The sequence below is a fragment of the Eurosta solidaginis genome, chromosome 4, assembly GCF_040869045.1.
Source record: "Eurosta solidaginis isolate ZX-2024a chromosome 4, ASM4086904v1, whole genome shotgun sequence".
NCBI classification, from domain to species: Eukaryota; Metazoa; Arthropoda; class Insecta; order Diptera; family Tephritidae; genus Eurosta; species Eurosta solidaginis.
In genome coordinates, this window is record NC_090322.1 from 62,365,965 (window position 1) to 62,510,143 (window position 144,179).

Genomic DNA, 144,179 nt, shown 5'->3' on the forward strand with positions numbered 1-144,179 from the left:
AAACAACGCTTGAGATTTAAGATGTATGTTAGTTCTCAACTTGAGCTCTAATGTGATTCAAGGTCAAAACTTAACGCCGATGTACCATTAACAGAACAAAGGTAATAACTATTATCTGTGTGCTGTCCACATCCTCATCATCATTAATTAGCGCTTAATCGCCTTAGCGATTTTGGTCGTTTCGTAACAAGTCACGCCAGCTAACCCTGTTTCCCTATAGCTGACGCCGATTGGGAACACCGAGGGAGGTCAAGTCTTCCTTCACCTGCCTCGTGACTGGAGCGTCTTCGTTCATTCGTAAAATATGACCTAGCAGCGAAGCTTTTGGGTTTTTATTCGCTGTACTATAGCAATATCTGCGTAAAGCTCATACAGCTCCTCATTATACCTCCTTCGATACTCGCCATCGGTATCACAGAGAGGACCATACATCTTCCGGACAACTTTTCTCTCGAACACTCCAAGAGCCGTCTCATCTTCCCTCGACGACGGCCATAACTCCGCGCCAGAATTGAGTATGAAAAAAAGCAAAATAAAATAAACGGAGAGACCACCAAACATCATCTCAGTCCGAAACGCATCAAAGTTTTGGGGAATGAAGTGCAATGTTTGTAGTGTAGTGAAGTGGCGTACGGCCGTAAAGTGTAGTGTGAGCCGCACAGCTGGTCAATTGCCGCCCGAGCGCGACATTGAATGGCCGCATGCGATGGAAGAAGCTAAATTGAGTAAAATGTGTGTCTCAACAACAATCAAAGCGAATAAAAGGCGGCAGCGAAACCTAAACGACCTGAATTTGTTTTATTTCATTTCTTTTTCATTTTAGTTCTGTTTATTTCTTTCTTTTTTTTTTATTTTATTATAACAGTTTTTGTGTGATTTCCTTTTTTGTTTAAACGACAAATCGTCTAATGTTGGTGTGCAAAAAATGTTTAGTGTCTGATGTCAACACTTGTCAAACACATTCAACCACATTCAAAGAGATAGAGCCACTGTAGCGATCTCATCGTAAATCGAATAAACACTTTGCTTCCACATTCAATGTTGATGATTTCTAGGAAAACGTGGTACAAATCGGTAAGCGGAAAGCAAAAGTAACAACAACAGTACGCCCGTTTGGCGTACTCAGAAGCTCCCCAATTATACAGGCAGTGAGGCATTTAAACAGATGGGCAATACCGCATACGGTAATCAAGCGAGACGTATGGCAAAGCAATGACAGCGTCATCGTTTTCGTCTCCGTCTCCATCACCGTATCATTCCTACACAGCTACTCACTCACTCAGCCACAAATCTCAATACTTACTATATTGTTGCTGAGTTATTCAGCAATTCACACGATGCTCAGGCACCACATAACCAGGCAGGCAGCCAGCAAGCTATCCAATCATCATACTACACTGAATCAACCAGTCATGGATTCAGTAAGTTAATTGAGTTGGTGAGGGGTTTGGGCTAGAAACGGGGTGCATTCACACTTGCTGTATTAACAAACAAAATCTTAGAGATATAATAAATTCATAAATATATGTACATACATAAATTGAATTTTTTACCAAACATATGTACATACGTACATACAACTGTGTATAAATATCTACATATGTATCTCTGTGTTCGTCTTTGTAGATATGTATGTATGTATACTATAGTATCTCAGATATATTTTACTCGCATAAGCGCTCATTACTTTTACCTTTAACGGCTGCACGAGCTGCCATGGGCGCCTTGAGAAAAAAGTTTGGGGTGGGGTTTATACTGAGTCTCTATGAGGAGCATTCGATGGTTAGTACGGTATCGTAGGTATTTTATTACTATCTTTATATTAGTTCCGTTTGTTGGTTTTCCGCCAACTTCCATACAAAATTTAATACTCTTGCACTCTTTAAATAACTTCGCGGAGAGCTAGAGTCTTGAAACTTGGAACACAGATCGGAACCCAGTCACAATTCAACGTGAGGGGAAAAACAACTTTGTTATGTGGTCCAGAAAGTCTGAACTTGGAAATGTTGCTTTCGGGTATTAAGGAACTTACCGATAGCTCAGAGATCTGAAGCTTTGAACGAAGATTTGGGCTCTACCACATTTTAGTATTTAGGATAAAAAACTTTTCTGGATGGGGCAGGATGGGACAGGGATGGAGATATTTAGAAAGTCCACTTAAAAAATGTGGAATCTTGCGACCGCTATTTGAATAGCTTCGCGTAGAGCCAGATTCTTGAAACTAAGAACACATTTCAGAGTCCCATGACAATGCAACGTGAGGGAAAAAAATTGGCGGTAGGTGGTCCAAGGAAATTGAAATTTTTCTTTTCAGCTTTCGGGAACTTTCCGATAGCCCTAAGGACTGAAACTTTGAACGAAGCTTTGGGTTCTATTATGTTATAAATTTGAGGATAAAAAGGCTTTCTATATAGTCAGGGATCAAGATATTTAGAAAGTCCATTTACAATATGTGGAATCTTTCGACCGCAAGGCGCTCCTAACTTTTTGCATGCTTACCTTTCAGCCAATGTCCAGTAAGTGCCCCTAATGGCGTGGAAATTTTACTTAAGTAGTATACGCGACGGGATCTTTTCAGATCCCATTTTGGCCAGGTTTTCTTCGACGTCCGACACCCAGGTGTTTGTAGCCATATTTCGTCGGCCAAAACTTATGATGGGACTTTAGACAGCTGTTATAAGGCCCATTATAGCGTATGGAACGATAGTATAGTGGCGTGCCCTGGATAAACAAAATCTCCTCATAGACCCCCACATACGATATACAGCTATTGGCTTGGCCATAAGGCTTTGGGAGTTTAGATGCTGGAACGAGAAGCAGTATGGAAACATTGGTACTCTCAAAAGGCTTCCCGATGTGAATTTGATTTTTAAAGTGAACCTTCCCTCGAGAACGGATTGGACAGATGACATAGTTCTTTAAGGCCGTCGACAACTATAAGAGGGTGCTACGTGAAGCAGAGCAATTTGCGACCATCGTACTCACGTGGGTACCTGGTCTTAGGAATATTGACGGCAATGTAGAGGCTGGTGAGCTAACAAAGGCCTATGCGTCGTTAGACATCACAGAAGCCTTCACCGACCGCTAATATCAATAAAGATAGCCATTCTGATCAATCTTAAGAAAACTGCACTTCGTAATTGGTATTATACGGACAGCTGTAAAACCACCAAACAAACTTGGCCAGACCACAACCGAAAAAGAGACGAGAATTTACTTAATAGGTCTAGGAAAGAAATATTTAGAATCACTGGCATAATTACAGGTCACTGGCCAAAAGGCGTATACCGGGAAGAATGGATGTTTCGTTTAACGAACGGTCTAGGAGCTGTGGATAGGGGAGTTGTAAGGAAGCAGATACACATTTCTTGTGTGAACATTAGGTACCGCACTTTGAGTGGTTTTGTGTTGACCGATTTAAAAGCGATATCAAAATGATCCATAAAGGACATCAGCTGGTATAATGATTTACGCAAATGGTTTTAATAAAACAAACATATGGTGCAGCAATGTAATAACTAATTGGTTTCAGGAGAAAACGTATCAAAATGGTGCCGCAAGCAATAGTTTGGTTCGGTCTCTCCAGCCGGGCCACCAACCAACAATTCTCTATCCGGATCCAGTGCAGTTTTTTATTTTGGATTCAGCAGTGAAGAAATGTCTCTGAAGCCTCAAATAAAACTATTTGGATCCGTCCTCAAGACAGTTTATAGATTTTATCGTTGTTTGTTTCTTCTTTAGGAGACTTTTTACTATAGTTTTTTTTCTTACCTAAATCTGAAATGAGCTGTCTTTCAAAGGCCCCTGTTGAAAGTCATCCGCAGATATTTAACATTTTCCAATGCAACCAGAAAATATTGAGTTTAGGGGGACAACGGCCCCTTCAGGTACCCATTATACAACTTAATATGGGTTGCTGCTGTCTTGGTTTCGCCACTGGCATAGGTTAGCACTTAAGCGTCAGGCAAACTCTTATCGCACAGTAATCACGAAGACGCGAGGCCAAGATTTGCTCGTTTAACTGTACCGCTGCAGCTACAACAAAAGCGCCATCCGCAGTGGCAGTGGTGGTAGTAGCTAATGATTTTGCTTTCTTTCTTTTCTTTTAAGCTGTTGTTACTGTTTTTATGAATTATTTGTTGTTTGGATAGCATAGTATGTATGTATATACAAATGCGTTTAAATGAAATATGTGACCGTGTGCGTGCTGTTAGTACACAGTGAAATTTTGTATCTCATCTGAATGAAAATTGTTTAGAATTTAATCACAAATTATGACACAGAACGGCCAAGGAATTGAAGAGGATTTAAGGCATCTCATTTGAGTCCACGGAAGCACATGCCTGTACTACCAAAGAAAATCTAACACACCGAATGTACACACCTTCACAGATAATAATAATAATACCCAACGAATTAATACCCTCCAAAGCCCGCCCGACCGGCGCGAGAGGCGCATCCGCATGACGCACGGATTTGTTTTTGTTTTGCCGAGTTGTTGATAGGCGGAGGTTTGTTAAGCGTTGAGATCTAAAACTGCTCAGCTACAGAATAAAAATCATCAGCTGAGTACTATACATAACAGTTAGAAATTATACTTATACATACTACATTATTAAATTAGAGAACATTTTTAGTTTATTCGATTGCTTTTTTTTTCTTGTTACGAGTTGATAAAGGATAAGACAGTTTTCTTTATGGTAAAAAGTGAATCCGTTATATCAAATGAATTAGAATGGGTGTTAAAATCATGACACAAACACCGAAAATCATCCAATACATCCTTGTGATTGTGGAGGTTACCACAGATAAATTATGCCTACTACACCGAAGGTTCTGGGTTCAAATTTCAAGTTTGTTCAATTAAAAAACTGCTGTCAAAAGGGGCTGTTGTTGTTGTTGTAGCAGTGCTTCGCCCCATCCAATAGGTGCGACTAATTGTCATCAATTTCCTCTAACGAAAGTTCGAAGAAGCTTGCAGTTTGAACAGGGTTGGACCCGAGAGATAAGGGTGTTAGAGGCGTTGGTTCCACATTGCAATTGAAAAGATGGTTGGTGTCATGCAGGGACACATTACAAGCAGGACATACATTATGTAGGTCGGTGTTAATTCTGGATAAGTAGGAGTTTAAACTATTACAGTATCCAGATCGAAGTTAGCTAGAGTAACGGCTAACATCCCCTTAAATTTTAATAAAAACTATTAACTTTTTCACAGCTCTACTAATAATCAAAAAATAATTTTTGCTTGAATTTATTGAAATTTGAGTTTTCTATATGAATGTTTCCTCTTAAAATACTTCTTTGTTTTCTGAAAAATATATAAGATTTTCGGAAATACATTTCAGCTTTTCTGAAATACATTAGCACTTTTCTGATATTAATTTGAGCTTCTCAGAAATACAATTGGTTTTTTCTGAAAAACAGTTGGAAAAGGTGTAGTAATACATAATAATAAAAACAAGCGAGGAAGGCTAAGTTCGGGTGTAACCGAACATTACATACTCAGCTGAGAGCTTTGGAGACAAAATTGTCTTTTTCATAGATACATACAAATGTTAATATGTACTAAAAAGCGGAGCAACTTGCCTTTGCTATCTTTCTTCAGCTATCAATTAGTTTTTTTTTTTTGAATATTTTTTTTAAATATGAACATTTGGTTAAATTTTAACGCATAAATGAAAAAGGGCGGAGCCACGCCCATTTTTAAAATTTCTTTTATTTGTGTATTTTGTTGCACCATATCATTACTGGAGTTGAATGTTGACATAATTTACTTAAATACAGTAAAGATATCAAATTTTTTTGTTAAAATTAGACTTAAAAAAAAAAATTTTTTTTTAAGTGGGCGTGTTCGTCATCCGATTTAGCTAATTTTAATTTAGCACACAAATAGTAATAGCAGTAACGCTTCTGCCAAATTTCATCATGATATCTTCAACGACTGCCAAATTAGAGCTTGCAAAACTTTTAAATTACCTTATTTTAAAAGTGGGTGGTGCCACGCCAATTGCCCAAAATTTTACTAGTTTTCTATTCTGCGTCATAAGTTTAACCCACCTACCAAGTTTCATCGCTTTATTCGTCTTTGGTAATGAATTATCGCACCTTTTCTGTTTTCCGAAATTTTCGATATCGAAAAAGTGGGCGTGGTTGCAGTCCGATTTCGTTCATTTTAAATAGGGAACTGAGATGAGGGCCCAGGAACCCACATATCAAATTTCATCAAGATATCTCAAAATTTACTCAAGTTATCGTGTTTACGGACGGACTAAATGGCTAAATGAATTTATTTTTTCGCCCAGATCATTTTGATATATAGAAGTCTATATCTATCTCGATTAGTTTATGCCGTTACGGATTGCCGTTATGCGAACAAAGTTAATATACTCTGTGAGCTCTGCTCAGCTGAGTATAAAAAAAAACAGAAAAACAACACCATAATGTATATATGTACATATGTAGATGCGTATGTAGGTACTCGTTCATTAAATCATAAACATATGAATCAAATAAAAATGTATAACTATAATACCTGCATACATACATAGAAACATACTATAGATGAACGAGTAAGTGCTTAACACTTGTTTTGCAAATAAATTTTTTACAACAATTTCTTGTTTATGTCAAAATTCTTTTCAATGTTTTCAATTTTATTATCATTATCGCTTTTTATACACAGTATGTATGTTTGTTTGTAGGTACATATGCATACATACTTTAATTCAGTTTGCTTTTAAATTCTTTACTTTGCTTTATCATACACATTACGTATTGTTATTGTATTTGCTGAATTTTTCAGATACGCTATTGTTTCGTGAGCAAATACATATCTAGCGAAAGGCAATAAACTTGTTTACATTTTTCGAATTCATTGATGACGTTTGCCACTGCTTTTTATTATTTGTTACATTCAGTATGTATTTATGTTAAGTAAGATAACTCATAAAACTAAAATTCAAAGTTATTCATTCCACCGGGTGCCTTAGTCCAATACCTGCCCATATGTACCACCGAGGAAAGACTTGGGAGAAATTTAATGTCTCACATGCATCTCTTTCACGTTTTCAAAACAACTCGCGTTTGTGTTGATTGCAGTTTAGGTTTATATACATACATACATATGTATGGGTTTTTGTGTATACATGTGTTTGTGTATTATGAATGTTTTTTTTTTACTCGAAGCATGTTTCTTTCGTTTCGTTCCGCTTGGCATTGAGATATTTGCTTAATTTTCATTCCTGGGGTTTCCCTTAACATTCGCCGGGTGAAAAAAAATTAAGTTGTATTTTATTGTACTAGTTTTAGTTTATTTGAACTAATGCAATTCGATTTAAATGTACGTAAGTTAGCTAAATGTAAGACTGTTGTGTGTTTCTTAACTCGGCTGTCACGCCAGCTACCCTGTTGTACGGTAGCTGATGCCAATTGGGAACACCAAGGAAGATCAAGTCGTATTGCAAATGAATCTCCTAAATTAGTCGAGCTCTTCTTTTTCCCTCTTCTACGCTCCATTTATTCGCATAACATGACATAGCCGGCGTAGACTCTCGGCTTTTATTCGTTGTACCGGAAGCGTAACCGCGTAGAGCTCGTACAGCTCATCACTATACCTCCTTCGATACTCGCCTTCTGCATCACAGACAGAACTATAACTCCTTCGCAAAACTTTTCTCTTGAGCATACCAAGAGCCATCTCATCTTCTCTCGACTCAGCCCAAAGTAGCACTTGTTGGCAAGAGTTATTCTTCGTTTGATTTCTAAGCTGAAATTGTTTTTACTGTTATTGCTAGTTCCGAAATAGACGAAGTCCATCACAATCCCGAATTTATATCCGTCACCAGTGACGAGGCTGCCAAGGCGCGAATGTGCCGATTCTTTCTTGCACAGCACGCACCTCTGTTGGTCATAGTGTTTAACCTATAGCTGAATCGGTTGCGACTAATTAGTGGACTCACATACTTTTCGGTCATAGAAGTGGAGAAAAGTGTAGAGATGAAAAACAGAGAGACACATTTCAGTTGCAACTGAATATAATGCATACTGAAATTAAGCAGTACTAGTTTTCTGTGCAACAATTTCATAAGTGTAGATAAAGTTACACACTTAGCAGTCCATATAAAGTTTGAGTTCATATGTATATACATATAACTAAAAAAACACAGCTGATATCAATATCATCAGAAGTCGACAAAAACATGGTGAGTGTCGATTCTCTTATCGCCCGTCTTTTCCAGGATCTGGCGCATCGTTTGAAGGGACACTGAAAAAGTCCAATCAATTCGTTGACTCTGGGATTCAGTCTTCGCACAGTACACTATTCGCCTGTAATAGTTCTAGTCTTCAGAAATGCGCTCATCCGACCATATTTTGCATAGGATCTGATGCATGCTTTATATCAATTCTTTCCCCCGCCGTGTTTGAACAGCTCGGCGGGTACTCCGTCATTATCTACCCCCTTGTGATTTTTCAGCCACGATACTGCCATTCTACCTTCTTTATAGTTGTTGTTGTAGCGATAAGGACACTTCCCGAAGGTCCTGGGGAGTGTTATCGATGTTGATGGTCCTTTGCTGGATGCAGATCCGGTACGTTCCGGTAACAAGCGCCATTAAGGTATTAGCCCGACCATCTCGGTAACGATTTGGTATGGCCACATGAAACCTTCTGGGCCATCCCGCCCTCCCAGCCCCTAAATCCCTAAGGAACTTGGGGACGTCAGAGCCTCGACTGTTAATGAAACAGGATCCGCCGGGTAGGTGAGGTTGACAATTGGGTTGGAGAAGCTATATATTGCGCTGGCAACCTGTAGGGTTGCGCTACACAGCCCCGTGAATCTGGTATTTTAGTCGCCTCTTACAACAGGCATATCTACCGCGTATATATTCTAAACCCCCTAAGCAGCTGGGGTGATCTTCGTCATAGTCGGGTGCCGGATCGTGTTTTCCACTATCGGTGATTAGGGATTGAATTCGTCTTCTTCCTCGGTAGCTAGCGGTGAGAAGAAGTGTTCCCTCCAAAATTTAAGCACACTCTGTACGTCAGTTACCGGTCGCCATTGTTATTTTTGTAGGAATCTGCCCTGGTCTGGAAATCTTCACTTATCCGGGTATTATTCCTGTTAGCCAGCATCTGACGCTCCTCACACTTACACCGTTCCGCCTCATGTTTTTTCTTTTTCAATAAACGTATCTATATAGGCAGTGTCCTTCTATTTTCGAGGCAGCGGTACATTCCTCATCGTGCAAGTTGTTTTTCCGGGCTCACTGGGACGCTATGGTATAGCAGCAGCGGTCCGTAATTCGAAAGAATTATGCCCCCACTGCTCAGCCACATCATTAGGTTGATAATTGCTCTCGTCTCGGAGCGTAAGCGCATAAAAACTAGATATTAAAAAAACTTCGCGTTAATGCGGACCATGGCGAAATTTCTTTCCCAGCACAAAATCAAAACCCTGGCTTCGAATTTCGCGTTTGTTCATATGGCTACTTCAGTTGACTTTGCAAGACCATATCATTCTTCTGATTTACTCCGTCATCGTGCTTCGTGTATGGCAGTGATGTTGGCCTTTGTTTTGACAAGGACATAAACCAACCGAAACAGCTTCCCTAAAAGAGTTCAGACATTCCATGTACATGCCCTCAAACCATTGTCTTTAAAACCATAATCCGTTTAATATTTGCCGTGTTCGTCATAAGAAAAAACAGTTCGCATACGAGACGTGTGCATATGTTTCATTGGAAAACGTTTTTACGTAGCAGATTCCAAGCCAAGCGAACAACCCAGGAACTGGATTTGGACTTAAGTCGCCTTATACGACAGGTATATCTACCGCGGGTATTTTCTAAGCCCCCATAACCCAAAGGTTATCATCTAAAATTGGGCCTTAAAAAAAGAAATAAATGTAAGGCGCGATAACCTAGCCTTTAGGCCCTGCTTCTCTTCCAAATTCCGTCGTACTCCTTTTAATTTTTCCTACAAATTGGCAGGACGGGACCTACTTCTTTTATGCCGACTCCGAACGGCATCTGCAAGGCAGATGAGTTTTCACTTAGAGCTTTTAATGGCAGAAATACACTCGGAGTGCTTGCCAAACACTGCCGAGGGGCGACCCCGCTTAGACAAATTGTCATCTAATTGAAAAACCTTGTTTCTAAAATTTTGATGTTTCTTTGCCATGGGAGTGAACGCAGGATCTTCGCTGTGATAGGCGGAGCACCTACCACCACACCACGGCGGCCGCCTCACCGCCTCACTCTCAAATTTTAGAAGTCTGGTAAAACTATTTAAATCCTTGTACAGTATTATAGGAAACCATTAGCTTGTTGTTACAAAAACAAAATTATACCTTGTTTTTGTTGTAAATTTATTGAAAATATATTGTAACGAATTTAGTGAAATTCCGCTTATTTGCAACCTCCTACTAACGTTCGTATCCCTAAACTGTTGAATAAATAACTCCAATATTCAATAATGCAAAATGGTCTTTATTCGACTACTTTGAAAATATTTCACAATAAAACACTTATACTTCGCCACTGATAGCGTGCTTAAATCAAACTGATGCCATGTCTCAGCTGGCGCTGCTTTTATACTCTTCGGTTTCCCCGTTTGCATATTTCTAGGCGTTTCTAGAATTTACTACTTGTTTACCAGCTATAAACTCACCAGCTATAACTACAGATGCACGATTATAGCTTCTCGCATAGCCATATGCGCGTGTATATGTGAGTGATATTTCCACCGATGATTGCCTAATTTTGGGAGTATCTCAGATATATGCATGTGTTTGTGCGTTTCTCTCCGCTGATTGTATGGTCATATGTGTAGACATAATGATTGATTTGTTTGTCCATACAAGTCACTGCTCAGTATCGGCTTAGAGATGATAGCATCACTTAGTGTTGCTAATATTCGTCACAATATATTAGGTCTCTTTTTATTCATGATAGCGGCTATTATGAAAATGACATACATATCTTTGGAATAAGCATAGGTAGGCACATAAATACCGCGGAGTTATGTTATCTGCTCACATATCTACCCACTGTATGTATTTCCTTCATAATTATAAATTTCTCTTGTTTGTGAAATCATAACAAGAAAGAGAAGTCGATGTAGTGAACAAAAATTAAATTTCATTATCTCATTTTACAAACGCTCACTTACTTCAATAGTGTCATAAATCACAAAACACAATTTTTGAGGAGAGACGTTCAATGAATTTGACTGCCATATGTTGCACATATAATGGCATTTTTTTTATTTTTTATAGCACGAGGCTAATTTTTAAAGGATCACAAAGATTTTTGTATACAGCTTAGATCATGGTATTGAGTACGTTTACACGTTATTAACTCAAAAATCATTTTTTTTGAGTTATGACACTATTGAAGTAAACGAGCGATATGCACTTATGAATTGTTGGCCATGACTTAAAAAATCCTCAGCGTTTCGCATAGATACGTCATTATTGTTTGTATGAAGAAATATACACATACATATTTCTGTCTGTACATATTTATACGAGTGAACATTTATCGGTTATCAACACTCGCGCTCTCTTATTTCTTATAAATGTCTATACTTGTTTGTATGTAAGACTGAAGCATTTAAATTTTTTCGTATCAGATTAATAAATATTAAATAGAATTTTGATTTTGTAGCAAATAATGAAGTAAAATGTACTGCCATGGTACTAAACAAATAAACAAAAACCGTGTCAAACAAAATTATATCTAGTTTTTTTGAGCAGTCCAAATACAATTAACTAGTGTTTAACACTACCACTTTGGGCGCTTATACTACGATGAGAAGGGAAATTTTATGTAAACGTCAAAGTGACAAGGTGAAACTGAGCTCAAGAGGTAATTACTTTGCTTCCTGTGCGACACCCCTAACCCTTCTGCAATCGGGATCAAATAATATACTTATGTGACATTTTTGACCTTGGCATTACCGTTTGCAGGGGTGAGATTGAAAAAAACTTTTTTGATTAATCAGGACAGCCCTAATGTACATAAATACATATGTAAATAAAAATAAAGAAAAAAAAAATTGTTGCGTGTTACATTGTGATAGCAAGAAAAGGATGTTCTAAATGTTCTTAGTTATACCCTCAAAATTTAACACACTTTTATTAGAACAATTAGGACTGTGATATAAACTGTAAGATTTAATAATTTAGATGTAAAGTTTTAATGTTAAAAATATATAATTATGTACAATATGGAATTTTTTTTGTCGCAGACTAAGAAGCCTAATTATCGTTAAAGATTACAATGAACATATAAAGTGTTATATTTCTTTACAGTCAATTTATTTTTTACTTTTTAGTTAATTTTATTAACCGATAATAAAAGCTTATTTAAAAAAAATGTTTTCTTTAATTTTATTTTTTACTTTTTAGTTAATTTTATTAACCAATAATAAAAGCTTATTTTTAAAAAGTTTTTTTTTCTTAAATTTTATTTTTTACTTTTTAGTTCGTTTTATTAACAATTAATATAAGCTTGTTCTTAGAAAAGCTTTTTTTCTTAAATTTAAATATCAATTTTTTTAAATTTTTAGTAGGGTGAAAATAAATTAGTTATGTAATCTTTACTTAGTTATTTGTAACGTTTCTCATCCTATCCATTTATTTTAATGCATTAACATTACAAGGTTTCTTCGAAGTCAACTTCGCACAGTCAAGTTCTTCGATTCGAAGACCTGCTAAAGACCTAACTCGGCTTAAAGCCACATAAGCTTGACCAGCAGCAAATAATTTGCAGCCTAGGTAAATAACAGCATGATCTACAGTAGTTCCCTGCATTTTGTGCACAGTTGAAGCCCACGACAAGACAATTGGGAGCATTCTTCTTTCAGCTGTGCCGTGACTAAATTTAGAAGGAGCTGTATTATGTGAACGCCATCGTTACCAAAGTCTACGCGAACCGGTGGTACATATGTCGTTATGGTATAGTTGAGTACGTCTGTAATATGGCCATATAATTTCAGTGATGTGACCTATTGCTCCATTTACAAGTCCCTTAGCAACGTCAACGTTAGATCTCAACATAACTTTAGCACCAACAAATATTTCTAGTTCTTTTGAAAGACCTCCTGTTTTGTTAATGTCTGAGTTTATTATATTATTAACATCAATCTGATCATTGTTTTTTGTTCCATCAATTAATTTATCTTGCTAATAATCAGTTATCAGCTGAGTGAAAGAAATTGTGCTTTTGAAACGATACGTTGAGCCAACTGTCAACAACCAATCGATAAAAACGCTGAGTGAATAGAGCGGAAAATTTCTATGCTCACTAATTTGTCGTAGAGTTGCAACTGTGTCTTCCAAGAAGTTATCACTAATCAACTTCGCCAGAAGTTGTGCTTTTGGAATGCGCCCCATGCTTTGTTCAACTCATTGAAATGAATTTGTATATATATATTCATACACATGTTCACGTGTTCTTGTAACAACAAAACGTTAAATACATACATACATACATATGAATATACAGATTTTCGAGAAAACATATCGTATGTGTATGCTAAAAGTGGCTTCACTTCGAATATCAGCATCTTCGATTGTCAGATCTTTCCCGTTCAACGCTAACGCGGTGTCAGGATGAAAAAGACTCTCAACCAAATTACTGATACGAATCGCTACGTTTAAATAACCCTGACTGAGTATGAGTACACTATTTTTTATATCATGATGCGAATATATTGGGGCATATTCATAATCGAAATAAAATGTGACTAAGTTAGTTGAAGCATTTTTGACAGAGAGCACATATAAAATTGTATGAAACAGTGCTAACTAACAAAATCATATTTTATTGTGACTTTGCCTATTTCGCGTTCAGTTTACTACTACTCATTGCAGATCTCTGCTCTGTGGGTTAAATCTGTAAAACAAAATCAAGTACGCAGAAAAGTATTCAACATTGAGCCATAACAGCCTAATTCTACGTTCGTTCTATACACAAACAAAGCTAAGTTACCTCGTTTTTGAGCCGCTGTAGATTCACCATCCCTCTAAACATAGGACTTAGGCTTTTATTCCCTTGTGAACACAAATCTTTACCGATAACTGTGTTATCGATTAATTTATCGAATTTTCGCAAAGTAATATTGCATTGTCATCGGAGTTATACATGCAAACAAACAACAGCCAAGTGAAAGTAAATAAAAGCTTATAAAAATGAATGTTTTTTTTATTTTTCATATTTCACATTTGTTTAATTAAACAATTAGAGCAATAAGACCATCAGAAGATAAATAATATGCTAGGTAGCTTCTACCAGCAAGACTTTGTTTGGCCTTAAAATTGGTTTGCCTTCTTTTAAAAGGATATTTTCACTTCCCCTCTTCACTCCCTTTCCTATCATCTTCTACTTTATCCCACATTTTTCATGTTTTACTTGTCCACCCTTTATTTCATTTATCTACCTCCCACTCCTAAACCCACTCCCACTGCCGCTCCCACTGCCGCTTCCACTCCCACTATCTCTCTATGTTTTTCTAAACCACTACGAAACTAAATGAAACTAACTAAAACCTTTCCTATCTCTCAACCTTTTTCTATTTTTGTTCATTTTCCTCCATTATCTTGCTTCCTCTGCTTTCTATCTTCCCACTTTCTCTATTTCCTATTCCAACTTTTTTTCTCCTCCCTCATTTTTCTTCCTGGCTTCTTTCCCTTTCTCCTTTTCAAATTAACACTGCTCTATCTTATCTTTCCTTTTCTCTCTTTTGGTCTAGAGCTTTTCGTATAACTCTCTTTTTCCATTTTGCTCTTCCTATAAACCGACGCTCCTAGTTGGAACCCTCATTAACACATAGCAGATATCAATTATTGTGAAAACACGTTCTGGGATCACCCTTGTCCGCATTTTAGTCTTTATCTCAGTAGTGAGTTCATATATGCAACCAAAACCTACTTACAAACCATCTACCAAACTAAGCAAAATCACCACAGCTAAAATTTTAAAATTGGTCCAACCGATCTTGAGTTTTAAAGTCACCAACAGATTTTGCGTTCGTTTTTATATATAAGATTAACTTATTCGAAAGGCTGCCTAAATTACAAATTTCAAACAAACCGCACCATAAATAAGATTTTCTACAATAGGGTCTACTTGCCAGAGAGAAGAGGTCCCAAATATTAAGCATATTCAAGAGGAGCCCCTGTACTAAATTTAGGTTTAGATAGTTTATGATTAGGTCGGCCACTAGTCCGCTTCCCGGAACAGAAAGTTTTTCAAATAATAACCTAGTTAATGAAGTACCCCGGTACTAAATTTCAAGAGAACTGTACCATAAATTAGACTTTTTGTATGGATTGGTCCTTGGTTCACTTCCCGGAAAGGAAATTCTCAAATAATAAGCTAGTGGAGGAAATACCCAAATTTCAAAGAAATCGCCTCATGAATTATTTCTTTTTTTAGAAAAGGTCGGTCCCTGGTTAAGTTACAGGAAAGATAAGAACAAATTGTGAATCTAAAGCATCTTCAATTCTTCTCGACCACACACACAATAAAATCGGTCCAGTCGTTTAGGAGAAGTTAAGTCACAAGCACACGTTCAAAGAATTCTAACAGCTATTCTTACAAGATATTGTAGACTCAACAGCCAAATGCAGAGATTGGGGATGCAAAAGAAAGACACCTGCAGGCTAAACATATCCTCTTGGAATGCGACGCAATCTCAAGCCAAATTCCCAATCTTCAATAGTTAAATCAGCACTTTACTTTAATGCTTTACTTTGATGTTGGAAACGTAGCTATAGCAAATAAAAGCTACATATCGCGAACAATTTTTTTTCGTTTTAAATTTTTCTTTGCATATTTTGTTTTGTTTTGACAGTTGTTGATTTGCTATTCAGTATTGAAAAAATAAACTATGCCATTCAGCTATTTTGCCGATAATCACTTATTCAGTGTTAATATACAATAAACTAGACTCTTGTTCTACCCTTAAAATTGATATAGCCTTCAATCATATAACACGCTATGCGCACGGTCTAAGTAAGTTTGACCATGTTTCTACTTGGAAATCTTTGCTTCTGGGCTGTGAAATCCATAATTACTTGAAGGCTAGGAGTTGTATTTTTCTTGTTGTTGTTGTTGTAGCAGTGCTTGGCCCCATCCAATAGGTGCAACCGATTACAAATTGTCATCAATATCCTCTAACGGGAGTCCAAGGAAACTTGCTGTTTCAACAGGGGGGACCATGATGAGAGGGGTGTTAGAAGCGTTGGTTCCACAATACAGTTAAAGAGATGGTTGGTGTCATGTGGGGACACATTACAAGCAGGGCATATGTTTTGTATGTCGGGGTTGATTCTGGATAGGTAAGAGTTTAACCTGTTACAGTGCCCAGATCGAAGTTGAGCTAGAGTGACGCGCGATTCCCTAGGGAGAGTGCGTTCCTCCTCTGCTAGTTTTGGGTATTGTTCTTTGAGTACAGGATTTACCGGGCAATTCCTGGCATAGAGGTCCGACGCCCGTTTGTGGATTTCACTGAGGACCTGCTTGTGTTTTTTAGCTTCATACGGCTGTGTTCTCAGGTGCCGTATTTCCTCATAATGATTATGGAGATGACTCCTTAAGCACCTGGGCGGTACAGGCTCATCAATCAGATGTCTTTTGGGATGCCCAGGTTTCTGGGTATTCAACAGAAACTGTATTTTTCTTGTAAAACTAATTGCCCCAAAAACACCATCTTACTTGTACGAAAAACTTATATTTCCTAGATCTAACCGTTTAAATAATCTTATTGTTCCAAATTTCAACTTTGTTCCATCAATTCGACTGTCCTTTTCATCAGAAATCTCCGACATCAGCAAGTCATTTACAAGAATTTCTTAGTAAAGATGTTTTAGTGTTGATTTTTCACTTAATCTTGGCATTTTTTAATTCGTATAACAAAACAAACATTTTTTTGGCAATCATACCGCTGATCGACAATTAAGTTTATCAAGAATATTACTAGGTGCGTTCATACAACAGCGCGTGTAAATCGATATAATTTTACACCTTATAAATTTATATCCTTTAATGAGTCCCCTAATATTTGTATTCGCACTGTCTCCAGTTTCGTAAGAAAATTTATCTGCGCATCAACGTTCACTTTCTCATGGAACATGCCAAAGGTAAATACTTTTTTAATTTATCTAAATAATTTTTATTAAATATGCTGCTAAAATAAATACTTTTTAATATGTGACACAAAAAAAGCAAAAAGAAAAAATACAAACAAACGAAAACAAATGAGCAGCAGCTAACATTTAAAATTTCATAAACTGTTGTTCATTCTTTGGCTTTTTTAGTGTATTTGTTTTTTCTCTTTTTTATTAGTTAACATTTTTCTGTTAAGTACGAACCAAATGAGTATGAATTTGAGCGCTTGCGCTGGCCTTCGTAAACCTGTTTCTACGTAAACTCATTCGGTGGTCTGAGTAGTTTTGCTCTGGCTTTTACGTGACTGTTTACACTCGTTCAGACATTAAATTTTTGTTTGCCATGTTGTTCGGTAGGTATTTTCCCTACCCTAAATGGGCATTTCCTATTACTGTTTAAATGATTTTCATACATACTAATTGTTTTGTCTTTGGGGATTTTTTCATTTTGAAATTCAATGAGTCTACATATTTTCATACATACGTATTAATATGAAATACATATGTACATACATATCTACATACTTCACTTTTCGATTTATCTCACTTTATTAAGTAAAATTTTTAATTTTTGAGATTCTCGCAATGCCACTGAAGGTATATATGTATGTATGTACATATTTATACATATGCTGTACGTTTGTTTGTATGTTTACATATTTTGCGTGTGTTTACACATAGTTTTAATTAATATACATATTTTGTATGCAAAACGTTAACAATTTTTCATCATTTTTCTGTTTCGTTGTTGTTAAAGGTGATACATAAATACATACATACATACACATATGTATATGCACATCAGGCATCTACTTAATTTTTTAAATGCTTAATTATTTGGTTTTATTTGCTTGAAGCTATTTAATGTTTATTTAGTTTCATCATAATTTTGTTGTTGACGTTCAAGCATGCATTTGGCCTCATTGCCTTCCTTCCACCTCAGATATTCTCTTCTCCTGTATGATTTTCCATTATATTTTGCCTCCTTTGCCGCTTACCATGCAAACACTTGGAATACTCATTGAAACTCGTGCTTTTTTTGTTCCTGCCTTTGTCATTGTGTTCGTTGTTGTGTATTTTATAAGAATTGCTGACGCGCTGTTACTTGTTGTACTTTTATTGTTATGGGATTATGTTGATTTTGTTGTGTTGTTCAATTTTATTATTATTTGTACGTATTATACATATTGATGTATACATAAATGCACTAAATTTTTATGTTGATGGTCTCAATATCGGCTGCATTATGTTTTCCTTATTCTTCTTTGTGTTGCAGCCATTGGCAGCTGTTCCTTAATAAAAAATAAGTATAAGAATGAGTAGCAGGGTTGAGAAATTTTTCGAAGAAAGTGCACCTTAAGCATATTCACATTCAATGCTAAATTCTAATTGAAAATAGCAAAGAATGTATATCTTAAAGTGGCGTTTCTACCCCCTTCCCCAAGGAAAGCCCTCCCCCTTGATGGGGGCTTTGGGATACATGTAAACATATACCTAGGCATCTAATATTTACTAAGAGGTAGAATGTCCCAAAGTGGACTAGGCTTAAGCTAGGAATGGTGATCCTGCAGGAGAAACCTTGCTCAAAACATCTAGGAATCATTCTAGATAGGAAGTTGTTTTGGAAACTCAACGTGGAGGACATGCCTCGATGGCACTTTATGCATTTTATAGAATGCTGGGTTGTGGGTACGTGGGTTCTATCGCCCTCTCTCTCTCTCATTGAGTATTTACAGCGATAGTAAAGCCTTTCCTATTTTACGGAGTCCTTGTTTGATGGACAGCCACCCAAAAATTCCGACGGCTGCATTGTTTACCAATGTACAAATTACACGTGTAGACCTTGTGGCGAATAACATGGCGAGAGCTGCAAACGAGCGACTTAGCAGAAAAGGCGTGGAACCAAGTGAAGGGCTTCAAAGTGTCGCAGATCATGTGCAGGTCTTACAACATTACATTAAAAAGTTCTATTACCATTGAAAAGAGGGGACTGTAGTTTATGGTGCGTACTGAACACTGCCTTCTGACGTAACATACTTTTGAATCAGGCTTTGTCAGTGATGGCAGATTTAGGAATTGCGGATTAGAGTAGGAAACGATCGCGCATATCCTGGCTCATGCTCTGCGCTTGCCATGCTAAGACTGCAGCATTAACAGTGATACAGCTATCAAATGTAGAAACATCAAGTAGCAAAGACATTAGAAAGCTTCTAGTATTTGCCTTTAAGATGGAGTGTTTTCAACATACATAGGTCCTGTTTTGTTGTAGGGTTTTTCAGTTTGGTCGTTGAGCAAACTTCTGGTAAGACTATGGACTCTTTCCGTCTATATGAGATCCTCACGGGTCGGCTAGATTAACCTAAACAAACTCGGGCGTATTTCTGCCATAAAAATCGTCGCATAGATAATTTATCATGCTACAGATCCCCTCGGAGTCAGAATAAAACTCATAGACAAAATCAAAAAGCAGCACGACACATATTGGAAGAGTGCTCGGCTAATAATAAGTGACTATTTTAAAGTGCTTTCGGAAAGTGACATACCACAGAACGTGCTTCACCGTTTCCTCCTGCAATCCACAGTTCATACATCTGATAACCGAGTTCATACATCTGATGACGAGGCTTAAGTTACACCCCCTTGTGTGTCAGGCGGCTTAGAATATACCCGCGGTAGGTATGCCTGTCGTAAGAGGCGACTGAACTACTAAAATGATTTAAGGAGTTGTGTAGCGCAAACCTGTCAAGGGGTTGCCAGCGCAATTTATAACTTTTCCAACCCAATTGTCAATCTCGCCTACTCGTGGCGAATCTCGTTTCTTTAGCAGCCGATGCTCTGGCGACCCCAATTTCTTCATGGATCTAGGGGGTTGGAAGGGCGGTTATGACCTAGAAGGTTTAATGTGGTCATATTAATCGTTACCGAGATGTTCGGTTTAGTATCTTAATGGTGCTTGTTACCAGAACGTACAAGATCTGCATCCGGAAAAGGACTATCAACATCGATAACACTCCCCAAAACTTTCGGGGAGTGTCCTTATCGTTACAAAAAAAACAGGCTTAATTTAAAAGCATGTACGTAAGAAGGCAGTGTCCAGTATTATTGCTCTTTATGAGCATACAGTTCCCTAATTTTAGTGATAATACTAATCTTATTAGTCTAAGGTTGCAATGATCTTCAATAAACTTTCCTGCTTGGTACATCATCCTAAACTCTTTTCTTGTTTTGATCTCGCCCAATTTGTTTGGAACGTCTTGCCTAGCTCATTCGGTTTTTAATTTCCACCTATTACCATATGCCCGGAGATTCAACATATTGTTACGAATATTAGCAACACTAAGGGGTACTGCCATCTCTAAGCCGATGCTAAGCAGTGATTGTATACACATCCATCAATCAATCATTATGTATCTACATAAACGAATCAATCATTATGTCTACACATATGTATGTACACGCAGTGGAGAAGCAACGCACAACCACATGCATATATATGAGATACTCCCGAAAGTATGCAATGAGAGAAGCTATAAAATCGTGCATCTGTAGTTACAGCTGAGAAATTTGATAGCTGATGGCCAACTAGTAGATTCTGGAAATGGAAGCGCCTAGAAGATGCGAACGAGGAAATCAGAGAGTATAAAAGGCAACAACGGTAGAGGCGCAAGAAGCAGTTTCGATTAAGCACGCTATCTCTCGAGCAATAGCAGTATTATTTTGAATATCAGTTGTAGTGTTATTGTAAAGAACTTTAATAAAGGCCATTTTGCATTATTAAATGTTGGAGTTATTTATTCAACAGTTTAGTAATTCGAACTTAGCAGAAGATTGCGAATAAGAGGATTTGCAGTAAATTCGTTACAATTGGTGTCAGAAGAGGAATTGTTGAATAAATTCCAGAGTTGCAGAGCACAACAAAGACATGGTGAAGTTAAGTGAATTAAGGATCCAGCAACTGGAAAAGGAGTTGGAAGCCCGTGGATTGAATACAACCGGCAATAAACTCGAACTTCAGGCAAGACTACGAGAGGCAATGGAAGCAGAAGGAATTAACTTGGAAGAGTATGTCTTTCGTCTTGATGGCAACGAGATAACAACAAAAATTGAGGAGAAAAACGAAACACCGCAGACAATGGCGAACACAGACTTGAACACAATATTAGCTGCAATATCTGCACAAACGTCGACAGTAACATCCACGATGGAAACTCAACTGGAATCGCAGGAGACACGTATAACATCCAAGATGAAAGCACAGGAGGCACGCATTTCAGAAATGGCGTCGCAAATGGCATCTCAGCTGGAATCGCAGGAGATACGTTTAACATCCAAGATGGAAGAACAGAAGACTTATATGGCACCAAGATGGAAGAACAGAAGACATATATGGCATCTCAACTGGAATCGCAGGAGAACCGTATAACATCGAATATTGAAGCACAAGAGGCACGAATATCCGAAATGTCGGCACAAATATCAGCGCAGATCTTTGCACAACTGGAAGAGCAAGAAGGACGTATTTCTTCGAAGATAGAGGCGCAAGACACAAAAATTTTGCAACTTGAGAACAAAATCGATGCCGAGTTTGAAATATTGGAGGAGTTGCAACTAAATCGCCCAGCAGTTTCAGCAAGCAATCCAAACGTAAAAACACCATCCTTTGACGGTTCTGTTCCTTTCCAGGTCTTTAAGCTACAGTTTGAGAAGACCGCAGCAGTGAACAACTGGAACGCTGAAGATAAAGTTGCTACACTGTTCATGGCATTGAAAGGGCCTGCAGCTGAGATTTTACAAACCATTTCAGAGGGCGACCGGAACTGTTATGAAGCATTGATGGGCGCTTTAGAGAGACGATACGGAACTGAGCATAGGAGACTGATATACCAAATGGAGTTACTGAACCGCTTCCAGAGGCCTGGTGAAACATTGCAAGAGTTTGCGTCGGATGTTGAAAGGCTGGCACATTTAGCGAAAGCGGACGCACCCGTGGAATACACTGAAAGGGTAAAGATCCAGAGCTTTATAAATGGCATACGGGAAGTCGAAACAAAGCGAGCTACATACGCAAACCCAAAGCCAACCTTCGCATAAATGGTGTCTCAAGCTCTGATTCAGGAAACAGCGTCGCTTCTGTGTAAGCCAGTTTTCAAAGCACGCCGTGTGGAAATAGAAAGGCCAGAGTGGGTAGACGCAATATTGGGGTTGCTGAAAGGATCACAAAAGCGGAGTGGAAGAGTTATCAAATGCTTCAAATGCGGGAAGCCCGGTCACATTGTACACGCAGCAGTCATTGCGATCTTGGTCCTAATAGTTCCAACAATGTGGGTGGCCGTAAACGCAAAGCTGGAGGAGATGAGCATGAGCGTGTCAGATGTAAATAACGAAAACTCGCCCCAGCTATTGAATGTGCTGTGATATCTGTGTCGCAAATTGAAGAAAATCGAGCAGTCTTGCCGTCGAAGGAAAGCTGGGTGGCAAGGAGCGTGTACTGACTGTAGATACGGGCGCATCTCATTCCTTAATCCGATCTGACTTGATCAACAGGAGAGTAAAACCGTTACCTGGAGCAAGGTTGCGTACGGTCACTGGCGAGTATAATCAAGTCCAAGGAGAAGTGGTATGTGAGGTATTAATTGGAAAGGTCATGGTTCTACACAAATTCGTTTTGGCGGAAATCGTTGATGAAGTCATATTGGGAGTGGACTTCTTGGTTGACCATGACATCAAAATCGATATGCAGAGAAGGGTGATGCGTTACAAGAACCAGGATATACCATTTAACTTCAGTTGGGAGAAAGGGTTCAGCAGTAATCGAGTACTGGTGGAGAAGACGCGACAAAGACTACGAAAGTCAAAGGTAAAGGTTGATGGATCGAATGGGCCAAATAAAGCGAAATCAAAAGTACCTGCGAGAGAAACACTGACAAAACCTAGTGGACGCACTAAAACGACTGAAAGAATTTTCCATAAAAAATGCAAGGGTGGTTTCAAGCCAGCGCGCACTTCTGTTGGGAAACGTCGGAACGATACTGAGTATGTGAAGCCAATCCGTCAAGAGCAAGCTCTACAAAGTAGTTAATTGGCCAAACAACAGAGAGCGAAGGAACGATCAAGGAAAATGAGTAGTAAGATGAAACGCAGGTTCGATGAGAACAATAATTCGGAAGGTTTCTTGGAGGGAGATTTGGTACTGTTATACAACCCTCACCGGCGGAAAGGTGTTCCATCCAAATTTGAGTGCAATTGGGAAGGCCCGTACAAAGTTGTGAAGCAGATCAGTGATACCATCTACCGCATACAAACAATTGGGAAACCACGAAGTAGAAGTGTGGTATAATTGGAGATACTAGCGGCGGTTAGATTAAGAGATTCAGACTTAGGTGGAGGGCAGTGTTACGAATATTAGCAACACTAAGGGGTACTGAGATCTCTAAGCCGATGCTAAGCAGTGATTGTATGCACATCCATAAATCAATCATTATGTATCTACATAAACGAATCAATCATTATGTCTACACATATGTATGTACACGCAGCGGAGAAGCAACGCACAACCACATGCATATATGTGAGATAGTCCCGAAAGTATGCAATGAGAGAAGCTATAAAATCGTGCATCTGTAGTTACAGCTGAGAAATTTGATAGCTGATGGCCAACAGTAGATTCTGGAAATGGAAGCGCCTAGAAGATGCGAACGAGGAAATCAGAGAGTATAAAAGGCAACAACGGTAGAGGCGCAAGAAGCCGTTTCGATTACGCACGCTATCTGTCGAACAATAGCAGTATTATTTTGAAAATCAGTTGTAGTGTTATTGTAAAGAAATTTAATAAAGGCCATTTTGCATTATTAAATATTGGAGTTATTTATTCAACAGTTTAGTGATTCGAACTTAGCAGAAGATTGCAAATAAGAGGATTTGCAGTAAATTCGGTACAATATGTAGATGTATGATTCTCCCTATCCCGACCCATTCTAAGGATTGCTTACACTTTAACATGCTTTTAGATGTTGTAGGCCTATTCCTCCATCGTTTGTACTGATGTAGTCACTGCTACACTACAGTGATTTAGCAACTTTTAGGATCTGTTTATTTCCGAATCAGCACAGTATACCGCAGAGCCTACACCCTCCATTCGTTTAAAAGAAATCAGCGCACACGTCCGCCTTTCCCGCGCCCTTGCACCAACATTCTATCCCTGTTGTAATGGTAATATATTTCGCAAGCACTATTGGGAAAAAATGTTCAAGAGAGCACAGAGAGAGCACAGTACCAACCCCATCTACAAAAAATACAAATTACCGCTTGCTATCTCCAGATACATATGTATCTGTTATAAATTTCCTCAACACATAATTTTATGCGGATTTCAGACAACTAAGGGGTAAATTCAGGCTATATGATGTTTTAATTGACTCAACGAAAGGGTTTTACGCCTTGAAGGTAAGTATTTCGAATCGTTTTTTATTTACGAAAATCTATTTTTGGGTGTCATAACGAAAACGGTTCAGTTTACGTAATTTTTTATATTTGTCGTAATATTTTGTCAGGAGATTAGAACATATTATATTTTATCGAAAAACAAGTGGGTGAGGCGCCCTACATGTACAACTTGGAACATTTTTTTGTCCCCTTCCCCCTCTAGCTTTGTGTTGTGCTATCCCCATAAGAAAGGGATTGCAAAGAACTTCCGCTTGTAAATAAATAAATAAAATGTATTTTTTCTTGCCCTTCCGCTCCCTCTACCTCATCCTCTGCTTCTTTTTACCTTCTTTTCCATTTCCATGCCTCCCTTTCCTCAGCCGCTGCATTTCACTATCAGTGACTTGGCAGGCAAAAATGTACTGAGACACATACACGTATACATACATATTTACGCCATAGTATCCAAGAAGTGTCTACATATGTATGTATGTACATATGAACATATCGCCACTACTTTGGTATTTCTTTACTTGAACACACAATTGTTAAAACTCGTTCGAAAACATCAGAAGAGGTGTAAAAGGCAACGTTTTGAACCCAGCGCCACTAATACGATAGCGGAAATCAAAATCATCAAAAGATATTTCCGAAAAACCAGCAAATGGCCAGGGGCCGCTCTGAGGCGTGGAGTCATTGTATTTTTGCGTAGAAAATCTTTCTACAATGGCAGACTTTGGCTGAGCTTATAAAAAAATGACCCTGGGTGGTTTGGAGATCAAAATTATATCCGAGCACACTGTTCTTTGTACAATACAAGTTATCAATAGCCGTGTTTTTTTACACCTATTTACGTCTACGTTGGCGGGTAAAAAAAGGACGTGTGGCACTCGGTGACTGTCGCGGTAAAGCTATTGCATATTATCAACTTATGCAATTATTCAAGAGAATTTGGGGCACTAGTCGAGTTATTATTTGCGGCCCCTTTCTCCCGTATTTATAGAAAGAAATTGGAGATCAGAAAATTAGAGATCAGAAATATTAATTCAAACTTTGTGTCAATAAAACAAAATAAATAAAACAAAACAATAAACTTAAACTTTAACTTTCACTTTAACTTTAACTTTATTTTTAACTTTATCTTTAACTTTAACTTTAACTTTAACTTTCACTTTCACTTTAACTTTAACATTCACTTTAACTTTAACTTTAACTTCCACTTTAACTTTAACTTTCACTTTCACTTTAACTTTAACTTTAATTTTAACTTTAACTTAAACTTAAACTTTAACGTTAACTTTAACTTTAACTTTAACTTAAACTTTAACTTTAACTCTAACTTTAACTTTATGATAGAGATCCAATTTTATGTATTTGGTCTGTTGCTAACACCGAACCTTTTTCGAACGTTTTCGAACCTTTTTTACAAATATCGGTTACGGTTTTTTTTTATTTAGTCACCAAGACCGCGATAAAATCTATGCAATAGCTTAAAAACGCTTATCCTCTTTTAGATAATGTTTAGAAGACCCATCTAGCGGCAGTGGTTAAATAACTAGCTTCAGAACATGCTGCACCGAAAAGCGGAGACACAAACCTCTATTGTATATGGCTGTGTATAACCTATAGCTGAATCGGTTGCGGTGAATAGTGGACACACTCCATTTGTAGAGATGATAAATAGAATTAGTGTAGAGGTGAAACATAGACATATATTTCAGTTGCATCTGAATATAATCCGTATTGAAATTTAGGAGTACTAATTTTCTTTTTTTATTCGTTGGATTTCTTGGGCGATATTGAGTTTCATCCATAAAGTCAAATAATTGCTCTGACTCGAGTTTCTGAGTATTATACGGCCTGTTTGTTTTTGCTACATAAATAAATACCCAGCTTTTGCTTGAATTGCTTGCCCATTGTTTTCCCTGTTAATTACGGCTCTCAAACAGGCGAAGTCTTCCACAGTTTTGAATTTGTATCCCCAACACTGGCGTGGTTGCCAAGTCGTATACATATGTATATGCAGCTGTCAGTAGCTACTCCTTTTCTGCTTCCTCATCTGAGTAAAATGGCTCGGAAAGGTCCTCACAAATCCTTGAGGCGCTAAATCCGTTGCTCAACCTCATTTAGAAAAGACGTACCTATACGGGTTTTATGGACCTCTTATTTATATATAACGGCATGAAGCTAAACTTTCTTAGCCTCTTGACTTTGTTACCTGGAGTTATTGATAACCCAAAAATATCATTTGGTTATCATATTGGTTACATATAGCCACAATCAGGTTTTGGTTGTTATAATGGTTGTTTGTAACTAAAAAAAAGTGTTTGGACATATTTATTGGTTATCATCGTAACCTTAAAAAAAATTGTCCTTATAATTCTTATCCACAACCAATATCTCAATTTATCATTTTTAAGGGTTAAATACCTAAGCCCTTTAATTCGTTTCTCTTATAACTGTAACGTCCCCGGTTTAGCAGTTGTGCGCTAAAGTAAAGAATTGCCATAACTGTAATAGTGATACGAGAAAACACATTTTGACAGACTTTGGTTTTTATCTGAATCACTAATTTCTCAACGTATCACAAAAAAACTTTTTTACAATAAAATCGTGATTTTCTTTTTATGTTATGACGTTATTTAAATGTGTATAACACCCATCCGTCTCATCATATATGGATGTATACATTAGAGATGTACGCCGCCGCCGCCGCCGATTTTCGTCGTTTTTCGCACGCCGCCGCCGAATGTCAAAAATATCGGCGTGGCTGCGCGGCGTCCGGCGCATTACTATATTTTCTACTCGTTTAAAACTGTTTAGGCCATTTATTGTTCATGTCGAAAATTGGTCGGATATGGTCGAAAGTGGTATCAACGGATGCGCATCACTGCCAGTTATAAGAAACTTATTGCGAAATTTAACTCTTTATAACTATTCAAAAGTTATTTAAAATAACAGGCGCTTTCGATGTTAGCTTAACACGGATTTTGCATCACCCAATTCAGCAAGTTATTAAAAAAAAAAAGTTATATAATAAATGTATATGCTCACTTTGCATTTTTAAAAAATTAATAATGAAAAATTAATTCGAATAAAATGATCCAAGGCGAACTTGTTTTTAAATTGTCCTCAAGAATAAGCGAAATCAGTGATGCAAAATCCTTTAGTAGGTTCTAGGGGCATAAACACTCCTTTGAAATAATTCTTACCTCATACTTAAGTTGAGGATATACATAAGTACTTATGAGAAGGGTTTGAAAAATCACTAAGTCTTGCATTCAAACATCTATTGTTTTTTTGCGAAACTATACAATAGCGTCTGAAATGTTAATTTTGATTTTCACACTTCATCCTTCAACACGCTAGTCCCTTGGAGTGAATCACATTGATTATAGCCTATCAACCAAGTTTAAATATCACCTACACGTTACGGCTCCTTTTACAATTGTGAATACGTAGGCACATATCTACCAGGTGAGGCTTTGTCCTTCGCAAGAACACTCAAAGTGGTGAAGCAAAAGCTTTCCCAAGACAGTGGAACTAATGACCGTGTGTGATACTACCCTAACGTAGTGGACAGTCGAACTTGTCTGAAAACTGAAGCTACGCGGTCATCCATAATGAGCTCCTATATCGTAAGGCCGGAAAACAGTAGTTAACAACTTTCAACTTAAAATCCGTTGACTTTCATTCTAAATTTGATTTAACGAAGACTACTGAAATCAATGTTGTGAACACAAACGTCTGCAATCTTTGGTCTACATTTTAAACATTGTATCCATCCACATGACATCCACTTAGACTGCTTATGATTTCGAGGGCGGCATCTTTGGCCAAATAGTCACTCCCTAACGTTTCAATGTGTAGCTCGGTAGCATAGCGCGACAAAAGCATACGTTGGAAAATCTTCGGAGCTACACCTAGAGCTTCTAGGAAAGTGACGTCGACGAAGGTATGAGTTCGAAGTCGCAGTCCTATAGATTCTGTACTGGCATATGGTGTGAGGCTCAGGAGGCGTGGTAGCGACTGGTGGTAGGGATTCCTACTCTTCGCACATCGGAAATTGTAGCTCTTAAAAACAGCGGAGAAAACTGGAGGTGCCCTGTGCCACGATAGTCATGAGTATTAATAGACCATTAATAGCAACCCTAAGTCGCCTTTATGCGTGACCGCCAAGGAGCGACAAATGATTTAAAGAAATTGTGTTCGCGACGATTATTAGGAGTTAACCCTAGGTGAAACTACGCTTTGCACGAGATATACTGGCAAATGTGTGACTATTTTATGTATCTCTATTTCTTTTCAGCAGACGCAGCAGTACCAATTCCAAAGACCGGGGTTAGGTTCGAAGCCTCTCTGGAGCAAGCGAACGAGGGAAAATCCCTTCGCAAGAAGCTACTCCTGAAAATTTTTGAACGGTCTGCGAGATTTTGATGCAAAAACCCCGATCTTTCCGAAATGGCCAACACGTTGTTTTCCTTAAATACATATAAACAAAACCTTTCCTAAATAGTATTTTTTTAAATAGAAAAATCAAGCTTTTAAGGTAAGAACACCGGCGTACGCCGGCGCGCCGCCTACGCCGCCGCCGCCGATAAAGTGATCGGCGTAAACCTCTAGTATATATGTACAACTTCTGTTAAATACTTTACGTCACATACAATTTATACGCGTTTAACTCAACATCCACCCGCCCACCACTTTAACGCCCCTCCTAAATATTATCCAACCATCAACTTAGCAGCCAGTATAAGCGAAAATTAAGAGAGTTAGCACACAACGACAGCATGACAAGCTGTCTGTATGTACATATGTTTGTATTTATCTGATTTCTTGGCGCTCTCGTTTGCTAAATAGCAAAGGCAATGAAACAATTCATTAATTTTTGCAAATTAAATTTAGACATTCTGTTACTTGTTTAGGCTGAAGAAATCGTATTTAAGCGATTATTTCTTCGTATGTACTTAAGTGTGCTATGTATGTGGATATGTTTGATTTTTGAATGTTATTGCCAAATCGCGTTCTCTTGGGTCATTGTTTCTTGTTTTGTCGTTGGATTTAAGGGGAAGTTGCGGCATTGTCAATTTTAAGGGCATTAACTTTATATATTCGCTGTTAACAGCTCGTGGCTAAAGTCTGTATGAGTGTGTTGATGTTGCGTATGTGAATGCATGCATGCATACATAGTATATATATACAAGTGTACGTGCATTTGTTTACATTTAGACTTGAGTGCTGTTGGTGGTCATCACATACGAATATTAAAAGATAAACCGATGTATGGAACATAGAAAACCCAGCAAAAACTGGCGTAAGCTGTTGTGAGCAGTAAGGAATATTGGTTTCACTCCTGACAGATAAACCTTAGAATAAGTTAAATAAAGTATGTACATCATACGCCTTATAATAACGCCTAATTTTAAGCTTATTTACGATACAAATATTCCTTAAGCATTAAAAAACAAACGTTGCCTAAACTTAACCCTTATGGGAATAACAGTTTCATGTACCTTATACCGTACACCATAGGTCTGGGCAGACCTATACACTTTTTTATTCAAATAATATGAAGTTAAAATATTATTTGATGAAAACAGAAATTTAAACATTTATTTATACTGAAACAACTTTTTTTTCAACTACACATAAAAATAAAGGTATTTTTTTATAAATTTTCTGCACTAATTCTGCTTACCCTTTTGTGCCTTTCCACACACAAAAACGTTTACGACCAAAAAAACTATACGATTTTGTGACCACACTTTAGGACAGTAGGAAAGCAGCTGGGAGAATATTTCTTTGAAACTGTAACAATTTTTTTATTTTTCTTGGTCTATGTACCGTTGTTTTTCAAAGCAAAGGCACATAGCAAGTCACGAATTTTATTGATTTTACACTAATAACCTCATAGGTCTGGCTGGACCTTTGGTGTACGGTTAAGGTATAAGTTTTGAAATTTGGTAATAATACCGTAATTTATAAGTATTTAAAAAAAGTTTGCTTTCAAACTGCAGATAATTTATATCTTTGGATCTTAGATTTTTAGCTTTACCATTCTGTAAACAAAATTTGGTTTAAGCTCGTATAGGTCTGGCCAGACCTATGCATACGCATAAGGGTTAAACGGGATACATGATAAATTAAACCTAACTATAGTTGATAAATCTTCGTAATATTTCTAACAAAACTGCATTTATTTTTTATTTGAAAAATTAGAACACCGATAAAACTTTTTTTCAATAAGTAAATCTACTTATTATTGTTTCATAAAATCAATTAAAGAAGTAGGTACATCTTATATTTCTCGCTGTCTATTAATTTCAAGTCTTTGATATAATGCTTTATGATGTTTCCTACACATTGGCGAGAGATGTTTCACGCGGACTCCAATTGACATGTGGCGTATATGTATATCTTTGAAGAGTATGATATACACTTCTTGGGCTGGCCGAACCACTATCGAGGAGTGACCCCAATTAAAAAAAAAACTTTGAAAAAGTATCTTTAATGTTACATATCCTGTAACTTCAACGCAGCAACTGAAAATGAATTTTGAATGATATACTACCAATCTACAAAAAGTTTTGAAATAACTGATTATAAAGATGAATAAAGGAATTTAAAGTGAGGCGGTGTCTTATTGTAAGTCCTATGCAAGCCTAGGCCCGTATTACGTGTGATGATCAGTGACTGCCCTGTAAAAATCGTTGGACCATGTGGTCCACTGGAGTACTTACCATTGTACTCCACTGTAATGCAGCGATGGACCAACTCATGTTTCTACACGAACATGTTGTAAGCCGATCATTGCTCGTTTTTAACGATTGTAATCACTACACGATGTTTATTGGACTGTGGGTACTCCATGGATTACTCTGATGTAATGCGGAGCTGGAGTATATGGTCCAGTCCTAGGACATCGCAATGTTAATCGGACCATATTTTTTGTATGAATTGTGGTTAATTTTGGAGCACTCGGTTGGTCCATAGCCCTGCAAAAATCGTTGGATCATGTGGTCCACTGGAGTACTTACATTTATACTCCACTGTAATGCAGCAATGGACCAACTCATGTTTTTACACGAACATATTGTAAGCCGATCATTGATCGTGTTTAACGATTGTAATCACTACACGATGTTTATTGGACTGTGTTGCCATGCGGGACAAATCAAATAATTCATTACAAAATTTATATTAATAATCAAGTAAAACTGTTAGGAGTATATATCCTTTTGATAACTAATAAAAACAGTTACTTTAAATTTGGGTTTTTTACACTTGGACCTTATATATTTAGTACTAAATTCATATGCTTTAAATCGGCGCGTCTCACCAGATACATTATTTTCAGTAAATCTCTAATAACGGCAACTCTGGCATCATGGAAGTGCGCAACTGGTTTTAGGTGTAGAGAATTTCTGAAAGTGAAATTGAGTTAGAAGGAATATCGTTGTGAAAATTTTAAGATTTAACTATTACATAATTAAAATAATTAAATATTAGAAACTATTAAATAATAAAAAGAGGTATGGAGTTCAGTGCGCGTCACAGAAGACGAGTTCTTCAACAAGAAAGACAAAACTTTGTTCAAAGGTTGCAAAATGCAAATGCAACTGGGGAATTTGTAACAATTTATGAAGAAGAAAATGTTGAATCGATTGGCTTCGTTAATAATATAATGGCCGAAGAAATTTCCTTGAATCTAGAATTAGATGAAGCAGCAAACTCAAAAACAAAACTTATAAATGATTTAGGGAAATGGCAGATGAGGAGTAGAACATCTCATGAAAACATGAGAGAGTTATTGATCCTTTTAAGAAGCAATGGCATAGATGTACCTCTTTCTCCAGCGACGCTTCTGGAAAAAAGTGCTTCAAGTGCGAATGTGGTCTCTGTGCAACCTGGCCAGTATTCACATTTCGGTATAAAGCAAAGTTTATTGAAAGTCGCATATGTTTTAGAAAATTTTGATGAAATTATTTGTGATGTTAATATTGACGGTTTGCCAATTTTCAAAAGTTCAAAAATTCAGCTTTGGCCGATATTAGTTAAAGTAATTAATACTGAAAACATAAAAGTATTTCCAGTAGGTATATATGTTGGAAAGCAAAAACCAAATGATGTGAATGAGTTTTTAAACCAATTTGTAGAAGAAATTTTAGATTTACAGCAAAATGGTTATTTAAGATACGGGCGGTAGTATGTGACGCTCCAGCAAAGTTTTTTGTTTGTGGAATCACTCACCATTCTTCAGCGAATGGTTGTTCGAAATGTACACAAGTTGCAAAAAAAAATAAATAATGTTCTAACTTACAGCACAGAAATATCGGAGGTCATAGGGGATGATGATTTTGCCAATAGAAAATTTAAAAATCATCATCAACCACGATTCTTAAACACTCAAACACCTTTTGAAAAAATTAATTTAAAAACAAGTAAGGACGGGACTGTCTTCGGCTATGCCGAAGACTTCATACCTTTCATGAATGGGGCTGAACAATAATCTTATCCCGTTCGTAATCTCCGAATAATCGGATGTATAAGATAAGAAATATCTAGGAACAGATCTACATACCTAAACGATTTTTAAGATAAATATAAAATAAAAAATAGGTAGGTACTTTGTGTGAGGATGCAAAGTTTCAGGTTTTTTGTGGTCTGCGTGTAAAAACTATGACTACGAATCACGTATTTCAACAATATATGACGTAAACGTAACTATTTGATGAAATGTTATGAATTTTGAAGCTTCTAGCCGTAAAAAAGGGGCAAAAATGACAGTTTATATGAAGTATATAATATATATACCACCGATCTCTATGATTTTTTCAGACAACAATATATGCTATATACGTAAGCATATGGTGAAATTTGAAGCGTCTAGCTGTTAAAAAGGGGCAGAAATTGCGCAAAGTTTCTTAACTGAACAATCGGTTGTATGAGATATATACTATATATACCATCGATCTCAATGATTTTTTCAGACAACAATATATGCTATACACGTAAGCATTTGGTGAAAGTTTAAGCTTCTAGCTGTTAAAATGGGGAAGAAATTGCGCAAAGTTTCTTATCTGAACAATCGGTTGTATGGGATATATACTATATATACCACCGGTATCTATGATTTTCTCAGACAACAATATATGCTATACACGTAAGCATTTAGTGAAATTTGAACATATCTAAACGATTTTTAAGATAAATATAAAATAAAAAATAGGTAGGTAATCTGTGTGAGGATGCAAAGCTTAACGTTTTTTGTGGTCTGCATGTAAAAACTATGACTACGAATCACGTATTTCAAAAATATATGACGTAAACGTAACTATTTGATGAAATTTGATGAATTTTGAAGCTTCTAGCCGTAAAAAAGGGGCAAAATGAGAGTTTATATGAAGTATATAATATATATACCACCGATCTCTATGATTTTTTCAGACAACAATATATGCTATATACGTAAGCATTTTGTGAAATTTGAAGCTTCTAGCTGTTAAAACGGGGCAGAAATTGCGCAAAGTTTCTTATCTGAACAATCGGTTGTATGAGATATCTACTATATATACAACCGATCTCTATGATTTTTTCAGACAACAATATATGCTATATACGTAAGTATTCGGTGAAATTTGAAGCTTCTAGCTGTTAAAACGGGGCAGAAATTGCGCAAAGTTTCTTATCTGAACAATCGCTTGTATGAGATATCTACTATATATACAACCGATCTCTATGATTTTTTCAGACAACAATATATGCTAGCCGTAAAAAAGGGGCAAAAATGAGAGTTTATATGAAGTATATAATATATATACCACCGATCTCTATGATTTGTTCAGACAACAATATATGCTATATACGTAAGCATTTGGTGAAATTTGAAGCTTCTAGCTGTTAAAATGGGGTAGAAATTGCGAAAAGTTTCTTATCTGAACAATCGGTTGTATGAGATATATACTATATATACAACCGATCTCTATGATTTTTTCAGGCAACAATATATGCTATATACGTAAGCAATCGGTGAAATTTGAAGCTTATAGCTGTTAAAATGGGGTAGAAATTGCGAAAAGTTTCTTATCTGAACAATCGGTTGTATGAGATATATACTATATATACAACCGATCTCTACGATTTTTTCAGACAACAATATATGCTATATACGTAAGTATTCGGTGAAATTTGAAGCTTCTAGCTGTTAAAATGGGGCTAAAATTTGCGAAAATATATATATATATACTATATATACCACCATATATATACTATATATACCACCGATCTTTATGATTTTTTCAGACAACAATATATGCTATATACCTAAACATTCGTTGAAATTTGAAGCCTCTAGCTCTTAAAATGGGGCAGTAATTACGAAGAGTTCCTTATCTGAACAATCGGTTGTGAGGGATATATACTATATATACGACCGATCTCATCAATTTTTTCAGGCAACAATATGTGCAATATACGAAAGTATATGGTGAAGTTTGAAGCTTCAATCTGTTAAACTGGGTAAGATATTACAAAAATCCTCTTTTTCTGAAAAATCGGTTGTATGGAGGATATATGCTATAGTGGTCCGATCCGGTCGGTTCCGACAAATGTCTAATCGGACACCCAAATACACCCGCTCACCAAATTTTATCAAGATATCTCAAAAATTGAGGGACTAGTTTGCATACAAACAGACAGACGGACAGACGGACAGACGGACATGGCTAAATCAACTCAGCTCTTCAACCTGATTATTTCGGTATACTTAATAGTGGGTCAATCTATTTTCCTTTAAGGACTTACAATTTTCGGTTTCGTGACGAAATTAATATACCATTTCATTTTCATGAAAGGTATAATGATTAGCCAAGTTCCATTAGATCCCATGCATGTTATTGACTTGGGCGTAACCAGGAAAATGCTTAGCAAACTTTTTAAAAATAAAGTAAATGAAAAAATTTCAATTTCGAGTAAGCTAAATATATCTAGGTTATTGGTTACACTAAAAAAAAGTATTCCGAAAGAATTTAATAGATTACCTCGAGGTTTGGACGAACTTTCTAACTGGAAAGCTATAGAATTTCGACAATTTTTACTGTACACAGGTATTTTGGTTTTAAAGAATAATGTTGGTGATGACTTTTACTATACATTTCTGCTCCTACATTGTGCAATAAGGTTATTATCGTGCCCAAAAAATTTTCAAAACAACATCGAAGTTGCAGCAGAATTATTAAGGCTTTTCGTCCAAAACTTCGGGACAGTATTTGGACCACAAAGTGTTACTTACAATGTTCATAGTTTGCTTCACATATGTGCTTGTGTCAGACAGCAAGGCGTGTTATATAACTTTTCTGCATATGATTTCGAAAACCACTTACAAATGATTAAAAAAGATGTGCGCAAGCCCACTAATATTTTGCAACAATTGTATTTAAAAAATGTTCATACAAATATGATAAAGGAATAAAAAGTGTTAGGGCTCAGAGAAAAAATGACATCATTTATAGCTACACATGCAATGACTATTACTTGAGTTTGAAAGCTCCAAATAACCTTTGCCTTCTAATGCCCTATGCACCTTTTAAAATTATTGGTTTTAAACGTGATGAAAACAATGACACTTTAGTAATAGGCCGCCGTTTCAAAAATATCCGCCCATTTTTCCAAGACCCTTTAGATTCAATATCGGCATTAGGTATTTCTTCTGCCGATAATTTATTAGAAGAATTAGATGAAATATTTAACGCAAATAACATTAGCTGCAAACTTCTCTCCTTCCCTTATGAAAACAAAGTTATTTTAATACCAATTTTACACTGCACATGAAAATAATAGCAAAATAAAATATATACCCACACATAAAATACAAAATATAATAAAAATTAAAAAAGAATATAGAATGGAGAACGAACCAGGAAAACTGAAAAGATTCAATGCTTGTGTAGGAAATGAACCATTAAATTGTGAGTATCCTCATTTCAATTTACTTCACATTAAACGTTTTGCTTTTCAGACCGTACAACGAAAGCGCGATGTAATTTGTGCATCCAACTCAAAGGTAGTCTATTTAAAATTTAACTAATGGATTAAAACTTCCAATAATACTTTTTTCTATTGTATATTGCAGACATGATCGAAAAACAGCACAAAATAATTACCGAAATGATGGCCGAACAAAAAAGTTTAAAAGAAAACTTGTCGAAATTGCAAGGTGAGTTTAGTACTAATGTTTCATATCACACCTTTATTAGTCAAAAAAATCATTTTAAAAAAAAGTAGAACTCTCTACTTTACATTAGAAGTACATAAAGGTTCTTTTTTCATACTGCTGTTTGTGTTTGATTTAAATTAACATCTTCACGGTTTTTTTTTTAATTAAGAAAACTAAAGTCTCAAAAAATAAAAATTTGGATCTCTTTATGGTCAATTAAAGGTTCGATATAACTTAAAATATATAAAAATTGTTTTTTTATAATCAAGAATCTAATTTTTACTCAACGTAACCGATATTCCAAACATTCGCAAAACATATTTCTGGCCCGGTTGAAACGTCGATGGGAACTTATATCTTCTTATAAATTTTTTCTGATACCTATATTTTACAAAGCGTTTCAAAATTATCCTAAATTTGTAAAACCGATTAAGGTATCGAAATAGAAACCACTTATATTAGAGCCGTCCTTAGCACCTTCCCTTATTGATTAAATCATGTATGATTACATATTCACATTAATCATAACAAGGCCCTAGTGAATGCAAATGAGCACATAAGTTTACCCATAATATCATACCAGCGTTTCTTAATTAATGGTTTATTGGTTTAGAAGTCAATAGCGGCCACAGAAATAGGCAAAAAGACATTCATAAATATCATTTTTTGATTTTTTCAGCAACTACAGAAAATCAGAACAAAGTTATAGTAGAAATGATGGCCGATCAAAAGGTGCAGCTACAAGCGTTTAACAAAAGTCGCCAAATAGAAACTAAAATTACCACAATCTTTCCACTAAAAACAGAAGAAGATATCCAAAAGATGGAAGCTGATATAAATCAAGCTAATGAGAAATACGTAATTTTCAGTACTATTTATACATTTTTCACATTTTAAAAAGCATTTTTCTGTTCACTATCTTCTTTTAGGTATCTGCTGTGAAATATTTGATCGATGGGAGCACTATTAAAAATTTAGAACGGATATTTTCCCGTGAACTGTGCATGGCATACAACACAGATGGAAACTTCGGCAAAAAAAGTCTAAGGAATAACAAAAATATATTTAGAGTTATTTTAGGTACGTATAGCAATTTTATATACTATTTACATTCGGTAAAAGTCTAGTTGAGAGGTCGACTGTTAATACGTTACCAAAAATATCGAGAGAGGTATCAACCTTCGGCCGCGATTATAAAAAATTACCCTGGTTGGAGACCAAAACTATATCCGCACAAAACACTTATGCTTACACTTTTTTTTGTGGGTACCAAACATTAAAAAAACACCAAAAATCGCCAACTTCAAAGGCAAATATCTCCGGACAGAGACACAATTTTTATTTTCCACCTTCAGATTATTGTTCTCGAGATTAAAACGCGTCGTTTGATACCTCTCACGATATTTTTGGTAACGTATTAGCAGTCGGCCCCTCAACTAGACTTTTGCCTTACAATCTTCCCCGTTTGATTAGCACTCATCAAGTTTTACCTTGGTTTAGTGACAGTCGTGTTGCAAACTGATGGTTAATCATTCACTGTATAACTTTAACATTTTGCTCTTTTTTTATCTTAAATGTACGATAGCTTATCGTTTATAAATAATTTCCTTAGAATTAATTTGTTTGGCTTTGACAATTCAAAATATTTCAGAATAATGTGACAGATTAGAAATGGCAAGTCAAGATGACCGATTAACCCAATTGTTCGAAAGAAATATCGCGGTTCGCTGTTGCCATATCGTGAGGGTAAAAATATACGCGATTCATTCGAGATCAATTTGGATGGTTCAATTTGAAATTTGTGTTTGTATGAAAGCCATAAATATTGGAAAATGAATTTTTTGTAATAATTTAAATGAAATACTTCGCTTTGAGGTTTTGGGATCTTCGAGCTAATAAGAAAAAATTTAATGAAAGCGTAGATAGGGAAATAGGAATTTGTATGGGGGAATGGGTGATTTGCGTTTGTTCGCATAACTCATTTGCTTCAAGGTAAATGTTCTATAAGAGAGAGTGTTACTACAACGGGGGTTTTTAAGCCAAGTAAAATACGATTTCATCTTGAAATTGTTAAAACCAATAAAATATTCATGAATATATTTATTTCAGCTGCAATATGTGATAATTGCCCAAACGCGGAAAAAGAATTGCGAGTGGCACTCCAAGCAGTGAAAAAACGTCACTTTCGAGTCGTGTCCAGCCAAAAAAAGAAGCAGTAATTTTAAATTATGTACATATATATATGCAATTATTTTTTTTTAGAAATTAAGATGAAAACTTTTTTATTATTGAAGTAAAATGGAATAAGTAAGAATATGTACAGCTAGTTTTAAGTAATAGTTTTAAGATACAAGCATGAATTTGTGATATTCTTTTAACAATACTTTTATATTATTTATACATTTTAAAATGAAAAGTTTTTTTTTGGTTTTTATTAATTGAGTTAAATTGATTTCATACAAATATGTACAGCTAGTTTTAAGTAAAAAGTTTGCATTACAAATATGAATTCGTGATATTTTCTTTTACAATACTTATTTTAAGTATGCAATTAGAAACCAAAAAATAATTATGCATGTAGACATAAGGTAAGAGAACTATTTTGAAGTCTTCGATAATGAACTTGTGATATTTTAAAAAATTCATTACTCTTATTACAACTTAGTAAACAAAAACTTTTAAATTAATAATCAAAAAATAGTACAATGAATTGCCTGATTAGTTTTAAGGAAATGAAAAAAACCTTTCGCCTTTCATTATGAATATCAATAATAATGTGAATATATAATAATTTTTTAAGATTTTTTTTATATTTTACTATAATATTAGTTTTATCAGATACCTAAACGAATTTCAATAGAAATTACAAAATGAAGTGTGATAATTTTTTCTAACAATACTCAAAAGCTATTAAAACCAAAACAGAAACATCTAAGACTGAATGAAATCAAAGCGAATGGCAAAATAATTCTATTTGTTACTGGAGTTGTGTGTGCAATTCGATACATAATTGTAGGTCTAACGACAATAGCGACATTGAACTTCAAATGTGAGTTCGAATTACGTCCAGTATAAACCTGCCTTAAATAAATAAACAATTTATGTTTTTTTCGCAGCTGTAAGCATTTAATTAACTTAAAAGCATAAAAAATTTTGTTTTCCGTATAAGTATTTAAAAACTTGTATGATTATGAATAAATAAAGTAAAGTTTTTAATAATTTTAGTTTTTATTTGTTCCTTTTCCTTAAGCGACTTGAACTAAACAGCAAAAAGTATTTTGGTATCTACTCCTCTGCATATGCTCCATGGAGTAGCATTTTGGACTGGTTTCAAAACTAATCTACCGAAGTTAGTCCATGGTGTAATCCATTGGAGTAGTTTTATAACTAGTCACCCGTAGATACTCCATGCTGTAGTAAATTGGAGTAGTATTAAAACTAATCTCACGTAGGTACTCCATGGTGTAATCCATTGGAGTACTCCATGGATTACTCTGACGTAATGCTGAGCTGGTGTATATGGTCCGGTCCTAGGACATCGCAATGTTAATTGGACCATATTTTTTGTATGAATTGTGGTTAATTTTGGAGTACTCGGTTGGTCCATAGCGAGTACTCCATACATGCATGCATGGAGTACTCGCGTGTTTTGCAGGGTGATAACCATTTTCACTCCAGAGATAAATATGCAACTGTGAAACTATTTCTAAAAATTATATGTAATAAGTTATGGATCTAACGAGTACTCTTTGTCGCTAGTTCCCATATGCCATTAATCCGATCCAACATTTCAGAGCTATTGTGATTCAAAAAATGAGTTTCGATCACGAATCATAACACGTAATACGGCCCATAATTAGGTTATAATATGCCATAATATACCTTTTTCTATCTGATTCATTAATCATATAATATATTTTTTATTTATTGTAATCAATGTATTATCTTATTATAACGTCTTATGTAAGCCTGATTTTGAACTGGTTATAGGCCTTATATAAAAGGTCCAATATAGCGAGTTGTATCTTAAAATAAGACATAGTAAGGCTTATTTTATTTGGTCCCTAAGCCTTATAATTGGGTCGTTATATTCTACCTAATGTCTTATATTAAGGACTTATGAAATCCTTATTTGATAATTCTTTATTTTGGCTCACAACTGCTAAAACTCGTCCAAAAATATCGGGAGAGGTGTCAAAAGACGCGCTTTGTACCACGAATCCGAAAGCGGGAATTGAAAATTCATTTATTTCCAGAGATATTTGCAAACAAAATTGGTTGTTGTAATTTTGATGATTTTGTTGTTCCCACAAAAAAAACTGTGGGTAAAAGTGTTTTGCGCGGACATAGTTTTGGTCTCCAAACCGGTGTTGGATCCACCCAGGGTCATTTTTTATAAGCGCGGCTAAAGGGCGCCAATGCATAAAGGTATTTTGCCCAAAAATAGTATGGATCCCACCCCCGCTTTCGGAGTGCTCCGAGGCCATTTTTCGATTTTTTGGAAATGTTTTTTCACAGAAATAAAATTTTTAATTTCCGTTTTCCTACTTGTCGTCCTGGGTCCAAAACGCGTCTTTTGACACCTCTCTTGACATTTTTGGACGAGTTTTAACAGTTGTGAGCTAAAGTAAAGAATAACCCAGAAAAATAAAGAGTATTATAAGGAATACGCAATACAACTTATATTCCTTATATAATTAATGCCTGATACCAAAAGCCTTTTCGAATTATTTAATAAGCCCCATACATGAAGTTCAAATTTTTTGCTGGAAGTGTACATTACATACATAAATACTCTTTCCAATAGAATATTTGTTATTTAGACAATTCACAAGATATTTTAAGGTTTTATGTAGTATTTTTAAACACAGCTGAGTTCACATACAAATTTTCTTTGCATAACGGTAGTCCATTACGGCATAAACTAATCTAGTTAAATATAGACTTCCATATATCAAAATGATCAAGGTGAAAAAAGAAATAAAACTTGACAATTTCCGAATTTCAAAAGCAACGAATATTGATAATGATCTTTTGCCTGGGCAAAACAGTGAGGAGACAATAAAAACATCAAACAAAAATGTATGTTTACGTGAATCCGAAATCGTAAAGTTTTCGTGGTGACACTGATGAAGGTTCATCTTCAAAAAGCCTTCCAACAATACCACCAACTCTGTATCAAATGTAAGGCGCGATAACCTCCGAAGAGATCTAAGGCCGAGCTTCTCTTCCAATTTGCGTCGTGCTCCTCTTGATTTTTCCCTACAAATTGGCCGGACGGGACCTACATGTTTTATGCCGACTCCGAACGGCATCTGCAAGGCAGATGAGTTTTCACTGAGAGCTTTTCATGGCAGAAATACAATCGGAGCGCTTGCCAGACACTGCCGAGGGGCGACCCCGCTTAGAAAAATTGTCTTCTAATTGAAAAATCTTATTTCTAAAATTTTGATGTTGCTTTGCCCGGGAGTTGAACCCAGGGCATACGGTGTGATAGGCGGAGCACGCTACCATCACACCACGGTGGCCGCCAACTCTGTATCAAAGTCCAGATTATTTAAACGACTTCGACATCGGTACCGTGAATAATGAGTTTTTGCGATCTGAAGAAGTCAACGAAATAATTCGTCGAGGTCATCAAAAGTGTCCTGTTATTTTTCCACGTGATTGTCATGACGAGGCAGTGGAGCGTGGCTGTTTAGTGTGGAGTACCAGTAGCAATGCTTTTTATTGCCTACCATGCCGTCTGTTAAGCACCAATACTTTAAATCAGCGATGGGCAAAACGGCTCGTATGAGCTTTTTGCTCATACGGGCACGCTTTGCACATTTAAGTGCTAGGTGAGGGAGGATCAAGTGCAGGTATGTGGGGCGAAGAACACAGGAAGAGAATAATATACAAACTCACATAAGATTGATAAAGAGAGAGCATTTGTGGAAAATAGAGCTTCCACCGCTCTTATTATGTTCAAATTATTAAGCGTTTTAGGATAAATTAGCCTTTGCCGGCGGCTTCGCTCGCACTAAAGGCCACAAATATGTAATGTCGCTTTTGTGATTCACAACGGAAACTGAATTTTCAGTTGTAATTTTAAAAGTTCCATTATGATTCAAATCATAAACAAAGCAAGTTTAAAATTAGAAAAAATGGTCGCCGTAAATTAAACACACATGCAACACATGCTCCAACAATTTTTGCAGAGTGGATTTAACGATATATGTATGTGAACTGAAGAAATTTGAAAATTCCTCCATGATTTGAAATTTATAAATGAAGGCAGTTATGTTTATAATGAAACTGGTAAAATTAGTCGTTCAGGCCTGTTCTGAATTCCGATTCCGATAATTTTTTTCGGAATCGAAATGGATTGGTGTTCTCAATTTCGATTCCGACCAAAAATTATCGGTTTGAAAAGTATTGCCTCTGAGCAGTCGGAATGAAAATTACTTGGCAGATTATACACAAATGTTGCGATATTTGTCTTTCAAATAATTTTTTTTTAATTCTTCATTTTATTTGGAAGAGTTGTATGTATTTTTTGTTTAAATTTGAGTTAAATTGGCATAATAAATCTTTCTTTAAAAACTTCTATCATGAAATCTATTAGGCAAACAAATCGATGCTGATCGAAATGAAGTCGACCTGTTCTGAATTCCGATCCAGCGCATTTTTACGATTCGCACGCACAATAGCACGTCTTCTTGCGTCTGCGCATCCAAAAACCATATCTGCAGGCATTTTTTAATTAAAATAAAATTTTATGATACTTAAAACAAAACACATAAACAAAAACAGCTGATTAAACTGGTTACCGAATCGGAATGAAAACGATTCGAAATCGACTTCGAATCGATTTTTTACAATCGGAATTGAGAACACCAAATAGAAACCGAGTCGAAATCAATGTCGTTTTACTTTTCATTCCGAGTCGGAATTCAGAACAGGCCTGGTTGTTTATGCGATTGGTAACTTTTTTATTTGTAAACTGATACATTTCTTTCTAGGCTCGCGGCAACACTGCCAACAAGTCTGATAAGGGTTCCGTTTTCCCACAATTGTATACGAAACGTGCATTACTCCGTTTTTCTACTAATACTTCCTCTAATGCTACTATTTTAAAAATACTTTTTTAAATACTTTTATGTATATATTGCAAAATGAATCGGCTTGCATATAATTAAATGTATGTGAAGGCGAAATGAATGTCAATAATGCGCTGCTTAACATAAAGTCGACTTCAGTCTATGGTTATTCCGTTTTTCGTATTTCTTGCAAAAAAATGTATGTTTTTGTTTTCATACCATTGCAACACAGTTTGGAAATTGGTTTTCGAGGTTGACAGAGAATATTTTCATTTCAGTTTTTTAGTGTTTCCGCAACCTTCTTGCGATGAATATCGTTTGAAATGATGTGTTCGATATTTCCAATGTATTTTTTTACTCCCCTAGCTCCCCAAAACACACAAACGTCTCACCTAGCACTCACTGGCACTTAAACTGATTTAGGAGCCGAAAATAGGCCCATCCGTGCTTTAAATCGACCTAAAATTTGTTGTCCTGGCGTATATTCGAAATTCCAGGTATGGAAGAAGCTATACGATAAACTGCCATCACACGAAAATACTCAAGATCACATTAAATGTTATATTCAATGGCGATCTTTACAAAATCTAATTCAAAAGGAGGCTACAATTGATACACTTATCAATGAACAGCTAATCACTGAAACTCAAAAGTGGAAAGAAATTTTATATAGAATTTTGGAGACTATTTTATTTTTGGGTGAAAGGGGCCTAGGTTTCAAGGTTAAAGTATATATCTTGGTGAACGAAACAATGGAAATTTTTTGGGTATCTAAGATCTCATAAGCCATTATGATCCGATACTTAGAGATCATGTGGAGAAAGTTAGGATTTCACAACGGCAGCACAAACGTTTACAAGTTCACTATCTTTCCCGAGACATTCAGAACGAGTTTATAGAAATTTGTGCAAAACACGCGAGGGAAACTATATTAGATCAAGGCAAGAAAGCCAAGTATTTTGCTATGATCGTTGATGCTATGCCTGATGCTAGTCACGTTGACTTCGTTCATTTTGCGCTTCAATTCGAAAGCAAACAATTCAAGAACGGTTTTTGGCTTTCGTGAATTGTAACCAAAAAACTGGTCCGAAAATCGCTGATATATTTTGCCATACTCTAGGTAAACATGAAATCCTATTAAAAGATTGTCGTGCACAAGGGTACGATAACGGCACCAATATGAAAGGAGCTTACAACAGAGCACTACGTCACATTCTCGACAAAAACTCGAATGATGATTACTCGCCTTGTGCAGCCCACACTCTCAATTTATGTGGTGTTGATGCTGCAGAATGTTGTACGGCTGCAATTACATTCTTCGGAGTTGTACAAAAATAATTTAATATTGTCAGCAGCAGTTCACAGCGATGGGACATCCTCAAAAAAATGTACCGAGCTCTCTTCATAGTCTTTCAAACAAAAGCCAAATTTGACTGCGCAAGCATACGGAGATGTTACCGGCATTCTCAAGTAAATCAACAAGTTCGAATGTGTCTTGCTGTCCTCAATTTGGTTCAAAATACTGACTACCATTAATGAAATAAATGTGGTCCTCCAAGCTAGAGACGTCTTCATAGATGTTGAGGTCCGACATCTAGATGGATTATTAGCTGATTTGAAGTTGATCAGGAACCAATGGGAAACAATTTTAAACGAATGCAAAACAGTTGCTATTCAATTGAACATCTCGCCAAAGTTTCCGGAAATGAGAAATTTGAGCGAGACGTTTTCCTTTTTGTGGCAATTTAAAGACATGGATGAAACTACGGTTCGGGCGAGCGCAGCAAAATTTGTAGAAAAATACAAGTCGGACATTTCTCAAAACTTAGAATGCGAAAAAATTCACTTGAACACCATTTAAGAAGCAAATTTTGATAAAGGTCGTTCACCATTGGAATTGCTAAATGCCATCTACATATGTTCAAAATCTGTATAAAATTTTCCCCAACATTTGTGTTGCTTTACGTATCTTTTGCACTATACCTGTCACTGTAGCTAGTGCAGAACGTTCCTTCACAGTACTTTCAAGAATCAAAAACTTTCTTAGATCGTGTTCATCTCAAGGGCGAGTTTCAGGACTTGCCACGCTTTGTGTTGAATCCGTTTTGGCAAGACAGTTAAATTTTGATATTATTATAAACAATTTTGCAGCAAAAAAAGCAAGAAAAGCCACTCTCTGATATCCGAACCTTCTATATTGAATAATTAAAATTTATAATCATCATTAAATTTATCTGAAATGTATTAAAATGTTACCAAATAACTAGAAAAGATTATTTGAAACAATATGTGGCTGTTAAGAGAGAATTTTAGTTCTACGTTACAATAAAATAAGATACTTAAATAGTAAATATTCTGTGTTAATTTTATTTTCAGCCTTAGTCCAAAAATCATTTAGTTGATGTGGCAAACATTTTTTTTATGTAATCCATCAATTATGATTAATGAATGAGACGTCATTAATTCAAATTAATCAAATATATCAGTGGGATTTTTATAGGGGGCCCGTAAATTGTTTAGTCCCGGGCCCGGATTTTCTCTGTACGGTCCTGATCGCAACTGATTCAGCTATGTGTATTATATACATATACTATGGCCTTCAGAGAGTTGTGTCTCCGCTTTTCGGTACACCCTGTGCTGTAGTTAGTTGTTTAACCAATGCCGCTAGATGGGTGTCCTAAAAAAAAACACAGCCAATAACAAGATTTTGAAAACGAATTTCGTGTGGTAATATTATTAATTTTAGTTACTTATACTAAATATATGGAAATAAATACAGTTCATTTATTTAACAGAAAACTGTATTGTAATAAAAAAATTTCGTTGATCAAAATCATAGGTGTACCTATTTATTTATTACGTTGGGCTTACGACACGCGACGTCAAACCACATTCCAATGAAAAACTCTAGAAAACGTCGGATAAGAAGAGAACTCAAAATCCGACATCACCGCCATCCAAAAAACTCCGTTGGACCAAGTAAGGAAGGCAGTAGATTAAAAATTGTGACATATACTGGAGCGGCCAATCTAACATCTAACATCTTCAAATAAGCGCAGTTTCGGCGTCGCATTCGTGGTGGGAGAGAGGAAATATAATCAGAATGATACAGTTTTTTAAACAGATGAATTATAATGACTTTATTATATATATATTTAGTATAAGTAACTAGAATTATTAATATTATCACAAGAAATTCGTTTTCATTTGCAAAATCTTGTAGACAACCAAAGCTGTGTACACGTATTATTTTGTCCACGAGTATATATAGGTATACTAGAGTACCCCTCAGACTGCGCTCTGCCAGAAAATTGGTTTGCCTAAGTAAATTTAAAAATAGAGCCTCGCATCTCCTCTCCACTCTATCCCATTCTCTTCTACTTTGTCTTCCATTTTTTTCTTATTTATCTCACTCCCCCTAACTCTCACCCGAAATTCCTCATATGTATAGTGAATCTCTATACCAAATATTTGAGACCAGTTCGAAATTATGTAAAACTAACGCAGGTCATATTTTTTAAATCACATGTAGGCGCATTTGTCATATTGTTACTTTTGCAAAAATATGTTAATATCTCTTTACGCCTCCTTCTTCCTCTCCATGTTTGATCCCTTTCTACTCTATATCTTCCCCCCTACCACTTTCTCAACTTTTCTCTCTTCTACTCCCACTTATTTTCCTCTCACTCACCCTTCATCTATTTTTCTTTATCACCTTCCCTTACTTCCTCTATTTCATTCCTTTACTTCCTTTCCTTTCTTTGGCTTCTCCCTTTCTAGATTTTTATCTCCATTTCCTACTCTCACCTTCTTTCTTTTCCCTCGCAATCTCTCCCCTCTCTAATGACCACGCCTTTTGTCTCTTATTTTGTATAACTCTCCGTTTCCCTCTCTCTCTTCTTTTTAATCAGCCCTCATTAAAACCCTCATTAAAACCTCCTATTTGATACCCATATTGTAACACATTCTATGGTCCCCTGGTGCATATTTTAGCCGACATCTAATAAATCCTTTCACATATGGAACAAAAGACCACACCCTGTTAAAGCTCTCATCAACACCTTTCATTTGAAACGTATATCGATCTAACGCCGCCTAATATCTCCCCTGGTCCAAATTTTGGCCGATATCTCCAAAACTCGTTCAAATATAGAACTAAAATCCACTCCCTACTACAATTTTCAGTAACACCCTTCATTTGGTATCCATATTCTACAAACACATTCTAGGGACACCACTGATTGCGGTCTATAGCTCGGACATGGAATAACTTACGGAATTGAATCTAACTTGGAAACAAACTTCGAAACTATTGGAAACCAACGAAGCTATAATTTATTTATTTATTTATTTTTTTATATAAGAGAATAATCTATTCGAAAGGCTGCCTAAGAAATCACACCATCCACTTTCCGGAGAGAAATGTTTCTCAATTAATAAGCTAGTCAAGGAGATACCCCTGTAACGAATTTCAAACATATTGTATCATAAATTATTATTTATTGGTTAGGTCGGCCCCTGGTCCTCTGGAAAGCAAAGAAAGAAACATACCAATTTGTGAATCTATAGCATTCTCAAATGGCATAGCCCGAAATATAAAACTGCAGTGACCCAATCACAAGTTTTTTTTTTTTACTTTTTTATGGCTAAAAAGTAATTACACCGTTATATTTGGTCTATTCACGTCAACATGGACCACCACTACCACCTCTAACACCCCCTATACAAGCATGTGATGCCAGGAGGTAGTGTCCAGTTAATATGCCCGTCGGGAGCCTTGAGTCTTCTCTCTTTGGAGATATAAGCAACTTTGTGAGTCTAACGCCGTAGGAATTGTACATGATCTTAGAAATTTTGCAACCCTCGCTTTTGTTCACGCCTTTCCTGCTTGATGGATCATAAGCAACTCCTGTCCCCCTTTTGATTTTTCCCAAACGGTTTGGGACGTCTCTCGTCGATTCATCAAGTGCTGTACCCTCCTTTGCCAACTCATCTGCCTTTTTGTTACCTTATATGCCCAGTTAGGATGTATAGTCTGGCCTGAGCGAAGTCTCTTCAATACTTCTTTGAATTTCAGGACCTTTTGTGAGATATTGCCTTGATCGCCGCCTAATTAACAATATATGTATATTAGGCCGGGTCGATTTGTGGGGAGGCAAAAAAATCGCCCGTTGCTCTGTGAAAATCATATTCTAAGGATCAAAATAAGAAACTTTGCCGAAGTAACCATACCTCTAAAACGAATTCTGATGTCCCCCAAATTGAGTCAAACTTTTGGGCAGGGGCAAATTTTGAAAAATCCCACTTTGACCCATTTAGAGTGCTCCAATCGAGTCCAAATGTATGACCGACCCCCACTAACTTTGGAGGCCCGACCCACCGATGCCAGTGGCACACCCCCTGGAACCCCCTGGGGGTTCACCATACAAACATTTCAAAAAATCGCCGGTTTTGCACTTTACATGAAAAAATCAGCGAAATGCCTATGTTTTTGCTTTTTGGAGTTTATTTTTCTCTTTAGAAATTTATTTAGTCAGAACATATGTAAATGAAAAAATGAATTTAACTTAGTAATAGAAAAATTAAAAAAAATTATTAGAAATTAGCGTTTTTACAACCCTTTTAAAACCAAGGCATCACTGTGATGCATTTGCATGTCGTAAACATAGTTGTGTGGGTTTTTTATTCAACCGTTTTAAAAAATGAAGGTATCACTGTGACACAATTGCAGATCATAAATTGCTTGTGTTGTTTTTTTTTAAGCCACCACACAGCAGGTAGAATTGAAATTACCATTTCATTCTTATTACCTCGTCTCGTAGACCATATATAACGCAACAGTTTTTGTGAATGCATTAAGTCGTTGTGAAGAATTCAAAGTGTGAAGTGCTAATTTCAGATAAAAAAATATTTCACTATTCAAGTACAAGATAAGTTGATTGGAATTTGGGAAAACTTGGTATGGAAATAATGCTGAAAAAAAGTGTATTTAATAAATTGAATAAATTTCTGGACAAGTATCAAGAGCAAATCAAGAGAAGAAACAACACACAATAATTTACAGAGTATGTAAAATCTCTGGAAACAATTTTTTACATTGGAACATGTAAAAGCGATTTGAAGGCAGCTCCAGGTGCATGCGGCTGGGTTCCCGAACGCCTCAAAGAGTTCATGCACGATCAACATAATCAGAGAAGACTAACAATGGATGCATTTATGATGGAAACTGAAGAATGTCATCAATGCCAACATACCAAGATCCCGATGATTCAACTTACGCACCGCCACCGGTTCAAGAAGATATGGATAGAAGCACAAGTTCACAATACACAGAGAGATACGATTGTTTTAACTTTGCCTTGGTATGTGACAGATTTGGTGTGCCTGACAGAGTAGCATCAGCATTTGGAACCGCTCTTTTGCAAGATTTTAAAATTAAAGATAAGCATGGGAAACCTTTCGTCATGCATAAATCGAAAGTTCGCAGAGAAAAAGAGAAATGCAGACAAGAAGTGCTTCGCAAACGGTTAGATGATACCAATTTGTTAGCGTTTTCATTCGATGGCAGAAAAGATGATACTTTAACAATAGATAAAATTAATGAGAAGTATCATACTAGGATGGTAAAAGAACCTCATCTTGTTATTTTAAGAGAACCCAATTCTGAATTGATTGGTTACGTAAGACTGGAACATGAAACCGCTGAATACAAAACAACCAAATTAAATGATTTTTCAACGATAAAAATATATCACTGGATGCACTAATTGGAATATGCACTGACGGTGAGCCAATAAACACTGGCCCACACGGTGGAATTATACGACGATTCGAATTGCTGTTAAAAAGACCATTGCATTGTTTCGTTTGCCTTCTACACTTCAACGAACTTCCGTTTCGACATTTGTTTGAAGCTTTGGAAAAATCAACCAGCACTGGACCAAGATCGGCAACCGGAAAACTGAGCCGTCAAATCGAAACTTGTGAAACTCTTCCGGTAAGTTATTTCTATCACTCATTTATTATAATTGTCAACCATTATTAATTATTTTATTATTATATATTTTCAGGTGGTGGACGGCTTCCAGAAAATTGAGTTGCAAAATATGCTCCTACTCCAGAAAAAATTGAATTTTCCACCGATTCGAAGTACTTATACGACATGGCCCATGCTATTTCTAGCGGCGTGGTTCCGGTGGATCTGGCTAACATCAAACCAGGGAAAATTGTACATTCTCGGTGACTCACCATGGCCGCTAGATTATTGCGATTATATGTGACAACGGAAAATCCAGATGAAAATTTAAGATTCTGGTTGAATTTATAATTAAATGTTATGTGCCAATGTACTTCAATATTAATTATTACAGCTCTGTTGTTGTTGTTGTTGTTGTTGTTGTAGCAATGCTCGCCCCACCTAATAGCCGCGACCGATCACAAATTGTCATCAATATCCTCAGTTGAGCAAGAGTGACACGCGTTTCCCTGGGGAGTATGCGTTCCTCTTCCGCGAGTTCTGGATATTTTTCTTCAAGTACTGGATTCACCGGGCAATTCCCGACATAAAGGTCCGACGCCTGTCTATGGAGTTCACCAAGGACCTGCTTGTGTTTTTTCGCTTCATACGGCTGGGTTATCAGGTGCCGTATTTCCTCAAAATGCTTACGGAGATGACTCCTTAGGCCCCTAGGTGGTGCTGGTTCGTCAATCAGATGTCTGTTGGGATGCCCAGGTTTCTGGGTATTCAACAGAAACTGTTTGGTCAGCATCTCATTTCTCTCCCTGATGGGGAGTATTCTCGCCTCATTATGCAGATGGTGTTCTGGGGACATAAGAAGACAGCCCGTGGCGATTCTGAGAGCAGTATTTTGGCAGGCCTGTAGTTTCTTCCAGTGGGTAGTTTTTAGGCTTTTGCTTTGTATGTGGTCATGAGCGTTTCTTTATTTTTTCCCCAGGTACTGCCAGCAAGGGATTTGAGGATTTTATTACGGCTCTGAATTCTCGGAACAATTGCGGTTGCGTGCGCACCAAAATGTAGATCCTGATCAAACGTCACACCCAAGATTTTGGGGTGTAGGACAGTCGGTAGCGTAGAGCCATCGACGTGGATGTTCAATATGGTCGACATTTGGGGCGTCCATGTTGTAAATAAGGTCGCGGAAGATTTAGTCGGTGACAATGCCAGGTTTCGCGAGGCGAAAAAACTGGAGAGATCAGGGAGATAGCCGTTTATTTTATTGCATTATTTTATTGTGGCCATTATTGTGCAGTCATCGGCGTAGGAAACGATTGTGACTCCTTCCGGTGGTGAAGGTAGCTTAGATATGTAGAAATTAAACAAAAGTGGGGATAGGACACCACCCTGTGGCACCCCCTGTTTAATTCTCCTTGGTTTTGATGTTTCGTTTCTGAATTGCACCGATGCCTGCCGACCACCCAGATAATTTGCGGTCCACCTTTTAAGACATGGGGGAAGGGTAGACCCTTCCAGGTCTTGCAGTAACGAGCCATGGTTGACCGTATCAAAAGCTTTTGATAGGTCTAGCGCTACGAGTACTGTTCTATGGTGGGGGTATTGATTCAAACCGCAATTTATCTGGGTGCTAATGACATTTAGCGCGGAGGTAGTGCTATGGAGTTTTCTGAAGCCATGCTGATGAGGGGCTAGCTGCAAATGTGCTTGGAAATAAGGGAGCAAAATGGCTTCAAGCGTCTTTGCCACTGGCGATAGGAGAGATATCGGACGATGTGACTCACCTATGTTAGCTGGTTTCCCAGGACCACCTTGGCCATTTTCCATTTCTCGGGTATGACAAAGGTGGAAAGAGACAGGTTGAAGACATGCGCTAAATATTTGAAACCCTCTTTCCCTAGGTTTTTAAGCATCGGCATGGCTATGCCGTCTGGGCCCACTGCTTTGGATGGTTTAACGCGACCAATGGCGTCCTCAACCTCTCTAGCGGTGATGGTGACTGGTGACGCGCTGAATTTGTGTTTATGTGCGTGTCTATTCGCTCTCCGTCTATCTTTGTCAACCGTAGGATGCATTATATATTGTCGGCAGAAAGCGCTCGCGCATTTTTTCGCATCCGACAGCACCTTATCGCCAAAGGCGATGGAAACTTTGTCTTTGTGCTTAGTCGGATTCGATAGGGACTTTACGGTGGACCAAAGTTTACCTACACCGGTAGAGAGGTTACAACCTCTTAGGTGCTCTTCCCATTTCGCCCGCTTGTGTTCGTCCACAAGAAATCTGATGCGTTGGTTTATATCCCTTATTTGGGGGTCGCCTGGATCAAGCTGTCTTATAAGGTCGCGTTCCCTCGCTAAGCTCGCGGCTTCCGCCGGGAAGTGGGGCCGGATTTCGGGAATTCTCCCAGCGGGAATGAAATGTGCGGAGGCGGATTCAATGACCTTACGGAAGGCACGCTCCCCTTGGCGGGCATCAGTCGGGATAGGGAGGGCAGCAAAGCTGCTGTCTGTTGCAGATTTATATTCTTCCCACTTTCCTTTTTTGAAGTTTATGAAAGTGCGTTTTTCGGTGACGATGAAGTCGGCGGTACGCTCGAACGAAATAAGTATGGGCAGGTGGTCGGATGCCAATGTTACCATCGGCTGCCAGTTGACGCAGTTTACGAGTTCTGCGCTTACGATTGAGATATCTGGCGAGCTATGACAGCTTCCTACCATACGTGAGGGTGCGTCTCCGTTTATTGGGCAGAACGTCGTTTCTTCTATTTGATCCGCCAACATCTCACCCCTACTGTCCGCCCGCAAGTTTGAATGCCATAGGTCGTGATGGGCATTGAAATCGCCTAAGGTAATGCGATTGTTACCAGTGAGTAAGGCCTCGATATTAGGGCGGTATCCACTGGGGCAACAGGTGACAGGAGGGATGTAGATGTTGATGATTTCTAGATTTGCATCGCCTGACCGAACAGATAGGCCTTGACGTTCTAAGACATTGTCCCTGCGGTCGATGCCAGGATCAAATATATAATATTGCACAGAGTGGTGTATAATAAACGCGAGGCCGCCTCCATTTCCGCTCTCGCGGTCTTTCCTGTGGACATTATACCCAGAGCAGGTCTGCAATGCAGATCTTGCTGTAAGTTTAGTCTCTTGAATCGCAGCAATGCGGATGTTGTGCCGCTTCATGAAATCGACTATCTCCGTAATCTTCCCAGTTAGTCCATTACAGTTTAACTGCAGAATTCTGAAGTGCATGAGGGGTGACGCCGCCGCTCTAGGGGTAAGTGACGGGTGACTACGCCTAGGTTGTGGAAGGCCAGGACGCAATTGCTGTTGTGGCCTTGGGACCGTCGAGGGGTTGCCGTCGCGGAGACCAGAACATCTAGGAAAGTGGCACCACCCAAGGCAGGAGCTGCATTGAGCGGATGTCGCAAACCTATATATTCTGTGCTGGCAGACGGTGCAAACGGAGGTAGGGATTAAGAGTCTGTTTCCCTGACCTGCATGATTGCCGCCAGAAAAGAGTGGGGGAGAAGAAGACGGGGGCAGGGGCTGATGCTCAGCATTGCTACCAGCTCTACTACGAAGGTAGTAGTTATGAGTGGTATCAGGTGTTTGAGTTGTTGGCGCCGTGGGGCGCGAGCAGCAGCGGGTACTTGTTGTGGCTTGCTGAGCAGCGAGGCTGCTGGAAGGTAGTGGGGGCGCTTAGGCGTAGACTACGGGACGCCCTTGGGCGTGAGCAGCAAGGAGCCACAAAAGATTTATAAAAGTTACGTGGACGTCGGGTTTTGGGATCAAGCCCAGAACAACCTGTCCGATGCAACCATCCCTTGCACGAGACACACTGAACAGAGTATGACCGTCCTAAAAAGATTCTTTTCTGGCAAATGCAGCAAAACCATTTCTCAGGACCGGGGTCAGGAGACGGACCCGGATTGGGTTCGATACCTTCCCGGAGTAAGAGAATATGTAGCAGTCCTGCTGCAAGGAGCTGCTGGGAGGATGACAATTTGTGGGAGGGACGAAACAAATTAAATGGGGTCACACTGAAATGACAGTCCTTGGTCGGGAAAAATCCCGAGTCGCTCCGGTACATAGAACCGACTGCCTTGGGAAGCGATTACAGCTCTGTCGTGTACGGCAGTGCATTTTCATTGGGTTTTCACAAGTTCATTGGTTGGTCACGATTTCTAGAACCTCGTTTACGCAAAATTGTCAATCAAGTAATTAAAGATAATTCATATTATGCGCATTCGGAAAATATCTTGTTATCAATGTTGTTTGATGATAGGAAAGAAAAGCGCGACTGTGCCATCAAGAAAATTCTACGCTATCGAACCGATGTTGACGAGCCAATGGAACTTAGAGTTTATAAAAAAACAGATATAAACTTTAATTGCACAAGTTATACGGAAATGATCAATTTGAATGATATAAATATCGTATTTGAACCACCATTCACGCGAAACATTCCGTACGATACATTGAAAGAATATTTAAATCAAGATGATCCACCGTTTAATGATCCAAAATTCCACCCCAAACGGGTTATACCGGAAAATGTAGAGGCTGTAATGGCGACGACATTAGAGAGCCGTGCGAAATTGCCCAGACTTGAAAGTAAAAAAGACTTCAAACAATAATTTTTTTAGTTTCTTTTCTGTAACTCACTTAAATTAATTTTTTCATTTACATATGTTCTGACTAAATACATTTCTTAAGAGAAAAAATATATATTATTATAAATAAATAATAAATATTATTATAAATAAATAAATAAAAATAAAGAAAAAACATAGCCATTTAGCTGATTTTTTCATGTAAAGAGCAAAACCGGCGATTTTTTTAAATGTTTGTATGGTGAACCCCCAGGGGAGTTCCAGGGGGTGTACCACTGGCATCGGTGGGTCGGGCCTCCAAAGTTAGTGGGGGTCGGTCATACATTTGGACTCGATTGGAGCACTCTAAATCGGTCAAAGTGGGATTTTTCAAAATTTGTCCCTACCCAAAAGTTCGACCCAAATCAGAATTCGTTTTAGAGGTATTGTTCCTTCGGCAAAGTTTCTTATTTTGATGCCTAGAATACGATTTTCACAGAGGAATGAGCGATTTTTAAATCGACCCGCCCATTGTATATACATATATGTATATTGAGGCGACTTCCGCCTGAAAGATGCTGCAGTGTTCTGCTAGCCTGTAGGGTCCACTTACTTATTCTGGATCGACATAGTAAACAGCTGACCTGACATCTTCGGTTACTTTGGGACCATCGGTATACACGTGTATGTTCTGCTATTTCCCCACCCTTAGTGCAAAATTTATTAGAAACATTTTGTTCAAACATATTTACATATGTACATACATAGGTACCAAAATAATTTGAAAATTATATCGCAAAATGTGCCATTTACATTATCCAACTTAAAGTTAGTCTGCCCTACAATTAATTTTGCCCTCTACTAAATTGTGATAATACACACATGCATATTTACATATATACGAGTGTGTGTGGGTACATGAGTAAGCATATATATATGTATAAATGTGTGCTCTGCCTCCACTCATTCTGCTATCAGTTCACTAACTATCTGTACTCTTTCACACTTTATTCACTTCAATAATTAAGGTAGTTGAGTAAAGAACTTATTTAATTGTACTAAAACACAGTGCGTTTAATGCTTGTAATTGTTTTTAATGTTAAATTTCGTTTGCTTGGCTTTACGTTTCTTTTACATCTGCAATGTACGAGGAGAATACAAACGAATATTCATACGTTTTGTATCTATCTATGCCTTTGCGCGCTATTCAATGCTCTAATCGCCTATCAACGCGATTTCATATCGAAATTGTGTATTAGCCGTTGGCTTGTCGTCGTCACAGCGCTCTACCAGTGGTTGCACCACACAGTTTGACAGCACATTTACATTACAAAGCCACATATTTTCATAGCATAAAAGATTTAAGGTTTTTTGTTTTCCATGGGGGTGGGGTATGGAGGGGAATGGAGGGGAACTCAAAAATCTACTGAATAACTGATTGTTGTCTATGCTGTTTGCATACATATTTTTTTAATGTTTTTTTTTTTGAGGGTGACAGAGTTACAGAATGCGAGCAATCAACCTAAACAGCCAACAAAAATGTAATGAGAGTACGTTCTCGCACATATTTTACGGAGACCGACAGCCGACAGCTTATCTTCCTTGACTAGCATTTGTTACATACATTGACATACATAGTTATGTATTGATAGAGCTACATTCATACATACAGTGCATTTCAATACTTATATTTTCATATTCATACTTGTGCCGTTTGGCCTTCGTACGAACAGCGCACGACTGTGTCACTCACTTTTAGAAACAATTTCGGCTGTTCTCTGTTAATGCGCTGTTATGACACTGCTATTACGCTGTATACTCGTTTTAATACATTGTTTATAGCCTTCTGCTGTCTGCTATTTCCTTATGTCAATTGAAATCAGTCAGTCGGTTTGCCACAATCAGCCGAACCAAACAGCCTTTTGGTTGTTTGACTGCAGTTCAGTTCACTGTGAACGTGAGAACCGTGTGGACGTGCTTCTTAATAAACGCGGAACATTTGTGTTTTCAATACAAACATTAAACGGCAACTAAACTGGCTGCTACTTACAACAAAAAAGGTGCTAGCAAAATATTAAAAAGAGACACTCTCACTTACATGAAGGGCCACACGCACCCAAACAAATGCCAATGAATTGGAATATAAAACTCACGAGAACAGAGCACAAGCACCAAATTTAAAATGTTATTTTGAAGGGTGCATCTGAATGTGTTTGCATGAGTGAATGTATGTATGTATATATGTGCTGAATTGTAATGGCAACAGCTGAACTGTAACTAAATAACATAATCAAAATTAATTGATTTTGTGTTGATAATCAAAAAAGCAACAACAAATACATGAAACAAGCGTATGAATGTGCAAAATTGTGCAAATATGCGAAAAATTTGTTGAATAATTTTTTGTTGAAAAAAACTCGCGAAAATAATGTTTTTTTTTGTAAAAATTAAATTAAATAAATTGAAATAAAAAATGTTTCTAAAAACTTGAATTTTTAAGAATGTTCTAATAAAGCAATTAAAAAGAAAATTTTGCTCAAATATCTATTTTTTTGCTTATACCTACATGTCTATGTACATAGGTTTGAAAAGCCGTTTGCAATTGTTTGTGCAAACATAATTAAAAAAAAAACTGTTAATTAAGACTTGCAAATATAGCAGCGATATTATTTAAAAAAAAAAAAGGTTAAATAAATTCTATATATGTAAAACTAAACATTTTGCAAAAAAGAACAGAAAATAAAAATGGTGTGAAAGTTCAAAAGGCCGTGGATTATTTTGAATTTTCAACGCTCTAAAACAATTAAAAAATACATAAGTTCAGACGAAAATTTTATATGTGTAAATCTCAATAAATATTACTAAAAAGATTTTAAACTAGAGCTTACGATTTCTTCTCGAACACAGGCGAGATTTTCGAGACCCGAGAAATCGAGAACTCTACTTCTGGCGAGATTCTCGTGTCTCTAAGTCCTCTCGACATTCTTACTTAATCGCTGTATGGACAGTATTTATACATTTGTTTTCTTTTTACGTGTGACTTTTTTGTCGATTATTTGCTTCAATGACATTTAACTCAGAACATATTTGTATAATAAATAATTTTGTTCGCAATATTTTATTTTTCAACGAGACATCAAGAACACGGCTTCTCGCGAGGTTCTCAAATTACTCGTAAGGCTCGCGAGATTCTCGAATTTCTCGTAAGGCTCGCGAGATTACTAATTACTCGAATTACTAGTAATACTCGCGATCTTCTGGACTTTCATTTCAGTTGCTGCATTGGCAATATTCTATACATTTCGGGGTTTTTTACTTGCGGTTTTGCGGACATTTTGGCTTGTGCTCCGGAAGAAATCGTAAGCTCTATATAAAACAGCAGTGAATCGATTAAGTTGAATGTCGAGAAGCTCGCGATCCTTACGGGTAATTCGAGAATCTCACGAGCCTTACGAGTAATTCGAGATTCGAGAATCTCGCGCGAAGGCGAGACTTGCGAGAAGTCTCTTCTCGAACATGTTCGAGAAATCGTACGCTCTATTTTAAACTAAAAAAAATTGTTTGAATTCATACAAAATAAACCAAAGCTGAAAGTGATTGAAATATTGCTGCACAAGTGTATTTAAATATAATAACTATGGTGTTATTAAATTGTTTTTCCACTTTGTATTTTATATGTTTAATTTTATAATATTTATGAACCAAGTTTGAATGTTAAAAAGAAAATTGTTTATAGTTACAAAAAAACAACAACAATTAGTCGAAAAAATCTAAGTGACTGTTCTATTAAAAAAGAAGACAAACTAAAACGCTATAGTACACTATAATTAAAGTCAATTGATTTAAGTCCAAAGTTTATATGATTTCAATTGTTACAAAACAAAAATTTAACTACCAACGCGTAACTTAAATTACATAATTGAATGTGGAATTCAATAAAAAATTCATTATAAATTAAAAAAAAAAAAAAAAACCAAGAAAATAGTGATAAGATAAGGCAGAAATTAAGTCAAAAAAGAAGAGAAAGATTTAAACAAAAGTTTTGCAATAATGTTTCCGAAAAAATTCATTTAAATCAAGAAAACATTTTTATGTGCAAAATTATTGACAAAATCTAAATGAAGTGTTAGTTAGAAAACAACTTTATATTCCTACATACAGTACATATTTATGAAAATACTTCTAAAGCTTTTCTCATACAAAATTTCAGTGTCAACAAATTTAAACATACAAAAAAAAAAGTAAAAAAATTGCAAAATATTAGAAGCAAAGAACAAATAGCAAGCTCGTGAAAAATCAAAACAAAATACAAGCAATCGAGATAAAAAGTAGCTAACAGCAATAAAAGTCATCGAAGGCACAAAAAACAACAGCAAGGCAAAAATAATCATTAAGTGGAAATAAATTGTGGTTTGCCTTGCAACAAAACCGACGTCGTCAACAAAAACGACATAGAAGAAGCAACAACAGCGCTAACCAACTAACAACATATTGCAACTGCAGTGGCAATTTGAAAACAGCAAAAAAAAAAAGCAGCTAACAGACAACACACGTACGTACGCACACCACGCATACACACGCGCCCGTACTCTAGCATTTACACGCACAGGCAGACAACGCGCTCGCACGGTGGTGAAACAGGTTTTTACGCGCGCTCTTTGGCAACGTGAACAAAAAACAACAACAACGCACTGAGACGGTCTTAAGTAAAAAGGCAATTTACTTTTAGTTTTTATAAAACAAAAAAAAAAAAAAAAAACAAGAATTGGTACGCAACAATAAAAACAACAAGCCAATACGCGTAACAGAGGCAACTTGAAAATAATTTGCCAGTAGATAACAAGAAAAATAAAAAAAATCCAACCTAAGAACGAACACCGTTAAGAGTTCAAAAAGCCAACAAAAGAAATTACCACACATAACTTGCAAATTCTTCACTTTTTACAACTCACACACACACGCCCGCAAGCACACAAAGCAAAGCACCGAAAAAAGTTACTTGAAATAGCTTCATTTAAAAATTAAAAGAAGAGTTTAAAGAAGTTAAAATCTACTTAAGCAGTGAGTTACCACACAAACTGCATTACTGTACTAACTCACCTTGCGCAACAACAACAGAGGTGTGCTCCAATTACAACAACATATAAGTAAACGCATTGAACACACTAACGACGACATTCAAGTTGCAATCGTATACGAGAAATTCAATTAAATATCCAAAGCAGTTAAAAGAAGAGTAGAGTGTGGAGCGCAATAACAACAAAACAAAAAGAAAAACAGAAATAAACAAAAGTGAAGCAACGCAACAACACTTGTATAAAAAAAAACACGCACGCATACACGTTATTAAAGCGACGCACACAACAACAACAACTAACTACTAAAAACAAAATGACCTTGCCTACAACAACAACAGTTAATGGTTGTGACGATGATTCGGATATGTTTGGGCCGCCACGTTCCTCGCCACCCATCGGCTATCATCATCATCGTTCGCGTGTACCAATGATATCACCAAAGTTACGCCAACGTGAAGAACGTAAACGTATATTGCAATTGTGTGCACATAAGTTGGAGCGTATCAAGGATTCGGAAACAAATCTACGTCGCAGTGTTTGCATCAATAATACGTATTGCCGTTTGACCGATGAATTGCGACGGGAAAAACAGTCACGCTATTTAGCGAATTTGCCAAGGTAAGTGAATAAATATTGAATAAGTGCGTTTTGAAGATGTAGGTGTAAACTGAATGAGGTTTTATTGCGTGTAAATCGTTTTTGTTTTGATAAAGAACTCGCAACAACAATTGAAGGCTCATTTATAAACTCGAAAATGTTTAGAAAACGTAGTTACTACTTTTCTCAAGTATTGATTATATTCAAGCATAATGCAATAAAAAAGGTGATACCAACAACATAACCTCACTTTTTCGGCTGCTCTATTTGCTAGTATTTACTTGTATTACAAGAGTAATAAATTTGTATTACTTACTTAAGTTTTCGTCCGTTATTTTTCTTCAAAATTATTTCAATATTCTTTGGGGGAATACAAAGTTGCGTTAATCTTTTGGTCTAAAAAGCTTTGGTAGCGGCTTATATAGTAATTTTATTTCGAAATGTATAGTAAAATCTACGCCGATCGTAGTAAAATTCAATGGCAGTTATAAATAATTAAGTTATAAATAAATAAATAAATGTATGGTGCGATAGCCTCCGAAGAGATGAGTTTTCACTGAGATCTTTTTATGGCAGAAATACACTCGGAGTGCTTGCCAAATACTGCCGAGGGGCGATCCCGCTTAGAAACATTTTCTTCTAATTGAAAAAATTCGTTTATAAATTTTTGATGTTGCTTTGACCGGGGCGTGAACCGAGGATCTTCGGTGTGGTAAGCAGAGCACGCTATCATCACACCACGGCGGCCGACAACCCTCTAAAATATGCATGACGAATTTTTCAGAATAGGGAAAAACTTCAACGGGATGAGAACACCTCAATAATAATCACGCATTCAAAGAAAAAAGAATTGGATCGAGGGTTTTTTTCGGTTTTCACCTAGTTTTGCTTAAGACAAATAATTTTAAATTTTTTTTTAATGAAAACATGTACAAAAATGTAATGGATCAATATAAATTATAGTTCAAGATCTTACGCGAAATTCTCGAAAATTCGAAACACAAATCTTCAGTAAAATGTTCAAATTTTCACTAAGAATTTTTAGAATTTTTTCGAGTCTGCAGTTTTACAGCTCTTTGAATAACAGTATAATAAAGTGTTAATGTTAAGCCCCTAAAAAATGATCCTGATTATTGCAAATTTTTTTTTTGTCAGCTGAGTTGAGCATTTTCTTCAATAGAAATTTTTTAACGTAATTTTTTATTTCCAACTCACATTTCTCTATTTGTAAAGCATTTTTCGATACGATGCACTCATTGCCGCTTTCCCATGTGTTCCCTAAAGTTTATCTGTCTTATAAATACAAATTTTTTCATAAAATTGGTTTTATTGGACGTATAAACCTTAAAGTTTACTTGCGAAAATGGCCCTTAAAGTTGTGTTTGTTAGTGTTTATTTAACCCATACACACCCAGCCCCTAATTTTTAAAACGTTTTATATCTATGAATACTTAAAAGCATGGTTGTTTATTTTGGGCAAATGCTTTAGGGCTGAAATACTACAATGGATACACTTTTTTTAGATAATTTTGTTTTTTCTCTGAATCGTTTGGGTGTTTAGAGTTCTGTAAGATTTGCGATATCGCGAAATAATAGATAAGTTTGTGAACCTACTAATTTTAAATTTATTTATATTTTTTTACAAATCCAAATTGCAAAAGAAGTAAATGTAGCCTACAATGTTTCTTTGTAATTTTGTGTGCGATATTTTGAGACGCTGTGGCGTTGAGCAAATCTTCCCACATCGATGTACGAATGCTGGCAAAGGAACTGCGGAGTCCGTTCTTACAAATTTGGCACCCAAACTACATAATGGATACAAAGTTACCATCTATGTACATCGATATTATTTCATTAATTTCATTTGTTCAAGGCATAAAACAAGTCTGGGCATAAATGGTATCAAAATGGTACCTCTGAAGTCATCTCACTTACTTCTTTGTTTGAGGAAGTACTCTGAGTACCTTGGATTGTCTTTGAAGCCCTTATATAAAAAACCAGGTGTCAGAAAATTAATTCAAGGAACTATTAATGAAATCCGAAATGAGTATCAATCTATCAGATAGCTTCATTTGTCATTTCCGTTTTCACCACAGGGTGATCAATTCCCTGTTAAATGGAAAAATGTGAATATTATGTAGAACGAATCGGTAAAATCTATCGTGAATATACAAAAACTAGCCAAACAGCTGACTGTTGTTTACACTTTTTCCTTGGACTTAACTGAGTCGCGAAGGTCCTGTTAGCAATGGAGTAAATGAAAATTTGGATAGCTTATAGATAAGTGAATAAATGAAGATGGTGAAAATACCAACATTTTATGTATCATTATGATAAAAAGCCATAGACATTAATATTGTTTTAAAATTGAGAAAGGGTTGCTCCCAAGTCAGTTAGAAACAATTATAACTAATGGAAACACATACATACACACATTTACACATAATTGGCACATAACTGAACAGCTTAAATGTTTTCAAAAAGCAAAAATTATAAAAGAGTGCATAACTAAGGCACAGCTAACAAATCAAGATGGAATCACACACACAAAAAAATAAAAATAAAAATTACTACAAAAGAAAACAGTAATCGCTATTCGCTGAGGAGGCAAACTTTCACGCACATCAAAAAATAGATGCATAGGTAGATATGTTGACACAAACATAAATACAACGGAAACAAACGTTATAAAAAAGTTATAAAAAAAAGCTGAACAACGTTAAAGGCAAATAACTACGAATAATACATAAAACAACACGAAAAAATTACGAAAATCGTAGGCAAAGCAACAACAATACTGGGTGTACAAATAATGCTAAAAATGAAGATAATTTAAAGAATCAGCGAATTGAGAACGTGAAAAACTTTTTTGTTCTTCGACAATACAATTAATTTTCGCAGAACGAAACGATTCACTCGTTTCAAGCTCCCGCTGAACAGATTCACATTTTTCCTTATGTAAATATTTATGTGTATACAAATACATACATATGTACACTGGCGTACGTATCGGTAACCGTTGCTATTTTTTTTAAATGATTTCATTTTATTATTATTATTTAGTTGACTTGTGCGCGCGAGTTGTTAATTGTCGCACGGCGTAAACGACAAAAACAACAAAAACATGGAACAAAAACAAAAAGTACAATAACAAAAATAACACACTACAATTCAACACACAAATGGGCAAAACGAGCAAAGAGGCATTCAGTATAACAGAGCCAGTACGAGTTTACGACCACTAGAACAAACAGGCAAACCCAACAGTCAGACGGTTCGAACTACCTTATGCGAACGTACAGACATATGGGAAAGATGGACGTGGTTCTGCACAGTCATGCAGCCAGTCAGTCAGTCACACTGTCTATTAGTCAGTCAGTCAGTGTGGCAAATATCCGCATTTAAAAATCGTATTTAAGTTTTTATATATTTGTTCGAGTTTATGTACGCAAAAGTATCTGTTAGTTGTGGCAGACTGTGTACGATACTTTTTGTTGGTTGTTGTTGTTATTACTTTATGTGCAATTGCTCTCTGTGTGCGCACACATTTTTACATTAATACATATCTATACAACGATGAATAAATCATCAGAGTGGTTGTTCATCGTTATAGTAATGTTGGAATAAGGTGGCACAATGGCGCTTGGGGTGTTCAATTGAGATGAGCTAGTTTATTGAAAAATGCATATTCATACGGCTGCTTGTTGGCCTATCGTTGTGCGTGCCTTTGACCAAGCACAATCACTCACACACACATACATACATGCATACTTACATTAAAGCGAAACATTTGCTCTTACGGAGTTAATTGTTTTCCATAGTAAAAATTGCAATAAAATTAAATTTCAAGATTCTTGTAAAATGGGGTGTTAGTGATTTTGAGTTTATTATACGTTTGTAGGGCAGATCATTATCGTAAGGGTGCGATAAATGCATGTGTATTTGAAAAAAATGAGAAAAAATTTAAATTTTAAACATGTTTAATTATTTGATTATATATTCGATGATTTACAAGCTCGTATTGGCGATACTTAAATATACATTGATTAAATGCACATAGCAACAAAAATGATCATTTGTGAAAGGTTCGAAACAAATATTTTGAAAAGGCTTCCCTAAATACGCCGGCCCCTGTGCAGTGGTTTGACATACACTTCGGGTGTATTTCTGCCGTGAAACTATTTTAAGCAAAAATACATCTTATCACGCCACTAATTGAGAGAGAACTTCGATCTAAATCTCCGCGATGTTTGTACTTATGTATATCTGCCAGGTTATTGTGTATTATTAAAATATTAGTTTGCCTATATATTTTATTGACTATTACCACCCCTTCCATTGTTTTCCCCGCCCTCTCTTTCTACTCTGTTTCGCAAATTTCCTCACCCCTCTTCTTATCTTACTCATAACCTTCGATTTAATAATAATAATAAAATTAAATAAGAGCCCAAGTTAGTTGACTTTAGTATTATTATTATTATTATTATTAGGCCTCGATGCACCGCGACCTTTATTTAGAGCTATTGTGCTTGACCTTTCAGCCTATAACTGCATGTGAGAGCTTGTATTGTATTAAAGTACCTTTTCAGGCTTTTTTTCTTTAGTTTTACTCCTTTGGACGTCCCCTTAACTCTTCATAAGAGCAACGCCACCTGGATGGGGGAGACTATGCCTTGTCAGAGCGACGCATTCGAATAGAACATGAACCCGGCGTTTCGTGTTCCAGCTCACAATAGCGATAGATTTATGTATCGAATATATTGTACTTACTTAAGGTGATAGCGTAGACTACAGTGTTCCATATAGTAGCCGGTGAGAGTTCGTAGGTCGTCTCTGCTAAGATTAAGGAGTTCGGCTGATACTCTCTTTGCTGGGAGTATAAACAATCTGAACTGCCTTTGCCCTGGGCATTCACTCCAGTGTTGTCTGAAGTGCTTTCTTTAGCAGTTACTTATGGGCTCCCTAGTGCTTGTGAGTCCATAGAAGGGTTCTGGTCTACAGAATACTGCTACAGCACTCTGCTTGGCTAGGTAGTCTGGCTGTGCGTTGACTTACATACAAAATAATATCATCACATATGTACATACATATATCTTGTATCTTATATGTTACATATGTATATCTCGATTCTTATATCTTTAATCTTGTATCTAACGCCTTATATATTTTATCTTATTTGTATGATTTTTTAATAATCGGGGATTGCCCATATTGCTTTTTTTTTTTTTTTTTAATGTATGAAAACATTGCATAAAGAAGGCAATTGGGAAAGACTTCACAACAGGCATGACGTAGCTGAATGCGTTTACAACCATTTCAACTATCGTAGGGGTGCGAGTTCGACTCCCACTCCCGGGAGAAAAAGGCTTTGAAGAGATTTACAAGGTATAATCGAAACAGCTGTCGCCTTGTCCGTCCTGATGTCACGTTGTTTAAATTTTTCCCAAATTATTAAATATTTTATCTTATATTTTATATATTAAATCTTATACCTTATAACTTATATCCTTTATATTATTTCTTGTTTTTTATAACTTATGTCTTATATTTTATAGCTTATATCTAATATCTTATATCCTGTATTTTAAAGCTTTTATCTTATACTTTATATCTTATATTTTGCTTATTTTAAATTTTCATATTTTATTTTTTGTTATTACGACTAATAAATATTTATCCACAACAATTGTTTGTCGTATTCCAAGAATACGCATTTGCGAATATGTGCTCCAAGTGAACATTTACGTCGGCACTATTTCTTACATACAAACATAATCGAACATTTATATACATCATACGAATTTGCATTTATTTGCTCTTGAATACATTTTTAGAACAATTTGTAATTTTAGTGGGAATTCCTCCATTCCGCTACGCGGAAAATTAAATATTTTTACTTGCTTACGTATTTACATACATATGTATATGTTCACAAACATATCTATATGCCAGATTTTTTCAGTTTTTTTTTTTGGTGTTTTTTTTTTCGAATATTTATAAATGTTATTTAATTGAGTCTCAATGCGAAATATTTATGTAAATGAGCACCATTGCATTGATAACTGTGCTAAGCGAGCAAATAACGAGGCCAAGTAAATGCAATGAAGCACTATCATTATAAGAATTGATAAGAAATTTGGATTCACAGAACGAAAATTTAGATTGTGGTTAAAGGTGCAGTTGCTGTTGTCTTTGTACTGATAAACACTCTTGCCGGCGGTTTAAGGGAGTATTATTGCTGTTGATTATCCTTTGTCTTAAGAAAATTGCTTGACTATCTCAGGAATGATTAACACTACGGACTCATTCAGTCTATGTGAGGTCCTCATGGACCGGCCAGTTCAACCTAACCTCAGGAATGATTTGATATTAACACGTTGCACTTTCTAGGTCCTCACAATTTAAAGCGGTTATACATTTATTACGGAAGAATTTAAAATATAAATTTTAGTAACTTTTTTTAAGAACTATTTTTGCTGAATAATAGTAAATATATTTTCGTTTTTTATTCTGTCTGCATACATATGTATGTCTTATACAACCATATCTTTTAGCTTATATTTTTTATCGTTTATCTTATATCTTATATTTTATATCATATATCTTATAACTTATATAATATACGATATGAGATATTAAAAAAAGCTATTTACATAGCTACGAGAAGATTTGGGCTAAACTTCTTTTCCAATTTGAGTTGTGCTCCTACATGTTTCATTCCGACTCCAACGGCACTTGCAAGGCAGATGATTTTTCATTGAGAAGCATTCCATGACAGTTTTTGATGTTGCTTTGCCCGTGAATTGAACCCAGGACCTTCGGTGTGGTATGCGGAACACGCGACGACCATACCACCCGCCCCCAGCGGGTTAGGGGGCTTAGAATATACCCGCGGTAGATATGACTGTCGTAAGAGGCGACTAAAATACCAAATTGATTCAAGGGGTTGTGTAGCGCAATCCTCTGAAGGGATTGCCAGCGCAATATAGGTATAGTTTCTCCAACACAATTGTCAACCGCACCTACCCTTGGAGAATCCTGTTTCATTAACAGAGCTTGGGGATGGGGAGGGCGGTATAGCCTAGAAGGTTTAATGTGCTCATATAAATCGTTGCCGAGATGGTCAGGCAAGTACCTCAATGGTGCTTTGTTACCGGAACGTACCGGATCTATTACGGCAGAGGACCATCAACATCGATAAGACCCCCTTCGGGGAGTGTCTTTATCGTTAATGCAACAATAACAACATACCACCGCGGCCGCCGAAGGTATGCGCAAATTAAAAACATGTACTGCATTACAAACAGCTATATATATATATATATTTAAGCCACCAACTTCGACAAACTGGTTTACTTCCTGTATTGAATTCTTACCCACATTTTTATGCGGCTTGAAATTAAAAAAATTATGCGTATGTTTTTTCCTACACTAGATGATGGCAATTTAAATAATTCCTTTAAAATTTCATTATTATTATCGTATACGCAACAATTATCACAAACATGCTCACTATGTTACACTCACACACATTTTTACTTTATACACTTCTTAAATCCATCGCCGAAGCAAAAAGCGTGACAAAAACATACACTTTCGTTTAAGTATATATGTATGTACATAAAACGAAAACAAAAAAAATTACCAATAGCAATAAAGAGCAAATTAATAACGTAATGATTACAACAATCGCCAACAATAGTCAAGTTTATGGAAATCAAAAACAACTAACAACAATAACAATAATACAGTAAGATGTCTTTAGAATATAAAAACACCAACGTACGTTTTATATTAACGAACAAACACGTCAAGGTACACCAATAACAAAATCAAAATCAGAAGTACGAATTAAGTGAAAAACAAGTAAGGAAGGCTAAGTTCGGGTGTAACCGAACATTACATACTCAGTTGAGAGCTGTGGAGACAAAGTAAGGGAAATCACCATGTTGTAAAAGGAACCTAGGGTAACCCTGGAATGTGTTTGTGTGACATGTGTATCAAATGGAAGGTACTAAAGAGTATTTTAAGAGGAAGTGGGCCATAGATCTATAGATGGACGCCATTTAGGGATATCGCCATAAAGGTGGACCAGGCCTGACTCGAGAATTTGTTTGTACGATATGAGTATCAAATGAAATGTGTTAATGATAATTTTAAAAGGGAGTGGGCCTAAGTTCTATAGGTGGACGTCTTTTCGAGATATCGCCATAAAGGTGGACCAGGGGTGACTCTAGAATTTATTTTGTAGGATATGGGTATCAAATAAAAGGTATTAATGAGTATTTTAAAAGAGCGTGGGCCTAAGTTCTATAGATGTACGCCTTTTCGAGATGTCGCCATAAACGTGGACCAGGGGTGACTCTAGAATTTGTTTGTACTATATGGGTATCAAATGAAAGGTGTTAATGAGTATTTTAAAAGAGCGTGGGCCTAAGTTCTATAGATGTACGCCTTTTCGAGATATCGCCATAAAGGTGGACCAGGGGTGACTCTAGAATTTGTTTGTACGATATGGGTATCAAATGAAAGGTGTTAATGAGTATTTTAAAAGGGCGTGGGCCTTAGTTCTATAGGTGGTCGCCTTTTCGAGATATCGCCATAAAGGTGGACCAGGGGTTACTCTAGAATTTGTTTGTACGATATGGGTATCAAATGAAAGGTGTTAATGAGTATTTTAAAAGGGCGTGGGTCTTAGCTCTATAGGTGGACGCCTTTTCGAGATATCTCCATAAAGGTAGACCAGGGGTGACTCTAGAATTTGTTTGTACGATATGGGTATCAAATGAAAGGTGTTAATGAGTATTTTAAAAGGGAGTGGGCCCTAGTTCTATAGGTGGATGCCCTTTCGAGATATCGCCATAAAGGTGGGCCAGGGGTGACTCTAGAATTTTTGTGTACGATATGGGTATCAAATGAAAGGTGTTAATGAGTATTTTAAAAGGGTGTGGGCCTTAGTTCTATAGGTGGACGCCTTTTCGAGATATCGCCATAAAGGTGGACCAGGGGTGACTCTAGAATTTGTTTGCACGATATGGGTATCAAATGAAAGGTGTTAATAAGTATTTTAAAAGAGCGTGGGCCTTAGTTCTATAGGTGGACGCGTTTTCGAGATATCGACATAAAGGTGGACCAGGGGTGACTCTAGAATTTGTTTATACGATATGGGTATCAAATGAAAGGTGTTAATGAGTATTTTAAAAGGGCGTGGGTCTTAGCTCTATAGGTGGACGCCTTTTCGAGATATCTCCATAAAGCTAGACCAGGGGTGACTCTAGAATTTGTTTGTACGATATGGGTATCAAATGAAAGGTGTTAATGAGTATTTTAAAAGGGAGTGGACCTTAGTTCTATAGGTGGATGCCTTTTCGAGATATCGCCATAAAGGTGGGCCAGGGGTGACTCTAGAATTTTTTTGTACGATATGGGTATCAAATGAAAGGTGTTAATGAGTATTTTAAAAAGGCGTGGGCCTTAGTTCTATAGGTGGATGCCTTTTCGAGATATCGACATGAAGGTGGACCAGGGGTGACTCTAGAATTTGTTTGTACGATATGGATATCAAATGAAAGGTGTTAATGAGTATTTTCCAGAGTGATCCAGAACATCATCTGTCGGGTACCGCTAATTTATTTATATATGTAATACCACGTACAGTATTCCTTCCAAGATTCCAAGGGCTTTTGATTTCGGCCTGCAAAACTTTTTCATTTTCTTCTACTTAATATGGTAGGTGTCACACCCATTTTACCAAGTTTTTTTCTTAAGTTATATTTTGCGTCAATAGACCAATACAGTTACCATGTTTCATCCCTTTTTTCGTAGTTGATATATAATTATGGCATTTTTTTCATTTTTCGTAATTTTCGATATCGAAAAAGTGGGCGTGGTCATAGTCGGATTTCGACCATTTTTTACACAAATACAAAGTGAGTTCAGATAAGTACGTGAACTGAGTTTAGTAAAGATATATCGATTTTTGCTCAAGTTATCGTGTTAACGGCCGAGCGGAAGGACAGACGGTCGACTGTGTATAAAAACTGGGCGTGGCTTCAACCGATTTCGCCCTTTTTCACATAAAACAGTTATCGTCCTAGGAGCTAAGCCTTTACCAAATTTCACAAGGATTGGTTAATTTTTGTTCGACTTATGGCATTAAAAGCATCCTAGACAAATTAAATGAAAAAGGGCGGAGCCACGCCCATTTTGAAATTTTCTTTTATTTTTGTATTTTGTTGCACCATATCCTTACTGGAGTTGAATGTTGGCATAATTTACTTATATGCTGTAAAGATATTAACTTTTCTTTTAAAATTTGAATTAAAAAAAAAAAAAATTTTAAAAAGTGGGCGTGGTCGTTCTCCGATTTTGCAAATTTTTATTAAGCAGACATAAAGTAATAAGAGTAACGTTCCTGCCAAATTTCATCATGATATCTTCAACGACTGCCAAATTACAGCTTGCAAAACTTCTAAATTACCTTCATTTAACAGTGGGCGGTGCCACGCCCATTGTCCAAAATTTTACTAGTTTTCTATTCTGCGTCATAAGCTCAACTCACCTACCAAGTTTCATCGCGTAATGAATTATCACACTTTTTCGATTTTTCGAAATTTTCGATATCAAAAAGTGGGCGTGGTTATTGTCCGATATCGTTCATTTTAAATAGCGATCTGAGATGAGTGCTCAGGAACCTACATACCAAATTTCATCAAGATACCTCAAAATTTACTCAAGTTATCGTGTTAACGGACAGACGGACGGACGGACGGACGGACGGACGGACGGACATGGCTCAATCAAATTTTTTTTCGATACTGATGATTTTGATATATGGAAGTCTATATCTATTTCGATTCCTTTATACCTGTACAACCAACCGTTATGCAATCAAAGTTAATATACTCTGTTAGCTCTGCTCAACTGAGTATAATAAAGCAACAACAATAACTTAAAATATGTATATGAAAGCAAAAGGTAAACCGCAAAACGTCGACAACATTCAGACATTTGCACATAAAACATAAAATATACATACTAGATATGCAAAAAAAGTGTAAAGGGCATAAGTAACGAAAACGGAAAACCCAAAACCTAACAAACGGCACGTTGCGAAAGCTAACAGGGAAAAGCCAAGCTCAAGATGAGCGCATGAAAAACAACGGAAAAAGCAAAGCAAACAATAACAAAAACAGAAGGATAATAATAAAAAGCAACAACTGTAAAACCGCATAAAAAGTAGCCAACAGATACATTAATTGCAACAACACAAACATGCCTTACACATACACAAATATAAATATGTGCACTCAGTATTATTCAAAAAAAAAAAAAAAAAAACAGTGCCAAATGAAGCAGGCAAATGTGCAAATATAAAAAACTTTCCATCCCTTTTTTTTTTAAAGTAACTAAAAGAAAAAAATCTGGTCTAGAAAAATACTAAGTGACCGAGAAAAATCGAATATGCGTAAAAAAAGATTGCACCAGAAATGCAAACAAAAGCGCAAAGCAAAATTTAAACATATAACATATACAAAAAAAGTAAAAAATCAAAGTAAAATTGTAACCGCAGTTGGAACAAAGCTAGAACAATAGATAGAACAAAATGATATTACAAAATGTAGAGAATTAAAAAAGGAAAACATCTAGCTTTATTAAAAAGAAATATGTATAAAAATGTTTTAATCACATTGAAACTAAGCAAAAAGTTGTGCTAAAGAATAAAGTTACAAAAGAATAAACAAAGCATTAAATAAACAAACAAAATTACTAAAGCGCCAAATACACGACACGAACATTCCGCAATCTTGTTCGCAGCTTTGGCCATACACCATACAAACTTTTGGCCGAACATTAGTTCTCTTTCAGACAGCGATGAATACGGACAACAATTGTGCTGCAGCAATATTGCTCGCTGTGGCAATTAAGCGTAAAAAAAAGAGAGAAGATCGCAAAAAAAGAATTTGGTGCAAAGAATGGTTTAAAAAACGAGCAGTTCTTGGACAAAGTGAGCTTATTAAAGAACTGGAATTCATTCAGATTTATACATTTCAATAAATTCACTCAGAAATTTTTTATTGTTCATTTTACTTTTCCGCGCACATCTGTTCCGTTCAGAAATTACTACGATTATGAGCTATTTCGCCATACACGCACAAACAGTTCGCGCAAATGTTCGCCAAAAATTAAAATATTTTGATTTTTGGCGAACATTTGCGCGAACTGGCAAACACCACCATACACGACAGAAAAGGCCGCAGAAACATGACATAACGGGAATGTTCGCGGAAATGTTCGTGTCGTGTATTTGGCGCTTAACATAACAAACGTGCGTCAATCACATGCTACAGCAATGAAATCAAGGACGACGATGTATATTGCAACGATTTTCCGTCATCCCTTGTCAAATTTGATTGCGAGACAAACCGGTTCCGGCGTTGTGCCATCATCAGTGCCGATTTTCGTTCTCGACACTGATGATGGCAAAACGCCGAAACCGGTTTGCCTCGAAACCAAATTTGACATGGGATGACGGAAAATCTTTCCAATATACATCATTTATTCACAAAATATGGAAAATGAACAAAACAAATCAAGGACATTTGGCTTAAGGACTGGTACAAAAAGTTGTGCAAAGTAGAAAACGCTCATAAAGTGCTAAAAGTTGCCTCGTTTTTAGTTTTATTTTTAGAAATAGATATTTATATCAATGACAGGCAAAGAAATTTTATTAATTTATTCTTTGCTCTCCGTACAACGGTTATATACACTTTTATTGGCCACATTCTTTTTTTTTTACTTCTATAACGGTTTTTGTTGGTTTCCTATTTTCAATAGTTCTGATTCCATCAGAGCCCAATATCGTTCAATTGGTCGCAACTCTGGCACGTTGGGTGGATTCAAAATCTTCATAACATGGAGGGCATTGTTATCGTCGAACCACTTTTGGATGACACGACCGTAATGTGCCGGAGCCAAATTCGGCCAAAATATATTTGAACCCTTATGATGACGTAGAAATATCAGAATACGTTTTTGAAGACACTTTTGCAAGCAAATTTCTGCATTGATAGTTTCCATCGTAAAACACGGTTTTTTCGAGTTAGGAATGTCCTCTCCTCTACTGCAAGCTGTAGAACTGGTTACCCAGCAACCTTCTCAGGTCCATTTTCAAATACGTTTCGCCGTCCATAATCACACAGAAAATTCGTTTGCCAATTTGGTCTCACAGAGCTAACATGCAAGGGTAATGCTTTCCTATTTCTCTGTGTAGTTTTTGCTATTTCGGCGACAACCCACGTTTACATGGATCGGCTTTTCCTAATTAGGGATAGAACATTATTCTCCAACCGTTCGTCTGCTGATTACTTTCTGTGGCCATTTCTTGGCTAGTCCTTCACGAAGCTACCTTCCTTGAAGCGCAGAACTGTTCTTCAGGCAGTGTCATAGAATGAAACTCACAGAATCGTGAACTTTTTGTATTTGGGATGTTTCATCTAAATTTATAAAATTTAATTGAATATGTTTTCAAAATTTCATGAAACACCAAATCAAAAATAATTATCCAAAGCGTACTGTGCCATTACTTAAAAACCTATAGGGGTTCTAAATTTGTAGAACCTTCCGTACAAGTCCTTAAAATTCAATACGTCACAGTTGCGGGTAAAAAAGTAAATGAAGATATCTCTAAAATTCCAAATATAAGTCTTAAGGTGAATGCGATTGTTATGATGAAAACGATTTAGCTAATTCTAAATCGCCAAACTACTACAATGATCCTTACAGCTAAACAAATCAGCTAAACTTAAACGAATACTATTGAGAATAAGCGAAATAACTTAATACTTAATTAAAAAAAAACATGTGTTTGGTGTTGTTGTGCTGAGAAAACCAGCAGGGCTGATGCAAACGAACTCAAATTTACGAAGAGGGAGATGTGCTTGTTTTGTTGAATGTGTAGAGTGAGAGTCATCAAATATGAGTAAATGTGTAATTTTCCTTGCTAATATTGACAGTGTTTACAAAAACAAACGAGATTATTCAAGTTTGAGTATGTGGTTAGTTAAAAAAATATGTTCAAATAAAATAAAACAAAATAATATAAAGGAGAGAAAAGAAAAGGAGAAGTTAAAGGAAAGAAAGCAAAGCAACGACAAAAAGAAAAGAAAAGAAAAGAAAAGAAAAGAAAGGAATGAAAGGGACAGAAAAGAAAATTAAAGTAAAGGAAAGAAAGGCAGATGAGAGGAAAGAAAAGCAAAGGTATATTACCTCTCTGTAGTGGTTGGTTTTCGACCACGGGGTGAACTCTAGTATATATTATTCTACCTATTCATGAAGCTAATTTTGCTAATACTGGACCTAGAAACTGTTTAATCGACATTGAATTTTTCTTGAATATTCGGAACATTTAACTGAAAAATGTGAGGAATCAATATATTTCAAAGCTTTGTTCTTATTCTCCTGTTCTCTTGTTCAAAACATTTCCCGAATTATTTGCCATTGCTGCCGTGTTGATATGCTTTGGCCGTATTCTTGGACCATACGACTGGCAGATTTTTTAGTTTGGGTCTTAAATTTAACTGTTGATAAGAAACACCGATAATGTAGCCAATAGGGGGGGTTTACTTGAGGCGTTAATAAACTTTGGCTCAATTTCAAATTAATTCTTGTGTTAGTCTCGAAAATGCGAGAGTATTGATGTTCTTTTTTGAAACGGAATTTTGATTTACCGTTATTCTCTATAAATCCCAAACTTATTGAAATGCTTGGAGAGAGGCATGGAAACCGTTTTGTTTGCAAACGAATATAAGAAACCCTGTAGTGTTCTCAAAGGGGTAGTGAACACGATTGATTGATGAGATAAAGTACACACACATAAGACCCTACTCGATACATAAATTCTTCTTATGGCAAACGAGAAATGGTTGCAACGGCGCATAAATTAGCTACAAAATTTCGTATTCTTAAGAAGCATATTTATTATCTTAACAAAAAACAAAAAGGTCATCAATAAAACCAAAATCAAAATCTGCAGCTAAAAGCGAACAAATCACTATCAGATGTTCGAGGAAGGCTTTGGAAATTCGCTTGTCAATATTTCAGCGCTTGTGGTTTAGCACAGTCATCTCATTATACCCGTCGTCTTTGTACGGCTGTCGTCATCGTCGATATCTACATATATATATGAATATTTAAAAGAAATTCAGGCCAAGCTCATGCCCCAACAAAAAACCTATAAGCAAATAAACATATCCGCATGTACACTTCCAAATATATAAATATTGGGGCTATGGTTGTTTGAATGTGGCTTTGAAAAGTGCATGTATGTACGTATGTTCGAGTCAATGACATATATTTATATACAAACACGGTCGTATACGCATATGAAACTTGTACAGGCATAATAATTAGAATACTAACAAAAGTTCGGTCAATTGGTAGTTAAAAAAAGACTTCACCAACTGCACTGAAAACTGATGAAACTCATATACATGCTAAATCGCTATAAACATTAAATGAGTGCCATATTGCGTATGCACTTGCACATGCACTGTCTCTTGAGATTGCTTGCAAGTGCTCACAGATGTTTTAGACGGCACACTTTTCTGTAGAAGAGGAGATCCGAGATAATTGATCAAAATCTTCTGTTGTAAGCTTATGTGTGGCTCTGGTGAAGCTCGAAATTGACTGGAGCTGAGTTTAAATATTAATCTATTATCTGGAATGTACACATAATCTTGACCAATGGGTTCAGCGAATTTGAAAGAGCTCCAGAAAGTAGCTTTGGAGAATTTTGCTGAATTTTAACAAAATTATACCAAAAACAGGAAGGGGATTCTGCAAACTGCCACGACTATCGCGGAACCATCGTTTTGTGCGAAAGATTGATGCCCACCGTGAATCGGCTGGTTGGACCTTATTAGTGCGACTTCAGACCTGGTAAATCTACCATAAACAAGATTTTCACTATGCGCCAAATCTTGTAAAAAACTCGCCAAAAAAGAATTGACACACATCACCTCTTTTCTGCTTCCTTGCAAAATTTATGCGGCTGTGCAAAATTACGGTAAACAACACCATTAGCTTAGTTAGAATTGGGGAGGGCTTATTCGAGCCGTTCGAATTTCTTTAATTTGATCTTGGAGAAAATAAACACTGCAGAATCTAACAGCTCTGGAACAATTTAAAAAAATGCAATTACTGTCGTATGTTGACGATATTAAAATCATCGGCCTGAGCACCAGCGCCGCAAGCTCCGCTAACTCCAAACTGGAAAAAGATGCGAAAAAGATAGGTTTGATGGTGAACAAGCACAATGCGAAGTACCTGCTGTCATAAAGCAAATAGTCAGAACATTTCCGCCATGGTAACAACGCCACTGTTGGCAGTCATAATATTGAAAAATTTAAAGGATTGGTTTATTTGGGAACCTGCATTAACACAAACAACAACATCAGCTTTGAAATCCAGCGCAGAATCACTCTTGAGACTTCACAAGAGAAAACCTACACATAAAATTATCTCAAGACTATCACTAACCAATATCTTTTTTAATTCCGAAGAAGAGGGGATGAGGCACCACTTTTTACGTTGTATCCCATAAATTTATTCTGACATCGAAGAAATGTAATCAGCGAAACATTTCCGACTCTAAAGCCTTATGAAGTAGATATCGGGCATTGTCCGAGTATAGATATAATGACACCAAGCGAAATTTTGTTAGCTCCCTCGTACACACATATTTACAACTAGCGAGCACACAAACGCCGGTGTAGTAGCGGGATTTCATGTAAGTACTACATAGTGCAAGTCAAAGCAATAGCTACAACAACTACAAAAGTATAACGACAAACCAGGGATGCACCTTAACGTTAAGCTAATCGTTTATCAAAAAATTTCGTTTCCGTTGAAACACTTCGAAATATTATCGATAAAGAAATTATCAAGATAAATTGTATCTCGTTTTTAACCGAAACGAAAAGCTTTCGTTAACGTTAAAAACGTTAACAAAAACGTGATACTTTATGTTTGAATTGTGCTGGCAATGCTATAGCCATGGTGAAGCCGTAAGGTGGCAACAACGAGCGCACACACACACACAAACTCTATGTAATTTGTTTGTGTAATTCGTTGGTGGTAATGTCAAAAATACTCTGAGAAATGTTTGTACTGTCAAAATTCATGAGAAAAGTTGCAATCAGCTTGGCTAATGCTTTCAACTTTAATGACTGCGCCATCAATCAGCTTTGCCAGCATAGTTTGAAATTAATAATCAACATAAACGGTTTTATTTCGTTTTGATATGGCAGAAAACGAAACGAAATCATTTCGTTAATTTGACGATCTTAACGTTAAAAAACGAAACGAAATGACTTCGTTTCGTTTATTAACGTTGATTATCGTAACGAAATGATATCGTTTCGTTGGTTAAGCATGCCTGCGACAAACATATTTACATATTATGTATGTCCGCTAAGTACTATTACAGCTGCATTGCTGCAAGGATTTTTGTCATAAAAAAAAAACACAAAGCGGTAGTGCTGCAATTGCAATGAAGAAGTGGCAAAGGTGAGCAAAAGGAACAAAATACAAAAGTGGGTATGCGGGATATACAAAGAGAATCAAGCTAAATGGTTAGATATATAAAATATCGGAGGAAAAAATGGTGCAACACAAACCAAAGGTATTTGGACGATGCTGGAAAGCAGTCGTAAAGAGGAGAAGAAGTTATGGAGCGAGCATGAGCATAAAAAAAGAAAATAAAAAGAAAAAAATGATAAGTTTACAGTTAGACGCTTAAGTCCCTTTAGTGATAAATTTGCTCAAATTAACATAAGCCAATAAAAGCTGCAATTCATGCAATTAAAATCTAAGCAGAGCAACACAAAAATATACAATTTACTAAATAAAAAACATAAAACAACAAATTACTGGCTTGTCCCTCAATAATACAAAAAAAAAAACATGTGCGTGTTGCAATGCGAATAAAAACGAATGTTAAATAAGCAGAAATTGGTTGACTGGCATACACAGATATAATGCGATAACGCAACAACAACAACAAATATAAGTTACTTATAAGAAAAACGTCAAAATGATCACGTTCCACTTGGCGAAAAAAGACAACATACATACAGCGGAGTATAAATTCAATCACCCATAGTTAGTTACATACACACATATACATACGAGGGTACGCTTAAAAATTTGTTTCATTTGAATAACGTTTCCGGATTTTTGGAAACTTGTATGGTTCCATTGGGAGCTACTACATAGAGTCAGAGTGTAATTTAAATTTAATTATTGCACAAAGTAAGAAAAAAGAGAATATAAAATTTAGTATGCTCTAAAACTTAGTGTGATTCGAAAACTTTGCGCCTTCTGCTATTGTTCGAATTACTGAACTGTCGAATAAATACCCTAAAATTTTCTGATTATAAAAATGCTCTTTATTTACAGCACAACTCTGGTAGTAGAACTTTACTGAAATTATTCTCGTATTTCACCTACACCGTTTTAAAATCAAACTGATTGAGTACTCCTTTGATTGGCCTGCCTTTATGCTCTCGCCATTATTTTCTGCCAGAGTCTAGACTTGGCTATATACTTTTATATCTGTAGTTCATATAAGGTCATGTGCGCTCTTTATTGCTATGTACTTGTGTGTGAAATATCGTCTGCGATTTTGTTACTATGTTCGTGTGTTCGTAGGTGTTTGCTGTATCATCTGCTTACATTGCTGTTGTTGTTGAGCAACATTTGTTTACTAGCGGCGTTGTGATGAGTCCAAATTGCTAATATGCGCCACAATAGGTTTCTTCATAAAAGGAGCTAATTTGTTTTCTGGAACAAACTGTAATATTTTTTCTTACTGAACATAGAATTTTAAGAACTTTAGTACACTTACTAAATTTATCATATTTTTAGCAACCAAATAAATTAGTTTTTTTTTCCCAAATATGTAACAAAAAAAATTTATACACCAAACTCTAGCCTGCTATGCGTTTTCGAATCAAGCGATATACCATTGAAAAGATTGTAAATTGGATGATTATACATATGAGAAATATAATTATTATGTTAGTAAGAGTGGTTCTCCTATTTTTGAATTTGTGAAATTTTTTCGTATAGAATGTTCATCCCATTAAGTGATGCAGCAAATCGTCGCTCTATTTTTTCCCCAAATGTTCAGCGTACCCTCGTAAAAGCACAGAATTCGAAATATAAACGCAAGACAAAAGGAATTGTTTTCAACAAAACTGCTAACGATGATGATGATGATGCACACAAACCTACATTTGTATCAATATCTGTCTGTATGCATGTAGAATGTACAAAAAGCTGGTCAACCTTTATCTCAAACCACTCAACTAAGCTTTAATTCAGCCACGGCGTATGCGACCAAAGCAACCAGCCATTCATCTTTCCGATACGGTGAAACAAGCGAACGAGCTACACATATACATACGTACAATTGTGTGGATGCTACATATTGTATAAGCGCCAACCGCCTACAGCTCAACCCACCGCCAACATCTCAACTTATGCGCCACAATAACTCTGTGCTGCAGTGTACTCGGTCGTAATTGTTTTTCATTCACACTGGGCGGTGTGGTAGAGTAGGCGGTAGGTAGCCTGTTGTTACAAGGGAAGAACCTGCTGCTGCCGTTTACAGAGTTGATATTCTTCCACACGTACGTGTGTATGTACATACATATATTGTATGTAAATATGTAAGTGCTTGTGAAATTTTGCTTTATTTAGTTAAGTAACGACTGAAATACTGAACTTTATGTTTGGTTTTCAGATTGTCTACATATATGTCTCTTTGACGTTTTCTCGGTTATATTTTAGTTTAGTTTGTTGCTAAACAGGCGACCCTAAATGACCACCGTTAGTCCGCATTTTACACATTAACGTAAATGCTCAAATAATCATACATAAATCCATATACATATACGTATGTAGTATGCATATACTGTAAATGTATCTTTTTTACACTTGCCACACGCACACACTTCATACATACGTATGCTTTGCATATATGTATGTATGTGTGTATGTGAGTTGGTTTGCTTCTCGTACTTTTAAGTACTTTCCAAGTGCTCGTCGCGTGCCGTTTGAGCTCCACTTTTGCTGCTACGATTTTGTCGGTGCCTTTAACGTTTCTGTGCGCTTCCACTGCTTGTTTGTAAGCATGACTTGGCTTGTCGTTTCATACAACGTTTTTCGCTTTTTTTCTAGTGACCAGTTTCCATACCTCCTACATACCGATAATGCCATATTAAATTCCTTTTACTCAAAATTTTAGGTTGGCATTTGGTGCATTAGCCAATGACGTAATATGCTAGTATTGAAGGTGTTGCGGATCCCCGTTTCGAGTTCCGAAACTTTCAATTGATTAAGGGATACGAATTTTAATTGTGATCTTTGATGCGTCAACTACAGAAATCCGTTCTAACGGGACATAAGCGAAGGAGATGTAATAAAATGGAAAAGTTTATGTTTTTGATGTATACCTTTGCTAACGGTATAGGAGAATTCATAATGTAATCGTAAGCTTGAGAGTAGTCTTTAGAAGGGAAATACTAAATGTAAGCGTTGTGTGTACTGTAGGCGTAGTCTGTAGGCATAGGGTATGAGATCGGTAGCTGTATGGAGGAATACAGAATGTAAGGGTAAGTGTAGTCGCTATGAGCCAAGTCTTCAGCAAATCAATTAATGGATGATATTATTGATGCTTTTCCTTATGATATCTTTGGCGAAGCCAAGGAAAAGAAGACAAGGAAAAGAAAGGGGAGCAGAGGAAAGAAAAGGAAAGGAAAGGAAAAAGAGAAAGATGAACAAAAGGAAAGTTTAGAGGTGTAAACCGAAGCCATTACCGAAAGCCGACAGCGTGTTATCAATTTGAAATCGAACTGTTACCGATTTGTTAACGATGAATTATCGGTTTGCTAACGATGAGTTATCGGTTTGTTAACGATGAATTATCGATTTGTTATCAATGTCTTGCAAATTTGATATCGATAGGAAAAGTTATCATTATGCATAAAAAGACACATCAAGATACATGGCTGTCTCCTGATCGAAATACTCGCAATCAGATCGATCACGTTGTGATAGACGGACGGCATGCCTCCAGGTGGTTAGATGTGCGCACGATCCGAGGACCTAACATCGACTCGGACCATTATCTCGTTGCAGCCAAAATACGCACCGCCTCAACGCGGCAAAACCAAGGAACCAAAAACACAAGGAAAGCTAGACGTCGAAAAGCTTCAATCACAACAGACTGCCAATGATTTCGCAACTCGACTCTCACACCTGCTCTCTGAGACCACAACTCATCCTGAAGGAATACAGGAGCAGTGGGAGCATATCTCCAAAGCACTTCGTACTGCCGCCGAGGAAAAAATTGGTTACCGGCGGCCACGAAAAAACAACTGGTACGATGAAGAATGCCGCGTTGCAACCGAAAGAAAAAACGCTGCCTACAGGGGTACGTTAAAAGCGAGCGCGACAAGAGGAGTGTGTGAACGCTATCGTGAGTTAAAAAGGGAAGCGAGACGCCTTTTCAGGAAGAAAAAAGCAGAAGCAGAAAGGCGTGAGTGCGAGGAGCTTGAGCTGTTAGCCAGCAGGAATAACGCCCGAAAATTCTATCAAAAAATACGGCGACAGACGGAAGGTTTTAAGACCGGGGCAAACTCCTGTAGGAATGAAAACGGCGACCTTTAACTGATGTCCAGAGAGTGCTTAGACTATGGAGGGAATACTTCTCTGCTCTCCTAAATGGAGGCAGCAATTCACCGCGCATAGGTGAAGAACCCGATCCCGCAATCGATGATGATGGAATATATATCCCCCCGCCCGATTATGACGAAGTTAGAATAGCAATAACCAGATTGAAAAACCACAAGGCCGTGGGCGCTGATGGATTGCCTGCGGAGCTATTCAAGTACGGCGGCGAGGAGTTGGTAAGGCGCATGCAGCAGCTTCTTAGCAAAATATGGGCGGACGAGTGCATGCCCGATGATTGGAATCTAAGTGTTCTTTGCCCAGTCCACAAGAAGGGGGATACTGCAAAATGCACCAACTATCGTGGAATCAGCCTTCTTAATATCGCATATAAGGTCCTTTCAAGTGTGTTGTGCGAAAGATTGAAGCCCACCGTGAACCGGCTGATTGGACCTTATCAGTGCGGCTTCAGACCTGGTAAATCGACCAGATTTTCACAATGCGCCAAATCTGGGAAAAAAACTGTGAAAAGAGAATCGACACACATCACCTCTTCGTCGACTTTAAAGCCGCCTTCGACAGCACGAAAAGGAGCTGCCTATATGCCGCTATGTCTGAATTTGGTTTCCCCGCAAAACTTATACGGCTGTGGAAATTGACGTTGAGCAACACCATCAGCTCAGTAAGAATTGGGAAGGACCTCTCCAAGCCGTTCGAAACTAAACGAGGTTTCAGACAGAGTGACCCCCTATCGTGCGATTACTTTAATTTGATGCTGGAGAAAATTATACTAGCTGCAGAACTTAACCGCACTGGAACAATATACTATAAAAGTGTGCAATTACTGGCATATGCTGATGACATTGATATCATCGGCCTAAACACCCGCGCTGTTAGTCCTGTTTACTCCAAACTGGAAAAAGAAGCGGTAAAGATGGGTTTGATGGTGAATGAGGACAAAACGAAGTACCTGCTGTCATCGAGCAAAGAGTCAGCGCATATGCGCCTTGGCAACCACGCTACTGTTGGCAGCCATAATTTCGAAATAGTAAAAGACTTCGTTTATTTGGGAACCAGCATCAACACTAGCAACAACATCAGCACTGAAATCCAGCGAAGAATCAATCTTGCCAATAAATGCTACTTTGGACTAGGTAGGCAATTGAAAAGTAAAGTCCTCTCTCGGTGATCGAAAGTCATACTCTACAAGTCACTTATCGTACCCGTCCTGCTATATGGGGCAGAAGCATGGACCATGACAACAGCAGATGAAGCGGCTTTGGGAGTGTTCGAGAGAAAAGTTCTTCGAAAGATTTATGGACCTCTACGCGTTGGCGATGGCGAGTACCGAAGAAGATTTAATGATGAGCTGTACGAGCTATACGCAGACATCAACATAGTCCAGCGAATTAAAACGCAGCGGCTGCGCTGGCTAGGCTATGTTATGCGAATGAGTGATGATGCTCCGGCCAAGAAAGTGTTTCTATAGGAACCCGCCTATGAAAGCAGAGGTAGAGGGCGGCCCCACTCCGTTGGAAGGACCAGGAGGAAAACGATTTAAACTCCCTTGGTGTGACCAATTGGCGCCGGTTGGCGGTGCGAAGGAGCGACTGGCGCGCCTTGTTGGACGGCCATAACCGTTTAGACGGTTAAGCGCCAATTAAGTAAGTAAGTAAGCAAAAGTTATCTATGAGAGATTTCAGTCAACGCGACTGTTGATTGATAATTTTCTGAATGCGTATTTTCCATCCACTCAACGGTTGAGATATTACGTTAAATTACTGAGCATATTTTTTCTACATGTTTGCAACGTACATATCAACAAAAAAAGCGCCCAATGTGTAAGTGACTTTTTATCGACGAATAATCGGTTTGTTATTGAGAAGTTATCGGTTCATTATCGAAATGTTATCGATTATTTTTGAAAAGTTATCGATATGTTACCAAAAATTCATCCAGAAAATATCGATGTACTATCGGAAAGTTTTCAAAAAGTTACCGATTTTTTTATTGAAGTGGTGCCAATTTGTTATCGGCATGTTATCGGTTTGTTACTGAAAATTTATCAATTTGTTATTGACTTGTAAACAAAAAGTAATCAGTTTTTATCGGAGTTACCAAATAATTGTTGGCGTGATTTTGGTTTGTTATCGACCCCCATGGATTTACTATGAAACAGATAGCGATAGAACTTCACTCTAAAATCACTGACACATCAGTAACGCGGTCGCCACTAAGAAATCAATAAGACGCCGATGACTCGGCGACTCAACCATAATATTTTGCTGTCGATAATAGTCGCCGATATTCAAATATTTTTTTTTCGGTAACTGTTGTTTAAGATAAGAAGCTCTTCTCAAAAAGCCTGAAACTATTTGTTTTTGGTATAGCTGCCTCTGTTGTGGTTTACTTCTACTCCTGTGGAAGTTCTAGTTAACTTAAACACTTTAGTTTTCTAGCCGCATATGTGTTTTTTGGAACTTCACTAGTACTTGGTACTCACGCTATTTTCTCTATCTCTTTCGCTCATTTTTTCAAACTCAAGTTAGAATTCAAACAGGATGGATTTCAGTAATAATAAGTTGTGAAATGATTTCATTTTGTTTTCTCAGACCAGATTTTGTTCATATTTTTTCTCAATTCCGATTCCGGTTAGCTCACTTCCATAGCCACTAGAGTAAATGTGTTTAAATATTTGTGAATCTCTTCTTTTTTCAATTTTTTCCGATTTCTTTCCTTTTCGCTTGATTTCTTAAGCTCATATATTTGTTTACTTATATGTTGGCAAACTTATATTCTATCCGCTTGGTTTTTTCATTTTATTGAACTCCTTTTTCGGTTTGCAGTAAACGAACTTTTGTGGGATCATATTAAATTTCACCGTTAGGCTGTGCAGGCTGTAGTTATTGCAGTTAGTTTTATATTACATGGATACACACTCAGCTAAACCATTTTACTTTGCCACCACACAAATCAGCTCCACACCTAATTCTGTTTTAGAACTATGTAGCACATGTAGCCGCAGCTAACACGAAGAAGTCACAGCAAAACGCAATAAATAAATCATTTTCCATTTGCTTTCTTTAACGGTTTTTCTTTTATGCATACGTTTACGTAACTAAATATTACTTTCCGGTCACTCGCCATCTGTATTTTGCAAATCTTTCGCATTTTTTGTTTGTTGTGTTTTTCCGCACTTTCCCGCCTGCAGCTATTCAAAATGCACGCACTCACGCACTCCTCCTCATACTCCCACCACTCTGTGAGTATATGTTTTAGTTACGTGCTTACGTATATATATACATACATAAGTACACACTCTTCTTTGATTTATTGTTGTTCATGGTTTTTAAAATCAACTTTTTTTTATTCAATGTTTTATGCTCTACATGCTTTTACCAGCGTTGACGTATTTCATTCCAGTCATCCTAGCTTGCCTTTGCCTCGCTCTTCATGTCTTATTTGATTACTTCGAACTTTTAAGAAAAGTCCTTTTTCTACAAGCGTTCTTGTATTTCATTCTTCTCTGTTATGTTGTGCCTTGAAATTTTTGAAAAACTTTTGCATTTTTAGTTATTCGCAGCGTAAGTGTTTTGAAAGTTTTCCATTGCTTTGCTAGCGGCATGTGAAATAAGGTTTCTTTGGCTACTTTCTACGAATTCGTCTTTGCTTTTCTACTAAGCCTTCAAGTTCAAAGTTGTTTCATAGTACTTAGGTAATATGCAACAACTTGTGAAGTTTTGTGAAATTGTGTAAGAAAAAAAAAAGATTTTTCTTATTTAAGTAAAGCCGGTTTACTTAAAGTGTCGGGTGATTATCAAGAAACAGGATTCGCCACGGGTAGGTGAGGTTGATAATTGGGTTGGAGAAACTATAAATTGCGCTGCCAACTCCTTGAAAGGGTTGCGCTACACAACCCCTTGAATCTGTTTGGTCTTTTAGTCGCCTCTTATGATAGGCATAGGTACATTCTGAGCTCCCTAACCCGCTGAGGTATTTTATCATTTTATTATATATTTTGTTGTTGAATCGAAAAGTAATACATATCATGTTCAAAATAGCAAAGGCAATCTCGTAAACTGCGCCCTAATCTGTGTATCTCTCGATGCATCTAAAAAGTCTTATAAAATATACTCGCTAAATACGTACTTAATGTAATAACGTCACATAGAAAGCTTCGATTTGAAGAAAGTTTTTTGCAATTAAGGGCTTACCTAGGTTTTTTTTTTTAATTTAAAAAAGGTGTGGCAGTTTGCCAAAATGTGCTTTGGAATCATAAATCAAAAAAGATTCACTCGAGTTCCATATTTTTAATTTTCACTTTAGCTTTGAGATATTTACTTTCTTTCCGCGCATAAAAAATAGTTGACTCCTTTCTAATTTAATAAAAAAAAGTTTTAAATAAAACTCAAATAAAACAAGTAAGGAAGGCTAAGTTCGGGTGTAACCGAACATTACATACTCAGTTGAGAGCTGTGGAGACAAAGTAAGGGAAATCACCATGTTGTAAAAGGAACCTAGGGTAACCCTGGAATGTGTTTGTATGACATGTGTATCAAATGGAAGGTATTAAAGAGTATTTTAAGAGGAAGTGGGCCATAGATCTATAGATGGACGCCACTTACGCCATTTAGGGATATCGCCATAAAGGTGGACCAGGCCTGACTCGAGAATTTGTTTGTACGATATGGGTATCAAATGAAATATGTTAATGATAATTTTAAAAGGGAGTGGGCCTAAGTTCTATAGGTGGACGTCTTTTCTAGATATCGCCATAAAGGTGGACCAGGGGTGACTCTAGAATTTATTTTGTACGATATGGGTATCAAATGAAAGGTGTTAATGAGTATTTTAAAAGAGCGTGGGCCTAAGTTCTATAGATGTACGCCTTTTCGAGATATCGCCATAAACGTGGACCAGGGGTGACTCTAGAATTTGTTTGTACGATATGGGTATAAAATGAAAGGTGTTAATGAGTATTTTAAAAGGGCGTAGGCCTTAGTTCTATAGGTGGATGCCTTTTCGAGATATCGCCATAAAGGTGGGCCAGGGGTGACTCTAGAATTTTTTTGTACGATATGGGTATCAAATGAAAGGTGTTAATGAGTATTTTAAAAGAGCGTGGGCCTAAGTTCTATAGATGTACGCCTTTTCGAGATATCGCCATAAAGGTGGACCAGGGGTGACTCTAGAATTTGTTTGTACGATATGGGTATCAAATGAAAGGTGTTAATGAGTATTTTAAAAGGGAGTGGGCCTTAGTTCTATAGGTGGATGCCCTTTCGAGATATCGCCATAAAGGTGGGCCAGGGGTGACTCTAGAATTTTTGTGTACGATATGGGTATCAAATGAAAGGTGTTAATGAGTATTTTAAAAGGGTGTGGGCTTTAGTTCTATAGGTGGACGCCTGTTCGAGATATCGCCATAAAGGTGGAAAAGGGGTGACTCTAGAATTTGTTTGTACGATATGTGTATCAAATGAAAGGTGTTAATAAGTATTTTAAAAGGGCGTGGGCCTTAGTTCTATAGGTGGACGCCTTTTCGAGATATCGACATAAAGGTGGACCAGGGGTGACTCTAGAATTTGTTTATACGATATGGGTATCAAATGAAAGGTGTTAATGAGTATTTTAAAAGGGAGTGGGCCTTAGTTCTATAGGTGGATGCCTTTTCGAGATATCGCCATAAAGGTGGGCCAGGGGTGACTCTAGAATTTTTTTGTACGATATGGGTATCAAATGAAAGGTGTTAATGAGTATTTTAAAAGAGCGTGGGCCTAAGTTCTATAGATGTACGCCTTTTCGAGATATCGCCATAAAGGTGGACCAGGGGTGACTCTAGAATTTGTTTGTACGATATGGGTATCAAATGAAAGGTGTTAATGAGTATTTTAAAAGGGAGTGGGCCTTAGTTCTATAGGTGGATGCCCTTTCGAGATATCGCCATAAAGGTGGGCCAGGGGTGACTCTAGAATTTTTGTGTACGATATGGGTATCAAATGAAAGGTGTTAATGAGTATTTTAAAAGGGTGTGGGCCTTAGTTCTATAGGTGGACGCCTGTTCGAGATATCGCCATAAAGGTGGAAAAGGGGTGACTCTAGAATTTGTTTGTACGATATGTGTATCAAATGAAAGGTGTTAATAAGTATTTTAAAAGGGCGTGGGCCTTAGTTCTATAGGTGGACGCCTTTTCGAGATATCGACATAAAGGTGGACCAGGGGTGACTCTAGAATTTGTTTATACGATATGGGTATCAAATGAAAGGTGTTAATGAGTATTTTAAAAGGGAGTGGGCCTTAGTTCTATAGGTGGATGCCTTTTCGAGATATCGCCATAAAGGTGGGCCAGGGGTGACTCTAGAATTTTTTTGTACGATATGGGTATCAAATGAAAGGTGTTAATGAGTATTTTAAAAAGGCGTGGGCCTTAGTTCTATAGGTGGATGCCTTTTCGAGATATCGACATGAAGGTGGACCAGGGGTGACTCTAGAATTTGTTTGTACGATATGGATATCAAATGAAAGGTGTTAATGAGTATTTTCCAGAGTGATCCAGAACATCATCTGTCGGGTACCGCTAATTTATTTATATATGTAATACCACGTACAGTATTCCTTCCAAGATTCCAAGGGCTTTTCATTTCGCTCTGCAAAACTTTTTCATTTTCTTCTACTTAATATGGTAGGTGTCTCACCCATTTTACCAAGTTTTTTTCTAAAGTTATATTTTGCGTCAATAGACCAATACAATTACCATGTTTCATCCCTTTTTTCGTAGTTGTTATATAATTATGGCATTTTTTTCATTTTTCGTAATTTTCGATAACGAAAAAGTGGGCGTGGTCATAGTCGGATTTCGGCCATTTTTTACACAAATACAAAGTGAGTTCAGATAAGTACGTGAACTGAGTTTAGTAAAGATGTATCGATTTTTGTTCAAGTTATCGTGTTAACGGCCGAGCGGAAGGACAGACGGTCGACTGTGTATAAAAACTGGGCGTGGCTTCAACCGATTTCGCCCTTTTCCACAGAAAACAGTTATCGTCCTAGGAGCTTAGCCTCTACCAAATTTCACAAGGAGTGGTTAATTTTTGTTTGACTTATGGCATTAAAAGCATCCTAGACAAATTAAATGAAAAAGGGCGGAGCCACGGCCATTTTGAAATTTTCTTTTGTTTTTGTATTTTGTTGCACCATATCCTTACTGGAGTTGAATGTGGGCATAATTTACTTATATGCTGTAAAGATATTAACTTTTTTTTAAAATTTGAATTTAAAAAAAAAATTTTAAAAAGTGGGCGTGGTCGTTCTCCGATTTTGCTAATTTTTATTAAGCAGACATAAAGTAATAAGAGTAACGTTCCTGCCAAATTTCATCATGATATCTTCAACGACTGCCAAATTACAGTTTGCAAAACTTCTAAATTATCTTCATTTAACAGTGGGCGGTGCCAAGCCCATTGTCCAAAATTTTACTAGTTTTCTATTCTGCGTCATAAGCTCAACTCACCTACCAAGTTTCATCGCTTAATGCGTATTTGGTAATGAATTATCGCACTTTTTCGATTTTTCGAAATTTTCGATATCGAAAAAGTGGGCGTGGTTATAGTCCGATATCGTTCATTTAAATAGCGATCTGAGATGAGTGCCCAGGAACCTACATACCAAATTTCATCAAGATACCTAAAAATTTACTCAAGTTATCGTGTTAACGGACAGACGGACGGACGGACGGACATGGCTCAATTGAATTTTTTTTCGATACTGATGATTTTGATATATGGAAGTCTATATCTATCTCGATTCCTTTATACCTGTACAACCAACCGTTATGCAATCAAAGTTAATATACTCTGTGAGCTCTGCTCAACTGAGTATAAAATGTAGTTTGCGCTTTTGTTCGCCCTGAACCAAGCATTCAAACATGCATTCGGCGAGAGTATGCCACCACATCAAAAAGGCACTAGGGAAGTTTGAATGCTATGGCAAAACATTGTTTGCCGAATATAGTTGTGGATGTATAAAGAACAAAGATAAGCACCTCATTACACGCGTGCGAGAGCTTTATTGAGCTTTTTCACATACAATCTAACACAGCCATAGAAAAACTCGTTTAAACTCGCAAACAAATTCCGCTCGCTTGTATAATATTTTAATCGACGTTCAGCGGCTGGGCCAAAACGTTGCTTTAAAGGGGTGTTTTTGTTCCCAACTTAATCTAAAATAGTCAGTATGTTTTGTTTTACTTTATTGCTAAATAGAAATACTTATATTTATACCCAAATACTTTCTTGAATGCTACTGCGTTTCCCCATTGCTAAAGTCGTTGTTTAAAAACCCAAAGTATTAAGCATTCTGACTTTTTCGGGTGTAGACGGGCTTCTACCATATTCACATTTTGTTAATGCATGCATGTGCTCATCACTGATATATAACCTTAAATCTAGCGCATTGTGCCAAAAAAAAAAACAGTTTGAAATCTGGTAAGTTCGTGACAGACCAGATTGACACCATACGCTTAGTCCTGGAAACGCTACTTTGGAATTTTTGATAGCTGAAGAATCAAGCCATCTCTCGTCGAAAAAATAATCACGCTTATAAGTCTCTTATCATACCTGCCTTGATATGAAAGAAAGTAGATATGTTGAATCTTGGGTTATTCGAGAGAAGAGTTCTCCAGAATAGTTACGCTTCTTACACAACTTGTTCGAGAGTGGATTCAAGGATAGGTATCCCACTATTAGCAGCTTATATTTATATATAAATCATATTTGCTTCATATACTAGTACATTAAGTATTTATATGTATTTGCACGATGTGCACATTTTCTTATGCCTCGTCACCACAGCAGCTTGGTAATGAATGGCTCAGCGTATCTTTAGAATCTATGACTAGTCATGAGCAAAAATAAAGGAGCACTACATGGGCTTTATCTAGCTACAAGTCCAACAATTTGTCCTTGTTTGGCGGCGAAGTCAGCTTTTTTTAAATGAATACTTAACGCGTTTGCTGTGACAACTAATTGATTGGTGTTCACAATACGAATTTAGTTGCATCAACTGAAGCAGAAGAGGCGTTACTGATTTGTACACTTAAGCAATACATACAATAATAGTGCAAGTTGTCATTTAGAGGCGTGATCGTAACAGTAAGCCTAAACATGTTGACAATGCATCAACCATATTGGTAAATATATTGCTACGAATATTAGCAAATTAAGGAGTGCTGCCATCTCTAAGCCGATGCTAAGCAGTGACGTGAATTCACATCCATAGATCAATCATTATGTATCTACATAAACGAAACAATAAATGCGTCTACACATATGTACCATGTACGTATACGAGCAGCGGAGAGCCAATGCACAAACACATTCATATATCTGAGATACTCCTATAAGTATGCAATGAGAAAAACTATAAAATTGTGCAATTATAGTTACAGCTGAGAAGTTTGAGAGCTGCTGGACTAGTAGATTCTGGAAGCGCCTAGAAGATGCGAAGGTTGAAATCAAAGAGTATAAAATGCCACAATTGTAGAGGCGCTGGAATTCAGTTTGATTTGAGTTGTCAAGCAGTTTCGACTAAGACGCTATCTAGCGAGCAAGAGCAGTATTATTTTGAATAGTAGAGTTTCATTTGAGTTATCAATCAGTTTGGTTATTAAGCAAGCTATTCGTTGCACAGTTTGAGTGTCATTGTGAAGTACTTTAATAAAGGCCATTTTGCATTATTACAAATTGGAGTTATTTATTCAACAGTTTAGTGATTCGAACTTAGCAGAGGATTGCAAATAAGAGGATTTGCAAGTAAATTCGTTACAATATTGTCTTGTAAACATTACTATGCTACGACGCTCAACACTGCACTTTACAACACCTCTACTACTTATTGTGCCATAAGTAGGGTTTGCTACTCCACTTCCGTTTTAACACAATTTTTTGCTGTAAATAATTTATGCTCTTTTACTTCACCTACGCTAACTATGCTATTTCCGTCTATAAGCGCTCGGTCTGGTATTGTTGCGCGCGACAACAACAACATCTACGAATTTTGTGTTGTGGAAAGTTATCTTACATAATGTTGTAATTGTTTGCAATGTATTTTTTTGGCATAAAAAGATTTGGCACTAAAAATGTGAATAATACAATAAATAATATCAAACTAAGCTGACCAAACAGGCGCAAGTGAAGATGACGCGTCAGACGTTGTGCAGACAGACGACTGCATCAGTAGTTTGGCCAGTTAGGCAGGCAGACTTTCGTTGAGTGCGCAAAATGCCAATGTTGCAAGTGTCTTCTTCACGAATTTTTTTTTTTTTTGAGCTAAGTGTTGCTGGTGTTGGCATTCCAAGGCATCGCAAGGCAGTTTGTTTAGATAAAGAAATAAAAAAAATTTTTTTTCTTTTCCATTTTCTCTTAATTCTATTTTATCAAAAATGAAATGAAATGGAACTAGCTATGCATTTACAACTTGAAAAACGACTAATATAAGTTGCAATGTCGTGCCGCACAGTTGCATGAGATGCGAATCACGCTATCAGTTGCTCCTGCCAGCGTTGCATTTTTGTTTTTACATTTTGTACAATTTATTACTTATATATATATATGTTTTTTAAGTTTTTTTTTTTTTTTGCTACAAAATCGTTACGACTCTGCACCCTAACTAATGCTGTAACTGCCAGAACAATAAGAAGAAAGAAAAAAACAACAAGCGTAATCACAATAACAAACTAGCAATGGCGTCAGTTACCACAGCTGCAGTTACAACACTGATAACAACAAACACCTTCTGCAGCATACGCCACAACCATCAGCAACAGGGATGATAAATGGATTTTTTCATTTTGTACCAAACGAGGAAAAAAAATGTACCAAATCATCCAAAAATGTACCAAAAGTTTTCGGAAGCGATTTTTAACGAAACTAGAGTTATATTCTGCTTCTTTATCCAAAAACTGTTTTTAGTCAGGAAACTCTTTGAGTTCTTTAAATACCTCAGTTGACAAAAAGCTTTTTTTCGTATCTATATTATGACAACTACTGTTAGCTGATTTCACCGAGTCTTTAGTTTTTATGAAATTCAAAACTGTGTTTATTTGAAGTCTTAGTTTTAATTGAATTTTGTATAGAAAATATCCTTTCTACGTTTGTGGATGAATGTGGAATCGAAAATACGCCTTGAACTTTTCTATAAATATTGGAAAATATTTGCGCGTTTAATTAATTTTTAACTGATCTTAATTCTGCCCAAAAGCTGCACATATTTCAATTCTTGAATTTTTAAAGGCTCTCATTCTCTGCTAAAGTTCTAAATTCGGAATTAATTTTCTCTATTTTATCAAATTCAGATTTGGAAAATAAGTCCATAACTAAAGGCACAATACTATTTGTTTCGCCGCTTAAAATACTTTCTGGTGAAAGCTTTGCAGCCCACAACAAAGTTTTGTCATTTAAATTTACTTTCTTTAATAAAGTACTACAAATTTGTATATAAAATTGTTTAGCACAGCTCTTAAATATGTGTACGTCATCTTTCTCGAAAAGGTTGTTTGATAGAATAATATCCACATTAACACCGCAGTAAACTTCATCTGGGATTAAGTGATTTTCGTCTGAATCAATATTTAACATCCAAATAGGACTGGAGCCTAAATAAAATTTTTTTTATAAAATTTTCAATTTGGTAATAAGTAAATGTATGCGAATATCTTCAGACTGCATTTCTATTTTCACATTATTTATTTCATTTAAAATATAAGAAATAAATGCAAAATATACTTATAAATAAGACTTTGAAAATTTTCAGATATAAGATTAATATTTTGATTACTGCTTTTTTTTTCAAATACGTAAAGATTTAAATAATACTTGAGGGTAACCCATTGCTCAAGAATGCTATCTATGACTGCTTGTCTAGAAAGCCACCTTATGGGGGCGTACTGTAGTATAACATGCATTTCTGTACCGAAATGTTCTTGAAAACTCTGAAAGTCTGCCCTCCTAACAGGAGTTTATCCAAAAATAATAGTTTATGTCTTTTAAAAATTTATCAACTTTGTTGGGAAATACATTACAAGCGGCAGCTAAATTTAAAATGTGACAAAGACATCCATTAATATGCAGATTTGGAACAACTTGCTTCAGCCTTGCTTGCACTCCGCTTTTTGCTCCCATCATAACCGAGCAATTGCCGGCAGTGAAACCAATCGTTTTTCCAAGTGGTATTGAATGGTCTTTCAAACATTTAATAATGGCATTAAAAATACCCTCCGTGCTACTATTGGTCAAAGGTATGAAATCTAAAAATCTATCAATGCACTTTTTATCAAAAATTCGAATCGGAACTGCCAAATTTTTTGATATACATATATCAGTCGTTTCATCTATTATTAGAGAGTAATAAATCTTCTGACAAAATGCAATTATGGATTTATAATTTTCTGGCCCTGTTATTTGAGTTATTATTTTCTATGCTTTAATTCTATTGATGCAAAATTTGTTCACAATTTTAGAATCAGTTATGCTATTTTTCATAAGCATATTTATACGATCCATAATTGCAAATGGCAAATTGTGCTCGGCCACAAAACAACTTAACTATCTATATATTTTATTCGAAAAATTTAAAATTTTTTTGTACATTCAGAGCTGCTTTGCAAATGACGTGAAGTTTAGTGCGGTGTTTTACAAAAATGTACCAAATATGTCAATGTAGTACCAACGTACTTTCGGGAAGCGAAATGTACCAAAAAAAAAGTACAAACGTACCATGATATCATCACTGATCAGCAACCACAGCAGAAGCCGCGACAAGCTCGTTGCTTGTTCGTCCTCCGCTTTGCCAGTTCGTTTGTGCGCTTGCTGCCTTAAGCATTGTTGCCATTTTGTTGCTCTTGGAGCTAGATCTAGCCCTTCTTTTTGCGTTTAGCTCCAAAAATTCCGGTTTAGCTCCTAGCTCCTTTTTTTGCCCTTTTTAAAATGTTTGCCCCTTTTTGGCTCCAAATCTATTTCGCTGAAATTTGTAATATGTTTTATGTGTGAAGTTTTATTTTATTTGTTTCGTTATATATGATGTTGCAACACGGTACTCAACTGATAACAAAAACTTTAATCGATAAACTGTGTCATGAGATTGTACATTTGCTTTTCCAGTTTTTGCAACAGCATAGTGTCCCCTTCTAAGAGTTTCAACCCTTTAACTTCAGATTATAATAAATTTTTGTCTCCCGTACCTTATTTTCTGATGAAGGTGCTTGGATCGATTCCAAGATTAAAACACGATAGGAATTCTATGAACTAACCTTTATTGAATTCACTGATAGATGTAACCGGAAATTCTCTTCTTTCTATCTCTAGTTATTGACATTTATATATATCGTGTTTAACTTGACAATTAAAGAGTTACCAGATAGGCTTTAACATTTCCCCCCACTTAAATTTGAATATACCCCTAAATGTATTTCGATTCCATTAGGCTGCAAAGTTAATGATTGGATCAAACCTAACTGGCTGCTTTCGTGTGCGCTCAGATCTTCGGAGTCCAGCGGATTCGATATCCGTCGCACCAGAGGGGACATCTCTCGGTGGTGATTTTTTAACAACTTCCTCCACTTCTCTTTTGCCGTTTAATGCGTCAGTATCTACTTCGGTGTCATCTGGGTTCAAATATTCGCTGGAATGTTTGGATTTATCAAGACGCATTTGGTTTTGATGACGTTTGAAAACGCCTTTAGTTGTTTGAACTGAGTACATTTTACTACCCAAAATTTAACGATTTTTCCCCGAATCCATCGTTGAGAGCCGGAATAGTTACGGGCGATTACCTTTTCCCCTACTTCAAATTTTGCTTTGTTTTCACTATTTTTATTGTTGACCGGAAATAACGCTGCCAATATGACCCTCGGTTGACGACCATGCAACAGCTCTGCCGGCGACTTGCCTGAAATCGGATTAGCCGTTGCTCGATATGTAGCCAAGTATTTGTACAAGGCACGTTCAGTATGATGCTCCTCTCTCATTATCTTCGTAAATGCCTCTTTGAATGTACGTACTCCCCGTTCTGCAAGGCCGTTTGAAGCCGGATGAAAGGGGGCGCTTGTGAGATGCTTTATAGCGTTACGTTCACAAAATTGTTTGAATTTATGCGATGTGAACTGAGTGCCATTATCTGTTATGATAGTTACCGGAAGCCCTTCCACGGAAAATATGCGCTGAAGTGCCGCGATAGTTGTCATTGTTGTTGCTACAGACAACTCTATTGTATATGGTAATCTTGAATATGCATCTACCACAATGAGCCACATACGGTTAAAAAATGGACCAGCGAAATCCAAATGAATTCTTTCCCAAGGACCCGTCGGTTCAGGCCAGGGTGAGAATGATTGTTTCGGTGAAGTTGCCGTTGCTTGGCAGATACGACAAGTTGCATGTACGTTCTCGATCTCTTTGTCAATACCAGGGAACCAAACATATCGTCTAGCCAACTGTTGCATGCGTTCCTTACCCCAGTGCCCTTCGTGAAGAAGTCTAAGTACCTTAGGTTGCAGCTCTTTGGGAATCACGACCCTTGTGTGATCAGTTTGCAATAGTATAATGCCGCTCTGCAACGATAAGTAGAATTTTCGATTAAAAAATGGTTTAATATTACCTGGTGTTGCCAAAGGCGCTGGCCATCCGGTTTCAATGTATTTTGACACAAGTTGTAAGACGTCATCGTTTCGTGTAGACTCGGCGATCATTTCAGCTCCTAGCGGAAACTCCTGAATTTTAGTGCTGTAGATGGATTCGACATCTAACATTTTCTTTTCCGAATTGTCAAAAGTGGGATCTAACCCAGACGGAAGTCTAGATAGAACATCGGCATTTGCGTTCTCCGCTGACCTTTTATATCTTATCTTGTAATCGTATGCTTGCAGTAGTATTGCCCAACGTTGTAAACGGTGCAAGGTCATGATAGGAAGTCGTTTCTTAGGATGAAATAGCGTTGTTAACGCCTCGTGATCAGTCACCAGCTCGAAGTGACGCCCATACAAATATTGATGGAATTTCGTAACACCATATATGATTGCTAGTGTTTCCTTTTTCGATTTGCGAATATCTGACTTGACTGCTATTCAGTGTTTTTGATGCGTGCGCGATGGGTTTCTCGGAGCCATCTTCGTATCGATGGGAAACAACAGCGCCAATGCCATACTGTGAGGCATCAACAGCGAGAACCAGCGGATAAGAATCATTGTAATGCACGAGCTGAGTAGCTTTAATCACTGAACTTTTAAGAGTATGGAAGGCAGTTTCCTGACGTTTAGTCCACTTAAATTCGACGTTGTTTCGCCTTAACTAATTAGTGGTGCAACGACAACTGAAAAATTCTTAACAAATTTGTTGTAGTAACATTTTTCCGACCAACATTTTAACCCGTGTAGATGAAGCCGCTTTAAGATGTTATGAACATTGTCTATATGATCCGCATTGTTTACTCGGGTGACGATGATATCGTCTAAATATACTGCGCTATGAGGTACTTCCGCTATAACCTTTTCCATGAGCCGTTGAAACATACCTGGTGCGCTTGCGATGCCAAAAGGTACACGCTCATATTGGTACAACCCGAAGGGTGTGTTGATAACCATAAACTTTTTTGAACTTTCTGATAACTTTATCTGCAGATATGCGTCGCTCAAATCGATTTTTGTAAAATATTTTCCGCCTTGTAATTTCCGGAACAAGTCCTCAATTCTTGGGATTGGGTAACGATCAACTTCTATTTGCGCATTGACACCGACCTTGAAATCTGCGCATATACGCAAATGCCCATTTGGTTTTTTTATACACACTATAGGCACTGCCCACTCGCTTGTCACAATTGGTTTCAGTACACCTATTTTTACGAGACGATTTAGTTCGCTACGAACTTCTTCAGTTTGCGCAAAAGGGATATTATATGGTTTGCAAAATTTCGGTATTCCTTTGGGTTTCAGCGTGATATTTGCTTCGAAAGTTTTACACATGCCGAGACCGCTTGAAAAGACATCGGCATGTTGAGCTGCAGCTTGGTTTAAACGCGAGAGAAGAAGTTGATGTTGATCCAATTCTGTACCAACCGCAGTACATTCTGCATTGTTTTTGTGTGTTACTGATGTATCCAAAAAAAAGCCTAGTTTAATTAAAAGCAAACAGAAACAAAATGAATTTAGTTATGTTGAATTCGCTTCTGACAATAAGAAGTGCTCTTAAACGGCTGAATAAATGCTGTCATGACTTTGAAATAAACAACGATCTTTTAAAATTAATGAACACCAAAAATATTTATGAATGTAGCAATAATAATTCATCTTCTGAGGACCAAATCATAGATTTTGAAGTCTAATGCCCTTCATATATATCTCGTCCCAACATAAACTTAAATATTGCACGATACCTTACCGCCAAATTGCAAAACAAAAGTTAAAAAAATAAAACGTTTTTTGTTGTTAAAAAATATAAAATGAACTATAAAAACAGTATTATTTATGTACATCTAATGTACCTTATTTTTTTTTTTTTTGTGAGTTTACTGTACTTTTTTATAACTTTGTTTAATTTTGATTTGAAATAAATGTGAAAACTCACATTGAAAAATATCCATATACTTTCAGCTCTTTTTGCAACTGGTTTTGGATTTTTTTGAAGAAATTTAGCTCTTTCAAGCCCTTTTTTTCTAGATTCAGCCCCAAAGAAATTTTTTTCCTGGCAACACTGGCCTTAAGCAGTCGCAGCAAGTAGTCGCTAGTTTTCGAGTGCATTCGAAAGAGTGCGCCAATACGCGTGCCAATGCCAAACACGCCAAGTGAAGCCAATATACCAGCCAATCGACCACCGTCACTGTTTATTTCGCATGTGTCGCACTAAGCTCGAGCTGCTAGCTTTTAACGCTCGTTTTTATTTTTATTTGCTCTTTGTAGTGCTGTTAATGCTGTTGCATGCAACCAACTTGCCTAGTGCAAATTAAAAAAAAAATTAAAAAAATTATGAAATAGGTAAAATAAAAATAAAACAACTAAGCCAAACTAATAGCAAAACAAAACATGTGAATGGTGGTACTTTTGTAAACCTGCATGACGCTACAACTGCAATTCGCTGGCCACCGCCAAAGTGCACCTTTCAGGCTTTATTGCTTTCTGTTCTGCACATTACTTCTCTCTATGTCTTTACTTATCTTATTTTAGCCCTTTTCATCACTTTTTATACTTTTAAGTTGGTCGTCACTGTGACGGTTTGTTTGTCTGTTGGTTGTTTGCTGCAGGTTGTTTTTAATACCACTTGGTTGTGCTAAGCTTCGTCCGCTGCACCTTTTGGTTTGGCTGGCATTCTTGTTAAATGCTTGTGAGTATCGTTACTTTGTCTGTTAGTTGTGATGTCGCGCACTTTTTTTCTGGCGTGGTTAACACGCGATGCATGGAAATGCGGCATGCGCTTTGTCGGCGTTTGCTGATTTTTGTTGTTGTTTTTAAGTTAAAAGCAAGATAAAATACTTTAATTGGCATAAATATTTTTAATATATATTATTTAATTTTCATTAGCAAATTGTTTGCTTACAATGTTTGACACGATGTGGGTGCTAACACACATGCAAAATCTATTTATATACTCCGCAGGATGAGCTAGATTTCTCAATCTACCCCCGTCCTCTAGTTTTATGATCATCACCGTCCTGTGCAAGAATGGCATTGCAACAGATGGCAGTGAAAGGGGTATTTCAAAACTCCTCCAAAGAACTGAAAGCTGACCTCTTACGATGACGATTGCTCAGTTTCAGGGTTGCTGACATAAATTTGTCTTCCTCTTGAAAATACTCATCCACTTTCTAAACGGCCTATGTGGGTGACTAACCCTTAAGGTTTGTTGGTCCCCAGCCTTAAGGATACCAAGATTTTGGGTGCACAGTAGATTTGGTAAAACACTGCGCCCAGTATCGTCTCTGTGTGGCGGATGTGTCGTCTCATGAGTCTACCTTGATATCTGATACTAATGAGACGGCGATAACTTTTACATACTTACCTGAACTCGATTAATTTAAATGCATCTTATTAGCTGAGCTTTCCATAAATCCGTCGGGCATTGATTTTTAATTAGAGTTTCCAGAGATATGAATATACATACATAAATATGTATATGAATAGTTTCTAATATAATGTGTTGACGAAAAAGTCAAAATGATAAAGTCAAAATGAAAAGCTCGATATGCTCGAGTTCAAGCTGGATGATTTCCGAGTAATGAGCACTGAGCAGTTGTGCGAGTACTCGTTGCTCGAAAACCCTGGCTGTTCGAAAAGATGCGAACAAAATCGAGAGCTCTAGTTGAAACACATTTCTCTAGAAGTAATTCTGATATTAAAAACTTTAGAAGGCATTCACACTACAATATATACAAATTTTAAGGACCCAATATATATTTTTTAATTCACACCTTTTCCAGTTTAAGTTCAGAAATTTACAATTTAAGTTCAGAAATTTACAATTTATGTAAGTTCAAAAAATTACAATTCAAGTTCAGAAGATTACTATTCAATATCAGAAAATTTATTTAATTGGAAATTCTGAACTTGAATTGTAATTTTCTGCACATAAATTGTAAATTTCTAAACTTAAAATGGAAAAGGTGTAGAGGTTCTTTGGAAATTGTATCTTCTGGAGAAACGCACAGTGTTTCGTGTAGAACAAGCTAGCTGGACAAAATTATTTTATGAGATTTTCCGTTTCATATGCAGTCATTTATTACAACTACGTCATTTTTTCAGCCATATGTTTTTTTTTTTTATTTTTTTCCAAAATTTTACTTCTTATGCATACATTTGCTTATTTCATATACAGTAACTCATGTGAATAAGTGACATAGATCCAAAAAAATTTAAAGGGCTTAAGAATATTACTTTATTTTACTTAAATACTCTAAAAAATTCTAAAAATTCGGGAAAAAAATTAAAATTTTTTATGAAAATTCGTCGAATTTTTCAAACATTTTTTAAATATAATTTAGTTTTTGTTATAGATCGTGACAAATTTTCTTATGGGAAATTAGTTAAAATAAATTTGCGAAAGCGAAAATTGTAAGAATTGTCCAAAAAGGGGTGTATACTTATTTATGTGAGTGACTGTACATATGTACATACATATTTTGTATTTATTTGGCACTACAATTTTTACAAAATTATTTTATAGTACCAGTCAGGAATGTAAAAGTGAATTACAATTATAATAATAACAATGTAAATAATTAAATTAATTATGTGAAAATTACTTATTACAAAAATTTAAAAGTAAAGTATCATACAAAGTAGAAAAGACAATAGATTTAAATTAAATAAAACCTGATCCAACAAAAAGTTATAGGATAGGTTATCTTTTATAATTATGTTATTATTGGCTATCATCACTTTCATTCGATGAGTCACTTGTGGAATAGTCATGAGCATCAGCAACACTACTGTGAAAGCTTGAAACAACTGGGGTATTTATTGACTCCTCAACATTATCGGGGGACAGTAAATTTAAGACTTCTGAAGTCAGACTTTTAAATTTTTTCTTAGGTATCTCCCTAAAACTGTTAACTAAAGGTTCCGATGTTATAAGCAACATATTCATAAGATCTCTATTCGTGGCTTCACGCGACTGCTTTTGTGTGTTATCATCCCTGAATCGTCTCAAATCTTTGTTACGGGCTTCCTGTGCTTCCTCAGAAAGTTGACCAATAGGTAAAATTGCTGATTTTATAATATCAGTACTATGCATTAAGATTTTATGAACTGTAACAGGCATATTAAACGATGGATAGAGATCTATGTATAGTTTTTTAGTCTCGACCGCAAATTTTTCAAATCTTTGGATATTTATATTGTACCCAGATGCTAATGCGCGAAGGAGAGTGTCGAATATTTTGATGAGCGTTACATCAAATCCCGTAATCTCAGCACTAGCCTCAGAATTTTCGAAAAACCTACGAGCAGTGTTGCCGTCATTGGTATTGCCGAAACCTGGTTTTGGTTCAATCCAAGTACACTTTAATTTATAATTTCAGTCAAAGCATTGCAAACTTTTCCGTCAATCATTGTTAGAAGCATATTGTGATTTACGGAAACTTCGTATTCTTCGAGCATGTACTTTGTTGGCAACAACGCATTTATCTCCTCTAAAACTTTGTTCGTTTCAAAAACAATAAAATATTTTGTTTCTTTAGACAAAATAAATTTAATTAGACGACAATACATGGTAGAAGAAGGTCGAGGATTCTGATTCTATTCATGACTCGATTTGCCTGAAATTTAGTATATAGCGCTTTTCCAAGATTAGTATTTATTTAGGACTGGGACAGGGAGTGGGACTGGGACTCGGAATGGGACTGGAACAAAATACATACCACCTCAGAGACTGGCAATAAGGGATGGAGAAGAATGAGAAGAACTAGAGAGAAGAGAAAAGAGGGAAGGAGAAAGAGATAGAGTGAGACGTAGATAGAGAGATAGGGATAGATGAAGCAAAAAAGAAGTGCGGGAAAATACGGGGAAGCGAAAAAAGACGAAGAGAAAAAGAAATGCAAATGAAAAGGATTAAGAAAAAGTGGGAGGGAGCAGAGTAAGACGGATAAAAGCTTTTTAAAATGTATGCAGATAGGCGAAGTTTAGGGCAGAACAACGCCTGCATGGTGTGCTAGCAATATATATATATACATTAGGGCGGGTCGATTTAAAAATCGCTCATTGCTCTGTGAAAATCGTATTCTAGGGACCAAAATAAGAAACTTTGCCTAAGGAACCATACCTCTAAAACGAATTCTGATGTTCCCCCTTTTGGGTCGAACTTTTGGGTAGGGGCAATTTCAGTTCTACCTGCTGTGTCTTGTCGTGGCTTAAAAAAACAACACAAGCAATTTTACGATCTGCAATTGTGTCACAGTGATACCTTCATTTTTAAAAAGGTTGAATAAAAAACCCACACAACTATGTTTACCACATGCAAATGCATCACAGTGATGCCTTGGTTTTAAAAGGGGGTTGTAAAACGCTAATTTCTAACAATTTTTTTAATACCTTTTCTATTACTAAGTTAAATTCATTTTTTCGTTTACATATGTTCTGACTAAATAAATTTCTAAAGTAAAAAATAAACTCCAAAAAGAAAAAACATAGGCATTTCAAAGTGGGATTTTTCAAAATTTGCCCCTACGACCCAAAGGGGGGGGGGGGGGGACATCAGAATTCGTTTTAGAGGTATGGTTCCTTCGGCAAAGTTTCTTACTTTGATCCCTAGAATATGATTTTCACAGAGCAATGGGCGATTTTTTTGCCTCCCCACAAATCGACCCGGCCTAATATACATACATAATTAGGTATTATTTTTTATTTGATTAAAGAAATTTCAACAATATTTTATACTTATGAACATACTTACATACCTTTGCACACAAATTCATGTTCTTTATCACTCGCCACCTAAGCGCGTAAAGTTACGCGCAGCATACATAATTTCCTCGCCTGCTGCAACGCGCCGTCTCCAACCTTGCCAACTCTTACAGCAACGGCCAAGCTTTGTCGTCAGTCAGTTGTTGAGTTGCTTGGCCACTTGGTCGTTTGCTAAATTTTTTTGTTGACCTTTTCTTAATTTGGTTTGTTGTTGTTGTTTTATTACTGTTGCTGTGACAGTGGAGTGTTGAGTTTTGGTGCAGAGCATGGCGGCCGGTTGGTTGTTTGTTTTGTATGCACGTCTGGTGTTGTGTTTTTTTGTTGTTTCTTGCTGCCATTGCCCACTGACTTTGACTTTGCCAAGTAATTTTTATGCAACGTGAAACGAAGCAATCAAATAAAAATGAAAAAATAAGTTGTTCATACATATGCACAAAAGCATTACGAATAACAGAGCTTTTCATGCTTTGCCTTTTTTACTGCTGCAATTGCAATTGCACTTATAAACGTACAACGTTTTGCTTATAGACGCGCATCTACTCTGCTTTGCTATTTGTTAGTGTTTTGCAAGTGTTTTATTTTTATATTTTTTCGTGCTGCTTTTTCTTATTTTGTACTTATGTATATTTGAGATACTATTTTATATCCTTAAGTCGTTCTTTTTGTTGTTGTTTCTGCATTTGGAATTAAATTGCTACTTATCGCCGTTTCGTTTCTTACAATTTTCCGGCTATTGTTGCTGCTGTTGTGGTTTTTTATTATTGTATAGTGCATACAGTAATTGCTGTTGTTATTGCAACAACAATAGCGCAGTGCCAGCCAAAGAAGTCAAGCTATAAAAATGAGCTAAAAATTAAATTATAATTTGTTTTTACATATTAACGTTTGCTGTTCGGGCGCCCAAAGCATGTGTACTTATATACATATGTGTTTGTATTATTTGTTGTAGATTTTGGCTGCGAGTCAAATGGAGTTGATTGGTTGGTGTTTTTTTTATAGTTCATATTTTTTGATTTTATTTTACTTCATCTTTTTTACCACTTGACTTGTGGCCAAGTTTTTATTTTAGTTGGTAATTAGGAGTCGAGGAAATTCAATCATATCAGATGATATGAAAACGAAATTTATTTAAAAAGACCAAGCTTTACGACAGAGCAGCGTCCTTTGTGCTGGGCAACATTCCTGTCCATTGTGAGTGCCCTGAATGTGTGTGAGCTGAATGGCGGCACATTCGTCCAACCACATTACTTCCTAGTGGTCCTCAAATAACCATTTGCTTTCTCTGATGAACCTAAGCAGGAGTGAAAGACCCACCTTCACAACCTCTGCCAGACTGTCGAAAAACCGCGCGCACAGAAATCTGAGTCGTCTTGTTTGCAGTGCTGGTCAGCTTCTTAGCTTATTACCATGTTTGGATAGGAATGAAACTTCTCAAGCTAAACAAATTTGCAGTGAGATTAATTACGGGTGTCATCAGAGGTCATTGTGCTATTGCGCCAATGACCTCTGATGACACCCGTAATTAATCTCACTGCAAATTTGTTTAGCTTGAGAAGTTTCTTTCCTATCCAAACATGGTAATAAGGACATTGAGATCTCGCAAACATTCCGGTTGGTCCACAGAAAGTCCGTTGATCTAATCTCATATTCCTCCAGTTTCCTCAGGAGATAACCCAACGTTGGTCGTACGGAGCTGTCCACCTCGCTTATTTCCATTTCAGAACCTTTCCCAAATTCATTCCCTACAATATCGCTGTGCCCTGGGAAGGAAGACATTTAGGTGCTTTATGGACGCCAGCTTGGCTCGACACATCCGCATGATATTCGAATTTATCACATTGGATTCTAATGCCTTAAGGCTGTTGCCAAAGATCGTTACATTGATTTTTGGTACCGTATAAACCTGGAGCATTGTGGTTGTTCTCTCATCGACCTCCGCCTAGAAGACACAGCATGAGTCAGGGAGTCGGTACGATTGATTTATCTGCAGATGCATATGCAGATGAGTACATTCCAGCACCAGTTACCTCTTCCATTTTTTAGATTGTAATGCTCCTTCCACTGTATAGGCCTTCCTCCCATCCCTCTCTTGATGGATTTCTTATGTTCTTCACCTAGAGCTCAAACACCGTCGTGATGTGGTCGGTGACTGACGTTAGATCAGTTGTGATTCCGTTTAATCGTTTTCTTGTCATGTCATCTAATATCGTCGCGCGACCGCATTCGGTTGATTTCTACATAGTGAATTCTCTTAGTCGCAGAGTCTCTCATATTCCTCCAGTTTCCTCAGGAGATAACCCAACGTTGGTCGTACGGAGCTGTCCACCTCGCTTATTTCCATTTCAGAACCTTTCCCAAATTCATTCCCTACAATATCGCTGTGCCCTGGGAAGGAACATTTAGGTGCTTTATGGACGCCAGCTTGGCTCGACATATCCGCATGATATTCGAATTTATCACGTTGGATGCTAATGCCTTAAGGGTGTTGCCAAAGATCGTTACATTGATTTCTGGTACCGTATAAACCTGGAGCATTGTGGTTGTTCTCTCATCGACCTCCGCCTAGAAGACACATCATGAGTCAGGGAGTCGGTACGATTGATTTATCTGCAGATGCAGATGAGTACATTCCAGCTCCAGTTCCCTCTTCCATTTTTTAGATTGTAATGCTCCTTCCACTGTATATGCCTTCCTTCCATCCCTCTCTTGATGGATTTCTTATGTTCTTCACCTAGAGCTCAAACACCGTCGTGATGTGGTCGGTGACTGACGTTAGATCAGTTGTTATTTCGTTTAATCGTTTTCTTGTCATGTCATCAAATATCGTCGCGCGACCGCATTCGGTTGATTTCTACATACTGAATTCTCTTAGTCGCAGAGTCCCTTTCGCGGCCAATCACTGCACGGTCCTTTCTACTACGTTTTATGGAAAATTTCTTTGTATTCTATGTTTATTCATCTTATTTTTTTGGACAAATTTTTAAACTAATTTGCTTTCTTGTTTACCCGAAATTCAAATGGAAAAGTTGAAGTCCTAACCTCGAAACTTCAATTATAATCGCAAAAAGCTTGTAATAAAAAATCCTGAAAATTGAGATCCAGCTAATACCTCACGCAGGTCTGTAAAGATGTCCAAATCAATTTCTTCGTGCTGGTTTCAGATACCACCCCATCTGTCAAATAGAGTTCATGCAACTTATTGTACCAAAATTAGAAGTTTCATCATAACTCATAAAAAATAATTGAAGGCCCTATATCGACTGCTGCGTGGAATATCAACCTATCTCGGCTGCGTTTTTTGAAACAAAATCTGAGATAAGGCGTTCTTCAATCGACCTCTGAGATGGAGCATTTTTGAAACGGCAGCCAAGAAAGGGTGATATTTCACTCAGCAGTCGATATAATATACCGATCCAAAAAATTAAGCCTTTCGGTATCGGGATATTAATTAAATTTAGGCTTATACAATTTTCTGAGATTAATCAATTGATTTTTTTTATTGTTAACGCCAACAGCATTCAGACTTTGAAGGCAGGTCGACTTTATTTCAAAAAAAGGAATTACAAATGTTAAACTTTTTTAAATTTTTTGTCAATGAAAACTTTATCTTGATAATACATTTTTCTTTTTTGTTTTATTATCTTTGCAGATCTGAGGTTAAACCAGAAAGCGCACGCGATAACATTTTCAATCCGTACAATAGCTGCGGCATTGATAGCTCAAATCATCAACCATCGAATAGAACCGCCTGCAATGAAACCGTTAACTCTGTATCCGGCAACAATAATAGCTACAGCAATTCACGCTCTCACGAGCAAACAACGGAACGTAATGTCAGCGAATTTACACACAGTAGAGACGAAAATAATCTCAATTGCATCAACAGCAACAACGCAAATAAAAGTAAACTTAACTCAGTATCCCACGATGTTGACATTTCCAACTCAACGTCACATAACTCCACGCTCAGCATCAGCGTCGCCACCAACACAACCGTCAATACCTCACACATCACGACTGCTGTCATTTACACCACCACATCCAACAATTCTCCCGCCAACTACATGCATACTTCACTCTATTCTGGCAACACCTCGAGCAATTCTGGCATTGCAGCAGCATCCTACTCAAGCTCTGTCGTTAGTCATACAACGGCAACACACAGGAAACGTCAACTCTCTAGCAGCAACCTTGATAATGACCTCGAAATACTCGATCGTGAATTGAATGAAATTAATGCGCCAATGCCCCTTATTGATCCAGAAATTACGCAGGGCGCCGAACAACTTGAGAAGGCTATTTCATCACGCAAACGTTTACGCAGTGAGGACGAAAGTGATCGTTTGGTACGCGAAGCTCTCTCACAATTCTACATACCACAACAGCGTCTCATCTCCGCCATCGAAGATTGCCCGCTTGATATGGTGAGCGTAGGCGGCAGCATGGGTGTTGGTGTGGGTTTGGGTTTGGGCATGAGTGTTGGTGTTGGCATGGGCATGGGTATGAGTATGAGTATGGGTATGAGCATGGGTATTGGCATGGGTATGGGACCGATGTCGTCGAGTAAGCGCCAAAAGCTTAGCAACAATAACAACGAGCTTGAATTGGAATTCGATTTGAATCAGAATCAAAAGGATTTTGAGGTGATAATGGATGCACTACGCTTAGGTACACCCAGTCCAACGCCGAGCGTGGGTAGCGACTCGTGTGGGCAGGCGGCAATGATGAGTGAATCGGCAAGTGTTTTTCATAATTTGGTAGTAACATCGTTGGAGACGTGAAAGTTTCAGTAAGAAGCAGGCTAAAAGCGCAAGTTTGTGTGTGTGAGAGAGAGGGAGAGAATGAGGGCGGTTTGTGCTTAGACGCACGGTAAATATGTAATTAGTGTGCTGAACAAAGACAGGTATGTATGTACATGTGTCGAATTCCCCCCACACACAAATAATCAGTGGAAATGCACATGCGTTTGTTTGTTTTAGTGACTACTTGACTAAATTTGATTCGTAAATGCATTTCAACGGGGAGGGAAGTGGTTTCACACAAGCACTAATACTTTTACACTTTATTGCTAAAATCAAATTTAAATGCATTTTTTGTTAGTTTTATGGTAGGACCGGTCGCTTAGGTCGCTTACGCACTACGCCGTTTTCACCATATCTAGTTAAGTTAGACATTAGCTGTGGGATAGCAATCTATCAGATGGCTTCATTTGACAATTTCGTTTTCACCAGCACACTGTGACAAACTAGCAAAACAGCTGAATTTTGTTCACACTTTTTTCTTGCACTTCACTGGGATGGGCAGCTTCAGTTAGCATAGGGAAAACGAAAATTTCGATAACTTATAGCAGTGGTGCACAACGCTGGCAGAGCTTCGAGTAGAAACGCAACTTTTTTTGTAGTAGTATGTGTTTACATATAGAATGTTTGAGGATAGAACTGAAATATGAGTTGTTTACTACTTGAGGTAAAAGCTAAATTTGATTGACTGTTTGCTTTACTGAAACTTCCTCGCTGTGATCACATCACATGAAGGTGAAAGCCGAATAGTTTTCCTAAGCTCTACGAAGCTCTTGAATGCACCACTGACTTGTAGAAAAGTGTCTAAGTAACTGAAGATGGTGAAAACAGCGCTTGAAGCGCCCGCTTAGTCTTTGTCCATGCCGGCATATGAGCCTATCAGCCTTTGTACACTGTGAATTGATGTGGCGTAAAGCGTTAAAGAAAAACACTAAAAAACATATGTTTGTATAATTTTTTTATAAAGCGTTGTTAAGTTTAGCAAAGTTAATGCGAACAAGAAGTAAAAGTAAAATTGTAGAAAATAGCAAGCGTAGTTAAAGCTGAAAAGGAAAAAGTACATAATAACAAAAGAAATTTAAGTAAAACAAAAAAAAAGAGCTAATTGAGAAAGTATGAGAAATGCAAAAATGTAGGAAATTTGTTATATATATAACTTAAATTGAAAACAGACCACTCTTAATATTTGATATTTAGCTTAAGAATTTTTCCACAAAAATAATTAATTTTAAAGCATAAATTATAATTAAATAGCATTTACAATTACTTACATGCATACATAAATATAAGTAGAATTATACATTATTATAGAAGTTAGGCATTTAATGAAAAACTAAATCAAAGAAAAAATGTAGTCAAGCAGAGAGAGAGATCACGTAGAGGAAGTGCGACGAAATACATAAATATGTAGTTCTAAGGTCAGTTTTAAATGATTTTTTATTTTTTTTGAGTATCAAAAATTAAAAGCAAAATTTTCTTTTTAAAATCGACAAAATTGTTTATTGAAGTGAAATGAGATAGAAAATTTTTGTATTGGTTTTTTAATTGTCATTCTGACACCAAATAAATATTCATTGGCAATTAATCGGGCAAGATTAAAGAAGCCGCTACTGACTTTTTGAAAAGAAAAGAATTTTTTACAAAAAAAAAAAAAAACATTTGCCGTAAAAAATACTTATTTCCTAGTCAAACACATATAGGTTTTTTTATTACACAAATAAAATGGTTTCATATGACACACTTAAAAGCGGCATTCCAATTAAAAATTTTGCAAATTTTAAATAAAATATTTAATTATAATTTTTGTAACACGGAATAGAAAATAAGTAAATCTCAAAGTAATAATAAAGTAATGCGAGCTTCAAAATTTCAAAATTTAACGAAATGCTGAGTTTATTATAACCAATATAAGGCCTGAATTCACGAACGTCGCTACAAAGCGACATCTGTCGAATCATTTTTGCACATGTTCTTATAAGGATCGTTATTTTCGACGTTATATAGTAGCAGGACAGTCAATCACGACCGCCGCTGTCGCTAGATTAAATCTTTACCATTTTCACCAAGCGACTAAGTGTTGTCTTTTTTAGTCAATAAAGACTAAAATAAAAGTAATTAACAGCTAATATAAGTTAAAATCATCATCATCGTTTGCTATAATTTATTTTTCTTACCGTTGTCGCGAAGTCAGGCTTATATTATTTCAACGTTGTTTCGCAACGATCGATATTTTTACAGAGCAAAAATTTTGGAGGAATAGACCTTTTTGGTTCCAACCATCGTCATGTCCTTTTGCAACAATTTTTGTCCAAGCGAGTGTGACGAAAAAAGTTGTCCATGGTTACGTTATGCCCTTTTAGTCCTTGAACTAAGTCAAGCACAACTCGTTCTTCTGGATTTTTTTCGACAATACCTGTCAAATGTTTTCCAAAACATGGATGTATTTTCTATACGTAACGCGTTCGGGAATCCACAAGTAGCCAAAATTTCAAACCATATCTTCGATTTCGATGTTATGTATTGACGAAATTTACATCGACCACGAAATCCTAACAACTGCTCATCTACAGTCACATTTTATTTTGGATTGTGCACCAGGGCCAGAAACATCGTCATCTTCTTCACTTTCATCTAGTACTTCACTTACTAGTTCTTCGAGAGTTAAAAACTTTGCAAGAGACATTATTTTTGTTTGATACTCACTAAATATTTTGCATGAAATACCGCATGTATCAAAAATGATACATATGTAGCTTGAATTAAGAAGTTTTTGATTTTCTCATGTCCTACTTGTTAAATTTTTTCTAAATATGTTTGAAAATAACAGCAGTAGCAAGATAAAAAATGTAACGAAGAATGGGGTAGATAAACTTTATTTATGGCCTCACAAAAAATGAAATGTATCACATTTGATACAAAGCTCGATTAACGGTTAAAAAAACATTTTTAATTTATTTTCCTTAAAATTTTTTTAAATTAAAAATAAATATATATTTTTTTTTTCAAATTTTATTTTTCCCAAAATACTTAGTATTTTTGTTCATTTGCACTTTTATTTAAAGAAACATTTCTAATTCATTTCCTTAAAAAACTTTTTAAAATTAAATACTCAATATTGTTTTTCATTTGCACTTTGATTTTAAAAACATTCTTAATTGATTTTTTTAACTTTTAAAATTAAAAAATTAAAATTTCTGTCTCTTTGCTTAATTTTATTTCTAAAACACTTATAATGCCTTTTATTTTCATTTTGTTTTTTGGCATTGTTTAGAGAAAAATATAAATATGCCTTAAATTTTTAAATGTTGAAGGTTTTGAAGTTTCGCTATTTAATGATTTTTTAAATCATGTTTTCCAATACCGTCACGGTAGTATTTTTTAAATATACTTAGCACTTGAAGCTTTCATAATTCACCATGTCACGAATCAACCCTTAAAATTTGCAAAATTTTGAGTCTTTGAAAAATTCAAAAAAAAAAAATTGGATTTAAAACAAAGTTAATACAAATACTTGGATGGGCTAATGATTTAACATATATTTGTACGAAGATCTTTAAACTTTACAAATGAAAGACAACAAAATAACTTGGGTTTTCAACTCTTACTTTTTTCTAAATATTAAAAAGTTGATTATTTTTTCAACACAAAACTATGCGGGTTACACAATTTGTCACTACAAAACAATGCTTTCATTTGCAAGAACAAATTCTTTTCGGAGAAAAAAATTATTTTCAACAATTTCTTTGAAAAGTACAATTACAAATTTTTACGCAAACATAAATGACATAAATGTGAAATAAAGTAAAAACAATAAATTCGCACAAAATAAAAAACGCCACAAAGCCTACAAATTTGACAAAAAATAAAACCAAAAATTTTGAAAAAGTATTTCAAAAAAAAAAAAAAGTTTTAAAAAATTAAACAGCATTAGAAAGTAAATATTTTATTTATTAATATAGAAAAGACACGACTTATTAAAAAAGGGAATTTTGTTGTAATTTTGAAAGTTGGCAAAAGCAAGTGAAACCAGAGTTGTAATAAGCTTATGTACGGGTTTAAAAAGAGTTTGTTTATTTCAAAAAATGGCTGTGATAGTAAAAATAAGTTAAAGAGAAAATAAAAGATAAAACAATATAGTAGTAATGTTAAAAAAGGTAAAGAGAAAAACTCAATTGTAAATGCAACAAAAACTGTAAAGCTAAAAGAAAAATGTAAAAGAAAACAAAATAAATTTAAGCAAAATTTTTAGGTTAAATATATTATTAGAATGCTGAAATGCATACACAAATGTGAACAAGAAAACTCCAAACGCAAATTACTTAATTTTTAAAAAGCAAATGCAAAAAAAATTGTAAAAGTATTAAAATAAAAAAGTATCAAACAAAAAAAAAGGTAAACAAATAATTTGTATTCTACTAACATACGAATAAAATAAAATATTTACGATGCATATTTTATATATTATTTTTCAGCTTGCTTGTTATCCATATTTACAAAGTTTTCGAAAAGAAAAAAATTAAGGTTTCAGCTCTTAATTTTGAAAAAAATAAAAAACTTTTAAAAAAATTTAAACGCCAACCCTCCAATGTTTGCTAAACACAAAACTAAAAATGCATACAAAGCAAAATGTGAAAATGCAAAGAATTGAGACTGTGAACAAACGTTATGTTGTTTTTGTTCATGTTTCTACTTTTTTTTTATGTTTTCCCTTTTAGTTCATACGCTGAAGAGCTGAGATTTCTGTATTGTAAAAATTGCTTAAAAAAATTTGTTTTGCTTCCATGTGCACATATTTTAAGTTACAATTTAATCTCATTGTCATATACTAATCCATTTTTACAAAAAAAAAATATTGCCGAAAAAAAATGTAAAAAAAAGTATTTTTTGTTTGCAATTTTCATAAAAAGGTTAGCTCAAAAACCAGCCAAATTTGTTCACTATTATTTTGTTGTTTCTACTAAATTTAAGTTCAACTGCATAAGCAAAATAAATGCTTATAAACTAAAAAAAAATATTCAACTAAAAGCACTTTGTTAGTAAAAAAAAGTTTCTTAGCTGTTACTATCTAGTTATACTTTTAATTTCTTTTTTATTAAATATATATATACATGCATATACATACATACATACTTATATGAACGACTAAGTTAAAAACTATTATTATCATTACAGTTATGTATTATATAAAATTAACTTGTAAGTACTTACCTATATTGTAGAACAAAATAACCTGCATAAAGTTTACTTTCATCATAAAATAAAAAACAAAAAAACAAAAATAATCATAAACAAATTTACAAAAACATAAAATTAAAAAAAAAAAAATAATAAAAAAAAAAACAATAAAAAGTATTGAAATATTTGCAGCAAAAACTAATTTGTTATTTTTGTCGACTATGGCGCGGCTATTGCAGATCTGAAAGGCAAGTATGATGATAACCCTGTAAGTTTTGAGTCACTAAAAATGCCACTGATCGAGCAAAAACTTAATCCTGGCGAGAACATTGCCAGCCCATCGAGACCGCTAAGGGCTCAGCAAGGTTTGGAAAGTTTCTAGTAAAAATCATTCAAATAAGACTTTTGTCAGGCGAGCTTTATGGAACTTGTTGTGGCCTTAGGATACATCCGGAGAAGATGGATCTATTACTCTTCACGAGAAAGTACAAACCACTTACCTTTGAATTTATTACAAAGCCTAAACGGCCAGCAATTAACCCTATCAAGTAGTACCAAACATGTGAGACTAGTAATCGACTTTAAACTTTACTGGAAAGCGTGCATCGAGAAATGGGTGCGGCAGGCCTTCATCGCTTTCTACGCCTGCAAGTCGATGTTCGGCAAGAAGGCAGTGGTGCGATCAGTGCTTTACTTCCGCCGGGAATTTTTAATTCCGAAATAGATTACTATCCCTGCAAACTACATTTTGAGGGCGGTGTTAACAATATCATTCCAAGTAGGAATGATTGGAAGAGGGGTACGGTTCAAGCTAATAACCCGTCCGGGCCTACTACTCTGTGGTGATGATGGTAATAGGAGACGCCCTGGGCTTATGCTTATGCGGGCGTGTGTTGACCTGCCGTCTGAGTTTGTCGACCGAGGAATGCGTAACTTATTGCCGGCAATAAGCGGAAGTAAGCTTGACGGACATCAGTCAAGTTTGGGAGGCAGCAAAAAGATTGCCTGCGTACGCTTTATATTTGACCTTTTTTTTATGAAGTTCATGAAGGTGGGTTTCTCAGACGTGAGGAATTTGGCTGATCTCTCCAACGAGAGGAGTATGGGTTGGTGGTCGGATGCCAATGCTATCATCGGCTGCTAGTTGACGCAGTTTACCAGCATCGCACTTACGATTGAGATAACTCACAAGCTATGAAAATTTCCTACCATTCGTGTGGGGCGACAGCGATTAATACCACAAATTATGGTGGACATAAAATCGCCAAGAAAAATGCGATTTTCACCAGTGAGTGGAGCACTGATATCAGGGCAATTTCACTGGGGCAGTAAGTGACCGGAAGGATGTAGATGTTGATGATCTTTGAATTCTCATAGTGTGAGCGGATAGATATTCCTTGATGGTCCAGGACACTGTCCCGGCAAGCGATATCTAAATCAAATAGATTATACTGCACAGAGTGATAAATGCGAATCTGCCCCAATTTTCTCTCGTTCGATCTTTTGTAGGGATATTGCAGCCAGAGCAGATCTGCAAATCAAATTTTGCAGTGAGATTGGTCTCTTATATCGCAGCTATTCGGATGTCGTAACGCTTTATGAAGTCGACTATATCCGTGATCTTCCCAGTAAACCCATTTTAGTTTAACTGCGTATTCTGAAGTACAACGGGTAAGACGTCATCACTCTGGGGCTAAGAAACTGGTGGGTATTCCGAGATGGTAAAAGGCTAGGTCGTATGTGCTGTTGTGGTCCTAGAAGAGTGCCAGGGGCCCGGTGTTGCAGCTTGGCAGCACGGTGCGACAAAAGCAGCCTTCGAGGATCTACCGACGCCCACCCCAATGAGTTAGGAGACTTAGAATATACCCGCGGCAGGTACGCCAGTCGTAAGAAGTGACTAAAATACCAAATCGATTCAAGGGGTTGTGTAGCGCAACCCAATTGTCAACCTGACCTACCCGTGGCGAATCCTGTTTCTTTGAAAGCCGAGGCTCTGGCACCCAAAATTCCTTACGGATCTAGGGGGTGGGTGGGCGATATGGCCTAGAAAATTGCATGTGGTCATACCAAATCGTTCCCGAGTGTGTCGGGCTAGTACCTTAATGGTGCTTGGTACCGGAACGTACCGGATCTGCATCAAGAAAAGGACCATCAACATCGATAACACTCCCCAAGGCCTTCCGTAAATATTTATATTACATGGATCGGCCAGAAAACTAAACAAAAATCTTGCAATTACAAAAGAAGGCAAACCAAATTTTTGTTACATCTTTCATCGAAAGTGTTAATCGATAGGAGGCTAGCAGTGTCCAAAGAACGGTTTGTTTACAAGAAAATACAGCAAAAAGAGTATCTAACAAAAACAAATCAAAGTGCAATTACCATTGCGAAAACGAATAAAATGAGATAACATAAAATTGTGTCATGTTTTCCTGTGCCTCGAATACACAAACACTCTTGAAGACGTACGTACGTCTTGGCAGCGCTGCGACGATAGCACTTTCACGCCGCACAATGGCACGTAGCGCTTGCGGCGGCACATGGCCGCTACCTGAGAATACGGATTTATTATGTCGTTGAAGTTTGTCACATTCCAAGTAGGAAATCATAGCGATTCAAAATACCGTTTAAGTTTCGCTTTGTTGCGGTTTTATTGCTTAAAATTGTTTTCGTTTAAGGCCCAAAACCATTCGAATTTTGCGTCGCTTTGGCACTTACGCTGCGGCAACAGCTGACTTTGAAAATACATGTCTGCATGGCTATGTTCTCAATCAAGGCGAATTCAATACCAGATGCTGTGATCCCAACAGCTGATTGCTTCTTCTTTTGCTCGATTCTTATCTATTTTTAATTAATCAGGTTCAATTTACAAAATGTGTTTTCTTTTTTAAACTAAAAAAAAAAAAAAATTGATAATTACATTTTTGAATGTAGAAAAATTAAAATTAGAGTTTTCTTTTTGCGTTCATTGTGGCAGGAAAACTTTCAACTCGATTTCTTTCAAAGTGACGCCAATGCTAAAACGACGCAAACACATAAAGTAGAAACACATGATTCAATCACAAGAGGTTTGCTCGGCTGTCAAATTTTTTGACAATTCCAGTGTTACGGTCTGCTGCTACGGTCTACGGCTACGATCCACTTGGGAGCGTGTTCGCGCGAACACACCTAGTGATGTGGCGAAAGTCGCGATAAAAAGTATCGAAAAAGAAGGAAAAAGACAGACGGGCGATGACTAGAAAAAAAAGAGAAAAAAAAGACCACGAGTTTCCGGACAAAAAGTTTTTTCGCTCGGCCCCTTCTTTCTTTTTTGGATTTGCCACGCTGACGAACGGAGCCAGACCATAACGTGTTTGCTTTTGCCAATTCTTGTCGTATCAACGATTTATATACTTTTTTTAAATCCGTACAAATCAAATATTAAAACGCTATTCGAAACCGAGAAAAATAAAAAGAATTGATTGAGTTTCCGCCACTGACCGAGAAAAAACGTGGGAAAAAATTTGGAAAACAAGGAAGAAGGTCATTTAAAAGGCCAAAGAACAATCAGCAAAATGCCGAGGAACTAGTGGTAATAATCCTTACAAGAATATCCAAATATCCAGCTGAAGTAATAAGTCAGCGCTTCCAAGTCAAACCTAGTGAGGAAAGTTCTAGGGATTCCGACTCGGATTCGGACGGCACTAACTAATTGTGAGGAGAAGCCTTGATACTCGAAGATAAACCTCTTTCTCTACGTTTGCGAAGTACACCACCACCTTTGGAATGCGTCCAACACCCCATCCGCCTCCAGGGCCAGCAGTACGCTGCAGCGTAATACAGCGAACGCCCAATTTAGCACAAAGTCATCCAAAAGGTAAAGGTCCACACGAAGTTGCATTGCCACCAGGTTCGCTCGATCACCTCAGACCAGAGTGAAACAACCATCAACGCCGGCCTACTGGGTGAGTCAGTTCCTTTTTTTTTGTGCTTAAAAGCGCGTACGCATCTTTGGGCGCTAATGCTTGCCTTTTGGTTATGGGTCGTGCGTTTATGTACCCTATGAATGTGTATGAAGTCCTGTCAGAATTCAAACCATTAGCGCAATTGTTAAAATAAAATAATGTTGGTTTAAAAAAAAAAAAAACAACATTTAGAGAAACAACTATTTAAAACGCGGTTCATACATCTGTATATATAATTAACTTAAGCATATGCATTTACATGCATATAGAAGAAAGAAAGCGAACACCAAATTTAGTATACCCAACAAAAAAAAGAGAATGCCCGGTTTTAAAAAAACTTCCAGCATATTGGCGTAGACGTTTTCGAGTGGAACGCAAGAATATCTAGAAATGAATATATAAAATGTAAATGTTAAGAAGTCTGCAAATTCTGTAATGGGGTCTACGATCTACTATAGGAATTTTGAGCCAAATAACTACAACTATTTTTAAGGTATTTTTTTTTACTCCAGTGTGCTTCGCTTGGTTTCCACGTTATTTGCTATGTACAAGCATACCTATGAAATTAAAATCTATTCAGCAGTATGGAAATAAATTCGAAAGAGCATTTAGATGAATTACACATTATTTTCAGCAAATGACCTGTAAACCAGAGCAACAGCAGCAACAATGTTATCAAATTTAGTTATAATAAGAAGGAATACAATTTTCTGTATAATTGTTTCTTTAAAAAAAAAAAAAAAAATGTTATATGTACATACAGCTGCGAACAAAAGAATAGCAGTTAAAGATATTAAACACCTTTTATTAGTAAAAGAAGGATCATTTATTTGAAAAGCTGCAATAAACTTGCAACCAAACTTGTTTTAGAACCATTTAAAAACGTCTAAAGCCCCAAAAAGGAATTATTACTTTGGCTTTACAAAGTTAATATTTACTATTCATGTTTCTTAATACCGGGATCGAAATGAACTCTATCAAATAGATACTTATGTACAAATTTCTTTGTTCGAAATTATTTCTTTTACCTCTTAAACAAGCATTTTATCACCTTTTTCTCTATAACTTAATGCGTACAACTTATTTTGAAGAAAACAAATTTAGATAAAACTCTGGATCGATTAGTATATACATCTTCATATCAATTTTTTTTATAAATGATGAATTATAAATAAAAATTGTAATTAAAAATGGGAATGCTGACGTCGCCCTTTATTTAGAAGGCACTTAGGGTAAAACAGGTAAGGGGCCACCGAATTATAGGTGCGTCGGTGGCCATGGTTATTTGAGGGTGGGACCAAGCACCGGGCGTCGCAACAACACCCGCGGCGCCCCTCTGTATATTCGGCCCTTTTGCTTATTTGTCTTTGTATTTCAGCTTTTTTTTTATTTCATTTTTCAGATTTAGTAACCAGTCGTTTCCGGTTCGGTTAGTTTTTTGATCGTTATTTAGTTTCTTTTTTTTGACAGTTTTTTTTTGAATTTGAATCTTTAACGGTCTGTCCGTGGCATCCGGTTCGACCGGATGTGGTTTTCTTTTGAATTTATAAGCGTTTTGAGTCGTCTCTGCGCTTCTGTCGGTTTTTTTTTGAATTTGACAGCTGCTAGTTTTGATAGGCATGATAGGATTTTTTTTCTGTTTATGGCGCAGGACAGTAAGGTTGGCAAGGACCCGCCCCAGCCGACAATGACTAGCCACTGTGCACCACCACATCATGCCGACCGCCTTCCTTACTGCTCCCCTAGGAAATGCGAATCCATAACAGATGGCGCCCAACCTGATTTGGTGCTCGAGGCGCTGTCGCGCTGGTCGTTTTGGTCAACTTGTGAAGTTGACCATCCCATCAGTCCGAGGTGTGCAGCCGCAGGAGCAGCCACCTGCGTTGCGGTAGGATGGTTGGACGGATCAAGTTGTCCAGAATGATCATCGATGACAGTTGCTGAGGGCGCCATAACAGATGGCGCCCAACGAGGCACCCGAGGCGCTGGTCTCGGTGGTCAGTTCGGTCAACTTGAGAAGTTGACCATCCCACCAGTCCGAGTGAGCAGCCACAGAAGCTGCCACCTACGTTGCGGTGGGATGGTTAGACGGATCAGGTTGTCCGGGCTGGGCATCGGGGGCAGTGGCCAACGGTTCCACGTGACTTCACGTCAGTCTCCGGATTTTTTTTTTATTTCACCCGATGAGGCAGTGCTGCACGCACTTAATTTTTTTTGTAATGGGATTTCAGTTCCGGATGTTTTGTCCGTAGTCGGCATTGGAAAAATACATGTCCGCTAAATTGGGATTTTTTTTAGTAATATTTAAAATTTCTTTTTGCCGAATTTGTGTCATTTTGGTATGAATGTGTGAGTGTATGTGTTGTAAGAACCCCAGCTCATCCCACGTCCCAGGTGGTAATGTAGAATACCACCTGGATGGTGATGGGTTGAGCTGGGATTCAGAGCGGCACTCATTCCTGTCCCACCGGACTGGGGGAGCGGTTCCGAAACCGCTCCACCCATTGCGGCGGAGGCAGGAGGGGTGTCCAGTGAGAATGGGCGGGAGGCCTCAACACCCCCAACCAGTCCCAGGGGCAAGCCCCTGGAGACTGCCCCTGCGTTGCGGCTGGGCGTGTTGAGACCAACCCGTGTGTGCCTGGAGTGACCCTAGTGGCCCAACCAGTCTCGGAGGGGGGCCTTAAGACCCCCTCGCATTGCGGTTGGGAGCACTAGGGACAAGTATGAATGAATTTATGTGATTTTTTTCTCCTGTACCTCGTGCCTGCTTGAGGAAGGGAATCATCAGCATTCCCATTTATCTTACAATATATATATATATATAACTGAGGATTTTTTTGTAGCTTTTGACCTCTTCTACCTGATACGACTATCGACCAGAGGTTTCAGCAATTATTTTTGCTCAATTTTTTTATATAATTTTTTTTTTCCTAAACGCCTTACGAGGCAAAAGTTTTTTTTGCTTGACCAAATTTTTTCTTTTGATGTGTCGCGCGACCAATCCTTCGGTCAACAGGGCCGGAACACACCGTTCGGGAGCGCGGGGAATTCCCAGGGAAACCAGCACCGGGGTAACAAAAATAGAGGGGCCTCCTCTCAGGCCAGGCGTCCCTTGGTGGTGCAGGGACATTACGGAGATCCCGCGCTAATGAACATAGGCTCAGACCTGAACGACCCGCGTGACAAAATAGACAGACCTATAAGCACCAGCAACCTTAATGCGCCTCCAGTAAACGCACATGATATCTCGGGGCTAATGACCAACGTGTCGATCTATGCACCCGATGGAGCTGGCGCTTTACCACCAAATCAGGATATAGGAAATTTTGGAGACGCTACAAGTGATCGGGCGAATACCCTAGGAATGCAGGACGAAGCCAATCGTGGAGGCTCGTGGGTGGACGTGCTACACCAACTGTTCCAGGCTTCGCAGGAGGAAATGCGGAGAGAGATGGGGTCAATTCGAAGCAATATGGACCAGCTCTACGCCGCTCTCGAATCCGCGCAGCAATCAAACCGGCAACACAGGAACGCAAGTAGGATGGACCGTAACCCATTTCCAACGGTAGTACCACCAATGTACCCGACTCCAAGCAGCATAGCAGTAAAACCGCAGGAGTGGAAAATCTCATTCGACGGCACTGGGAGCGTAGCCGATTTCCTTTTCAAACTGAACACCTTGTGTGAGTGCACACAATGCCCTGACGAACAAATAATGGCTAGTTTCCACTTGTTCCTTTCTGGACGAGCCGAAGAATGGTACTGGCTTTTCACGAAACAAAACCCAAACGCGACTTATGCCTTTTTGTGCTACTCACTGAAAAGAGAATTTGGCACTTTGAAAGCTGACCACGAGATCATGATGGAGATCTCCCTGCGGAAGCAAAAAGCAAGTGAGTGCTATGACGTGTTTCACACGGACATAATCTCCTTGAACGCGCGCTTAAGAGAGCCAATGTCGGAGCTGCTGCTGATAGACATAATAAAGAGAAACGTCAACAGTAGCCTTAAGCTGATGCTTTTCAACGCAGATGTAAGGACCCTTCATGATCTACGCGATGTAGCACGCAGAGGTGAACAAGTGCTGAAAGAAAGCAAGCTGTTGGGAGCCATTTACCCAGGACGGCATGTAAGCGAAGCACGCGTGACAACCCCGGACATGAGGATGGAAAACGAAGACGGCGAGATGGACCCGCAGATAGAGGCGCTGGAATATCGACGCAGCAGGCGACCGGACTATTCCGGAATCCAATGCTGGAATTGCCAGGCAATGGGCCACTCCTATATATATTGCGAGGAACCCATTAGGAATCCATTTTGCTTTAGATGCGGGTATAAGGGTGTGTTTACCCCTAAATGCCCCAGGGACCATCGCGGACAGGGAAACCAGTACCCGAGCGAGAAGATGGGGGAACCACGTTCGGCTTCATAGCTCCCACACCAGCCGGTGCTCGAGGCGTGGTCCCAGGCACCGAACCAGAGGGCGAACCTCTGCATGGAGATGGTGAGCTTCCGAGGTGCAGTAGTACCCTGGCGGAAGAACCCTCAAATGTGATAATAACTTTCCCTGACAGTACTGAAAATTCGAATAGTTCTGAATCCAAGAGTCAAACGTCTTCATCCGCGATGGGCGAGCCGATTAAAATTCTGCGACGCCGGCATAGGGATGTCGCTTGCCAAACGCAACTTTCACCAAACCTAGAAGAAAGGGAACATAGGTATAAACAAATAAGACATACCATTTTTGAACAATATCCGGTATCCGACAATATTTTGAAGTGTAGGAAGAGATACCACAGGAGAGTAGTGGAGCGTAGACTGCTGCAAGCCACCACGTTAACGCTTACCGAGGATGAAAGGCCTTTAATAAAGGCTAGAATTAAGGATAGTTTTCTTGTAGGGCTGTTGGACTCGGGAACCAACGTCTCCATCTTAGGAAAAAACGGAGTAGAATTCCTAGAGGATAACGGCTTCGAATATCAGCCCTTACATGCGTTCGTATATACCGCGGGCGGCAACAAGCAAACAATTTTAGGCTCAGTATCCCTACCAGTCACCTTCAAAAATATCACAAAGATTATTCGTTTTTACCTTGTACCCTCATTGCTCCAAGAAGCATACTTCGGGGTAGATTTTTGGAGAGCATTTGCGTTAGCTCCCGAAATATTCCTAAGTGTAGAGTGTTTGGAGATTAGACTTGACAAGGAGGAGGAACTTAACCTCCACGAATTGTCACCAACGCGACAATTAGAATTGCAAAAGGTCATCGAAACGTTCCCTTCGTACGAGAAGTTAGGCCTAGGGCAAACTAAATTAGTGGAGCATCACATCGACACCGGTGATGCTGTACCTATAAAAAGTAAACATTTCCCTCTTTCGCCACCGAGGCAAGCCGAAGCTTTTAGCGAACTAGACAGGTTACTCGAGTTAGGAGTTATAGAAGAATCAAACTCCCCGTGCTGTAGTCCTGTAGTACTGGTCCGGAAACCAGGTAAAGTTAGGCTGTGCATAGATTCGAGGAAGGTCAACGCGGTGACTGAGAAGGACTCATACCCCCTGCCTCATATCAACGGCTTATTGAGCAGACTCAAGGACACGCATTTTATTAGTGGCATTGATCTGAAAGACGCGTTCTTCCAGATCAAACTGACAGAGTCCCCCCAGGAAAAAACAGCATTCGCAGTTCCGGGGAGGCCTCTGTACCACTTGAAGGTGATGCCATTTGGTCTATGCAATGGACCGCAGACTATGAGTAGGCTGATGGACAAGGCAATCCCTTCGCGTCTGCGAGAGAATGTCTTCGTCTACCTAGATGATCTAATGGTGTGTAGTACAAATTTTGAAGACCACCTGGAATTGCTGGCGGAAGTGGCTAACTGTTTGAGAGACGCAGGTCTGACAATAAACGTCTAGAAAAGTAAATTTTGCCAGAAAGAAATACGCTATTTAGGGTACCTGATAGGCAGCGGGAGTTTGAAAGTGGATCCGGGAAAAATAGAAGCAATGCAAAACTTCCCGATCCCTAAATCCCCTCGGAAAGTGCGTAGGTTTGTGGGCATGGCGAATTGGTACCGAGCGTTTCGCTGACTTGGCAGGTCCCTTGACCGACTGTCTCCGCAAGTCAGCAGGCCCATTCAAGCTTACCCCTGAAGCTATAGAGGCATTCGAAGAACTAAAAGTAGCCTTGAGTTCGGCGCCTGTCTTGGCCCAACCAGACTTTTCCAAAGAATTCGTAATACAATGCGACGCTTCCAAAATAGGTGTTGGCGGAGTGTTGTTCCAGGTCGATGATGAGGGCGCTGAGCATCCAATCACGTTCGTGTCGAAAAAGCTGAATAATGCTCAACGCAATTATACAGTAACCGAGCTGGAATGTCTTGCAGCCATAATCAGCGTGAAGCGTTTCCGACCCAATGTCGAAGGATTACCTTTTCGGATTATTACGGACCACTCCAGTCTCAAGTGGTTGATGACACAAAAAGACTTGAGCGGGAGGTTGGCGAGATGGTCACTCTTACTGCAAAGATACGATTTTAGGATGGAACATCGTAAGGGCACCCTGAATGTAGTACCCGATGCGCTTTCGCGGTTTGATGCCGATGAGTTAACTTTCACTACCACACCCGGGGAAATAGATTTAGTCTCGCCCGAATTTAGCAGTAACGAATATTTAGACTTGATTCGGACCGTCACCGAAAACGAGGAATCGCTACCGGACTTACGAGTGGTGGACGGTGTAATTTTCAAAAGAGTTAAATTTCGTAAGGGGATGGAAGAGGAAGAAGACTCGCTGTGGCGTTTGTGGTTGCCAAAAGGGTTGGCTCAGGAAGCAGTGAGATTAACACATGACGCTAACCGGAGTTACCATGGCGGGTGGGAGAAAACCTTAGAACGTGTTAGGCAGAAGTACTTCTGGCCGCAGCAGGCTAAGGAGGTCAGGGAATACGTCCAGCGTTGTGACACCTGCAAAGCTGTAAAACCCACCAATCAGCAGTCGAGACCACCTATAGGGAGCACTTTCGAATCCGAAAGGCCATTTCAGCGGTTATATTGCGACTTTCTAGGGCCGTATCCAAGATCTAAGCGGCGTAATCAATTTTTTTTTATAGTATTAGACCATCTTTCAAAATCCGTTTGGCTAAAGCCCATGCAAAGAGCCACCACTGTTAACGTTATAAATTACTTCGCCTCCGAAATTTTTCCGACTGTAGGGGTCCCTGAATTTATCCATAGTGACAATGGTAAACAGTTTATCTCGAAGGAAATGAACCAATTCTTAGTAAATTACGGGGTGACGCACTTGAGGACGGGGCTATATTCTCCCCAAGCGAACGCGTCCGAACGCGTCAATAGAGAAATTGTTTCTAAAATTAGGATTTTCCTGAAGGATAAGCCTGACCACACCGATTGGGATAAGCATATACCCGAAATTTTATCAGTTTTGAGAAGTGATTTTCATACAGCGATTCAGTGTTCCCCATACTTTGCATTATATGGCCAAAATATGGTCCAACATGCCTCCACGTACAAAATTTTAGAGAAGCTTGGCAGCCTTCGAGAAGACCAAGTTACGATAGTAAGCAGAACTGACAAGTTGACTAATATTCGTGAGCGAATCCGTAAAAATTTAGATCAGGCCAAAGATAGGGGAGTAACCACCTATAATAAGTGCTCTAGGCAAGTCAACTACAAGGAAGTTCAGGAAGTTTTCCGAAGAAACTTTGCCTTAAGTAACTTCAAACAGGGCATTAACGCCAAATTCTTACCGAAATACCTTAAGTGTCGTGTGCTTCGAAAAATAGGCAATGCATTGTATGATCTCGAAGACCTAAACGGGAAATTGATAGGCCGCTTCCATGCTTCGGATATTCGTCCGCAATGAACCAACAAGGGCGTTTCTTTTGCTAAATTACAATTTGATTTTTTTTTATATATCTACCAATCGGACTTTTTTTGTCTGGGCGTTTTGGCGGTCGGGGACATCTCGCCAAGTATTCTCCCCGAGCAATGACCTCATAGGTTGTTCACACGCGTACTCACCGAGGACCGTGAACACCCTGGCAGTCCACGCTTAGGTCGGACTAGCCTTTCGGAGTTTTGACGAGTTCTCCATAACAAATGTCTAATTGCCGCAAAGCCCTTTTAAACTAGGAAACAGAATTAATTCCCAACTTGACCTAGTTTTTTTTTTTTGACGGACCTATGTTGCCCGGCTAGCTTCGTAGTAGGACTTTGAGACTCTTATCTCAGGGGTGAGTCGTGCCCCACGTTGCTTGTCATCGGAGATCCCTGGCAGTGGCTTCCCACAGATGATCCGGTTTCCTGTTCGCTTCATCGTCAGGTCTTCAAAGCGAAGCAGGTTTGTTACGGTCTGCTGCTACGGTCTACGGCTACGATCCACTTGGGAGCGTGTTCGCGCGAACACACCTAGTGATGTGGCGAAAGTCGCGATAAAAAGTATCGAAAAAGATGGAAAAAGACAGACGGGCGATGAATAGAAAAAAAAGAGAAAAAAAAGACCACGAGTTTCCGGACAAAAAGTTTTTCGCTCGGCCCCTTCTTTCTTTTTTGGATTTGCCACGCTGATGAACGGAGCTAGACCATAACGTGTTTGCTTTTGCCAATTCTTATCGTATCAACGATTTATATACTTTTTTTAAATCCGTACAAATCAAATATTAAAACGCTATTCGAAACCGAGAAAAATAAAAAGAATTGATTGAGTTTCCGGCACTGACCGAGAAAAAACGTGGGAAAAAATTTGGAAAACAAGGAAGAAGGTCATTTAAAAGGCCAAAGAACAATCAGCAAAATGCCGAGGAACTAGTGGTAATAATCCTTACAAGAATATCCAAATATCCAGCTGAAGTAGTAAGTCAGCGCTTCCAAGTCAAACCTAGTGAGGAAAGTTCTAGGGATTCCGACTCGGATTCGGACGGCACTAACTAATTGTGAGGAGAAGCCTTGATACTCGAAGATAAACCTCTTTCTCTACGTTTGCGAAGTACACCACCAGCTTTGGAAAGCGTCCAACACCCCCTCCGCCTCCAGGGCCAGCAGTACGCTGCAGCGTAATACAGCGAACGCCCAATTTAGCACAAAGTCATCCAGAAGGTAAAGGTCCACACGAAGTTGCATTGCCACCAGGTTCGCTCGCTCACCTCAGACCAGAGTGAAACAACCATCAACGCCGGCCTACTGGGTGAGTAAGTTCCTTTTTTTTTATAAGCTTTTATTTACTTTCACTTTTGTTGTCTGTAATGGAAACTTGCAAGTTAAATTTGATACACTTCCCGGTGTCCGATTGAGCTGAAATTTTGCACACATGTATAACTCCGATGACAATGCAATATTACTTTGTTAGAATTCGATAAATTAATCGATAACACAGTTATCGGTAAAGATGTGTATTTACTTTGGCATAACAGCCTAAGTCCCATACAAACCCGCCGGTACCTATCCGTGGATTGTGATATTTGGACGTGGTGAATCACGCGTGTCACGCGTGGTGAATCTCAACGCTTGCGAAAAGCGGAGACACAACCCTCTGTTGTATTTCTGTGCATAACCAACATAGCTGAATTTTTAAGGCTGTTTAACTCTGTAATCTTTTCTGTAATTTATTTTGCTTTTGGAAAAATTACCTATTTGAAAAAAGCTGGCTGAAAAATATTGGCATAACAGCTTAAGTTAAATCAAGAATGGAAAATCTTGGAAAATTTGAGCAGATGTGGCAATTTCGCGCGTCCGTTGAATGAAATATTGACAATCTGCTGATCATCGCTAGGAAATTAGCGACATTCCATCAACTAAGCAGCACTTTAGCAATACTACTGTTATTATTTGGCCGCTCAAACACACATATATTAATTGTGCATCAAATCTAAAATATACAAATACACCATAATAATTTACACGGCCAAAGCCATAATAATTTACACGGGTCATCAATTCTTTCTCTGATTCAAAATCTGAACTACCAGCGCTACCGTCAACAGCTCAGTGTCATCATTGCCAGTAGCGCCAATAACACCAAACTCGTTCCTGACACACAAAAGTCGTTTCACTCAATAGCGCAAGTAAAATGTACTACGCACTCACTACTAAGTAGCGTCAAAAATTCGCTTGGAGTCATTTCGTCAATGAGCTACCATTGAGCTGGCACCGCATTGGCGCTGGCGCCATGCAATTTACATCACTAAAATTGCGCGAATGCCCAGGCTCATGACTTCAATACTTATATTTACTATGCTTTAAACTTTGAATACACCGCTGAAGTTGCTGCGCATAAAATGTGTACTAATAAATTCCAATCCGCATTATATCAAAAATTTTTGAATATAAAGATATTGCATGCGCGAACTTCGGTGGATAACAAAATTCTAGTAGGTCACTTTCACCACACCAAAAACTTTAACACAATTTTTAACATAATTTAAGCACAGAAATACACTGATTGGAGTTTTAGTGAGTAAAAGTTAAAATTCTGAACACATTAGCTGAATAAAAACTGTACAAATAATTATTAAATAACAAATACAGACAGTGGTAGTTTAACAAATTCTGCTGTGGTAAGTGGTCAATGTGACCTACTAGAATTTTGAGAAGCTTGCCTCACACGATTTTTCGTCTATGCAATGTCTCGATATTATATCCTTTCTGATTATACGCAGATGTAACTGAAATATGTGTTTTTGTTTCACCTCCTTTACTTATATTTAAAGCTTTTCTAAGAACAAGCGTCTATTACTTGTTAATAAAACGAACTAAAAAGTAAAAAATAAAATTAAAGAAAAAAAAACTTTTTTAAAAATAAGCTTTTATTATTTTGGTTAATAAAATTAACTAAAAAGTAAACAATAAATTGACTCTAAAGAAATATAACACTTTATAAGTTCATTGTAAGCTTAAACGATAATTAGGCTTTTTCGTCTGCGACAAAAAAATTCTATATTGTACATAATTATATATTTTTAACATTAAAACTTTACACCTAAATTATTAAATCTTACAGTTTATATCACAGTCCTAATTGTTCTAATAAAAGCGTGTTACATTGCGATAGCAAGAAAATGAGATCCTAAATGTTCTTAATTATACCATCAAAATTTAACACGTTTTTTATTAGAACAATTAGGACTGTGATATAAACTGTAAGATTTAATAATTTAGGTGTAAAGTTTTAATGTTAAAAATATATAATTATGTACAATATAGAATTTTTTTGTCGCAGACGAAAAAGCCTAATTATCGTTTAAGCTTACAATGAACTTATAAAGTGTTATATTTCTTTAGAGTCAATTTATTGTTTACTTTTTAGTTAATTTTATTAACCAAAATAATAAAAGCTTATTTTTAAAAACAGTTTTTTTTTCTTTAATTTTATTTATGCTTAAAAGCGCGTACGCATCTTTGGGCGCTAATGCTTGCCTTTTGGTTATGGGTCGTGCGTTTATGTACCCTATGAATGTGTATGAAGTCCTGTCAGAATTCAAACCATTAGCGCAATTGTTAAAATAAAATAATGTTGGTTTAAAAAAAAAAAACAACATTTAGAGAAACAACTATTTAAAACGCGGTTCATACATCTGTATATATAATTAACTTAAGCATATGCATTTACATGCATATAGAAGAAAGAAAGCGAACACCAAATTTAGTATTAGTAGAATATCTAGAAATGAATATATAAAATGTAAATGCTAAGAAGTCTGCAAATTCTGTAATGCGGTCTACGATATACTATAGGAATTTTGAGCCAAATAACTACAACTATTTTTAAGGTATTTTTTTTTACTCCAGTGTGCTTCGCTTGGTTTCCACGTTATTTGCTATGTACAAGCATACCTATGAAATTAAAATCTATTCAGCAGTATGGAAAGAAATTCGAAAGAGCATTTAGATGAATTACACATTATTTTCAGCAAATGACCTGTAAACCAGAGCAACACCAGCAACAATGTTATCAAATTTAGTTATAATAAGAAGGAATACAATTTTCTGTATAGTTGTTTCTTTAAAAAAAAAAAAAAAAAAAAAAAAATGTTATATGTACATACAGCTGCGAACAAAAGAATAGCAGTTAAAGATATTAAACACCTTTTATTAGTAAAAGAAGGATAATTTATTTGAAAAGCTGCAATAAACTTGGAACCAAACTTGTTTTAGAACCATTTAAAAACATCTAAAGCCCCAAAAAGGAATTATTACTTTGGCTTTACAAAGTTAATATTTACTATTCATGTTTCTTAATACCGGGATCGAAATGAACTCTATCAAATAGATACTTATGTACAAATTTCTTTGTTCGAAATTATTTCTTTTACCTCTTAAACAAGCATTTTATCACCTTTTTCTCTATAACTTAATGCGTACAACTTATTTTGAAGAAAACAAATTTAGATAAAACTCTGGATCGATTAGTATATACATCTTCATATAAATATTTTTTATAAATGATGAATTATAAATAAAAATTGTAATTAAAAATGGGAATGCTGACGTCGCCCTTTATTTAGAAGGCACTTAGGGTAAAACAGGTAAGGGGCCACCGAATTATAGGTGCGTCGGTGGCCATGGTTATTTGAGGGTGGGACCAAGCACCGGGCGTCGCAACAACACCCGCGGCGCCCCTCTGTATATTCGGCCCTTTTGTTTATTTGTCTTTGTATTTCAGCTTTTTTTAATTTAATTTTTCAGATTTAGTAACCGGTCGTTTCCGGTTCGGTTAGTTTTTTGATCGTTAGTTAGTTTCTTTTTTTTTGACAGTTTTTTTTTGAATTTGAATTTGAATGTTTAACGGTCTGTCCGTGGCATCCGGTTCGACCGGATGTTGTTTTCTTTTGAATTTATAAGCGTTTTGAGTCGGTCTCTGCGCTTATGTCGGTTTTTTTTTTGAATTTGACAGCTGCTAGTTTTGATAGGCATGATAGGATTTTTTTTCTGTTTATGTCGCAGGACAGTAAGGTTGGCAAGGACCCGCCCCAGCCGACAATGACTAGCCACTGTGCACCACCACATCATGCCGACCGCCTTCCTTACTGCTCCCCTAGGAAATGCGAATCCATAACACCAGCCATTTTGCTCCCAAATCGAATTGACATCCGTTAACTGTGTTGTTTCGAATTTGTTTGTGGTTTTTCGAAAAATATTAGTAGTAGAAATAGGAAGCAATTAGTTTACAAATACTCTATAAGTACTCAACGGCATAATTCCTTAGAACATTTATTTTAATTTTATGATGAATTTATTAACTATGCCATGATCTATTAGTCTGGCTGATAGGTTTTATGAAAAGAACGTAGACTAACGAATCGTGCACTTTCGTAAACTTTCGTAAACGAACATACGAAACCTAAACCAATTCAAAATTCATCGTTCAACGTCAAAAACTAGACAAGTAAATCGATTCACGTAAAAATGTCATTAGTAAATAATGGATATGCCATAACGAAATGTAATCAGTGAGCATGTTAACGTATTAATTCCGTATGTTCGGAACATTCGTCTCCATTTAAGAATTTGTGGAATTGGATTATAATTGCAATATTATGTATAGTCGGACCTCGTGAGGTAGTATCAAACGAACGTGTTCCGAATATTCTAAATTAACTGTTTATCCGGAAAACTTCCATGAATACTTAACGTAAAAGAGCTTTCCGAAATTTCAGAATAAAAGGTGAATACTCCCTGTGAAGCAGGACCGCACAAAAGCTTAACTATTCTGTCAAGGTCAAGGCCAGAATATAAAGGTCTAAGACAATAAGTCATTTTCTTTTATTTTTTTATGTCAGTTCATTGCGGCTGCTGTGTAGAGCATCACCCCATGTCGGCTGCCTGTTCAAAATCGTCCTATCTCAAAATATTTTTACAAAATTTCCCAATTCAGGATTTTTCACAGAAACGCCCTATATTAGAATAAGGTTGAAGAACACCTTATCTCAGAAAGTTTTTCATTAACTCCCTCTTATGTCAAAATGCATTGAACTTATGCTCATATAGGGAGTTTTTGAAACAAATTTTGATATAGTGTATTTTTGAATAAAATTCCAAACCAACGTAGCTATTTATGAATTCACGAAATATTTAGTATAAAATGAATTATTTCCGTATGTTTGTTTAATGGTGTGTTTAGTTTATACTTATATTTAAGAATTCATGAGCTTGACACCGGCTTATAATAATTGAATTTCAATTATTATGTTTTCTAAGAGAAACTGAAGAGAAAGAAACATTTACTGGCATATTGCGATGGACCCATTTCGAAAACCGCCAACGTAATCATCATCAGGCAATTTTGTAATGTTATCAAAGGTTTCACGGTTTCATGGTTCGAATCCCGGTGAAACCTTTGATAACATTACAAAATTGCCTGATGATGATTACGTTGGCGGTTTTCGAAATGGGTCCATCGCAATATGCCAGTAAATGTTTCTTTCTTTTCAGTTTCTCTTAGAAAACATAATAACTGAAATTCAATTATTATAAGCCGGTGTTAAACTCATGAATTCTTAAATGAATTATTTCCTCCAAAACCTGTAGGCATTTAAAAATGTATTATCACTACTAACATACTACTAAAGGTACTTTTCTACTACAATTTTCGCTAGGGGGCTTGAATTATTACCCGGTTTCCTCACTTTTTCAATTTGGGAGTGTCAAAGCTCTGTCATCATTGAAGAACATACCTCTAGTAATTGAATCATGGTAGAAACAGATTTTATAAAAAATGTGTATTCGACAAGTGGCAGTCTTCCAGTGCTATCTTGCTGTTTATTAATGACCTTCCAAGTATTTTGAAGCGCTGCCAGCTTGAAATATCGATTACGAAATATAATATCGAAAAGTCATATACACATATTCAATACCTTTAGGGTTTCGCAGATCCCTTTACAACACAGACAAGGGTATGGACCAAAGTTGCCACTATTAATCAACCGGACTTAATGTGCTTTGGGATTTTTAAGGTGTGCTTTGGGATTATCGGTTTGGTATCAGCTTGTTATCGGAAAGTTGTTGATTTGCTATCGATGAGTTTCCGACCTGTGGATAATCGAATAGTTGTGAAAGTGTTGACGGTTATCGACAACAACCGGTATAGATTAGTTGTCGCTTTTTTGATCGACGAGCTATTCGCTTGTTATCGGGTTTCTATCGAAGATTTATCGCCTTGTTATTCACGAGTTATCGATAATATGCCCATAACCTCTTTATAATTGATCAATAACTCTTTGATAACGGTTGATTTTAATAAAAACACACTGAGAACACTTTTCAAAAAGTCGATAACACACCAACAACTCGTCAATATCGCTTGCTACAGATAACAAGCCCATTAAACTTTTCAAATACTCTCAAACCCATACCGAAATGGCGCCGAAATAGTCACGGAATCATTCTGAAATGTTCCTAAAGTAGCCCTGAACTATTTCCGGCGATGTTTCAAAGTAGACCTGAGATTGCCTCGCATATATCCGAGCGAACTGATCACGAAGTAGTGTCTACATCATAATGAAGAGGTCCTGAATTTGTTACAAAATCGTACTAAAGTCTTGCCAAAAATGTCCAAAACACTACGAAAGTACTTCGAAAATATCCCCAACAATTCGAAAAGTCACGCCAACTATACCTTTTTCTAGTCTGTCTAGCTTTCCTCCACCTACCTCTCCCAACTCAGTGGAGATCTCTCCCTGTATCTGCTCCCAAACTTTGTTGTCGACTGAAATACTTTCTTGGACGGAGCGTCTTCGTCCATGCACATAACATGATCTAGCCAGCAAAGCTTTTGAGTTTTTATTCGTTGCACTAGCGTCATATCTGTGTAAAGCTCATAATTATATCTCCCACGATACTCGCCTTCGGCATCGCGTACAGTACCATAGATCTTCCGTAGAACTTTTCCCTCGAACACTCCAAGGGCCATCTCATCTTCTCTCGACACCGTCCATGATTCCAATCCATACATAGGGACAGATATGATGACAGGTAGCGATGTGTGTTCAACAAGCAAGCCTTTAGTTTGCCACAACGCACATCTTGCCAATAGCAAATGCCCATACGAAGATACATTCTCACATTTTGTTGGCTAGCAGCTTGGCGCTAACGACAACTTAACGAGACGTTGCTAACATATTGCGATTGAATGCTCTATTAGTGTGTGTGTGTTCGGTTGAAAACAGTTTTGTGTTTCAGTGAGGCGATTGTGTTTTTACCACTGTTGCACTTACCACTTTAACGTAGCCAAGTTATGTTGCAATAATAAAACTTCGGTAAGCTTGCCGTCTCTGGTGGCCTTCAGCCAGATTTGGTATATTCAGTTGAATCTTAGTACAAGTTTAAGTTACGCACTTATGTATGTACATTTGTAAGCGTGCCCTACCCCTGTAGCGGCCCACTGCTTATAATTAGTTATGTGACTACCACGCGCTCGCCTTTGCCGAACTCCTACAATCTTTAGATGATAGTTATATTCATAACATATTGTAACGAATTTACTTGCAAATCCTCTTATTTGCAATCCTCCGCTAAGTTCGAGTCACCAAACTGTTGAATAAATAACTCCAATATTGAACAATGGAAAAATGGCCTTTATTAAAGTACTTCACAATAACACTTCTACTTTGCTACTCGCTGGCTTAATAACCAAACTGATTGATAACTCAAATGAAACTCTACTATTGGCCGCCAGATCGCGCGCTTAATCAAACTGATTGATAGCTCAACTCAAACTGAATTACTTTTTACTCTCTTGTGCCGCTTTTATAGTTTACGCTGCATGCATCTAGGCTCTTCTATTTACAGAACTTACCAACTATTTCGAGTGTTTATAGTTCTCATATAGTTTCTACTTGTTTACAATTTTCTACTTTTCAGCGTCTCTCAGATGTATGTGAGTTTGTAGTTTACAGTCTCTCGCACACACATAGGCGTATAAGTAATTGCATCTGTGTGTGACATCTCTCGGCTGCCTTATATATGTGTATACATGATTTGATTATTGACGTAAACACCGCTTAGCATGGCCTTAGCATCGCCTTAGTAATGGTATAGCTTAGTGATGCTAATATCCGTGACACTGCCCTCCACCTAAGTCTGATCGTCCCGATCAGACAAATCTCTCGATCTAAACGCTGCTAATCTCTCCAAATGAACCACCCTTCTATTTCGTGGTTTCCCAATTGTTTGTATGCGGTAGATGGCATCACTGCTCCTTTTTACAACTTTGTACGGGCCTTCCCAACTGCACCAAAATTTGGAAGGAACACCTTTCCGCTGGCGAGGGTTGTACAACAGTACCAAATCTCCCTCCAAGAAACCCTCCGAATTATTCTTGTTGTCGTACCTGTATTTCATCTTACTACTCATTATCCTGGATCGTTCCCTCGCACTCTGTTGCTTGGCCAATGAAGAACTACTTCGCAGAGCTTGATCTTGACGGATTGACTTTGCATTATCAGTATCGTCTTGACGTTTCACAACAGTAGTACGCGCTGGCTTGAAACCACCCTTGCATTCTTTCTGGAAAATTCTTTCAGTCGTTTTAGTGCGTCCATTAGGGTTTGTCAATGCCAGTGTTTTTCTCGCAGGTACTTTTGATTTCGCTTTATTTGGCCCATTCGATCCATCAACCTTTGCTCGATCTACTTTCCTTGACTTTCGTGGTCTCTGTCGAATCTCCTCCACCAGCACTCGCTTACTGCTGAACCCTTTTTCCAAACTGAAGTTAAGTGGCACATCTTGGTTCTCATAATGCATCACCCTTCTCTGCATATCGATCTTGATATCATGGTCAACCAAGAAATCCACTCCCAATAAAACTTCATCAACAATCTCCGCCACAACGAATTTGTGTAAAACCATGACCTTCCCAATTAAGACTTCACAGATCACTTCTCCCCGGACTTGGTTATACTCGCCTGTGACCGTACGCAACCTTGCTCCAAGTAATGAGTTTACTCTCCTGTAGACCAAATCAGATCGAATCAAAGAATGAGATGCCGCTCGACACGCTCTTGCTCATTTCCGCCAGCTTTGCGTTTACGGCCACCCACATTGTTGGAACTATTAGGACGAAGATCGCAATGACGTGCAATGTGACCTGAGTTGCCGCACTTGAAACATTTAATAACTCCTGTATTCTTCTGTTGAGATCCCTTCAGTGCTTCCAAAATTGTGTCTACCCACTCTGGCCTTTCTACTTCCACACGATGAGCTTTGTATGCTGGTTTACTCAATAATGACGCCGTTTCCTGAGTCAATGCATGGGATACCGTTTCCGAAAATGTTTGCTTTGGGTTCGCGTATGTGGCTCGCTTCGTTTCGACGCCCCGTATGCCATTTGTAAAGCTCTGAATCTAAACTCTTTCCGTGTATTCCACGGGTGCATCCGCATTTGCAAGATGAGCCAATCTTTCAATGTCCGAAGCAAACTCCTGCAAAGTCTCGTTAGCTTTTTGGTAGCGGTTTTGCAATTCTATTTGAAATATCTGTTTCCTGTGTTCGCTTCCGTATCGCCGTTCTACAGCAGCCATCAATGCGTCATAACTGTTCCGTTCGTACTCTGGAATAGTCTGTAAGATTTCGGCAGCTGGTCCTTTCAATGCTACGAAGAGTGCGGCAACTTTATCTTCCACATTCCAGTTGTTCACTGCTGCGGTCTTCTCACACTGTAGCTTAAAGACCTGGAAAGGAACAGAACCGTCAAAGGATGGTGTTTTTACCTTTGGATTACTCGCTGAAACTGCTGGACGATTTAGTTGTAACTGCTCGATACGTCCTCTCAAAGCATCCACCTCGGCCTCGATTTTATCCTGTCGACCACTGAAGCTTTCATGAAACTGGGTTAGTTTTTCTTCCATATGCGCTTCCAGTTTAGATGATATACGGGCTTCCTGCTCTTCTAGTTGTGTGGAGATCTGAGATGATATCTGTGCTGAAATTTGTGCTGACATTTCTGAAATACGCGTTTATTGTGCTTCAATCTTTGATGTTATACGTGTCTCTTGGGATTCCATCTTAGATGTTATATCTGTTTTCTGTTCTTCTAGTTGAAATGACATATACGTTTTCTGTTCTTCTAGTTGAGATGACATGTTGGTGGATATTTGCGATGACATTTCTGTTATACGTGCCTCTTGCGCTTCCAGTTGGGATGCCAATTGCGACGACATTGATGCTACTGTCGATGTTTGTGCAGATATTGCAGCCAATATCATGTTCAAGTCTGTGCTGGTAACCGTCTGCGATGTTTCGTTTTTCTCTTCAATTTTTGTTGTCTCCTCGCCATCAAGGTGAAAGACATACTCTTCCACATCAATTCCTTCTGCTTCCATTGCCTCTCGTAGCCGTGCCTGAAGTTCGAGTTTAACGCCGCTTGTATTCAATCCACGGCTCTCCAACTCCTTCTTCAGTAGCTGAATCTTTAATTCACTGAACTTTGCCATGCCCTTGTTGTCTTCTGGAATTTATTCAACAATTCCTCTTCTGACACAAATTGTAACGAATTTACTTGCAAATCCTCTTATTTGCAGTCCTCCGCTAAGTTCGAATCACTAAACTGTTGAATAAATAACTCCAATATTGAACAATGGAAAAATGGCCTTTATTAAAGTACTTCACAATAACACTTCTACTTTGCTACTCGCTGTCTTAATAACCAAACTGATTGATAACTCAAATGAAACTCTACTATTTGCCGCCAGATCGCGTGCTTAATCAAACTGGTTGATAGCTCAACTCAAACTGAATTACTTTTTACTCGCTTGTGCCGCTTTTATAGTTTACGCTGCATACATCTAGGCTCTTCTATTTCCAAAACTTACCAACTATTTCGAGTGTTTATAGTTCTCATATAGTTTCTACTTGTTTACAATTTTCTACTTTTCAGCGTCTCTCAGATGTATGTGAGTTTGTAGTTTACAGTCTCTCGCACACACATAGGCGTATAAGTAATTGCATCTGTGTGTGACATCTCCCCTGCAAAAAGTGAGTCTGGTCTAAGACTGTATAAAAGACAGTCTCTCGTTGCCTTACTACTGGATCAAGTCTAGACCAATCTCATGTAAAATCATAGGACCAATTTACACGGAGCATGTCCTAGGCTTGGTCTACCATTATACCATTCATGCCGTGTATAGTCCAGACCAAAGATAGACGGTTTGGTCTATACATAATACAGTCAGATGCTAGACCAAATAGACTATACAAATAGTGCCTATTCTGGTCTATGCATAAGACAGTCTCATTGATAGACCAACCGAACTGCATAAAAGATATTTACTTTGGTCTATGCAATTGACTGTCTTATGGATAGACCAATCGGACTGCATAATACCTACCTACTTTGGTCTGCAATATATATTTTTCTAAAAATGAAAATTGCTCGTTTTATTTAATAATTTGGGAAAAATTTAAACAACGTGTCATCAGGATGGACAAGGCGACAGCTGTTTCGATTATACCTTGTAAATCTCTTCAAAGCCTTTTCTCCCGGGAGTGGGAGTCGAACCCGCACTCCTACGATAGTTGAACGCATTCAGCTACGTCATGCCTAATAAAAATTAAAAAATTGCTTCAAATAAATGTTTTCATATATTTAATAACAAGCAATACGGGCAATCCCCGATTATTAAATCATACAAACAGACAAAATTGGTTAATTCGTTGTAGTTCTATAAATAGAACAAAAACAGCAACAAAACCAAAGTTTCTTTGAAAACCGCCGTACCAAGCATATCTTTAACACATATGTAATTGCATACGAAGTATGCAATGTGTAAAAGATTAAAATATGCAAAAAGAAGGCAATTGGGAAAAACTTTACAACAACTAAGGCATGACGTAGCTGAATGCGTTCAACTATCGTAGGAGTGCGGGTTCGACTCCCACTCCCGGGAGAAAAGGCTTTGAAGAGATTTACAAGGTATAATCGAAACAGCTGTCGCCTTGTCCATCCTGATGTCACGTTGTTTAAATTTTTCCCAAATTATTAAATAAATTATAAAAATTAAAAAATTGCTTCAAATAAATGTTTTCATACATTTAATAACAAGCAATACGGGCAATCCCCGATTATTAAATCATACAAACAGACAAAATTGGTTAATTCGTTGTAGTTCTATAAATAGAACAAAAACAGCAACAAAACCAAAGTTTCTTTGAAAACCGCCGTACCAAGCATATCTTTAACACATATGTAATTGCATACGAAGTATGCAATGTGTAAAAGATTAAAATATGCAAAAAGAAGGCAATTGGGAAAAACTTTACAACAACTAAGGCATGACGTAGCTGAATGCGTTCAACTATCGTAGGAGTGCGGGTTCGACTCCCACTCCCGGGAGAAAAGGCTTTGAAGAGATTTACAAGGTATAATCGAAACAGCTGTCGCCTTGTCCATCCTGATGTCACGTTGTTTAAATTTTTCCCAAATTATTAAATAAATTATAAAAATTAAAAAATTGCTTCAAATAAATGTTTTCATACATTTAATAACAAGCAATACGGGCAATCCCCGATTATTAAATCATACAAACAGACAAAATTGGTTAATTCGTTGTAGTTCTATAAATAGAACAAAAACAGCAACAAAACCAAAGTTTCTTTGAAAACCACCGTACCAAGCATATCTTTAACACATAATTGCATACGAAGTATGCAATGTGTAAAAGATTAAAATATGCAAAAAGAAGGCAATTGGGAAAAACTTTACAACAACTAAGGCATGACGTAGCTGAATGCGTTCAACTATCGTAGGAGTGCGGGTTCGACTCCCACTCCCGGGAGAAAAGGCTTTGAAGAGATTTACAAGGTATAATCGAAACAGCTGTCGCCTTGTCCATCCTGATGTCACGTTGTTTAAATTTTTCCCAAATTATTAAATAAATTATAAAAATTAAAAAATTGCTTCAAATAAATGTTTTCATACATTTAATAACAAGCAATACGGGCAATCCCCGATTATTAAATCATACAAACAGACAAAATTGGTTAATTCGTTGTAGTTCTATAAATAGAACAAAAACAGCAACAAAACCAAAGTTTCTTTGAAAACCGCCGTACCAAGCATATCTTTAACACATATGTAATTGCATACGAAGTATGCAATGTGTAAAAGATTAAAATATGCAAAAAGAAGGCAATTGGGAAAAACTTTACAACAACTAAGGCATGACGTAGCTGAATGCGTTCAACTATCGTAGGAGTGCGGGTTCGACTCCCACTCCCGGGAGAAAAGGCTTTGAAGAGATTTACAAGGTATAATCGAAACACCTGTCGCCTTGTCCATCCTGATGTCACGTTGTTTAAATTTTTCCCAAATTATTAAATAAATTATAAAAATTAAAAAATTGCTTCAAATAAATGTTTTCATACATTTAATAACAAGCAATACGGGCAATCCCCGATTATTAAATCATGCTCGCTTTTTATTTTGGTTTTTTATATTTTGATATATATATACCTATACGGTTTTTGATTTTATTCATCACCTTTCGTTTAATTTAAACATTTAAAGTCTTCTCATCTAAAAACTAAGTATAATTTATAATAATGATTTAAAAAAAAAATTCTCAGATAATGATTTCAAAAATTAAAGGAAAAAGTAATCACATTTTCAGAAAGGAAAAAGATGTTTTTATAATAAAAATAGATAAAAAGTCTATAGTGTTAATTATATTAATTATTTCCGATTTTTAGTTTATTAACTGTGGTCAATCTATACAGCCTTTTTTTTTTAACAATGTGGAGGCATTTCGATAGTTGCTTATCGGGCTTTTCTGACGTCGCGGACAGTCCACCTGTCATTAAAAATAAAATAAATTGAAAAATATATTTAAACAAAAATTAATTTATATATGTACTTATAATAGCATAATACAAGGAAGTATATTTTTTTAGGCAAATCTTGCCATGGACGCCGCCTACATTGACTTCGTTGCATATAGATCTGGAGATAATTTCCTCAAAGTGCTTTTCAGGTTTCCCTTTAATAAGTGTTTTATTGCGTTAATCTGAAATATTAATTCATAATTATTATTGGAATTTACAATAAATCAATTATTAAACTTACATATTCATTGATGTTCACCTCATTTATGGCGTTATTGACGCTTTCCATTTCCTCAATGGTTTTTATAGGGAATAGTTTGCTCAAATTCCTCAAATCTGCGTCCTTATTAGCAAGAACGCTTAATTGGGCACCTTGCTTTGCCTGAACTTCCATCATTTTTTTTTGGTAGGTCAATTTTAGCCTCCAAAGATTTGCACCTTTCACAAGTTTTGTCAATGCTATTGCTGTTGGGGAAGTTGGTATTGTTATTGGTTTTGAGGTAGTTGTTGTTATTGCTGCTGCCGCTATAGTTGTTTTCGCGTTGAATTTGCGAGTCATCCATAGAATTATTTTAAAAATTATCAATCAGTTATGAAGAGTTAGAAACAAAATATTGTAATACTCACAAAATATTATTTCATTCTCTTTGAAGTCAAATTGTCTTATCTGATTTGGTTTTTGCTGAGTCATTTTCATATATTTCGTTTTTTTATATTATATTTTTTTTATATTATATTTTTTATATTATATTTTTTATATTATATATTTTTTATATTATATTTTTTATATTATATATTTTTTATATTATATTTTTTTATATTCGTTTTGTTTTTTGTTATTTATTAAAAAGTGCAGCTATTTAATAAAGGCAATATTAGAAAATTTTGTGAAGAAGGAAGCAACATTAATTTATATGCTACATCATCCGCTTTAAATTCTTCAATTTCTTCAGATAATGAATCCGAAAGTGCTATTCCTAGAGCTATTGAAGTGAATGGAGCTGTAAAGAAAGCATGGACATTATTAAACCGGACTGCTTCCAATATTATTTCTCCTGCATTTGACTTTTTAATTTTTTTAATTGAAATAATTATATCTGGCCAAATAACGCAGGCATTATCTGGTATCTTTGAACTTAAATAAACATTTTTCATCCTATAACTTTTAATTATATTATTTTTTTCTTTAATTTGTATTTTGCTTTCATTGAAAAAAAATTCTGAAAATTCATTTATATTTGCCAATTGTTGAAGAATTTGTGTCGGCTTCCTGACATTTCTTTTAATTAACTGCAAATGATTTTCAAAATCATATGCTGAAAATGTGTAAAGACAACCCAATTCTTCAACACAGTCGCAAATATGGAGTAAACCATGGACGTTATACGATACAGACTCCGGGGCAAATATAACTGCAAAATTCTTAACAAATAATTTCAACATAGCTTTGGCTGTACTCAAATTTCGTAAATAATTAGATGCACAAGAAAGAAGTCTGCACGCGCAGTGAAGAAGCAGAAATTCATAATAAAAATCTTCGTGCACGTGGTTTTTTAACAATAAGATTCCAGTGTAAAGCAGAAATTGTCGAAATTCTGTTGCTTTCCAATGGTGAATTTCTTTGAAACTCCTTGGCAATCTAACAAACTCTTTTGGAATATATTTCCTTATCAATTAAAATTGCGATGACATTTGTATTTGTCTACTTTTGCTAATTTTGAACTTTGTTTTTTTTTCAATAAGGCAATCAACATTTTCTTGGTAACACCCATGTCAATCAAATGCATTGGATCCAATGGCACTTTACTGATCATATTTAAATTTATTTTTTCCAAAGGTGATTGTGAAGAGATAAATTTATTCAAATGATGATCTTTATATTTTCTTGCAGCAAAATCAGCATTTGTAATTAAGTTCCCAATTTGAGTGGAATACGCTAATTTATTTTTTATTTTTTTGGTTATTTGTGTACATTTGGAGCAGCCATGAGCTGATGAATGATGGGCAATAAAAAACAAACAAAAGATTTTGCTGGTGCATCACATATCACAGCTCGTACATTCAGTGGAATAAATTTGCCATTAATGGCAACTCCATTACTTAATAAAATTTCCAATTCTGCAACAAAACTCTCTAAATATACACAAATATCATCAGGTTTAGTTTTTCCTTCGTAGATTGCCACAGGAAATACAACAGAACTATTACAATTAACCACTTTCACTAAAATTGGCCATAATTGTTTTTGTAAAGATTTGAATAGAGGTAATCCGTCAATATTTATGTCCACTGTGATTTGAAGTAAACTCGAAATTCCTGGAATTTTTTTTATTTGGTTTTCTACACCAAAATATATTTTGTTGATATTTTTTCCAAGTTTACTTGCATCAAAGTAGACGGACTTAACGGAACATCTAATCCAATTTCATTTAAAATTTTCAAAAGTGCACGCAGATTTTCATAGGATATTCTTGCATCTAATTGCCATTTCCTAATTTTGTTAAGGAATGTTTTTTCTTTCAGAATTTCGTCATGAATTTCACAATTAAAACTTTCTTCATTTGTATTTTCCACAATGGCGTCGTGACGCTCTACCGCGTCATTTGGATTTTCGCTACCACTTAAAAAATATTCATCACGCTTCCTCTTCACTAATCTTCTCATGTGCCTTTTAGAATAACTCATTTTTTATTGATTATATTAATTTAGCAATTATATTTAAATTTTTATAAATTTTTGTTCAACACTCACAATTCAATACAACACGTGTTCACTTGTCGCCTTTGTTCTTTTTTGTGCTCATTAACATAACAAGTGAATATATTTACTCGTTATTGTAACGGTTTTCTTCAATTCGGTAATGCAAAACTACATGCACAAATCTAGTCACATTGGTCTAGATAAAAACTAGATTTTTCTATCTATCTTTATCCCACTAATTTTGTGTTATAGGACCAATGCATTTTGCAGGGTACATGCACAAATATAGTCACATTGGTCTAGATAAAAACTAGATTTTTCTATCTATCTTTACCCCACTAATTTTGTGTTATAGGACCAATGCATTTTGCAGGGTACATGCACAAATCTAGTCACATTGGTCTAGATAAAAACTAGATTTTT

General features: G+C 36.9%; 2 protein-coding genes across 6 annotated transcripts; both read left to right on the plus strand.

Moving 5' to 3' along the window:
* The first annotated feature begins 36,741 nt into the window (after window positions 1–36,741).
* LOC137249880 (uncharacterized) lies at window positions 36,742–39,265 on the plus strand. The gene is made up of 4 exons (XM_067781881.1): window positions 36,742–36,812; window positions 37,492–37,670; window positions 37,742–37,892; window positions 38,922–39,265. The coding sequence occupies exons 1-4, from the start codon at window positions 36,764–36,766 to the stop codon at window positions 39,029–39,031; spliced, it is 489 nt and encodes a 162-aa protein (XP_067637982.1). The 5' UTR covers window positions 36,742–36,763; the 3' UTR covers window positions 39,032–39,265.
* Window positions 39,266–57,343: 18,078 nt separating this feature from the next.
* LOC137249878 (serine-rich adhesin for platelets) lies at window positions 57,344–117,549 on the plus strand. Of its 5 annotated transcripts, XM_067781878.1 has the most exons (4): window positions 57,344–57,524; window positions 58,047–58,305; window positions 59,675–61,160; window positions 107,961–117,549. In XM_067781878.1, exons 3-4 carry the CDS (start codon window positions 60,856–60,858, stop codon window positions 109,090–109,092), a joined length of 1,437 nt encoding a protein of 478 aa, XP_067637979.1. In that variant the 5' UTR covers window positions 57,344–57,524; window positions 58,047–58,305; window positions 59,675–60,855; the 3' UTR covers window positions 109,093–117,549. The 5 variants fall into 5 exon arrangements, with proteins under 5 accessions (XP_067637979.1, XP_067637978.1, XP_067637976.1 ...); XM_067781877.1 differs by lacking the exon at window positions 58,047–58,305 and having other exon boundaries at window positions 57,344–57,737; XM_067781875.1 differs by lacking the exon at window positions 58,047–58,305 and having other exon boundaries at window positions 57,344–57,695.
* The last annotated feature ends 26,630 nt before the right edge of the window (window positions 117,550–144,179 follow it).

Coding starts and splice junctions, on each gene's coding strand:
- LOC137249880 (XM_067781881.1), top strand. CDS start 36,764: ATGATGGCCGAACAAAAAAGTTTAAAAGAAAACTTGTCGAAATTGCAA. Junction 36,813..37,491: donor AAACTTGTCGAAATTGCAAG/GTGAGTTTAGTA, acceptor TGATTTTTTCAG/CAACTACAGAAAATCAGAAC. Junction 37,893..38,921: donor TATATTTAGAGTTATTTTAG/GTACGTATAGCA, acceptor TATTTATTTCAG/CTGCAATATGTGATAATTGC.
- LOC137249878 (XM_067781877.1), top strand. CDS start 60,856: ATGACCTTGCCTACAACAACAACAGTTAATGGTTGTGACGATGATTCG. Junction 61,161..107,960: donor TATTTAGCGAATTTGCCAAG/GTAAGTGAATAA, acceptor TTATCTTTGCAG/ATCTGAGGTTAAACCAGAAA.